Source organism: Dendronephthya gigantea, unplaced genomic scaffold (assembly GCF_004324835.1).
Source record: "Dendronephthya gigantea isolate DGI-Jeju-01 unplaced genomic scaffold, DenGig_1.0 000156F, whole genome shotgun sequence".
In the NCBI taxonomy this organism is placed as follows: Eukaryota; Metazoa; Cnidaria; class Anthozoa; order Malacalcyonacea; family Nephtheidae; genus Dendronephthya; species Dendronephthya gigantea.
The window spans coordinates 316,949-455,276 of NW_021163166.1; the positions used below are offsets into that span (position 1 = coordinate 316,949).

Consider the following 138,328-nt stretch of genomic DNA (forward strand, 5'->3'; position numbering starts at 1 on the left):
ACGTTGAATTACTCTTTGTTGAGGCAATTGAAAGCTGTTATTATTACGTTTTCATGAGAGCGGTGAAAATTTATTACGCTTTTGTAGAAGCGGTGAAAATTATTGCGCTTTTGTAGAAGCGGCAAGCGGTGAAAGTTTATTACGCTTTCATGAAAGCGGTGAAAATTATTACGCTTTTGTTGAAGCGGTGAAAATTTATTACGCTTTTGTAAAAGCGGTGAAATTATTGCGCTTTTATGAAAGCGGTGAAAATTATTACACTTTTTTAGAGCATCGCACATCTGAGTCAGGGTGGTTATAAGAGTTGAGTGTTTGGTCAGAAAACCATGTTGATGTTTTGAGAAGAGTTAATTGTCATCAAGAAATTTGCAAGTTCGATTAACGACACATCTCTCGAGTATTTTACTAATGATAGGTAGCATTGATATACGGTGATAGTTTTCGCATTTTAACTTATCAGAGGCTTATTTTAACCTAGATCATAGGTATTTATAAGGCTTTTTTCTATTCATCAACATATTGGCCTTTTTTGATCGAAAGATGAAATATCCAGGTTAATGACGGGCCAACAATGACCGTGGACATTTCTGAAGTTTTGGCAGGAATATCAAGTCCTGTGGATTTTGAGTACTACTATTTTCTCCTCATTAATTTCGGAAGATTTGAAAAGAAGATGGGGTTCAGCAGTAGTGCTAGGGTCTCCGCGAGCGAAAAAAATTGTGTTGAAAGAATTATCTTCAAGTTTTACCCCGATATTGACAAAAAAATCATTAAACGCCTCAGATTTCAATTTGTCGTCTGAAATGACAGAATTGTCCATTTTAAGTTGGGATATGGTGTTTGATTTAATATTTTTACCGATAAGGTGGTTGATTAAATTCCAGCTTTGCTTTATGTATTTGCAAACTGAGCGCACTCATCAATCTTGTTGCAGCTCAGTTGTTAGCTTTAGTTAGTGTGCCCTGGAAATATTCCCTCTAATGCTGATTGTTAAAATCAATGGCAAGTTGAAGAAAAGCAAATTCATTGAACGTTTTAAGATACGCGAGGCCATCCACATTTTCGTCAAAAACCTAATGACCCAAAACCACGCCATTACCGCAAAGTTCTGCTCAGATATAGGAGCTTTCCACGAGAATTCTGGCGTTTTTCGTTATAACGCAACTTTATTCCTTATAGCACGCACATTAGATATAGGGTAAAATTTTGCAGTTGTATGACTCTCGTTGGGACTGGGTTACTTAGAGTTTTGGGTAATTTAACTAAATTATGATAAGTACCTTCTCTTTTCTTTACGTTTTGATTTCTTTGAAAGTTTGTATGTCGGATCGGGATCTTCTTTAGGACAGGGGTACTTAAACACCTATCCAAACAAGTCGAAATTGGCTTCACCAAGTTGTTACTTTTTTGACATCATTCGCCTCACAAAACGTAGATGATTACTCATTTCCAAGTAAAGGGATTTCGCTTGGGATATGACGACATCTCCAGGTTGTAGACGGTCAGGAGGAAGGGTAATCAATCCCCCCCACCAAAAACGGGTCACGGGGTTGATTTGATTGCTATGAGATATATATTTCCCCTTCTGTTTGGACTGGTATTGACGTAGCTGTATTCCAAATGCGGTAGCCTTCACTAAATTTCAGTTGTAACTTTTATTAGGAGTGCTTGCATTATTGGGATGGGAGGTATCCTTGGATATTAATTCGTTATCGCAAATAAACTTATCTTCTGGTTGAGTTTTTTCTTGATTATTGGTTTTGACATCCATTGCATTATGGCTTATTGCTATATGGTATATAACCTGGAAGGCGCTAAATTCATATTTTCCCCCTTTTTTAGAAGCCAACAGATCGCGTTGAAACCAGCCCAAAGTCCCAGGCTACTCTGCGCCAGGCAACAGGTACGACGTGTATACCGGCTGCAACTTTGAGTCAACACAATATAAAAAATTTTTAACATGACACGCTGCTACAGAACATTTAGAACATAGTATAGATGGTGTATCGTACATGATGTCATGATTGTAAACATAGTTAAAAAACACGCTAATATAGTATCAGGCTTGGATTTGAAGAAGGTTTCTTCTTAAAACTGTACGGCATGAATAATGAAGAAATATTGGAGTCATATGTAGTGCAATTAAAAGTTATACATGTCATATATATGCAGATGAATATCTTCTTTACAGAACCATCAACACCGAAAACGACAACAATAATGGTCTCGTCCACATCACGTAAGTTTAAAATGAATACCAAAGTGTGAATAAAACCATTGGGCCGGTTGTATCAAGCCCGTTTAGCTTATATCACTTTTACAAGTCTCTGGAATGAGTCAACTTGAATAACATGCACAGAATATGTAGCTAGTTGTATTATCTATGTATGAAGGTTAAAAACATTTAATTTACTTGTTAAATAAAACAATAGAAGCTAATAGACTTGCTCAGTTCTATTTTGAACTTAACCTCCATTTAAGCTAAATTGGCTTGATACAACCGGCCCTCGCATTACATATCTTTTCAACACAGACATCGACCACTTTATTTGCGGTTCTCACAGCAAAAGTGCTCCGTAACGAATGTACGCAATAGACCTTTGAGGTGCTTACGTCTTGTCGGTCTCGAACAATTAATCGCAATGCAATCTGGGAAACAAGTGGGACAAAATTGTATAGATAGAAAACTGTGTGACGTAAGCACTTCAGAAGGCTATTGTTGAAGAAGTAATTCTGTTAGATTTTATGTTGTACGTACCTTGCTTTTTTGCATTTCCCACGACAAGGTTCCTGCAACACCAGTGAAGTTCCATTTAGAGTAAAGGATGGGAGGATAAAGGATTCTCAGATGTCATCATCAACTGAAAAAAATGGATTTTCCGCATCAAAAGGGAGATTAAACGGTGAAGACTTTTGGCGTCCGGACGATGACAATCAGAACCAATGGCTCCAAGTCGATATAGGCAAGAAGGAACTTTTTACAGCGATTGCCACTCAAGGTTCTGGTTCTAATCGTTATTGGGTGAAGACTTATTCGATCTCTTACGGTGTGGATAAAGAAAACCTCACTTCGTACAAAATTAATGCAACTCAGAAGGTGAGCAGCTAAAGAGATAATAATCCCATGCATAATTATTAAATTATTAAAGTTTTAAACACTCTCCGAGGTTGTTACCATTTTTGTCCGGAATGTCATGTGTCTTAATCACTGGTCTTAATAAAAAGTAGCCCATAAATATAATATAAAAAGTCAATTTTATGAATCATTTATAACTTATAAAGGTATTCGCTGCAAATTATGACAAGAATTCTGTCGTAACAAATCTATTCTATCCAGCAATAAATGCGCGTTATATTCGCATACACCCAGTGTCTTGGTTTAATCACATATCCTTGAGGATCGAAGTTATTGGTTGCTACACAGGTAAATAATACTCAACATTAAGCATGTCTGATTTGTTTCCAGTTACTCGTTTACCTTCAACACGGACATGTCAAATTAACTCCGGTGTCCGGTGGCGTGAAATTCTTATCTTTCATGATAATATCCAGCTGATCTGAGCATAAAAATCAACGAATCAAAAACCAGATCCTCGACAAAACTCATTTCCTTCATTTCATATGACGTCAGCACTTGAAAATTTGAAGCAATTCTATTATTTCTGTTGGGAAACACGTTTGTTTTTGACTTTACTTTAAATAAGAATTTAAATTTTTCTCCCTTCATACTATTAGTTGGACGTACGGAGAGAAATTACAAGTTACTCAGGACATTACAGATTTTATTTACGTATCTTAATTATCTTTTTGCATTTCCTACGGCGAAGGTTCTTCCAACACCACCGAAGTTTCATTTGGGGTAGAGGATGGAGGGATATAAAACTTTAAGTTGTGATCATTTATACTGAATAAAATGTATTATGTTACGTACTTATCTTTCTTTTTTTGCATTTCTTACAACAAGGTTTTTGCAACACCAGTGAGGTTCCACTTGGAGTAGAGGATGGAAGAATAAAGAATTATCAGATGTCATCATCAACTGATGAAAATGGATTTTCTGTATCAAAAGGGAGATTAAACGGTGTAGACTCTTGGTATTCCACAAAGAGTGATCAGAACCAATGGCTCCAAGTCGATCTTGGCAACCAGGAAATTGTTACAGCAATTGCCACTCAAGGTTCTGGTGGTAGTTTTTGGGTGAAGACGTATTCGATATCTTACGGTGTGGATAAAGAAAACCTCACTTCATACAAAATTAATGCAACGTTAACTCAGAAGGTGGGAAGCAAAATAGATAATAATCCTATTATTGCATTATTGCACAAAGAGTCGGGATTTTGTTTCAATGCACTTTTCTGAACTCTCGGAACATTCCCGCGTGTTTGGATCAGGCTATCCAAACACAGAAACCATTAAGAAATTTCTTAAGCTGTTGTTCAATCAGATTGCTATCCACTTTTAACTATCTTTTAGCAGACAGTTTCCAGGGGGAAATGAATATTTTTTCTGATCATAAAATGTGATCCAGTCTCAACCACGTCGTCATTCTATGACCTAATTGTAACACTCATTGTGCTTCCACAATCTGACGAAATTTAATTTCCTGAGATAATGAAACAGCAAGCGCTTTTTTCTACGCAGGGTGTATAAAAAAAGAAGACCGTTAGATATTAAACTATTGTTATAATCTAAATGCCTGGAAAATTTTTCCAAACCAACGGGGGGGCAAACATGCACAATCGAATAAAATCTAATGCATGGCAGGAATTATTCCTGCTCATTAATTTCACACCAGCATCAGTATTCAAGTTTGTGTTTTTCGCCGGTGAATTTCGATTAAAAACTTTTCTCAAAACGTGTTTTGTACCACAACTGTACTTTACATCTTGATATAAGTCTGGGCGATAAAAACTCTTTTTTGGTCATGCATTATTGTGCAGAATTTTGCTTTTAGAAATTATGTCAAATTTCCAGAAGCAGGAAGGCTTTTGGGCTTCTAACAAAGATATGTAATATATGCACAAAGCTGACAATATTTTACACATCCAAAGGCATAGCATAGTGATAAGCCTTTAAAGTAAACAATTAATTAATTTCTAAAGGTTTTCTTTTTTATACACTCTGTAGTCTTCGCTAAAAACGTTTTGTCTCTTTTTTTAACATTTCCTTATAAGGAAATTTAAAAACACTTCCTTTCATACTAACTCTCGATACGAAGGCCCTCAGGTCGAAACGTCGAGAAGTGTTTTGTCTATTAAGGCAGTTGTTATACCACATTTGATGCTAATTTCTAAATGTCTTCTTTTTCATACACTCTGTAGTCTTCGCTAAAAAATTTGCATCTTTTTTCATCATTCCCTATATAAGTATGACGATTTGTGACATTAATTAATTACTAAAGCTGTGATGATTTGCCGGAGTTATGGCTAATTGCTGCATAATACTTAAATGATTTTGGTCTGAAGTTATATACATAATGTCACGAAGCGTCAAGATGGGTGAGGTTTATGGTGGAATCTCTGGTTATACATTAGTTGTGTTACAAAGTGTGACATTAGTTGTTGGTTCCCGCGCGGTCGGTATGTTGATTTTAGAATTATTTGATTCCAATTAGTGAACAAAGAACGCGACAGTCAATCCCGTTCGAAAAAATTAATATTCTATATTGTCATTCAGTCAAAAATACAGACTTTTAGGCAGGTATGCCTGAGCCATGGGGCAGAGAGGGGGACTTCCACATTTGTTCGCTGCTTACTAAGGCATGCGGAGGCAACTGGGCTTTGCTATTTTACAATATTTTAAAATTTAATATGAAGAGACCCAAGTAAAATATGAAATAGTGAAATTACAGCGACCATTCAACATTTCCTTTCAGGTGTTCGATGGAAATACGGACAGAGATTCTGTTGTGACAAATGTCTTATCACCAGCTGTAACAGCTCGTTATATCCGCATACACCCAAAGACATGGAACAATGCCATTTCATTGAGAGTGGAACTTTATAGTTGTGAAAGAGGTAGGATTAAAAGCAGTGCAGGCCGAAGTTTGCAAATAGTAATTGTAACTTTGAAAATTTTCTTCTTAATTGCGTTTTCATAAAATGTACTGAAATAAAAATGTGAAAATTTTCGACTAATAACGAGGTGTCTGGACTAGCAATAGACGTTCGTGAGACGAATAGACGATAGGGAGATGAAGAGCGCATGGTAATCTGCTATTATGGGACATCTGCTGATGTAGCTTGTTGATTTGATAATGCACCAATTGAATCTTGACCTGGACACGGTCAAGATCTCGCGCGAATTAGCAGTCAACACTGTTACTTATGTATAGGATCGCAAGCGAACAGCAACCTCGTGACTGCCTTCCCCGGGTGGGTGGGAGGCGTTATCGTTGCAAGACTATTGGGCACGTCTTTTCACGCTATTCAAATCTACAACTGCTGCTCGCTGTATAATCATACGAGACTTATTAATTTAGCGGTATGCGCACATCAGTAGGGACAACGTTTCCTTTTACATTATATAGTTGCGTTTTGCAAAAAATCGGTTACAACTTTGAACGGTACAGCAGGGTAACAAAAGTCTATATGTCAGGACCCCATGATGTTTGTGCTGATGTGCATCTCGTTTTACGTAATACAAAGAAATTTAACTCGACAAAATTCTTATTTCTACGAAAATATATCATAGACTTTCTGACTCTCCTGTATAAGTCTCTTCTTAGAATTTAAAAAAAATATTGGCTCGATGGATGCTGAAAACTTAGATTACTGCCAACTGGGTGATATAAGAGAGGTTAAGATCTACTTCCACTACCAGTACCGATACGAAAATACATAACGTATTACAGTTTGGCAGGGCGGAAATTTTAAAGCGTTAAGATTGTGACTTCCGTAAGAAGTAAATAAACATGGTGGAGTATAGCAGCTGTATTCACATCAAAAACTCTAATCACAATCCCTAAGTCTCACGAAACAAAGCAGAAACAATACACAACTAAAAACTAAATAATATTATTAAAAAACTACTGCAGAAAATGACAATAATACAGTAAATACTAGAAATACATGAATGCAGCAAACCCTCGCCATTTCAAACGAAGCAAAATATTTCCTGAGCTAGCCAGACCTAACCTTCAATATTATGAAATGTCCTAATTGTAAAGCCGATAGCTGATGTTTCAAATTTTTCGGGAACAAACGCAGTCGTAAAGGTGAAGTGAAATCACCCATTTTCCTGTTGCTTTCCGTTCATTAAGTTATGGACTTTCACAGCTTAAGTGGGAGTTAATACTCCATTATAGCTAAACCTTCAAAACATCAAAACAGCACAAATAATATAAATAACCAAGCAGTGAACGTCGAATGTTGTTTTTCGATTATTAAATTCATGCAGTGATTGCAGTCGACTCTATAAATCTTTAGAGTGATATTTGCTATATTAAAACTCCAAAGTACACTTTTAAGAACTCTTTTTGAAGTTAAAACGATGATGTAAAGCCTTAAATAGTCGGTCACGTCTTCGCAAAACCGAGATAAACGACATACTGTACCAAGGTCATAAAATGTATTCGTACAGCAAACACGAAAGAAACCTCGAAATAAAATAGACTCCTACCATTTCAAGGATTATAAATCAGTTGTTCCTTTTCACCGCTAATTCTTCCAGTTCTGATAATACCTTAAACTCTTCCCAGTGTTTTATCTGTTATTTGATTGCACATTTAATATTGTGTTCTCGAAACATTTTTTTAAAAAAATGGTTTGCAAAATGACAGTTAAATTGCTGACGTTTTTCACTGAAACACGAACGTTTCGTCTTAGCCAATCAGCAAGTTGCTAATTACCAGTCGTCACTCGTTCAAATTTTGCGCGTGCGCACAAGTACCATGACCATTGAACGTCCATGGTCCAAATTTAGGCGACTTTGGATTCCACTATGTTTTCCCGGGTCCCGGGTGTAATTCCTAATCTCCGGACGGAATTAGTACCCTCGCACGGTGCTCCGCACCAGCTCGGGGATAATTCGGTACTTCGCCTACCTATCCACTTCCAATCTCAGCCCCAAAACGGTACTCCCTACTCCCAGTGTTGTCACATTTTGGACGATTGTTACGTTTGCGCAAGCGCGTGATTGATTATTGGTATCGGTACTCGTAGTGGAAGTCGATCTTAACCTCTCTATAAACGTTGATTTTACACCAAAACTTAATCACGAGATAGGGTTGAGATGACAATCGGATCTCGGCAAAAATGGCCACCATAAATGATGAACTAGCGATTAAAATAAATGACTATGAGATCAGAAGGGTTACCTCTGTTAATTATAAGGCCATAGGAACACATATTGACCAACCTCTCAGCTGGGCCATGCATATTGATAAAATGTCTAAAAAGGTTGCGTCAGCCATTGGTGATTTAAAACGCGTAAGACCATTTATAACAACTGACACAGCTATTCAAATTTATCGAGCATTAATTTAACCTCATTTTGACTACTGTTCCTCGGTCTGCATGGGACAGTCTTGGTGAAAAACTAAACTGTAAACCACAAAAACTCCAGAACTGGGCTGCAAGGGTCAGTTGAGGACTAATTATCATGCCAGTGCTGGGATACTTCTGGACACTTTATGTTTTGATAACCTTTCATTACGACGTAAAAGACAAAAAGCTAACTTAGTTTTCAAGGTACTAATTTGAAATATGCCCACTTATCTACAAGATCTCTTTTCTCTTCGCAGCTTGGACTATAATGTACGAAACTCTGAAATGAAATTAAACTTGCCCAAGCCGTGAACAAATTATCTGAAACGAAGCTTTTGCTACAGCGGAGTAATATTGTGCAATAGTCTCCCTGAAAACGTACGAAAGCTTCAATCTTTCTATCACTTTAAAAAAGCAATAAATAGGTATTTCAAGCCTGAAACCGGACTCCCACACGGCAACCTTGTAAAGCAGTAACTTCTAGATTTATATTTATATACTATAACTCCCTGTAACTGAAGATTTTACCATGTCTAAATATAGTTTATTGTATTGTATTTTATATCATATTCTAAAAAAAGGTAGAGCAATGGATTGCACTTGTTTGGCCCGTACTGGATTCTAATTGTTTTCGCAAGAAATAGTGTTTTGTTTTAAATGTTTAGTGCTAAACCAAGTGGTTGTACAAGGCTCATTTGGCCCAAACAGTGGTTATATTAGTTCTTTAACGATAGTTATTAATCTCTTTGAAACTAGTCATGTATATCTAGCGCTTGTGTGATATGCAACTAGTCTTATGTCTTTTATTCTGTATATTTATAGGAGGTGAATAAGCATGTAATTACATTTAGACTCATCTAGTTTCGTCCAAACGGCACAGGTTTAAATTTTTAAAATTCTCTCTAGTTAATGCTATTCCTTGCAAAGCTGGTGAAAAGACACTTGGCGTGGAAGATAAGAAGAAAGTTAAAGATTTTCAATTGACTTCTTCTTCGAGTTATCTGGAAAAATGGGCCTCAGCAGCGCATGGGCGATTGTACAACATTGGAGAATGGGGAGAATGGAGAGCAGGAAGGAGAGCAGTTAAGAGAGCAGGATGGAGAGCTGGATGGAGAGCAGGAGTAAACGACAAGAACCCGTGGATACAGGTTGATCTTGGAAAGAAGGAAGTTGTCTCAGGGATTGCCACTCAGGGAGGATATTTTTATTATCAAAATTCTTATATCGATCGTTGGGTGAAGACTTATTTCGTGAAGTATAGTTTGAATGGAACAACATTCGAGACTTACAAAGATGAGGGTGATGATAAGGTTAGAATTATTGCACTACAGGCCGTATAAAGAAATACAGTTAATAAAGTCTGGGGTAGGTTATTCCAAGGGTGGCGGTGGCTCGATACAGTTTCTCGACATTTTTGGTGCACTTTTTAAACCGGGATATCGATGATCTAAATACTTCGCTAGAACGCTAAAAGTTAATATACTTTGCAGGAAACATATCTTGAGCGGAAATCTATTCAAAACTTGTGCGTGTCACTCGTTACCATGGCAAGAGAGACGTTTCAAAATGGCCGCCAAACAGGGTTTAATCGTGTTTATATCGCAAACCAGTTCGGTGACCCTCAATTCCTTTGTATTAAACGTTTACGCTATTGTTGCTTTATCTATTAAAAAGTATTCAAAAAATTCTGTCATGAGGAATTTTTTTTTCTGTTAACAAAAACGTTATTTTAACATATTAAAAAAAATTTAAGACTTTTTTATAGATAAAGCATCTATAGCGTAAACTTTTAATACTAATAATTGAGGGTCACCGAACTCGTTTCCGATGTAAATACAATTAAACCCTGTTTGGGGGCATTTTGAAACGTCTCTGTTGCCATGGTAACGGGCGCCATGCAGGCACAATTTCTGAATAGATTTCTGCTCTAGATATGTTTCCTTCAAAAGTAATTAACTTTTTGACCTGAGTGTGGCGAAATATTTGATAAATAAATGCTTGATATCCCTGTTTAAAATGTGCATCTAAAAAACTCGAGAAACTGTATCGAGCCACCTTAAGCGGTGGACATGCCACATGCCAAAAACTGTCATAAAGTTTCTCATACAAATAAATCAATTATTTACTCTCTTCAGTATCAGCTAGGTAATCGCTCATAAAATTGGCTCATAACACCGGGACATTTACCCGGGTCATCGCTTTGGTAACGCGGGAAAATTTAAGTATGGAAGAAATATTTACAGAACGCTTTGTAATGGTGGATCTTTTGTCTTTAGCTGCAGCTGTTCTTAATCTTCTAAACACTATTAGCAGCCAGTTAGCACTCCCGAAGCAATAAACTAACGAGAATATTCCGGACGAGCCCGGCATGCATGAAGCATTCTGATACAACAAGGAGGAATTTTGTTTTAGACCAATCACAATGCATAAATATTGACAATTTTCGGTGAAAAAGCACATTATTTACCATTTTACATGAAGTATTTAAAAAAAGTATACAAATTTGCCGATTCATTAATTAAGCCGGTTTTCCAGTAGGCGGAATTTTCCGATCAAAAAAAGTTTTCCGCTCGATTTTCTTTTCAATTGTGAGAAATCGACCGCGGTGGATGCCTTTGATCGGTCACAATTGAAAAGAAAATCGAGCAAAAAATTCCTTCGATCGAAAAGTATCGCCTAGTGGAAGACCGGCTTCAGTTCAAAACGAAATTCCTCGTTGTTTTCGTATACTGCACACGTTTATGTAAAAGTATGTCTGTTGTTTGTTTGTCACTGAATGTACAGTACTATCATAGGAAGCGGATTTCTAAACGGATTTGGATAGGATTTTATGATTTTCAAGAAAATACATCAGTGTTAATTTGCAACTTTGTCTAGATATTTGATGGGAATAGTGACTGGGATACCATTGTGAAGAATGTCCTGCATCTACCAATCACTGCTCGTTATATTCGTATACATCCAGTGTCTTGGCGTAGTTATATAGGTATGCGAATTGAGCTTTATGGTTGTTACTGAGGTATGTACTAACCTTATTTACTTTATATACTTCATATAATTGTCAGTTTATTATAAAATATTGGGATGAAACCTGAGGGGACAAACGAAGCCAAGGTTATATGGCAGATAGTATATTTGACTGCGTGGAACTGCGATATTCCTAAACAAAATATTTTCACCTTTGCATGGCATTTATTGCGTTTTTTACCACTGGTGCATCATCGCGTCTGTAACATTAAATCCTACCGTTTGTTTACGATTTATTTCCAACATTTGAATGTGTATTCTACAAACGTCAGATCTCAGACATCTTTATTGGCCGTTTGTCTTTATTGGCCGTGCGGCGTTACAACGACCCGAGGTTAACACCAAGTCTGTGTCTTGCTTTCGTTTAAAATTATGTAATTTATGCCTTATGTACGGGATATGCCAACTGTGTGGCCAGAACCACGGGAACAGCGAGGGTCAAGGGCTTACAGAGACAAGCGAGGACGACTTCATTCATTGAAGAACTTTTTTTTGCAATAGAGCATTATACTTTTACAATTTCATCCCATAATCAAGTGTGAAGTAATGTTAAAAAAGTCGCAATGATAATATTAAAAACACGTCCTCTTGTGTATCTGCAAATCGTTTGTACCTACCAATACGATCAGGCTTCCTCCTCGTGTAATTGCTTTGGTAAAAAGACTGCGCACTTTTCTGTAATTCTGTCCCTGCAGCCCCAGACTTCTTCAGAGGCCAAAACTTGAAACTTTTGACAGTTAGTAAACGTATAAATACATTCATTGCTTTACATTTGGCTTTCAGAATAGTTTAATAACAAATTAGTCAATTAAACTTGCAAAACCTTATTGGCTACATACGTTTCTCATAGTTTTATATAGAAATAGAATATCGAAATCAACATGCATTCTTAATATTTTATTGTAGCCCTGGACTTGGTGAATCTTACGAAGCAGTTGAATAATTATATGCTTAGTAGATGATCACTGAATGAACAGTTTGTGAAGTTAATAAGAGATAAGTATATATGTATATATATAGTTAGTCATTAGCAATGTAGTGGCATCAAATACAATAACTATATTACAGTCAGATATACGAGCATGCGTAGAAGTAGTGTAGTATTATTGTATCTGAATAATCACTTAATAATCTGTAATCCAACATGCACTGGTAATAAATTATAATTAAATCAACAATTATACAAAAAAGATGGCGGTATGTGCATTTCAAGCTGAAAATATAGCTGGGAAAAAGACAAATTGAGTACCTTGTGTTAGTAATGACGTATTTAATAAATTTAACACGATAAAGAAAACAATCCCATGTTTTATGTCTGTCTTTCGAAGATGACGTTTCAAAGTTCAGTATACACGAATAAGCATCTGCCATTTTGAGAATTGTTGATAGCACGAGTCATGCACATGTTTATAAATTTTGTTAAGTTTTTGAATGGGTATCTATTGCTGCAACAACATTATAAATTTCACAGCATCTTGATTTTTGTTTTTCCTTCTGATCTTTCGGATCGAAACATGATGAAGAAATCGGTAGAAACGGATTTACAAGAGCAATGAATAAATATCAAACGCATTCAATTTTACTACATCACTTTCGGGAGGGAAGCAAAGTTTTGCATGCATTCGTCAAACACCAAAGAAAAAGAAAGTTAGTAAATTGTACACAACTTCATAGCAAGAGAATGAAAGTCTTTAGAAGAGCAGAAATTGCGGAATCGAAACTTTGCCATTTGTTGAAGTTACGCCAAAAAGTAATTTGGATGGCAAAAATCTCCTTTAATGAGGCGGCGTGGGATTTGGTGCCCTTTAAATGTCGTTTTCCCACATATCTTCTGGAGGTCATGGAAGGCAGATGTCAAAGAATTTGTTCAAAGATCTTTATTACTAACAAATTTGTGGAAAATCTCCCGAGTTGTCGTTTGGTTTATGCATTACTGAAGATGTCAATCTAGTCATGCATTCATCTACTGATGAGCACAGTGCTTCTTGTTTCGAATCAGTATTTGATTTGAAAACAAATATAAAAATTAATAAGAAGAATTCCCAAAAATGAATAATTACAGCACATTATTTATAAGTTTTCATTTATCACTTTTCTTACGGCAGTTCAAGATAGAGAAGTTTTGTCTTTTGTTTTTTAAGGCCATGCTCGTTATTGCAAATTTATACCGCCCAAATTACGCGAATGCGTTTCGCAACTTTAACTTTTCGTCCATTGGCATCCCATCCCTTAACTTTTCATCTCAGCCGTTAAATCCCATGTTTTGAGGACTATTCTCAAAGACAGTGTTGTTTGATCCACTGACCTATATATACTAGAATAAAAATTGGATACTCCCTGGAACCATAGGCTGGAATTAATTAACCTACCTCATACTAATAACCGCATTTTCTAACAGCAGGTTTAAGAACGTCCTAACTCAGGAGCGCATGCTTATCCCGTGATCTTTCCGTTATCGCCATTTTGTCGATACAACATGAAGTACTCAGGTAAATGTGTGACGTTTTGGTGACGTCGTCTCCTGCGAAATCGTACGATTTCAAGATGGCTTCCTCACGAGGTCAAATTTCAATTTTATTATAAATTTCAGTTTTATAATGTTCAATACGCAATGATGCCGCAAAAACTGGATTATACTGGATACGAATATCACAGCATTCTAGTTTAGTTTCATCATGCTTCAAGACAGAGAAACTGGTGGACCGAAGTTATTTGGAAGGCAAAAAAAGCCCACTCCTTGGAGCGATTGAGGTGAAGTTAATATAGCCTTTGTTATCGTTGTTCACAAGATTATGCTCTCTTGACACGTCATGTTGTTTAAATGTTTTACAATTATTAAAGAGAATCCCTAATTTAAAGAATGCTAAGGTTACGATGATGTTACACCAAGCAACGGATAATTTTCAGTGATGGCGTAGCCTGCCTGACGATTTTGTCCCGCTATGCAAAGTTCCAGTTATTATGATTTTTCATGTATTTAGAAATTTAGGACGTACTGTGAGAGGTCCATCAGAGACGAGAAAAATCCAGGAGGAACTCGTAAGAAATGGCAACTGTAATTAGAAGCGATAGATATTTGATGCATTATTTTACCAATATTGCAATAAAAATGAATTTTAGAAATAGTTTTTGTCCCGCGATGCTGACTGCTTTAAATGTAGTCGGCTCAGTATTAAGGCCATGTTACACATTACAATTTTTCTTGCAACTTGCAATGCAGTTATATTTTTTAACTGTGTTCTCCTGCTTACATCATAACAATACGCCTGCTCAGGCGTTCAATCGGGCTACCGGCTACGGCTACACGGTTATCTCGTTTCAGCATAGGCAGCCCAAAAATCTGTTTATACTCAGTCATGGACTACATTGTTACGCGCGCGATCAGCTTCTGCTGTCTGTACTAATTACTGTATTATATATCAATATAAAAAACAGATTTCAACAGATTATAAGTAAGCAGATTTCTGGGCTGCCTAGGGTTTGAGCTTGTAACTTCTAATTTTTGGTGTGAAAATTACAGTTGTATGACGTAATCTGATGTTGTCGTGTGTGGTCGTAACAACCGCGAGAGAAACGATTTTGGGACAATTTCGATTCGTTGCGAAGACCCGAGTAATTAGTGAACTCATATACAGCCGTAATGTATCGTCTCAGCGTCATAATCACTGATCTGAAGATCTGATGATGGGAAAGTTAGACGGGTCAATTCGGACGAGAGAGTTTCCCTCCCTAATATGAATTCGGCTATATTATAAAAGCTGCGCTGAAAGATAGGAATCCCAATAAATAATAAAACTTAGTCGAGTTGCGCTGTGAATGGGGGTGAAGTTTAAAGCATTAAGCACGAACAAGTCAAAGTTTCCAGCTATAATTTTTTTTTGAAAAAATAGAAATGCTGAAATTTTAAATCGACTGAAAATACAAATGAATAATTTCAAATTTAAATACAAATAATTAATTTCAATAAAACACATTTCAGGGAAACGTCAATTCGATTCTCGACAAGCACACCCATTTGTTTTCTTTTCGACCAATCAGATTCGTTCCCAAAACCGCATTTTTTCCCCGCGACATCCCACGATATTTTTTGGCAGAAAAGCAAACCGGTTTTGTTAATTTTTCGTACATTTTTATTTGTTTTTTAAAACATTTTTTATGGAACAAGACGCCTGTTCTGGCGTTAACTCCGGCGCACGTGCCAGTCTTCAATATAGAGCTTCTGAACATAAACAATACAGTTCATATTCGCATTTAGATGCCTTGCGAACCTAAATGTTCGATCGCGAAATTCAAAAGGACATTGTACTTTAAAAAGTATAGAAGTTCAATTGTTCAAAAATGTAAATAAAGTGCATGATATATTCGCTTTGTTTTACACTTTGCCTTTGGAATTCGCGCTTATATAGTTATATTAAAATTAATGTTCAATCCTGTGCAAACTACGACGTTCAACGCACCCATACACGACCACATCATCTTGTCAAACGGCGAAATAGCAGCGATATTATTAAAATAGGACCAAAATCTACATGTATTAAATATATTCTTACCCCAATTCAATCTAAACTTAGTCGAAAAGCGTGAAAAGAACGGTTTATTTGTTGCTCTTGGAGGAATTGCTGTATCATGCGAGCGAAATCGAATCGCGCATCGGAAAATTAGCCAAAGCTGTGCACCACAACTCTTAGCAGATAAGACTGGGACGTAGATAAATACGGTTAGATACACATTTTAAATACTGCAATGTTTCGCGCCATTCAGACTTGCGACGACGAAAAATAAAAAAAAATAAAAAAAAAAACAACAAAACAAAACCAGGGCGAATTTTCAACTCCGTCGCTGACGCCGGAGTAATAATGTTGTTCGATTATTTAAAATTTATTTGTTGTAATTTTTTTGAAGGATCCTCGCTGTTTTCATATAAAATTTTGCAAGTGAAATTCGTATGTATGTGTATATTAATACAAGAGTTTCCATCTTATGCTTCGCGATTACCGACGTCACTGAACTCACAGAGAAACTGGACTAAGTTTTATTATTTTAAATAGTGATTAATTATTGGACGAGGTTGAGCGAAATGTCGGTGCCGAGCAGATCCAATTATTTGCAGATGCCTGTTTTATCAATCACTTATCTTGTTATTTTTGTGTGTTTTCTGCGTTTTTTTTCATCGAGTAAGCAAACAAGTCATTTTCCGAAATGATTTTTCGCAAGAGCATTGCACCGGTATCGCAAAAGCGCAGGTTTGATTCCTGCCGTAGGACCTATAGTTGACTAATTTTGCCATCAACTGTTCCTGGCTTGAATTTGAAATGTGTATATTAATTTCCGAAAGTTCAGCAAAGCGGGTCGCCATCATTGTTTACAAAATTGAAAGCAATGCGCATGCTCATGTTATTATTTGCAGCTGAGCAACGTTTTCAACAAATGCGCATGTTCAGAGTATTATTTGCACGCAGTAAACTGCAGGTAAATTAACTAATCAAAATTGAGAATACGATAAAGTGAATGATAATATTATTCATTGGCATTCTAATGGCTAGAATTAACAAAAACGTCTGCAGATACAACTGTTTATAAATATAGTATGAAAAAATAGGGTGAACTACAACAAGGATATTTCTGGCCTTTCTGGCCATTTCATGGCCAATGTCATGACCTTACTTTCGGATATGCTTTCTGATTAGTCAACCGGCTTTCCATACTTTTTGCATGCAGGTGTTTCATGACTTTTGGACTTTGACCAACTAACTTGGCCTCACTTTCACATTTGTTGACTTTGTGTATGTAAAGCATCGCATCCAGACGTTTGAAGTTAAGTGTATATCTACTCAATATACCCTAATTTACATTCTGCAATACAACTTTCCTTAATTAAATATCACTGAAAATGCTCTAGTTAGAGACAAACCGACTGCCGCATCACGTTGATCACGTTGCTCTTATGTCAATACGAATTAGATCTCTCTTTTCGTGACCGATAAATAATATCAGTTGTGAAAGAGATCCGCAGGAACATTTCTTAATTATAAGGTTGCTGCATGCCTACGTCTGGGATAGGTTCATCTAGACTATCAGATGCCACTTGTTCAAAAAAATAATTTAAGGAGGCAAAGTAAACAAATACTTAAAGAAACGAAAACGATGCCTTTTAAATTTAGAAGTTTTTATTAATTTTACGACACTCGAGAGTGCGACTTTTGTGGAAGCAGCAGTTTGACGCAATCGAGAGAAATTTCTCAGTGTTAAGAATTTTATTGAATATATTCGATTCAGAATATAAATATTCCTGCTGGGGAAATACCGTTAATCTGTATACATCGCTAAAAGCATTTAAAAGGACTTTTCACTGTTTTTGCCAAAAAACATCAGCGTCCCGTCGCATTGCAGCTGTTCAAAAGAAAATGGCCGGAGCAGTTTTTCTTTCATCTTGCAAGGTCTGGACACAAAGTTTAATTCATATCCTTTTAGGTTTATGGATTGTGGCAAATTTGAATGTTGAAACCTTTGGAGAAGAGATTAGCATTTGTTTTGATCGTTCCAAAATAGGTGCGTTTTACATAGCCGCTAAATTATATTGAAAGCTATGAATGAAAAACTGTATGTTGATCAAAATAATTGCAAGTTTATTATGCTTGCATGTGTTAGGCCCCGGTACGCATTGAAAAACTTAATCCTTAAAAATTAGGGCTGTTGGACCTAAGCCCCGCGGGTTTCTCAAAAAAGTATTCTGGTTTGATTCATAATAACTTTTTAACCCGTGAAGTCATTACACTGAAATCAATTCATAACAGCAAATTTTAATGAAGCATTAGACTAACTTATGTTTCAATAAAATATAGTGACAATTTGCATGCAGTTTGTTAAGGCGGTGTTACATGTTCACTATGCAATGTTTCTTGCGATTACCTGCAGTGCATTTCTACTCCTGAGGCATCTAAAGTTGTCATTTCTTACGATATACTAACGCTTTCTTAGCATTTCGAACACTCTTTGCAAATTTACATCCCTCGAAATTATAATGCATTGCAATATTGCATAGTGTAACAGCGCCGTAATTGTGTTTACTGGTAATAGTGCGTGCTGCAGGGGCCGGATGTAACCAGCCCGTTTAGATAACAACGGTGGATAAGTTCAAAATAGAATGCAAGTCTATCGTTTTACTCAACAAGCGAACTAAATGCTTAATAAAAAGGTACTGTTTACAACTTGATATTCAGTGCATAATATTCAAGTTGACTCATTACGCGCAGATCGAGTATGTTCCAAAGCTTTATATTGAAGACTGGCACGTGCACGGCACGCCGGAGTTAACGCCAGAACAGGCGTCTTGTTTAAAAGATTTCTAAGAGTGTTATTTCATTTTGGCTTATCCACAGTTTTCGCTAAACGGGCTTGATGCAACCAGGCCCGGAAGAGCAATGCTTATAATTACTTAATGTTTTTAAATATAACGTCAAAACTGTTATTTTCACAACAAAAATTTTTAGGCTTTACAATCGGCGTCATCTCGTTATCTATTGTTTGAATTGCATTCGACGCGGCCAAAATGCGACGTGTGAACTAGGCCTTAAAGACTAGTGTGTTAGGTCAAGCTTACCTAATGAGTTTAGTTCGGTTTGTGCCTGGCTGTTTGCATTAATTTGAAAGCCCACCTTTAAAGGCTTGCGTCCACTCTATTTCAAGCTTTAGTTTCATATTTTTTATTCGGCGTGGCTTCCGCCCTTAATTTGTATTGATCACCAAAGCCCATGCAATTTTAGCCATGCCGTCTCAACAAATTGACTGTAGTGTAAATGAGGCCCTCTGCAGTGTAAACGGTCGAACTGTTTATGAGATATCGAACCTTTCATGTGCCGAATCGAATGCATATAAATTTAAACAGATTAGAACTCATTAACATTCGGTTCGGCACTTGAAAAGTTTGAAGTCTGAAACATGCCTTATAAAGCCGGTTTTTTACAAGGCGCAATTTTTCAATCGAAAGACATTTTTCATTCGATATTCTTTTCAATTAAAAACTAGTAGAAAACCGCCCTTAGTTATAGTTACAAACTTTTTCTACGTATTTTTTTACTTTTAAAGATCACCGCCTGGAAAATAATGCATCGAGAATCAAGTATACCCACCAAGATTCAGAAAATGATTGCATCGTTAAATGTTACGAATATAGAAATTCCTGCAGATCTGTAAACTACAAGAAAAACACAAAGTCTACAGCAGAACAAAATTGTGAATTACTCAATACTTCCTATTCAGAAGAACCTGGAAACTTGATGAAGAATTCAAACTTTGACCATTACAAACTTGTAATATCGGATGAAGTGAGTATATATTTATGTTTCTAAATGGATATGCATGCACATTTAAAAAAAAATCCTAATTTCAGTAAATCCCCATTGCTCAGAGAAGGGAGGGTGAAATTTTGTAAAAATCATAGTATGCACACACGTGTGATAACTGCATGTCTATATTGCGTATTGAATTACATCAATATCCGCGTTTGTAGCATTCCGAAATATTATACATATATAAAACGACTCTAACCTATGAAGATGGCCACCACAGAGGATTTTATGATTTTGGACCACCCTTAGTTATATATACGTTCAAATATTTCCAATTTTTTAGAACCCAAAAGATCGTTCTCAAACCAGCCCAAATCCCCAGGCGACACAGCGCCCAGAAACAGGTACGACATTGGGGACTGTAACTATGGACCGTTGACACGGCTTCAAAATATATAGAACGATATATCGTCATGTCATGATGGTGAACATTATAAAACGTTTATAGCAATTATTTGCCTCCGGCTCAGTGAATATCACAGAAGAAAAATCGTGGCAAAATATTCTCTATAATACCGGAACATGAATTTATATAACCATGCACTGATAAAAAGTGTGTATATATATACAGGGTGTATCAAAAATTTCGTTTTTCAGGATATTTTGCAGAATTTGGCAAATTTTTGTGTTCCTAGAGATAGTTAAGACTTATCTGGTATACCTAGGCCAAGTTTCGTTTTTCATTAACAAAATTACGTTACCGGGGGGGTGGTTCCTTTCCACTGATATTGAGAAGGCTCGCGCGCGAAAGTGTGAAGCTGGAATTGAGATATTATTTAGCTGTCTAAAAGTAGGAAAGCTTTTTAATAAACTGTGAAAGTTTCAGGAAAAATAATGCATACTGGGAGCAACGCGCGACCCCTAAAGGTGACAAATATTTCATTGCGCGCAATGGATTAAATGCACCGTTGATTTTAGCGTGACCGATCTCATACAAGGTGGGCAAATGAATAAATTAAAGCGAGAAACTGAACACAAAAACAAAGCGATTTTTTCGTGATGTTAATCTTCAGCATATCCATCATTTCATTATAAGCAAACTGCGGCTTGTCTGATCATACTAAACACTGAACAGCGAACCATTTGTCTGTCCATTCGCCTAGATTTGCCGGTGGTAGCGTAGGCGATTTGCAAGAAAGAATTTCGAACGAAATGGATAATTTGAGGTCGGCAAGACAAATGTGGTTCGCTGTTCAGTGTTTACTATGCTCAGACGAGCCGCTGTTTGCTTAGAAAGAAATGGTAGAAATGTTCAGGATTGACATCAAGAATAAAAATCTTGTTATTAAATCACTTCGTCTTCTTGTTCAGTTTCTCGCTTTAATTTATTCATTTGCCCAGCCTTGCATGAGATCGGTCACGCTAAAATCAACGATGCATTTCATCCATTGCGCGCAATGAAATATTTGTCACTTTTAGGGGTCGCGCGTTGCTTCCAGTTTGCATTATTTTTCCTGAAACTTTGACAGTTTATTAAAAAGCTTTCCTACTTTTAGACAGCTAAAATTATTAATATCTCAATTTTAGCTTCACATTTTCGCGCGCAAGTCCTCTCAATATCAGTTGTAAGGACCCCCCCCCCCCCAGTAACATAATTTTGGTAATGAAAAACCAAACTTGGCCTAGGTATACCACATAAGTCTTAACTATCTCTAGGAACACAAAAAATTGCCAAATTCTGCCAAATATCCTGAAAAACGGAAATTTTACATTTGGGAAATTTTTTTTTATACACTCTCTGTATATATATATATATATATATTATATATATATATATATATATATATATATATATTATTTATATATATTATATATATATATATATACACCCATTTGCAAAAACGTTGGCCGCAGATAGATAGATAGATAGATACTCGAAGTCTAATTAGAATTGCATATGATTACATTTGTATGGGATTTCAATCATATTACACAACATATGCGCTCTAATTAGATTTCGAGTATCTATCTATATATCTATCTGCGGCCAACGTTTTTGCAAATGGGTGTATATATATATATATATATATATATATATATATATTATATATATATATAATATGATATATTATATATATATATATATATATATATATATATATATATATATATATATATATATACATATATACGTATATATATTCCCAACCATTTGGTGAAAGTAATATTCCTATATATCCGCATAAGCGAACGAAATATAATTTTCTTTAAAGCACCATCCACATCAAGAGTGACAACAGACAAAGATTCTGCGACATCAAGTAAGATAAAAATGAATAAAATAAGCATTGGTCTTGTGTCGAGAAAAGTGCAGATTTCAGATTAAACCGGAGTCAGGCCAAAAGCCATGCAAGGGTACTAACTCAGCCCGGAGATTTTGAATTAGAACCGGGTATTGTAATTGCAAAATTTCAAGCCAAAATGTGCAAATTTTACTTAACATATATTTTATTAAAAACCAATCGATAAGCACAATTATACCGTAATTACAAATGATATATTATAATCTATTTAAATAAATTCAATTTTACGGTATCTTTCAAAATATATATAAAAGTTTGGCATTAATTTTTTAACAAATATTTAACCATTATATCCTTGACCATGCAGTGATGATAGAAGTGTATCTTTCTGACCACTATTTACATTAAAAATTACCTAAAAAAAGGATTTGACAACAGTGATATTTTCGGAGTCGGAAAATATTTTCGATATTTTCGGAGAGGATCGTTTCGTGTAAGATCAGCTTAAATCTTTCTTTTTTGGTTTTTCCCTTTTATATATGCATGGCTAGATATTTTCAACACAGACGTCGACCACTTTATTTGTGGTTCTCACAGCAAAAGTGCTCCATATTTTATATTCCATTTTTCTTATAGTTAGAGTTATAGTGCAATTTACAATAACCGTAACCAATGTATGCAATTATTCAAGAAGTGATTCTGTTCGATTTTATGTTGTACGTACCTTGTTTTTTTGCATTTCCCACGAGAAGGTTCCTGCAACACCAGTGAAGTTCCATTTGGAGTGGAAGATGGAAAATTAAATGATTCTCAGATGTCATCATCAATTGAAAAAAATGGATTTTCCGCATCAAAAGGAAGATTAAACGGTGCAGCTTCTTGGCGTCCGGGCGATGACAATCAGAACGAATGGCTCCAAGTCGATCTTGGCAAAAAGGAATTTGTTACAGCGATTGCCACTCAAGGTTCTGGTGATAATTATTGGGTGAAAACTTACTCGATCTCTTACGGCGTGGATAAAGAAAACCTCACTTCCTACAAAATTATAATGCAGCTCAGAAGGTAAGCAGCCAAAGAGATAATAATCCGATTATTATTACATTATTAAAACTTTAAACACTCTCCAGAGGTTGTTACCATTTTCGCCCCGAATGTCTCTTAATCACTGGTCTTAATCAAAAGTATCCTATAAATATAATGTAAAAAGTTAATTTTATCAATCATATATAATTGGGTATTAATAAAATTAATTAATTAATAATTAATTATAAAGGTATTCGCTGGAAATTATGACTGGGATTCTGTCGTGACAAATCGCTTATATCCAGCAATAAATGCGCGTTATATTCGCATACACCCATTGTCTTGGTTTAAACACATATCCTTGAGAATCGAAGTTATTGGCTGCTACACAGGTAATCAACGCTCAACATTGAGCATGTCTGACTTGTTTCCAGTCCCTCGTTTACCTTCAACATGCACGTCCTAAATTAATTCCAACAAAGCGTTGGATTGTGGAAGAATCGGGTTACGTGAATTATTATCTTTCATGATAATATCCAGCTGATCTGAGCATAAAAATCAACCAATCAAAAGCCTGATCCTCAACAAAACTCATTTCCTTCATTTCATATGACGCGTGAGCACTTTAAAATTTCAAGCAATTCTATTATTTCTGTTAAGAATCGAGTTTGTTTTTCCCTTTACTGTGAATTAGAATTGAAATTTTTTTCCCTTCATGCTATTAGTTGGAAGAACGGAGGGAAATTACAGCTTATTCTTTTAGATTTTATTTACGTATGTTAATTAATTTTCTGCATTTCCAAAGACAAAGGTTTTTGCAACACCAGCAAAGTTCCATTTAGTGTATAGGATTTGAAGGATAAAGAATTCTCAGATATCATTATTTACTAAGCAAAATGTCTTACATACGTATCCTTCTTTTCTTGCATTTCTTACAACAAGGTTTTTGCAACGCCAGTGAGGTTCAACTTGGAGTAGAGAATGGAAGAATAAAGAATTCTCAGATGTCTTCATCAACTGCAGAACACGAATTTTCTACATCAAAAGGAAGATTAAACGGCGAACACTTTTGGCGTCCCACAAGTAATGATCAGAACCAATGGCTCCAAGTCGATTTTGGCAACCAGGAACTTGTTACAGCAATTGCCACTCAAAGTTCGGGTAATAAATGGGTGAAGACCTTTTCGATCTCTTACGGTGTGGATAAAAAAACCCTTACTTCATACAAAATTAATGCTATTCAGAAGGTGAGCATCTAAAGAGATAATAATCCGATCATTAGATTATAACAAAGAGTACAAAGAGTTAGGATTTTTTTTCAGTGCGCTTTTCTTCACTCTTGCAACATTTCCGCGTGTTTGGATCAAGCCATCCAAACACGTATAAAACCATCAAGTAATTGCATAATCCAGCACAGCTGTTATTTAATCAGATTGCTTATCCACTTTTGACTATTGAAATATTTCAACTGTCAATTTCTTGCTTGTGGACATGCAGCTATTAAACCAAATGCTTTGGAGTTTAAAAGGAAGCTTTTGTTTGAACATAACTAACAAAACATATTTTTTAAAAAACAAAACTTTTAACACAAGTGCATTTCAACTGAACAAAAATCTTTTTAAATATTGTTCAGATGCATAGATGAGTCCTTTAAAATTGTTATGCTGAAATGTTTGAAACAATTTTGGACTCTAAGTTAATGTTTTACAGGCTACCCACATCTACGCATTGTGTTCCTATTTTTATAAAATATACTGAAAAGACAAATAACAAGGTTTTCTGGACTAGCAATAGACGTTCTTGAAGAGCGCATGCTAATCTGTTATTGTGGGACATCTGCTGATGTACCTTGTTGATCTGATAATGCACCATTTGAATCTTTATCATGACCTGGACACGGTCAGCATCTCGCGAGAATTAGCAGTCAACACCGTTACTTACGTATAAGATCGCAAGCGAACAGCAAGTTCATGACTTCCCAGGGTGGGGGTCGTTATCGTTGCAAGACTATTGGGCACTTCTTTTGACGTCATTCAAATCTACAAACTGCTGCTCGCTGTAATCATAAGAAACTTATTAATTTAGCCGTATGCGCACATCAGTAGGAACAACGTTTCCTTTTAAATGATTATAGTTGCGCTTTGCAAAAAAAATGGTTACAACTTTGAACGGTACGGAAGGTAAACAAAAGTCTATATGTCAGGACCCCATGATGTTTCTGCTTATGTGCATCTCGCTTTACGTAATACAAAGAAATTTAACTCAACAAAATTCTTATTTCTACGAAAATATATCATATCAAATTCTATAAAGTTAGGACAATGGATTGCACTTGTTTGGCTCGTACTGGAAGGTATATAGGCCGGACTATAATTATTTCCACAGGTCGCAGGAAATAGATTTTTGTTGTAAATGTTTAGCACTAAACTAAGCAGTTGTACAAAGCTCATTTGGCCCAAACAGTGATTATATTAGCTATTAATTTCTTTGAAAGTTGAAACTTGTCATGTTACTCATGTATATCTAGCGCTTGTGCAATTATGACTTTTATATTTAGGAGGTGAATCTTGTATATTTAGGAGGTGAATAAGCATGTTTTTAAATTTAGATTTATCTTGTTTCGTCCAATAGGCACAGGTTTAAATTTTTAAAATACTCTCTAGTGAATGCAATTCTTTGCAAAGCTGGTGAAAAGACACTTGGCGTAGAAGATAAGAATAAAGTTGAAGATTCTCAATTGAATTCTTCGAGTTTTTGGAAAAGTCACTTATCAGCGCGTGGACGATTGTACAACAAAGGGGGATGGAGAGCAGATGTAGACGACAAAAACCAGTGGATACAGGTTGATCTTGCCAAGAAGGAAGTTGTCTCAGGGATTGCCACTCAGGGAGGAGATTTTATTGCTTGTTGGGTGAAGACTTACTCTGTGAAGCATAGTTTGAATGGAACAACATTCGAATCATACAAAAATGAGGGTGATGATAAGGTGAGAATTATTGCACTATACGTGTTTATAAATTATCACAAACGAGTTCGGTGACCCCCAATTTTTTTTATGAAAAGGTGGGAATTATTGCACGACAGGCTGTATAAAAAATATTGTTAATAAAGTCTGGGGCCTGTTAATCTAAGGGTACCGGTGGCTCGATAGAGTTTCTCGAAATTTTTTAATCCACTGACATTTAAACAGGAATCAAGCGTCTAAATATTTCGCTAGAAGATTAAAAGTTAATGCACTTTGCAGGAAACATATCGAAACCGGAAATCTATTCAAAACTTGTGCCTGGCGTTCTCGTTTTCTTTTCTTCCTTGGTGAAACACGGTTACTATCGTCAGTTTCCGATCGACTAAGCCTGTTTTCGATGCTATCGTACGTTAATTTCCTCTTAATTTTCATTGCTTCTACCGCCCTTACGTTTTTTTAAAATTTATTTTCACTGATGAATTTTCCTGTCCTATTTTTAAATATACTTTTCTCGCAGAGCGGCGTTGTAATGCTTTCGGGGGTTTCCGGGCTTTTTAAATCTGCCATGTTTGTTTTGCTTGGCATTTAAATTTCCCGCGAGCGGGTTACAGACGCGCGTCCAATTTCTCGCGAGGCTATTAATGTTTCCACGCGCAAGAGCGCAGCTAAATATACTGTATCGAGCCACCTTAACATTTTACAAAAAACAAAAAATGGCGAAATTTTTCTGTCGAAAGAAATTTTTCGCTCAATTTTCTTTTCAATTGTGAGAAATCGACCGTGACGGATTCTCTTGACCGGTCACAATTGAAAAGAAAATCGAGCGAAAAATTTGTTCATTCAAAAAGTATCGCCTAGTGAAAGACCGGCTTTAGGTTCAAAACAAAATTCCTCGTTGTTTTCGTATACTGCACAGCTTTATGTAAAAGTATGTCTGTTGTTTGTTTGTCACAGAATGTACAGTACTATCATAGGAAGCCTGCATGATCAAGCGCTTTTATTATTTTCTAAACGGATTTGGGTAGGGTTTTATGATTTTCAACTTTGTCTAGATATTTGATGGGAATAGTTACAAAGAAACCAATGTCCTGTCTCCACCAATCACTGCTCGTTATATTCGTATACATCCAGTGTCTTGGTCTAAGCACATATGCATGCGAATTGAGCTTTATGGTTGTTACTGAGGTATGTACTAACCTTATATACTTCATATGAAATATTATGATTAAACCTGAGGGGACAAACGAAGCAAAGGTTGTTACATGCCAGAGAATATATTTGACCGCGTGAAATATGTATTTTCAGCAGAAAATGTCTACACGATTTCATGGCTTTAATTGCGTTTTTTACCACTGGTGCGTCATCGCGTCTGTAACATTACATCCTACCGTTTGTTTACGATTTATTTTGAAAAAATTGAATGTGTATTCTACAAACGTCAGATGTCAGACATGAAATGATTTATATACCACCCCATTTGTTGTCTTTATTAATTGGCCCTGCAGCGCTACAACAACCTGAGGTTAACACCAAGTCTGTGTCTTGTTTCTGTTTAAAATTATGTAATTTACGGGCTTATGTGGGATATGCCAATTGCGGCGCCGGAACCACAGGAATAGCGAGGGTCAAGCGCTTTCAGAGACAAGCGAGGACGCCCCGCGGCCCTCATACTTTTACATCATACTTTTACCATTTCATCCCGCAATCAAATATGAAGTAATGTTAAAATTGTCGTAATGATGATGTCATTTAAAACACGTCGTCTTGTGGATCTGTAAGTCATGTGTACCTACCAATACGATCAGGCTTCGTCTGCGCGTAATTGCTTTGGTAAAAAGACTACGCTCTTTTCTAAAATTCTGTCTCTGCAACCCCAGACTTCTCCAGGTGCCAAAACTCGCAACTGTTGACAGTTGGTAAACGTAAATACATTCAATGCTTTACATTAATTTTAGCTTTTAGAAACATGGCCAGAAATTGCGGACATGGAATATGCAGATTGCCGTAGCAAATTTGCATATCTGTTCAAATATTATTCGTTTGCAGAACTAAAAATTATATTGCGCATTCTTAAATTTCGCAAAATTAAGGAAAACCATTGCATCTTTGCAATTTGCCCTGGTTGTTTCTTGTAATTCGTGTCATATTAAAGATCCTGAGGTAATATTTTGCTGGTAAAGGTTTATGTCGGCTCTGCCTTTTTTATTTTATTTGTACGCTATTACGGTTTTCGTTTTATATGGTATTCAACGTGATAATTGACCAAAACTTTGTTTTGAAAATGCAGGACGAATACTGATAAAACATTTTGAAATACTGTCTCAAAATATTAAGATTAACTTTCTCTGCAACGAGCAATTAAGGCAAATTATAATCGACCACCTAAAGCTGTATTTATAGCGTTTAGTACTGTGCACATTACAGTTTACTATAAGCTCACGAAGCTTTATTTTGACACCATATGCAAATTTAGGCGGAAGTAGAATGTTAATTATGTCCGAATTTTCTGGCCATGACTTTCAAAAACTTATATATACGTTTTCTCATAGTTATAGAAACAGAATATCGAAGTTAAAATGCATTCCTCATATTTTATTGCAGCTCTGGGCTTGGTGAATCTTACGAAGCAGTTGAATAATTATATGATTAGTAGATGATCAGTGAATGACCAGTTTGTAACGTTAATAAAAGATAAGTATAAGTTAGTCATTAGCAATGCAGTGGCATCAAATACAATAACTATAATTATTACAGTCAGATATATATACGAGCATGCCTAGAAGTAGTGTAGTATGATTGTATCTCAATTATCACTTAATAGTCTGTATAATCTAACATGCACTGGTAATAAATTGTAATTAAATCAACAATTATACGAAAAAGATGGCGGTGTGTGCATTTCAAGCAGAAAATATAGTTGGGAAAAAAAAAATTCAGTATATACGAATGAGCATCCGCCATTTTGAGAATTGTTGACTGCACGAGTCATGCACTTGTAATTTTTGTTAGGTTTTTGAATATATCTATTGCTGGAACAACATTATAAATTTCACAGCATCTTGTATTTTGTTTTTTCTTCTGATCTTTCGGATTGAAACAGGAAAAAGAAATCTGTAGAAACGGCTCCACAAGAGCAATGAATAAATATCAAATGCATTGAATTTTACTACATCAGTCTCGGAAGGGAAGGAAAATTGTGCATGCATTCTTCAAACACCAAAGACAGAGAAAGTTAGTAAATTTTATGTACCACTGCACAAATTAAAATCTAATAAGCACTTTTAACTTCATAACAGGAATGAAAGTCGAACATCCATTCATAAAGTCTTAATTAGTCTTTAGAAGAGCAGAAATTGCTGTATCAAAACTTTCCTTTTTCCTCTTGCTATTTGTTGAAGTTACGCCACACCGTACCTTGAGTGGCAAAGTTCTCCTTTGTTGAAGTGGTGGGGATTTGGAGTCCATTAGATGCTGATTTGCAATATCTCTGGGATGTCATGGAAGGTGGATGTCTCCCTTGCATGAGAGTTGTGCATGTACATACTGCTATTTGAAATAATTTGTTCAAAGATCTTTATTACTAACAAATTTGTAGAAAATCTCCCGAGTTCTCATTACGTTTACTGAAGATGTCAAGTATTTTCTATTTCTCAGTGCTATGAATATCCAGGATATTTGGAAAGATTTGTGCAGGATTTTACAGCAAGCGCTGTTAGATAACAATTAGTTTAGACTGTAGTTCGAAAACTAGATTATACCGGATACCAATATCACAGCATTCTCCGTTAGTTTCATCATGCATGTTTCAAAGACAGATGAACTGGTGGGCCGAAGTTATTTGGAAGCCAAAAAAAACCCTCTCCTTGGAGCAATTAATGGGAAGTGAATATAGCCTGTGTTATCCTTGTGTTGTATATAATATAGTCGTTTTGTCAATGGTCACAAGATTATGCTCTCGTGACACGTTATGTTGTTTAAAAGTTTTACAATGAGTATAGTTGGCAGGTTACTCTAGCATTTTATAATGCTGTAACTCATTACCTGGGCTTGTGGCCAGTTGTACGAAAGCTAATTATATAATAGAACTATCCAGCTGATAGTGATTTTTCAACCGTTGTAAAAATACTTGAAAACCAATAAAATTTTTGTTTTGAACTAACAATTATTAAAGAGAATCCCTAATTTAAAGGATATTAAAGTTTCAACAAAGAACCGAACAGCGGTGAAATCTGCTGTGCGATAACATTTGACCACAAACGATTATCCCGTGTTCAAAATAGGAAAACTAGAAGCAAAGTGTTTCCGCCCAGGATTGAACTGGGGACTTGCGCGTGTTAGCACGCTGGTCCAACTTAGCTAAGTTTCTCCCACTCGTGCAGGCTCATATTGTCAGCGGACAACTTACATAAAATTGAGAGCAAGGCGTAAAACGAAAAGCTTTTAATTTTTTATGCGAAGACCGCTGAAAAACTGAGCCCTCTTTACCGGGAGAAAATTTGCCGAATATGACCAACGTGTAGGCGCACGTGATAACCGCTACACTACGGAAACGGCCTCGTCCCCATTCGCTTCAATGATGTAAAACTGGTATACACATAAAATAAGCCAAAACTTAAGAAGACCCTGTGGACCAGGCAGCTACGGAAACACGCAAAGAACAGTCAGCAGAACAAGAATGGAAAAATTGTGTCTTTAAAGAGAGGAAAAAAGCGAAATTTTTCAGCCCAGGTTTGAACTGGGGACCTTGCACGTGTGAAGCGCATGTGATAACCACTACACTGCAAAAACTTTCCCGTGGTTGAAAAAGAATATTTCCCTTCTGAATTTTAATTGGCAAAATATCGAATTCTGGAAATTTTAGTAAAAGTAACTATAGGACACTCTACGTTGCGGAAATTAAGATCAAAAATTGTTTTCTACGAGCCATAATGGTTACAGGTTTGAAAAAAATATATGGAAGAAACATAGCGCACATAGCTGTTTCTGTACATGGTCAAACCGTTTACCTTGCGCCTCTAAAGAGCTCTCGCATTCCAAGGTCTAATTAAGAAATATCGCACTTCCAAGCAACACGCTGGTCCAACTTAGCTAAGTTTCTCCCACTCGTGCAGGCTCATATTGTCAGCGGACAACTTACATAAAATTGAGAGCAAGGCGTAAAAACAGCTGGGAAATTTGTTGTCGCTGTGCAAAAAATCGCTGGCACATAGCCGCATGTTTATTCGAATTCGAATTTTGAACGAAATTTACAAAGCGAAAGTTTTATGGAGATCTGAACTTTTTTCGGCAATGATCAAAAAGTTTAAAGTATGGAAGCTCCTTATTTAGCTCACGGACATTGCTTCTGCTGTTAGAAATGGACTTTTTAACGGTGGATTTTGAATAAATGTTGCCGACCAAGATTCCTTGGCTTCGACGAGCGGTTGTATTTTTCAAACTGCTGTGTTTATTTGTGAATGGCATGGAAACTCTCTTGTTTAAGCTGTCTAAATTTACATATTATGTAAATTGTAATGATATAAATTCTATTATATAATTTTCAAATGGCTTGGACTGAATATGGGCGAGTGATAAGTACATTCAAATGCGGCAAAGTAGACCGATGGCTTGAACACAATATTGGCGCGCGTGAGTTTGAGCAAAGTCTCTCGCCCCAACGTTGACTTCTAAAACGAGAAAAAGTACGTAATATGTTTCTTACAACATTTAGTCTTACTTCTCGTTGATATTTCCCCGGATAATTCCGCATTTTTACGGGAACATATGCCTAAGCAGCTGTGAAGTTTGTAAACCTGAGTCACGGGTATTTATTGAGCAAGCCGGATAGCTCGAAATCTCAAGGAAATCTCCAAACTTTTTGCACTAAATTTGGCATCCACATTGTTTGTTGTTTGAGATGAACAGGATTTTGTTGATGTGAAAATTGCCCTTACCAATGAAATCGTGGATTGTACTTGATATATTGAGTATTTGTGTGCTTTTACCGGTTGACGTGTTCAGCTAAAAAATCATGAAACTATTTGAATAACTGCGAACATCTTTTGCTATATTCCTTGGCACCAATTTAATAATTGTTGTACAGAAAAGTCAGCCCCGTTACGTTCTCTCGAGGAAGAAATATTCTAAAAGTATGTCCTTGAATTTTTCCGTCCCATTCTGTATTTACGCGTGGTCCCTACTCGACCAGATTAAAAGAAAATTAGCCGAAATCTCCATAATTCTAATTGCACTATTGAATTCCCTGGAGGTTTAGAAAGAAAAATTTCATAATCGTTTTTAACTATAAATTGCCCCCATAAGTGTAATTTCGCTTATAATCTTTGTGTCTGTACATCGTCGTCAAGCGAAGACCAAAACAACTCTCCAAAAATGTGCTTTGCGGAAGACTACTTCTTGCAGCATTTAATTTTTTTGCCAGCATTTGCAACACACGGCACAAAATTTATCCCTTTTTATTCCTTTTTATTTTTGATGGCACTAAAAACAAGCAAAATACCAAAAGAAAGTTTGGCTACATTGTTTTTGTTTATATATTTAAAGGTCCCGCCGTGTAGTGCGCGAAATATATTCGTGGGGTACACGCAAGCCGAACTAGCGCATGCGCAACAAATTTCCCAGCTGTTAGGCGTAAAACGAAAAGCTTTTAATTTTTTATGCGAAGACCGCTGAAAAACTGAGCCCTCTTTACCGGGAGAAAATTTGCCGAATATGACCAACGTGCAAACAAATTTGTATATGTTTTTGGAACACCCGATGTTTCGCTATTTTTTGAATTCTTTATCTTATTTATATGGCAAGAAAAAAGAAGCACAGCGCACATGTGGTTTGTTTCCGCTAAGTTCCGAATTGGGTTCTCTGGCGTGTAAGATGCACGTGATCACCGCTACACTACATGAATTGCGTAGCATGTTTGAAGTGTTCAAAGGAAGGAGCTGGTGTAATCCGGTATATTTATGAATTGTTTATTTAAGGAAAACTATTTTCATAAGCCATCTTTAAGTTTGAAATCTGCTGTGCGATAACATTTGACCACAAACGATTATCCAGTGTTAAAAATAGGAAAAGTAAAAGCAAAGTGTTTCCGCCCAGGATTGAACTCGGGACCTTGCACATATTAGGCGCACGTGATAACCGCTACATTACCGAAACTGCCTCGTCCCCAGTCGCTTCAATGACGTAAAACTGATATATACATCAAAAAGGTAAAACTTAAAAAGAGCCTGTGGACGAGGCAGCTACGGAAACACGCAAAGAACAGTCAGCGAAAAAGAAAGGCAAAATTGTGTCTTTAAAAGAGGTGAAGAAAGCGAAATGTTTCCGCCCAGGTTTGAACTGGGACCTTGCACGTGTAAAGCGCATGTGAGAACCACTACACTAAAAAAAACTTTCCCGTGGTTATAAAAGAATATTTCCCCTGTGATTTTTAATTGGCAAAATATCGAATTCTAGAAATTTTAGTAAAATAACTATAGAACTCTCTACGTTGCGGAAATTAAGATCAAAAATTGTTTTTTACGAGCCATAACGGTTACAGGTTTAAATTAAATATATGAAAGAAACACAGGGCACATAGCTGTTTCTGTACATTGTCAAACCGTTTACCTTGCGCCTCCAAAAAGCTCTCGCATTCCAAGGTCTAATTAAGAAATATCGCACTTCCAAGCAAACAAATTTGTATATGTTATTGGAACACCCGATGTTTCGCTAATTTTTAAATTCTTTATCTTTTTTATATGGCAGGAATAAAAAAGCACAGTACACATGTGGTTTGTTTCCGCTAAGTTCCGAATTGGGTTCTTTGGCGTGTAAGATGCACGTGATCACCGCTACACTACATGTATTGCGTAGCATGTTTGAAGTGTTCAAAGGAAGGAACTGGTGTAATCCGGTATATTATGAATGTTTTATTAAGGAAAACTATTTTCATAAGCCATCTTCAAGTTTGAAATCTGCTGTGCCAATAAACATTTGACCACAAACGATTATCCAGTTTTAAAAATAGGAAAGTAGAAGCAAAGTTTTTCCGCCCAGGATTGAACTGGGGACCTTGCGCGTGTTAGGCGCACGTGATAACCGCTACACTACGGAAACTGCCCCGTCCCCATTTGCTTCAATGATGTAAAACTGGTATATACATAAAATAAGCCAATACTTAAGAAGAGCCTGTGGACGAGGCAGCTACGGAAACACGCAAAGAACAGTCAGCAGAACAAGAATGGCAAAATTGTGTCTTTAAAAGAGGGAAAGAAGGCGAAATGTTTCCGCCCAGGTTTGAACTGGGGACCTTGCACGTGTGAAGCGCATGTGATAACCACTACACTACGAAAACTTTCCCGTGGTTGAAAGAGATTATTTCTCTTCTGAATTTTAATTGGCAAAATATCGAATTCTGGAAATTTTAGTAAAATAACTATAGAACTCTCTACGTTGCAGAAATTAAGATCAAAAATTGTTTTCTACAAGCCATAACGGTTAAAGGTTTAAATAAAATGTATGAAAGAAACACAGCGCACATAGCTGTTTCTGTACATGGTCAAACCGTTTACCTTGCGCCTCTAAAGAGCTCTCGCATTCCAAGGTCTAATTAAGAAATATCGCACTTCTAAGCAAAAAAAATTGTATATGTCATTGGAACACCCGATGTTTCGCCAATTTTCGAATTCTTTATCTTATTTATATGGCAGGAAGAAAGAAGCACAGCGCACATGTGGTTATTTTCCGCTAAGTTCTAAATTGGTTTCTCTGGCGTGTAAGGTGCATGTGATTACCGCTACACTACATGATTTGCGTAGCATCTTTGAAGTGTTCAAAGGACGGAGCTGGTGTGATCCGGTATATTTATGAATTGTTTATTTAAGGAAAACAATTTTCATAAGCCATCTTCAAGTTTGAAATCTGCTGTGCGATAACATTTGACCACAAACGATTATCCAGTGTTCAAAATAGGAAAAGTAGAAGCAAAGTGTTTCCGACCAGGATTGAACTGGGGACCTTGCGCGTGTTAGGCGCACGTGATAACCGCTACGCTACGGAAACTGCCTCGTCCCCATTCGCTTCAATGATGTAAAACTGGTATATACATAAAAAAGCCAAAACTTAAGAACAGCCTGTGGACGAGGCAGCTATGGAAACACGCAAAGAACAGTCAGCAGAACAAGAATGGCAAAATTGCGTCTTTAAAAGAGGGAAAGAAGGCGAAATGTTTCCGCCCAGGTTTGATCTGGGGACCTTGCACGTGTGAAGCGCATGTGATAACCACTACACTACGAAAACTTTCCCGCGGTTGAAAAAGAATATTTCCCCTCTGATTTTTAATTGGCAAAATATCGAATTCTAGAAATTTTAGTAAAATAACTATAGAATTCTGTACGTTACGGAAATTAAGATCAAAAATTGTTTTCTACGAACCATAACGGTTACAGGCTTAAATAAAATGTATGAAAGAAACACAGCCCACATAGCTGTTTCTGTACATTGTCAAACCGTTTACCTTGCGCCTCTAAAGAGCTCTCGCATTCCAAGGTCTAATTAAGAAATATCGCACTTCTAAGCAAAAAAATTTGTATATGTCATTGGAACACCCGATCTTTCGCCCATTTTCGAATTCTTTATCTCATTTATATGGCAGGAAGAAAGAAGCACAGCGCACATGTGGTTTGTTTCCGCTAAGTTCTGAATTGGGTTCTCTGGCGTGTAAGGTGCATGTGATTACCGCTACACTACATGAATTGCGAGCATCTTTGAAGTGTTCAAAGGACGGAGCTGGTGTGATCCGGTATATTTATGAATTGTTTATTTAAGGAAAAATATTTTCATAAGCCATCTTAACGTTTGAAAGCTACTGTGCGATAAAATTTGACTACAAACGATTATCCAGTATTCAAAATAGGAAAAGTAGAAGCAAATTGTGTTTCCGCCCAGGATTGAACTGGGGACCTTGCGCGTGTTAGGCGCACGTGATAACCGCTACACTACGGAAACTGCCTCGTCCCCATTTGCTTCAATGATGTAAAATTGGTATATAAAAAATTAGAACAAAACTTAAGAAGAGCCTGTGGACGAGGCAGCTACGGAAACACGCAAAGAACAGGCCTCAGAAAAAGAATGGAAAAATTGTGTCTTTAAAAGAGAGGAAGGAAGCGAAATGTTTCCGCCAAGGTTTGAACTGGGGACCTTGCACGTGTGAAGCGCATGTGATAACCACTACACTACGAAAACTTTCCCTTTGTTAAAAAAGAACATTTCCCTTGGAATTTTAAGTGGCAAAATATCGAATGCTGGAAATTTTAGTAAAATAGCTATAGAATTCTCTACGTTGCGGAAATTAAGATCAAAAATTGTTTTTCACAAGCTATAACGGTTACAGGTTTAAAAAAAATATATGGAAGAAACATAGCGTACATAGCTTTTTCTGTACATGGTCAAACCGTTTACCTTGCGCCTCTAAAGAGCTCTCGCATTCCAAGGTCTAATTAAGAAATATCGCACTTCCAAGCAAACAAATTTGTATATGTTATTGGAACACCCGATTTTTAAAAGAGGGGAAGAAAGCGAAATGTTTCCGCCCGGGTTTGAATTGGGAACCTTCCACGTGTGAAGCGCATGTGATAACCACTACACTACGAAAACTTTCCCGTGGTTGAAAAAGAATATTTCCCCTCTGATTTTTAAATTGCAAAATATCGAATTCTAGAAATTTTAGTAAAACAACTATAGAACTCTTTACGTTGCGGAAATTAAGATCAAAAATTGTTTTGTACGAGCCAGAACGGTTACAGGCTTAGATAAAATGTATGAAAGAAACACAGCGCACATAGCTGTTTCTGTACATGGTCAAACCGTTTACCTTGCGCCTCTAAAGAGCTCTCGCATTCCAAGGTCTTATTAAGAAATATCTTACTTCTAAGCAAAAAAATTTGTATATGTCATTGGAACTCCCGATGTTTCACCAATTTTCGAATTCTTTATCTTATTTATATGGCAGGAAGAAAGAAGCACAGCGCACATGTGGTTATTTTCCGTTAAGTTCTAAATTGGTTTCTCTGGCGTGTAAAGACAATGTGATTACCGCTACACTACATGAATTGCGTAGCATCTTTGAAGTGTTCAAAGGACGGAGCTGGTGTGATCTGGTATATCTATGAATTGTTTATTTAAGGAAAACTATTTTCATAAGCCATCTTCACGTTTGAAATCTGCTGAGTGTTAAAATTTGACCACAAACGATTATCCAGTATTAAAAATAGGAAAAGTAGAAGCAAATTGTGTTTCCGCCCAGGATTGAACTGGGGACCTTGCGCGTGTTAGGCGAACGTGATAACCGCTAAACTACGGAAACTGCCTCGTCCCCATTCGCTTCAATGATTTAAAACTGGTATATACATAAAATAGGCCAAAACTTAAGACGAGCCTGTGGACGAGGCAGCTACGGAAACATGCAAAGAACAGTCAGCAGAACAACAATGGCAAAATTGTGTTTTTAAAAGAGGGAAAGAAAGCGAAAGGTTTCCGCCCTGGTTTGAATTGGGAACCTTGCACGTGTGAAGTGCATGTGATAACCACTACACTACGAAAACTTTCCCGTGGATGAAAAAGAATATTTCCCCTCAGATTTTTAATTGGCAAAATATCGAATTCTGGAAATTTTAGTAAAATAACTTTAGAACTCTCTACGTTGCGGAAATTAAGATCAAAAATTGTTTTTTACTAGCCATAACGGTTACAGGTTAAAATTGGAAGATATGGAAGAAACATAGCGTACATAGCTTTTTCTGTACATAGTCAAACCGTTTACCTTGCGCCTCCAAAAAGCTCTCGCATTCCAAGGTCTAATTAAGAAATATCGCACTTCCAAGCAAACAAATTTGTATATGTTATTGGAACACCCGATGTTTCGCTAATTTTTAAATTCTTTATCTTTTTTATATGGCAGGAATAAAAAAGCACAGTACACATGTGGTTTGTTTCCGCTAAGTTCCGAATTGGGTTCTTTGGCGTGTAAGATGCACGTGATCACCGCTACACTACATGTATTGCGTAGCATGTTTGAAGTGTTCAAAGGAAGGAACTGGTGTAATCCGGTATATTTATGAATGTTTTATTTAAGGAAAACTATTTTCATAAGCCATCTTCAAGTTTGAAATCTGCTGTGCAATAACATTTGACCACAAACGATTATCCAGTTTTAAAAATAGGAAAAGTAGAAGCAAAGTTTTTCCGCCCAAGATTGAACTGGGGACCTTGCGCGTGTTAGGCGCACGTGATAACCGCTACACTACGGAAACTGCCCCGTCCCCATTTGCTTCAATGATGTAAAACTGGTATATACATAAAATAAGCCAATACTTAAGAAGAGCCTGTGGACGAGGCAGCTACGGAAACACGCAAAGAACAGTCAGCAGAACAAGAATGGCAAAATTGTGTCTTTAAAAGAGGGAAAGAAGGCGAAATGTTTCCGCCCAGGTTTGAACTGGGGACCTTGCACGTGTGAAGCGCATGTGATAACCACTACACTACGAAAACTTTCCCGTGGTTGAAAGAGATTATTTCTCTTCTGAATTTTAATTGGCAAAATATCGAATTCTGGAAATTTTAGTAAAATAACTATAGAACTCTCTACGTTGCAGAAATTAAGATCAAAAATTGTTTTCTACAAGCCATAACGGTTAAAGGTTTAAATAAAATGTATGAAAGAAACACAGCGCACATAGCTGTTTCTGTACATGGTCAAACCGTTTACCTTGCGCCTCTAAAGAGCTCTCGCATTCCAAGGTCTAATTAAGAAATATCGCACTTCTAAGCAAAAAAAATTGTATATGTCATTGGAACACCCGATGTTTCGCCAATTTTCGAATTCTTTATCTTATTTATATTGCAGGAAGAAAGAAGCACAGCGCACATGTGGTTTGTTTCCGCTAAGTTCTAAATTGGTTTCTCTGGCGTGTAAGGTGCATGTGATTACCGCTACACTACATGATTTGCGTAGCATCTTTGAAGTGTTCAAAGGACGGAGCTGGTGTGATCCGGTATATTTATGAATTGTTTATTTAAGGAAAACATTTTCATAAGCCATCTTCAAGTTTGAAATCTGCTGTGCGATAACATTTGACCACAAACGATTATCCAGTGTTCAAAATAGGAAAAGTAGAAGCAAAGTGTTTCCGACCAGGATTGAACTGGGGACCTTGCGCGTGTTAGGCGCACGTGATAACCACTACACTACGGAAACTGCCTCGTCCCCATTCGCTTCAATGATGTAAAACTGGTATATACATAAAAAAGCCAAAACTTAAGAACAGCCTTTGGACGAGGCAGCTATGGAAACACGCAAAGAACAGTCAGCAGAACAAGAATGGCAAAATTGCGTCTTTAAAAGAGGGAAAGAAGGCGAAATGTTTCCGCCCAGGTTTGATCTGGGGACCTTGCACGTGTGAAGCGCATGTGATAACCACTACACTACGAAAACTTTCCCGCGGTTGAAAAAGAATATTTCCCCTCTGATTTTTAATTGGCAAAATATCGAATTCTAGAAATTTTAGTAAAATAACTATAGAATTCTGTACGTTGCGGAAATTAAGATCAAAAATTGGAAGATATGGAAGAAACATAGCGTACATAGCTTTTTCTGTACATGGTCAAACCGTTTACCTTGCGCCTCTAAAGAGCTCTCGCATTCCAAAGTCTAATTAAGAATTATCGCACTTCCAAGCAAACAAATTTGTATATGTTATTGGAACACCCGATTTTTAAAAGAGGGGAAAAAGCGAAATGTTTCCGCCCTGGTTTGAACTGGGGACCTTGCACGTGTGAAGTGCATGTGATAACCACTACACTACGAAAACTTTCCCGTGGTTGGAAGAGATTATTTCTCTTCTGAATTTTAATTGGCAAAATATCGAATTCTGGAAATTTTAGTAAAATAACTATAGAACTCTCTACGTTGCAGAAATTAAGATCAAAAATTGTTTTCTACAAACCATAACGGTTAAAGGTTTAAATAAAATGTATGAAAGAAACACAGCGCACATAGCTGTTTCTGTACATGGTCAAACAGTTTACCTTGCGCCTCTAAAGAGCTCTCGCATTCCAAGGTCTAATTAAGAAATATCGCACTTCTAAGAAAAAAAATTGTATATGTCATTGGAACACCCGATGTTTCGCCAATTTTCGAATTCTTTATCTTATTTATATGGCAGGAAGAAAGAAGCACAGCGCACATGTGGTTTGTTTCCGTTAAGTTCTGAATTGGGTTCTCTGGCGTGTAAGGTGCATGTGATTACCGCTACACTACATGAATTAGGTAGCATCTTTGAAGTGTTCAAAGGACGGAGCTGGTGTGATCTGGTATATCTATGAATTGTTTATTTAAGGAAAACTATTTTCATAAGCCATCTTCACGTTTGAAATCTGCTGAGTGTTAAAATTTGACCACAAACGATTATCCAGTGTTTAAAATAGGAAAAGTAGAAGCAAATTGTGTTTCCGCCCAGGATTGAACTGGGGACCTTGCGCGTGTTAGGCGAACGTGATAACCGCTAAACTACGGAAACTGCCTCGTCCCCATTCGCTTCAATGATTTAAAACTGGTATATACTTAAAATAGGCCAAAACTTAAGACGAGCCTGTGGACGAGGCAGCTACGGAAACATGCAAAGAACAGTCAGCAGAACAACAATGGCAAAATTGTGTTTTTAAAAGAGGGGAAAGCGAAATGTTTCCGCCCTGGTTTAAACTGGGAACCTTGCACGTGTGAAGGGCATGTGATAACCACTACACTACGAAAACTTTCCCGTGGATGAAAAAGAATATTTCCCCTGATTTTTAATTGGCAAAATATCGAACTCTAGAAATTTTAGTAAAGTAACTATAGAACTCTTTACGTTACGGAAATTAAGATCAAAAATTGTTTTCTACGAACCATAACGGTTACAGGCTTAAATAAAATGTATGAAAGAAACACAGCCCACATAGCTGTTTCTGTACATTGTCAAACCGTTTACCTTGCGCCTCTAAAGAGCTCTCGCATTCCAAGGTCTAATTAAGAAATATCGCACTTCTAAGCAAAAAAAATTTGTATATGTCATTGGAACACCCGATCTTTCGCCCATTTTCGAATTCTTTATCTCATTTATATGGCAGGAAGAAAGAAGCACAGCGCACATGTGGTTTGTTTCCGCTAAGTTCTGAATTGGGTTCTCTGGCGTGTAAGGTGCATGTGATTACCGCTACACTACATGAATTGCGAGCATCTTTGAAGTGTTCAAAGGACGGAGCTGGTGTGATCCGGTATATTTATGAATTGTTTATTTAAGGAAAAATATTTTCATAAGCCATCTTAACGTTTGAAAGCTACTGTGCGATAAAATTTGACTACAAACGATTATCCAGTATTCAAAATAGGAAAAGTAGAAGCAAATTGTGTTTCCGCCCAGGATTGAACTGGGGACCTTGCGCGTGTTAGGCGACGTGATAACCGCTACACTACGGAAACTGCCTCGTCCCCATTTGCTTCAATGATGTAAAATTGGTATATAAAAATTAGAACAAAACTTAAGAAGAGCCTGTGGACGAGGCAGCTACGGAAACACGCAAAGAACAGGCCCAGAAAAGAATGGAAAAATTGTGTCTTTAAAAGAGAGGAAGGAAGCGAAATGTTTCCGCCAAGGTTTGAACTGGGGACCTTGCACGTGTGAAGCGCATGTGATAACCACTACACTACGAAAACTTTCCCTTTGTTAAAAAAGAACATTTCCCTTGGAATTTTAAGTGGCAAAATATCGAATGCTGGAAATTTTAGTAAAATAGCTATAGAATCTCTACGTTGCGGAATTAAGATCAAAAATTGTTTTTCACAAGCTATAACGGTTACAGGTTTAAAAAAAATATGGAAGAAACATAGCGTACATAGCTTTTCTGTACATGGTCAAACCGTTTACCTTGCGCCTCTAAAGAGCTCTCGCATTCCAAGGTCTAATTAGAAATATCGCACTTCCAAGCAAACAAATTTGTATATGTTATGGAACACCCGATTTTTAAAAGAGGGGAAGAAAGCGAAATGTTTCCGCCCGGGTTGAATTGGGAACCTTCCACGTGTGAAGCGCATGTGATAACCACTACACTACGAAAACTTTCCCGTGGTTGAAAAAGAATATTTCCCCTCTGATTTTTAAATTGCAAAATCGAATTCTAGAAATTTTAGTAAAACAACTATAGAACTCTTTACGTTGCGGAATTAAGATCAAAAATTGTTTTGTACGAGCCAGAACGGTTACAGGCTTAGATAAAATGTATGAAAGAAACACAGCGCACATAGCTGTTTCTGTACATGGTCAAACCGTTTACCTTGCGCCTCTAAAGAGCTCTCGCATTCCAAGGTCTTATTAAGAAATATCTTACTTCTAAGCAAAAAAATTTGTATATGTCATTGGAACTCCCGATGTTTCACCAATTTTCGAATTCTTTATCTTATTTATATGGCAGGAAGAAAGAAGCACAGCGCACATGTGGTTATTTTCCGTTAAGTTCTAAATTGGTTTCTCTGGCGTGTAAAGACAATGTGATTACCGCTACACTACATGAATTGCGTAGCATCTTTGAAGTGTTCAAAGGACGGAGCTGGTGTGATCTGGTATATCTATGAATTGTTTATTTAAGGAAAACTATTTTCATAAGCCATCTTCACGTTTGAAATCTGCTGAGTGTTAAAATTTGACCACAAACGATTATCCAGTATTAAAAATAGGAAAAGTAGAAGCAAATTGTGTTTCCGCCCAGGATTGAACTGGGGACCTTGCGCGTGTTAGGCGAACGTGATAACCGCTAAACTACGGAAACTGCCTCGTCCCCATTCGCTTCAATGATTTAAAACTGGTATACATAAAATAGGCCAAAACTTAAGACGAGCCTGTGGACGAGGCAGCTACGGAAACATGCAAAGAACAGTCAGCAGAACAACAATGGCAAAATTGTGTTTTTAAAAGAGGGAAAGAAAGCGAAAGGTTTCCGCCCTGGTTTGAATTGGGAACCTTGCACGTGTGAAGTGCATGTGATAACCACTACACTACGAAAACTTTCCCGTGGATGAAAAAGAATATTTCCCCTCAGATTTTTAATTGGCAAAATATCGAATTCTGGAAATTTTAGTAAAATAACTTAGAACTCTACGTTGCGGAAATTAAGATCAAAAAGTTTTTACTAGCCATAACGGTTACAGGTTAAAATTGGAAGATATGGAAGAAACATAGCGTACATAGCTTTTTCTGTACATGGTCAAACCGTTTACCTTGCGCCTCCAAAAAGCTCTCGCATTCCAAGGTCTAATTAAGAAATATCGCACTTCCAAGCAAACAAATTTGTATATGTTATTGGAACACCCGATGTTTCGCTAATTTTTAAATTCTTTATCTTTTTTATATGGCAGGAATAAAAAAGCACAGTACACATGTGGTTTGTTTCCGCTAAGTTCCGAATTGGGTTCTTTGGCGTGTAAGATGCACGTGATCACCGCTACACTACATGTATTGCGTAGCATGTTTGAAGTGTTCAAAGGAAGGAACTGGTGTAATCCGGTATATTTATGAATGTTTTATTTAAGGAAAACTATTTTCATAAGCCATCTTCAAGTTTGAAATCTGCTGTGCAATAACATTTGACCACAAACGATTATCCAGTTTTAAAAATAGGAAAAGTAGAAGCAAAGTTTTTCCGCCCAGGATTGAACTGGGGACCTTGCGCGTGTTAGGCGCACGTGATAACCGCTACACTGCGGAAACTGCCCCGTCCCCATTTGCTTCAATGATGTAAAACTGGTATATACATAAAATAAGCCAATACTTAAGAAGAGCCTGTGGACGAGGCAGCTCCGGAAACACGCAAAGAACAGTCAGCAGAACAAGAATGGCAAATTGTGTCTTTAAAAGAGGGAAAGAAGGCGAAATGTTTCCGCCCAGGTTTGAACTGGGGACCTTGCACGTGTGAAGCGCATGTGATAACCACTACACTACGAAAACTTTCCCGTGGTTGAAAGAGATTATTTCTATTCTGAATTTTAATTGGCAAAATATCGAATTCTGGAAATTTTAGTAAAATAACTATAGAACTCTCTACGTTGCAGAAATTAAGATCAAAAATTGTTTTCTACAAGCCATAACGGTTAAAGGTTTAAATAAAATGTATGAAAGAAACACAGCGCACATAGCTGTTTCTGTACATGGTCAAACCGTTTACCTTGCGCCTCTAAAGAGCTCTCGCATTCCAAGGTCTAATTAAGAAATATCGCACTTCTAAGCAAAAAAAAGTATATGTCATTGGAACACCCGATGTTTCGCCAATTTTCGAATTCTTTATCTTATTTATATGGCAGGAAGAAAGAAGCACAGCGCACATGTGGTTTGTTTCCGCTAAGTTCTAAATTGGTTTCTCTGGCGTGTAAGGTGCATGTGATTACCGCTACACTACATGAATTGCGTAGCATCTTTGAAGTGTTCAAAGCACGGAGCTGGTGTGATCCGGTATATATGAATGTTTTATTTAAGGAAAACATTTTCATAAGCCATCTTCAAGTTTGAAATCTGCTGGCGTAATTTGACCACAAACGATTATCCAGTGTTAAAATAGGAAAAGTAGAAGCAAAGTGTTTCCGCCCAGGATTGAACTGGGGACCTTGCGCGTGTTAGGCGCACGTGATAACCGCTACACTACGGAAACTGCCTCGTCCCCATTCGCTTCAATGATTTAAAACTGGTATATACATAAAAAAGCCAAAACTTAAGAAGCCTGTGGACGAGGCAGCTATGGAAACATGCAAAGAACAGTCAGCAGAACAAAATGGCAAAATTGCGTCTTTAAAAGAGGGAAAGAAGCGAAAGTTTCCGCCCAGGTTTGATGGGACCTTGCACGTGTGAAGCGCATGTGATAACCACTACACTACGAAAACTTTCCCGTGGATGAAAAGATATTTCTCAGATTTTAATTGGCAAAATATCGAATTCTGGAAATTTTAGTAAAATAACTATAGAACTCTCTACGTTGCGAAATTAAGATCAAAAATTGTTTTTACAAGCCATAACGGTTAAGGTTTAAAAATGTATGAAAGAAACACAGCGCACATAGCTGTTTCTGTACATGTCAAACCGTTTACCTTGCGCCTCCAAAGAGCTCTCGCATTCCAAGGTCTAATTAAGAAATATCGCACTTCTAAGCAAAAAATTGTATATGTTGGAACACCCGATGTTTCGCTAATTTTCGAATTCTTTATCTTTTTATATGGCAGGAAGAAAGAAGCACAGCGCACATGTGGTTTGTTTCCGCTAAGTTCTAATTGGGTTCTGGCGTGTAAGGTGCACGTGATTACCGCTACACTACATGATTGCGTAGCATGTTTGAAGTGTTCAAAGGAAGGAACTGGTGTATCCGGTATATTTATGAATGTTTATTTAAGGAAAACATTTTCATAAGCCATCTTCAAGTTTGAAATCTGCTGTGCAATAACATTTGACCACAAACGATTATCCAGTTTTAAAATAGGAAAAGTAGAAGCAAAGTGTTTCCGCCCAGGATTGAACTGGGGACCTTGCGCGTGTTAGGCGCACGTGATAACCGCTACACTACGGAAACTGCCGTCCCCATTTGCTTCAATGATGTAAAACTGGTATATACATAAAAAAGCCAAACTTAAGAAGAGCCTGTGGACGAGGCAGCTACGGAAACACGCAAAGAACAGTCAGCAGAACAAGAATGGCAAAATTGTGTCTTTAAAAGAGGGAAAGAAGGCGAAATGTTTCCGCCCAGGTTTGAACTGGGGACCTTGCACGTGTGAAGCGCATGTGATAACCACTACACTACGAAAACTTTCCCGTGGTTGAAAGAGATTATTCTCTTCTGAATTTTAATTGGCAAAATATCGAATTCTGGAAATTTTAGTAAAATAACTATAGAACTCTCTACGTTGCAGAAATTAAGATCAAAAATTGTTTTCTACAAGCCATAACGGTTAAAGGTTTAAATAAAATGTATGAAAGAAACACAGCGCACATAGCTGTTTCTGTACATGGTCAAACCGTTTACCTTGCGCCTCTAAAGAGCTCTCGCATTCCAAGGTCTAATTAAGAAATATCGCACTTCTAAGCAAAAAAAATTGTATATGTCATTGGAACACCCGATGTTTCGCCAATTTTCGAATTCTTTATCTTATTTATATGGCAGGAAGAAAGAAGCACAGCGCACATGTGGTTTGTTTCCGTAAGTTCTAAATTGGTTTCTCTGGCGTGTAAGGTGCATGTGACCGCTACACTACATGATTGCGTAGCATCTTTGAAGTGTTCAAAGGACGGAGCTGGTGTGATCCGGTATATTTGAAGTTTATTTAAGGAAAACAATTTTCATAAGCCATCTTCAAGTTTGAAATCTGCTGTGCGATAACATTTGACCACAAACGATTATCCAGTGTTCAAAATAGGAAAAGTAGAAGCAAAGTGTTTCCGCCCAGGATTGAACTGGGGACCTTGCGCGTGTTAGGCGCACGTGATAACCGCTACACTACGGAAACTGCCTCGTCCCCATTCGCTTCAATGATGTAAAACTGGTATATACAAAAAAAGCCAAAACTTAAGAACAGCCTGTGGACGAGGCAGCTATGGAAACACGCAAAGAACAGTCAGCAGAACAAGAATGGCAAAATTGCGTCTTTAAAAGAGGGAAAGAAGGCGAAATGTTTCCGCCAGGTTTGATCTGGGGACCTTGCACGTGTGAAGCGCATGTGATAACCACTACACTACGAAAACTTTCCCGCGGTTGAAAAAGAATATTTCCCCTCTGATTTTTAATTGGCAAAATATCGAATTCTAGAAATTTTAGTAAAATAACTATAGAATTCTGTACGTTGCGGAAATTAAGATCAAAAATTGGAAGATATGGAAGAAACATAGCGTACATAGCTTTTTCTGTACATGGTCAAACCGTTTACCTTGCGCCTCTAAAGAGCTCTCGCATTCCAAAGTCTAATTAAGAATTATCGCACTTCCAAGCAAACAAATTTGTATATGTTATTGGAACACCCGATTTTTAAAAGAGGGGAAGAAAGCGAAATGTTTCCGCCCTGGTTTGAACTGGGGACCTTGCACGTGTGAAGTGCATGTGATAACCACTACACTACGAAAACTTTCCCGTGGTTGGAAGAGATTATTTCTCTTCTGAATTTTAATTGGCAAAATATCGAATTCTGGAAATTTTAGTAAAATAACTATAGAACTCTCTACGTTGCAGAAATTAAGATCAAAAATTGTTTTCTACAAGCCATAACGGTTAAAGGTTTAAATAAAATGTATGAAAGAAACACAGCGCACATAGCTGTTTCTGTACATGGTCAAACAGTTTACCTTGCGCCTCTAAAGAGCTCTCGCATTCCAAGGTCTAATTAAGAAATATCGCACTTCTAAGAAAAAAAATTGTATATGTCATTGGAACACCCGATGTTTCGCCAATTTTCGAATTCTTTATCTTATTTATATGGCAGGAAGAAAGAAGCACAGCGCACATGTGGTTTGTTTCCGTTAAGTTCTGAATTGGGTTCTCTGGCGTGTAAGGTGCATGTGATTACCGCTACACTACATGAATTAGGTAGCATCTTTGAAGTGTTCAAAGGACGGAGCTGGTGTGATCTGGTATATCTATGAATTGTTTATTTAAGGAAAACTATTTTCATAAGCCATCTTCACGTTTGAAATCTGCTGAGTGTTAAAATTTGACCACAAACGATTATCCAGTGTTTAAAATAGGAAAAGTAGAAGCAAATTGTGTTTCCGCCCGGGATTGAACTGGGGACCTTGCGCGTGTTAGGCGAACGTGATAACCGCTAAACTACGGAAACTGCCTCGTCCCCATTCGCTTCAATGATTTAAAACTGGTATATTAAAATAGGCCAAAACTTAAGACGAGCCTGTGGACGAGGCAGCTACGGAAACATGCAAAGAACAGTCAGCAGAACAACAATGGCAAAATTGTGTTTTTAAAAGAGGGGAAGAAAGCGAAATGTTTCCGCCCTGGTTTGAACTGGGAACCTTGCACGTGTGAAGGGCATGTGATAACCACTACACTACGAAAACTTTCCCGTGGATGAAAAAGAATATTTCCCCTCTGATTTTTAATTGGCAAAATATCGAACTCTAGAAATTTTAGTAAAATAACTATAGAACTCTTTACGTTACGGAAATTAAGATCAAAAATTGTTTTCTACGAACCATAACGGTTACAGGCTTAAATAAAATGTATGAAAGAAACACAGCCCACATAGCTGTTTCTGTACATTGTCAAACCGTTTACCTTGCGCCTCTAAAGAGCTCTCGCATTCCAAGGTCTAATTAAGAAATATCTTACTTCTAAGCAAAAAAATTTGTATATGTCATTGGAACACCCGATCTTTCGCCCATTTTCGAATTCTTTATCTTATTTATATGGCAGGAAGAAAGAAGCACAGCGCACATGTGGTTTGTTTCCGCTAAGTTCTGAATTGGGTTCTCTGGCGTGTAAGGTGCATGTGATTACCGCTACACTACATGAATTGCGTGCATCTTTGAAGTGTTCAAAGGACGGAGCTGGTGTGATCCGGTATATTTATGAATTGTTTATTTAAGGAAAAATATTTTCATAAGCCATCTTAACGTTTGAAATCTGCTGTGCGATAAAATTTGACTACAAACGATTATCCAGTATTCAAAATAGGAAAAGTAGAAGCAAATTGTGTTTCCGCAGGATTGAACTGGGGACCTTGCGCGTGTTAGGCGCACGTGATAACCGCTACACTACGGAAACTGCCTCGTCCCCATTTGCTTCAATGATGTAAAATTGGTATTAAAAAATTAGAACAAAACTTAAGAAGAGCCTGTGGACGAGGCAGCTACGGAAACACGCAAAGAACAGGCCTCAGAAAAAGAAAAGAATGGCAAAATTGTGTCTTTAAAAGAGAGGAAGGAAGCGAAATGTTTCCGCCAAGGTTTGAACTGGGGACCTTGCACGTGTGAAGCGCATGTGATAACCACTACACTACGAAAACTTTCCCTTTGTTAAAAAAGAACATTTCCCTTGGAATTTTAAGTGGCAAAATATCGAATGCTGGAAATTTTAGTAAAATAGCTATAGAATTCTCTACGTTGCGGAAATTAAGATCAAAAATTGTTTTTCACAAGCATAACGGTTACAGGTTTAAAAAAAATATATGGAACAAACATAGCGTACATAGCTTTTTCTGTACATGGTCAAACCGTTTACCTTGCGCCTCTAAAGAGCTCTCGCATTCCAAGGTCTAATTAAGAAATATCGCACTTCCAAGCAAACAAATTTGTATATGTTATTGGAACACCCGATTTTTAAAGAGGGGAAGAAAGCTAAATTTTTCCGCCCGGGTTTGAATTGGGAACCTTCCACGTGTGAAGCGCATGTGATAACCACACACTACGAAAACTTTCCCGTGGTTGAAAAAGAATATTTCCCCTCTGATTTTTAAATTGCAAAATATCGAATTCTAGAAATTTTAGTAAAACAACTATAGAACTCTTTACGTTGCGGAAATTAAGATCAAAAATTGTTTTGTACGAGCCAGAACGGTTACAGGCTTAGATAAAATGTATGAAAGAAACACAGCGCACATAGCTGTTTCTGTACATGGTCAAACCGTTTACCTTGCGCCTCTAAAGAGCTCTCGCATTCCAAGGTCTTATTAAGAAATATCGCACTTCTAAGCAAAAAAATTTGTATATGTCATTGGAACTCCCGATGTTTCACCAATTTTCGAATTCTTTATCTTATTTATATGGCAGGAAGAAAGAAGCACAGCGCACATGTGGTTATTTTCCGTTAAGTTCTAAATTGGTTTCTCTGTCGTGTAAAGACAATGTGATTACCGCTACACTACATGATTTGCATAGCATCTTTGAAGTGTTCAAAGGACGGAGCTGGTGTGATCCGGTATATTTATGAATTGTTTATTTAAGGAAAACAATTTTCATAAGCCATCTTCAAGTTTGAAATCTGCTGTGCGATAACATTTGACCACAAACGATTATCCAGTGTTCAAAATAGGAAAAGTAGAAGCAAAGTGTTTCCGCCCAGGATTGAACTGGGGACCTTGCGCGTGTTAGGCGCACGTTATAACCGCTACACTACGGAAACTGCCTCGTCCCCATTCGCTTCAATGATGTAAAACTGGTATATACATAAAAAAGCCAAAACTTAAGAACAGCCTGTGGACGAGGCAGCTATGGAAACACGCAAAGAACAGTCAGCAGAACAAGAATGGCAAAATTGCGTCTTTAAAAGAGGGAAAGAAGGCGAAATGTTTCCGCTTAGGTTTGATCTGGGGACCTTGCACGTGTGAAGCGCATGTGATAACCACTACACTACGAAAACTTTCCCGCGGTTGAAAAAGAATATTTCCCCTCTGATTTTTAATTGGCAAAATATCGAATTCTAGAAATTTTAGTAAAATAACTATAGAATTCTGTACGTTGCGGAAATTAAGATCAAAAATTGGAAGATATGGAAGAAACATAGCGTACATAGCTTTTTCTGTACATGGTCAAACCGTTTACCTTGCGCCTCTAAAGAGCTCTCGCATTCCAAAGTCTAATTAAGAATTATCGCACTTCCAAGCAAACAAATTTGTATATGTTATTGGAACACCCGATTTTTAAAAGAGGGGATGAAAGCGAAATGTTTCCGCCCTGGTTTGAACTGGGGACCTTGCACGTGTGAAGCGCATGTGATAACCACTACACTACGAAAACTTTCCCGTGGTTGGAAGAGCTTATTTCTCTTCTGAATTTTAATTGGCAAAATATCGAATTCTGGAAATTTTAGTAAAATAACTATAGAACTCTCTACGTTGCAGAAATTAAGATCAAAAATTGTTTTCTACAAGCCATAACGGTTAAAGGTTTAAATAAAATGTATGAAAGAAACACAGCGCACATAGCTGTTTCTGTACATGGTCAAACAGTTTACCTTGCGCCTCTAAAGAGCTCTCGCATTCCAAGGTCTAATTAAGAAATATCGCACTTCTAAGAAAAAAAAATTGTATATGTCATTGGAACACCCGATGTTTCGCCAATTTTCGAATTCTTTATCTTATTTATATGGCAGGAAGAAAGAAGCACAGCGCACATGTGGTTTGTTTCCGTTAAGTTCTGAATTGGGTTCTCTGGCGTGTAAGGTGCATGTGATTACCGCTACACTACATGAATTAGGTAGCATCTTTGAAGTGTTCAAAGGACGGAGCTGGTGTGATCTGGTATATCTATGAATTGTTTATTTAAGGAAAACTATTTTCATAAGCCATCTTCACGTTTGAAATCTGCTGAGTGTTAAAATTTGACCACAAACGATTATCCAGTGTTTAAAATAGGAAAAGTAGAAGCAAATTGTGTTTCCGCCCAGGATTGAACTGGGGACCTTGCGCGTGTTAGGCGAACGTGATAACCGCTAAACTACGGAAACTGCCTCGTCCCCATCCACTTCAATGATTTAAAACTGGTATATACTTAAAATAGGCCAAAACTTAAGACGAGCCTGTGGACGAGGCAGCTACGGAAACATGCAAAGAACAGTCAGCAGAACAACAATGGCAAAATTGTGTTTTTAAAAGAGGGGAAGAAAGCGAAATGTTTCCGCCCTGGTTTGAACTGGGAACCTTGCACGTGTGAAGGGCATGTGATAACCACTACACTACGAAAACTTTCCCGTGGATGAAAAAGAATATTTCCCCTCTGATTTTTAATTGGCAAAATATCGAACTCTAGAAATTTTAGTAAAATAACTATAGAACTCTTTACGTTACGGAAATTAAGATCAAAAATTGTTTTCTACGAACCATAACGGTTACAGGCTTAAATAAAATGTATGAAAGAAACACAGCCCACATAGCTGTTTCTGTACATTGTCAAACCGTTTACCTTGCGCCTCTAAAGAGCTCTCGCATTCCAAGGTCTAATTAAGAAATATCGCACTTCTTAGCAAAAAAATTTGTATATGTCATTGGAACACCCGATCTTTCGCCCATTTTCGAATTCTTTATCTTATTTATATGGCAGGAAGAAAGAAGCACAGCGCACATGTGGTTTGTTTCCGCTAAGTTCTGAATTGGGTTCTCTGGCGTGTAAGGTGCATGTGATTACCGCTACACTACATGAATTGCGTGCATCTTTGAAGTGTTCAAAGGACGGAGCTGGTGTGATCCGGTATATTTATGAATTGTTTATTTAAGGAAAAATTTTCATAAGCCATCTTAACGTTTGAAATCTGCTGTGCGATAAAATTTGACTACAAACGATTATCCAGTATTCAAAATAGGAAAAGTAGAAGCAAATTGTGTTTCCGCCTAGGATTGAACTGGGGACCTTGCGCGTGTTAGGCGCACGTGATAACCGCTACACTACGGAAACTGCCTCGTCCCCATTTGCTTCAATGATGTAAAATTGGTATTTAAAAAATTAGAACAAAACTTAAGAAGAGCCTGTGGACGAGGCAGCTACGGAAACACGCAAAGAACAGGCCTCAGAAAAAGAATGGCAAAATTGTGTCTTTAAAAGAGAGGAAGGAAGCGAAATGTTTCCGCCAAGGTTTGAACTGGGGACCTTGCACGTGTGAAGCGCATGTGATAACCACTACACTACGAAAACTTTCCCTTTGTTAAAAAAGAACATTTCCCTTGGAATTTTAAGTGGCAAAATATCGAATGCTGGAAATTTTAGTAAAATAGCTATAGAATTCTCTACGTTGCGGAAATTAAGATCAAAAATTGTTTTTCACAAGCTATAACGGTTACAGGTTTAAAAAAAAATATGGAAGAAACATAGCGTACATAGCTTTTTCTGTACATGGTCAAACCGTTTACCTTGCGCCTCTAAAGAGCTCTCGCATTCCAAGGTCTAATTAAGAAATATCGCACTTCCAAGCAAACAAATTTGTATATGTTATTGGAACACCCGATTTTTAAAAGAGGGGAAGAAAGCGAAATGTTTCCGCCCGGGTTTGAATTGGGAACCTTCCACGTGTGAAGCGCATGTGATAACCACTACACTACGAAAACTTTCCCGTGGTTGAAAAAGAATATTTCTCCCTGATTTTTAAATTGCAAAATATCGAATTCTAGAAATTTTAGTAAAACAACTATAGAACTCTTTACGTTGCGGAAATTAAGATCAAAAATTGTTTTGTACGAGCCAGAACGGTTACAGGCTTAGATAAAATGTATGAAAGAAACACAGCGCACATAGCTGTTTCTGTACATGGTCAAACCGTTTACCTTGCGCCTCTAAAGAGCTCTCGCATTCCAAGGTCTTATTAAGAAATATCGCACTTCTAAGCAAAAAAATTTGTATATGTCATTGGAACTCCCGATGTTTCACCAATTTTCGAATTCTTTATCTTATTTATATGGCAGGAAGAAGAAGCACAGCGCACATGTGGTTATTTTCCGTTAAGTTCTAAATTGGTTTCTCTGTCGTGTAAAGACAATGTGATTACCGCTACACTACATGAATTGCGTAGCATCTTTGAAGTGTTCAAAGGACGGAGCTGGTGTGATCTGGTATATCTATGAATTGTTTATTTAAGGAAAACTATTTTCATAAGCCATCTTCACGTTTGAAATCTGCTGAGTGTTAAAATTTGACCACAAACGATTATCCAGTATTAAAAATAGGAAAAGTAGAAGCAAATTGTGTTTCCGCCCAGGATTGAACTGGGGACCTTGCGCGTGTTAGGCGAACGTGATAACCGCTAAACTACGGAAAGTGCCTCGTCCCCATTCGCTTCAATGATTTAAAACTGGTATAACATAAAATAGGCCAAAACTTAAGACGAGCCTGTGGACGAGGCAGCTACGGAAACATGCAAAGAACAGTCAGCAGAACAACAATGGCAAAATTGTGTTTTTAAAAGAGGGAAAGAAAGCGAAATGTTTCCGCCCTGGTTTGAACTGGGAACCTTGCACGTGTGAAGTGCATGTGATAACCACTACACTACGAAAACTTTCCCGTGGATGAAAAAGAATATTTCCCCTCAGATTTTTAATTGGCAAAATATCGTATTATGGAAATTTTAGTAAAATAACTATAGAACTCTCTACGTTGCGGAAATTAAGATCAAAAATTGTTTTTTACGAGCCATAACGGTTACAGGTTTAAATTAAATATATGAAAGAAACACAGGGCACATAGCTGTTTCTGTACATTGTCAAACCGTTTACCTTGCGCCTCCAAAAAGCTCTCGCATTCCAAGGTCTAATTAAGAAATATCGCACTTCCAAGCAAACAAATTTGTATATGTTATTGGAACACCCGATGTTTCGCTAATTTTTAAATTCTTTATCTTTTTTATGGCAGGAATAAAAAAGCACAGTACACATGTGGTTTGTTTCCGCTAAGTTCCGAATTGGGTTCTTTGGCGTGTAAGATGCACGTGATCACCGCTACACTACATGTATTGCGTAGCATGTTTGAAGTGTTCAAAGGAAGGAACTGGTGTAATCCGGTATATTTATGAATGTTTTATTTAAGGAAAACTATTTTCATAAGCCATCTTCAAGTTTGAAATCTGCTGTGCAATAACATTTGACCACAAACGATTATCCAGTTTTAAAATAGGAAAAGTAGAAGCAAAGTTTTTCCGCCCAAGATTGAACTGGGGACCTTGCGCGTGTTAGGCGCACGTGATAACCGCTACACTACGGAAACTGCCCCGTCCCCATTTGCTTCAATGATGTAAAACTGGTATATACATAAAATAAGCCAATACTTAAGAAGAGCCTGTGGACGAGGCAGCTACGGAAACACGCAAAGAACAGTCAGCAGAACAAGAATGGCAAAATTGTGTCTTTAAAAGAGGGAAAGAAGGCGAAATGTTTCTGCCCAGGTTTGAACTGGGGACCTTGCACGTGTGAAGCGCATGTGATAACCACTACACTACGAAAACTTTCCCGTGGTTGAAAGAGATTATTTCTCTTCTGAATTTTAATTGGCAAAATATCGAATTCTGGAAATTTTAGTAAAATAACTATAGAACTCTCTACGTTGCAGAAATTAAGATCAAAAATTGTTTTCTACAAGCCATAACGGTTAAAGGTTTAAATAAAATGTATTAAAGAAACACAGCGCACATAGCTGTTTCTGTACATGGTCAAACCGTTTACCTTGCGCCTCTAAAGAGCTCTCGCATTCCAAGGTCTAATTAAGAAATATCGCACTTCTAAGCAAAAAAATTGTATATGTCATTGGAACACCCGATGTTTCGCCAATTTTCGAATTCTTTATCTTATTTATATGGCAGGAAGAAAGAAGCACAGCGCACATGTGGTTATTTTCCGTTAAGTTCTAAATTGGTTTCTCTGGCGTGTAAAGACAATGTGATTACCGCTACACTACATGAATTGCGTAGCATCTTTGAAGTGTTCAAAGGACGGAGCTGGTGTGATCTGGTATATCTATGAATTATTTATTTAAGGAAAACTATTTTCATAAGCCATCTTCACGTTTGAAATCTGCTGAGTGTTAAAATTTGACCACAAACGATTATCCAGTATTAAAAATAGGAAAAGTAGAAGCAAATTGTGTTTCCGCCCAGGATTGAACTGGGGACCTTGCGCGTGTTAGGCGAACGTGATAACCGCTAAACTACGGAAAGTGCCTCGTCCCCATTCGCTTCAATGATTTAAAACTGGTATATACATAAAATAAGCCAAAACTTAAGACGAGCCTGTGGACGAGGCAGCTACGGAAACATGCAAAGAACAGTCAGCAGAACAACAATGGCAAAATTGTGTTTTTAAAAGAGGGAAAGAAAGCGAAATGTTTCCGCCCTGGTTTGAACTGGGAACCTTGCACGTGTGAAGTGCATGTGATAACCACTACACTACGAAAACTTTCCCGTGGATGAAAAAGAATATTTCCCCTCAGATTTTTAATTGGCAAAATATCGTATTATGGAAATTTTAGTAAAATAACTATAGAACTCTCTACGTTGCGGAAATTAAGATCAAAAATTGTTTTTTACGAGCCATAACGGTTACAGGTTTAAATTAAATATATGAAAGAAACACAGGGCACATAGCTGTTTCTGTACATTGTCAAACCGTTTACCTTGCGCCTCCAAAAAGCTCTCGCATTCCAAGGTCTAATTAAGAAATATCGCACTTCCAAGCAAACAAATTTGTATATGTTATTGGAACACCCGATGTTTCGCTAATTTTTAAATTCTTTATCTTTTTTATATGGCAGGAATAAAAAAGCACAGTACACATGTGGTTTGTTTCCGCTAAGTTCCGAATTGGGTTCTTGTGGCGTGTAAGATGCACGTGATCACCGCTACACTACATGTATTGCGTAGCATGTTTGAAGTGTTCAAAGGAAGGAACTGGTGTAATCCGGTATATTTATGAATGTTTTATTTAAGGAAAACTATTTTCATAAGCCATCTTCAAGTTTGAAATCTGCTGTGCAATAACATTTGACCACAAACGATTATCCAGTTTTAAAAATAGGAAAAGTAGAAGCAAAGTTTTTCCGCCCAGGATTGAACTGGGGACCTTGCGCGTGTTAGGCGCACGTGAATAACCGCTACACTACGGAAACTGCCCCGTCCCCATTTGCTTCAATGATGTAAAACTGGTATATACATAAAATAAGCCAATACTTAAGAAGAGCCTGTGGACGAGGCAGCTACGGAAACACGCAAAGAACAGTCAGCAGATCAAGAATGGCAAAATTGTGTCTTTAAAAGAGGGAAAGAAGGCGAAATGTTTCCGCCCAGGTTTGAACTGGGGACCTTGCACGTGTGAAGCGCATGTGATAACCACTACACTACGAAAACTTTCCCGTGGTTGAAAGAGATTATTTCTCTTCTGAATTTTAATTGGCAAAATATCGAATTCTGGAAATTTTAGTAAAATAACTATAGAACTCTCTACGTTGCAGAAATTAAGATCAAAAATTGTTTTCTACAAGCCATAACGGTTAAAGGTTTAAATAAAATGTATTAAAGAAACACAGCGCACATAGCTGTTTCTGTACATGGTCAAACCGTTTACCTTGCGCCTCTAAAGAGCTCTCGCATTCCAAGGTCTAATTAAGAAATATCGCACTTCTAAGCAAAAAAAATTGTATATGTCATTGGAACACCCGATGTTTCGCCAATTTTCGAATTCTTTATCTTATTTATATGGCAGGAAGAAAGAAGCACAGCGCACATGTGGTTATTTTCCGTTAAGTTCTAAATTGGTTTCTCTGGCGTGTAAAGACAATGTGATTACCGCTACACTACATGAATTGCGTAGCATCTTTGAAGTGTTCAAAGGACGGAGCTGGTGTGATCTGGTATATCTATGAATTATTTATTTAAGGAAAACTATTTTCATAAGCCATCTTCACGTTTGAAATCTGCTGAGTGTTAAAATTTGACCACAAACGATTATCCAGTATTAAAAATAGGAAAAAGTAGAAGCAAATTGTGTTTCCGCCCAGGATTGAACTGGGGACCTTGCGCGTGTTAGGCGCACGTGATAACCGCTCTACTACGGAAACTGCCTCGTCCCCATTCGCTTCAATGATGTAAAACTGGTATATACATAAAAAAGCCAAAACTTAAGAACAGCCTGTGGACGAGGCAGCTATGGAAACACGCAAAGAACAGTCAGCAGAACAAGAATGGCAAAATTGCGTCTTTAAAAGAGGGAAAGAAGGCGAAATGTTTCCGCCCAGGTTTGATCTGGGGACCTTGCACGTGTGAAGCGCATGTGATAACCACTACACTACGAAAACTTTCCCGCGGTTGAAAAAGAATATTTCCCCTCTGATTTTTAATTGGCAAAATATCGAATTCTAGAAATTTTAGTAAAATAACTATAGAATTCTGTACGTTGCGGAAATTAAGATCAAAAATTGGAAGATATGGAAGAAACATAGCGTACATAGCTTTTTCTGTACATGGTCAAACCGTTTACCTTGCGCCTCTAAAGAGCTCTCGCATTCCAAAGTCTAATTAATTAAGAATTATCGCACTTCCAAGCAAACAAATTTGTATATGTTATTGGAACACCCGATTTTTAAAAGAGGGAAAGAAGGCGAAATGTTTCTGCCCAGGTTTGAACTGGGGACCTTGCACGTGTGAAGCGCATGTGATAACCACTACACTACGAAAACTTTCCCGTGGTTGGAAGAGATTATTTCTCTTCTGAATTTTAATTGGCAAAATATCGAATTCTGGAAATTTTAGTAAAATAACTATAGAACTCTCTACGTTGCAGAAATTAAGATCAAAAATTGTTTTCTACAAGCCATAACGGTTAAAGGTTTAAATAAAATGTATGAAAGAAACACAGCGCACATAGCTGTTTCTGTACATGGTCAAACAGTTTACCTTGCGCCTCTAAAGAGCTCTCGCATTCCAAGGTCTAATTAAGAAATATCGCACTTCTAAGAAAAAAAAATTGTATATGTCATTGGAACACCCGATGTTTCGCCAATTTTCGAATTCTTTATCTTATTTATATGGCAGGAAGAAAGAAGCACAGCGCACATGTGGTTTGTTTCCGTTAAGTTCTGAATTGGGTTCTCTGGCGTGTAAGGTGCATGTGATTACCGCTACACTACATGAATTAGGTAGCATCTTTGAAGTGTTCAAAGGACGGAGCTGGTGTGATCTGGTATATCTATGAATTATTTATTTAAGGAAAACTATTTTCATAAGCCATCTTCACGTTTGAAATCTGCTGAGTGTTAAAATTTGACCACAAACGATTATCCAGTATTAAAAATAGGAAAAGTAGAAGCAAATTGTGTTTCCGCCCAGGATTGAACTGGGGACCTTGCGCGTGTTAGGCGAACGTGATAACCGCTAAACTACGGAAAGTGCCTCGTCCCCATTCGCTTCAATGATTTAAAACTGGTATATACATAAAATAAGCCAAAACTTAAGACGAGCCTGTGGACGAGGCAGCTACGGAAACATGCAAAGAACAGTCAGCAGAACAACAATGGCAAAATTGTGTTTTTAAAAGAGGGAAAGAAAGCGAAATGTTTCCGCCCTGGTTTGAACTGGGAACCTTGCACGTGTGAAGTGCATGTGATAACCACTACACTACGAAAACTTTCCCGTGGATGAAAAAGAATATTTCCCCTCAGATTTTTAATTGGCAAAATATCGTATATGGAAATTTTAGTAAAATAACTATAGAACTCTCTACGTTGCGGAAATTAAGATCAAAAAAATTTTTTTACGAGCCATAACGGTTACAGGTTTAAATTAAATATATGAAAGAAACACAGGGCACATAGCTGTTTCTGTACATTGTCAAACCGTTTACCTTGCGCCTCCAAAAAGCTCTCGCATTCCAAGGTCTAATTAAGAAATATCGCACTTCCAAGCAAACAAATTTGTATATGTTATTGGAACACCCGATGTTTCGCTAATTTTTAAATTCTTTATCTTTTTTATATGGCAGGAATAAAAAAGCACAGTACACATGTGGTTTGTTTCCGCTAAGTTCCGAATTGGGTTCTTTGGCGTGTAAGATGCACGTGATCACCGCTACACTACATGTATTGCGTAGCATGTTTGAAGTGTTCAAAGGAAGGAACTGGTGTAATCCGGTATATTATGAATGTTTTATTTAAGGAAAACTATTTTCATAAGCCATCTTCAAGTTTGAAATCTGCTGTGCAATAACATTTGACCACAAACGATTATCCAGTTTAAAAATAGGAAAAGTAGAAGCAAAGTTTTTCCGCCCAGATTGAACTGGGGACCTTGCGCGTGTTAGGCGCACGTGATAACCGCTACACTACGGAAACTGCCCCGTCCCCATTTGCTTCAATGATGTAAAACTGGTATACATAAAATAAGCCAATACTTAAGAAGAGCCTGTGGACGAGGCAGCTACGGAAACACGCAAAGAACAGTCAGCAGAACAAGAATGGCAAAATTGTGTCTTTAAAAGAGGGAAAGAAGGCGAAATGTTTCTGCCCAGGTTGAACTGGGGACCTTGCACGTGTGAAGCGCATGTGATAACCACTACACTACGAAAACTTTTCCCGTGGTTGAAAGAGATTATTTCTCTTCTGAATTTTAATTGGCAAAATATCGAATTCTGGAAATTTTTAGTAAAATAACTATAGAACTCTCTACGTTGCAGAAATTAAGATCAAAAATTGTTTTCTACAAGCCATAACGGTTAAAGGTTTAAATAAAATGTATTAAAGAAACACAGCGCACATAGCTGTTTCTGTACATGGTCAAACGTTTACCTTGCGCCTCTAAAGAGCTCTCGCATTCCAAGGTCTAATTAAGAAATATCGCACTTCTAAGCAAAAAAAATTGTATATGTCATTGGAACACCCGATGTTTCGCCAATTTTCGAATTCTTTATCTTATTTATATGGCAGGAAGAAAGAAGCACAGCGCACATGTGGTTATTTTCCGTTAAGTTCTAAATTGGTTTCTCTGGCGTGTAAAGACAATGTGATTACCGCTACACTACATGAATTGCGTAGCATCTTTGAAGTGTTCAAAGGACGGAGCTGGTGTGATCTGGTATATCTATGAATTATTTATTTAAGGAAAACTATTTTCATAAGCCATCTTCACGTTTGAAATCTGCTGAGTGTTAAAATTTGACCACAAACGATTATCCAGTATTAAAAATAGGAAAAGTAGAAGCAAATTGTGTTTCCGCCCAGGATTTGAACTGGGGACCTTGCGCGTGTTAGCGCGAACGTGATAACCGCTAAACTACGGAAAGTGCCTCGTCCCCATTCCTTCAATGATTTAAAACTGGTATATACATAAAATAAGCCAAAACTTAAGACGAGCCTGTGGACGAGGCAGCTACGGAAACATGCAAAGAACAGTCAGCAGAACAACAATGGCAAAATTGTGTTTTTAAAAGAGGGAAAGAAAGCGAAATGTTTCCGCCCTGGTTTGAACTGGGAACCTTGCACGTGTGAAGTGCATGTGATAACCACTACACTACGAAAACTTTCCCGTGGATGAAAAAGAATATTTCCCCTCAGATTTTTAATTGGCAAAATATCGTATTGGAAATTTTAGTAAAATAACTATAGAACTCTCTACGTTGCGGAAATTAAGATCAAAAATTGTTTTTTACGAGCCATAACGGTTACAGGTTTAAATTAAATATATGAAAGAAACACAGGGCACATAGCTGTTTCTGTACATTGTCAAACCGTTTACCTTGCGCCTCCAAAAAGCTCTCGCATTCCAAGGTCTAATTAAGAAATATCGCACTTCCAAGCAAACAAATTTGTATATGTTTTGGAACACCCGATGTTTCGCTAATTTTTAAATTCTTTATCTTTTTTATGGCAGGAATAAAAAAGCACAGTACACATGTGGTTTGTTTCCGCTAAGTTCCGAATTGGGTTCTTTGGCGTGTAAGATGCACGTGATCACCGCTACACTACATGTATTGCGTAGCATGTTTGAAGTGTTCAAAGGAAGGAACTGGTGTAATCCGGTATATTTATGAATGTTTATTTAAGGAAAACTATTTTCATAAGCCATCTTCAAGTTTGAAATCTGCTGTGCAATAACATTTGACCACAAACGATTATCCAGTTTTAAAAAGGAAAAGTAGAAGCAAAGTTTTTCCGCCCAGGATTGAACTGGGGACCTTGCGCGTGTTAGGCGCACGTGATAACCGCTACACTACGGAAACTGCCCCGTCCCCATTTGCTTCAATGATGTAAAACTGGTATATACATAAAATAAGCCAATACTTAAGAAGAGCCTGTGGACGAGGCAGCTACGGAAACACGCAAAGAACAGTCAGCAGATCAAGAATGGCAAAATTGTGTCTTTAAAAGAGGGAAAGAAGGCGAAATGTTTCCGCCCAGGTTTGAACTGGGGACCTTGCACGTGTGAAGCGCATGTGATAACCACTACACTACGAAAACTTTCCCGTGGTTGAAAGAGATTATTTCTCTTCTGAATTTTAATTGGCAAAATATCGAATTCTGGAAATTTTAGTAAAATAACTATAGAACTCTCTACGTTGCAGAAATTAAGATCAAAAATTGTTTTCTACAAGCCATAACGGTTAAAGGTTTAAATAAAATGTATTAAAGAAACACAGCGCACATAGCTGTTTCTGTACATGGTCAAACCGTTTACCTTGCGCCTCTAAAGAGCTCTCGCATTCCAAGGTCTAATTAAGAAATATCGCACTTCTAAGCAAAAAAAATTGTATATGTCATTGGAACACCCGATGTTTCGCCAATTTTCGAATTCTTTATCTTATTTATATGGCAGGAAGAAAGAAGCACAGCGCACATGTGGTTATTTTCCGTTAAGTTCTAAATTGGTTTCTCTGGCGTGTAAAGACAATGTGATTACCGCTACACTACATGAATTGCGTAGCATCTTTGAAGTGTTCAAAGGACGGAGCTGGTGTGATCTGGTATATCTATGAATTATTTATTTAAGGAAAACTATTTTCATAAGCCATCTTCACGTTTGAAATCTGCTGAGTGTTAAAATTTGACCACAAACGATTATCCAGTATTAAAAAGGAAAAGTAGAAGCAAATTGTGTTTCCGCCCAGGATTGAACTGGGGACCTTGCGCGTGTTAGGCGCACGTGATAACCGCTCTACTACGGAAACTGCCTCGTCCCCATTCGCTTCAATGATGTAAAACTGGTATATACATAAAAAAGCCAAAACTTAAGAACAGCCTGTGGACGAGGCAGCTATGGAAACACGCAAAGAACAGTCAGCAGAACAAGAATGGCAAAATTGCGTCTTTAAAAGAGGGAAAGAAGGCGAAATGTTTCCGCCCAGGTTTGATCTGGGGACCTTGCACGTGTGAAGCGCATGTGATAACCACTACACTACGAAAACTTTCCCGCGGTTGAAAAAGAATATTTCCCCTCTGATTTTTAATTGGCAAAATATCGAATTCTAGAAATTTTAGTAAAATAACTATAGAATTCTGTACGTTGCGGAAATTAAGATCAAAAATTGGAAGATATGGAAGAAACATAGCGTACATAGCTTTTTCTGTACATGGTCAAACCGTTTACCTTGCGCCTCTAAAGAGCTCTCGCATTCCAAAGTCTAATTAATTAAGAATTATCGCACTTCCAAGCAAACAAATTTGTATATGTTATTGGAACACCCGATTTTTAAAAGAGGGAAAGAAGCGAAATGTTTCCGCCCAGGTTTGAACTGGGGACCTTGCACGTGTGAAGCGCATGTGATAACCACTACACTACGAAAACTTTCCCGTGGTTGGAAGAGATTATTTCTCTTCTGAATTTTAATTGGCAAAATATCGAATTCTGGAAATTTTAGTAAAATAACTATAGAACTCTCTACGTTGCAGAAATTAAGATCAAAAATTGTTTTCTACAAGCCATAACGGTTAAAGGTTTAAATAAAATGTATGAAAGAAACACAGCGCACATAGCTGTTTCTGTACATGGTCAAACAGTTTACCTTGCGCCTCTAAAGAGCTCTCGCATTCCAAGGTCTAATTAAGAAATATCGCACTTCTAAGAAAAAAAATTGTATATGTCATTGGAACACCCGATGTTTCGCCAATTTTCGAATTCTTTATCTTATTATATGGCAGGAAGAAAGAAGCACAGCGCACATGTGGTTTGTTTCCGCTAAGTTCTGAATTGGGTTCTCTGGCGTGTAAGGTGCATGTGATTACCGCTACACTACATGAATTAGGTAGCATCTTTGAAGTGTTCAAAGGACGGAGCTGGTGTGATCTGGTATATCTATGATTTATTTAAGGAAAACTATTTTCATAAGCCATCTTTACGTTTGAAATCTGCTGAGTGTTAAAATTTGACCACAAACGATTATCCAGTATTAAAAAGGAAAAGTAGAAGCAAATTGTGTTTCCGCCCAGGATTGAACTGGGGACCTTGCGCGTATTAGGCGCACGTGATAACCGCTACACTACGTAAACTGCCTCGTCCCCATTCGCTTCAATGATTTAAAACTGGTATATACATAGAAAAAGCCAAAACTTAAGACGAGCCTGTGGACGAGGCAGCTACAGAAACATGCAAAGAACAGTCAGCAGAACAACAATGGCAAAATTGTGTTTTTAAAAGAGGGGAAGAAAGCGAAATGTTTCCGCCCTGGTTTGAACTGGGAACCTTGCACGTGTGAAGTGAATGTGATAACCACTACACTACGAAAACTTTCCCGTGGATGAAAAAGAATATTTCCCCTCAGATTTTTAATTGGCAAAATATCGTATTATGGAAATTTTAGTAAAATAACTATAGAACTCTCTACGTTGCGGAAATTAAGATCAAAAATTGTTTTTTACGAGCCATAACGGTTACAGGTTTAAATTAAATATGAAAGAAACACAGGGCACATAGCTGTTTCTGTACATTGTCAAACCGTTTACCTTGCGCCTCCAAAAAGCTCTCGCATTCCAAGGTCTAATTAAGAAATATCGCACTTCCAAGCAAACAAATTTGTATATGTTATTGGAACACCCGATGTTTCGCTAATTTTTAAATTCTTTATCTTTTTATATGGCAGGAATAAAAAAGCACAGTACACATGTGGTTTGTTTCCGCTAAGTTCCGAATTGGGTTCTTTGGCGTGTAAGATGCACGTGATCACCGCTACACTACATGTATTGCGTAGCATGTTTGAAGTGTTCAAAGGAAGGAACTGGTGTAATCCGGTATATTTATGAATGTTTTATTTAAGGAAAACTATTTTCATAAGCCATCTTCAAGTTTGAAATCTGCTGTGCAATAACATTTGACCACAAACGATTATCCAGTTTTAAAAATAGGAAAAGTAGAAGCAAAGTTTTTCCGCCCAGGATTGAACTGGGGACCTTGCGCGTGTTAGGCGCACGTGATAACCGCTACACTACGGAAACTGCCCCGTCCCCATTTGCTTCAATGATGTAAAACTGGTATATACATAAAATAAGCCAATACTTAAGAAGAGCCTGTGGACGAGGCAGCTACGGAAACACGCAAAGAACAGTCAGCAGATCAAGAATGGCAAAATTGTGTCTTTAAAAGAGGGAAAGAAGGCGAAATGTTTCCGCCCAGGTTTGAACTGGGGACCTTGCACGTGTGAAGCGCATGTGATAACCACTACACTACGAAAACTTTCCCGTGGTTGAAAGAGATTATTTCTCTTCTGAATTTTAATTGGCAAAATATCGAATTCTGGAAATTTTAGTAAAATAACTATAGAACTCTCTACGTTGCAGAAATTAAGATCAAAAATTGTTTTCTACAAGCCATAACGGTTAAAGGTTTAAATAAAATGTATTAAAGAAACACAGCGCACATAGCTGTTTCTGTACATGGTCAAACCGTTTACCTTGCGCCTCTAAAGAGCTCTCGCATTCCAAGGTCTAATTAAGAAATATCGCACTTCTAAGCAAAAAAAATTGTATATGTCATTGGAACACCCGATGTTTCGCCAATTTTCGAATTCTTTATCTTATTTATATGGCAGGAAGAAAGAAGCACAGCGCACATGTGGTTATTTTCCGTTAAGTTCTAAATTGGTTTCTCTGGCGTGTAAAGACAATGTGATTACCGCTACACTACATGAATTGCGTAGCATCTTTGAAGTGTTCAAAGGACGGAGCTGGTGTGATCTGGTATATCTATGAATTATTTATTTAAGGAAAACTATTTTCATAAGCCATCTTCACGTTTGAAATCTGCTGAGTGTTAAAATTTGACCACAAACGATTATCCAGTATTAAAATAGGAAAAGTAGAAGCAAATTGTGTTTCCGCCCAGGATTGAACTGGGGACCTTGCGCGTGTTAGGCGCACGTGATAACCGCTCTACTACGGAAACTGCCTCGTCCCCATTCGCTTCAATGATGTAAAACTGGTATACATAAAAAAGCCAAAACTTAAGAACAGCCTGTGGACGAGGCAGCTATGGAAACACGCAAAGAACAGTCAGCAGAACAAGAATGGCAAAATGCGTCTTTAAAAGAGGGAAAGAAGGCGAAATGTTTCCGCCCAGGTTTGATCTGGGGACCTTGCACGTGTGAAGCGCATGTGATAACCACTACACTACGAAAACTTTCCCGCGGTTGAAAAAGAATATTTCCCCTCTGATTTTTAATTGGCAAAATATCGAATTCTAGAAATTTTAGTAAAATAACTATAGAATTCTGTACGTTGCGGAAATTAAGATCAAAAATTGGAAGATATGGAAGAAACATAGCGTACATAGCTTTTTCTGTACATGGTCAAACCGTTTACCTTGCGCCTCTAAAGAGCTCTCGCATTCCAAAGTCTAATTAATTAAGAATTATCGCACTTCCAAGCAAACAAATTTGTATATGTTATTGGAACACCCGATTTTTAAAAGAGGGGAAGAAAGCGAAATGTTTCCGCCCTGGTTTGAACTGGGGACCTTGCACGTGTGAAGCGCATGTGATAACCACTACACTACGAAAACTTTCCCGTGGTTGGAAGAGATTATTTCTCTTCTGAATTTTAATTGGCAAAATATCGAATTCTGGAAATTTTAGTAAAATAACTATAGAACTCTCTACGTTGCAGAAATTAAGATCAAAAATTGTTTCTACAAGCCATAACGGTTAAAGGTTTAAATAAAATGTATGAAAGAAACACAGCGCACATAGCTGTTTCTGTACATGGTCAAACAGTTTACCTTGCGCCTCTAAAGAGCTCTCGCATTCCAAGGTCTAATTAAGAAATATCGCACTTCTAAGAAAAAAAATTGTATATGTCATTGGAACACCCGATGTTTCGCCAATTTCGAATTCTTTATCTTATTATATGGCAGGAAGAAAGAAGCACAGCGCACATGGTTTGTTTCCGTTAAGTTCTGAATTGGGCTCTGGCGTGTAAGGTGCATGTGATTACCGCTACACTACATGAATTAGGTAGCATCTTTGAAGTGTTCAAAGGACGGAGCTGGTGTGATCTGGTAAATCTATGAATTGTTTATTTAAGGAAAACTATTTTCATAAGCCATCTTCACGTTTGAAATCTGCTGAGTGTTAAAATTTGACCACAAACGATTATCCAGTGTTTAAAATAGGAAAAGTAGAAGCAAATTGTGTTTCCGCCCAGGATTGAACTGGGGACCTTGCGCGTGTTAGGCGAACGTGATAACCGTTAAACTACGGAAACTGCCTCGTCCCCATTCGCTTCAATGATTTAAAACTGCATGGTATATACTTAAAATAGGCCAAAACTTAAGACGAGCCTGTGGACGAGGCAGCTACGGAAACATGCAAAGAACAGTCAGCAGAACAACAATGGCAAAATTGTGTTTTTAAAAGAGGGGAAGAAAGCGAAATGTTTCCGCCCTGGTTTGAACTGGGAACCTTGCACGTGTGAAGAGCATGTGATAACCACTACACTACGAAAACTTTCCCGTGGATGAAAAAGAATATTTCCCTTCTGATTTTTAATTGGCAAAATATCGAACTCTAGAAATTTTAGTAAAATAACTATAGAACTCTTTACGTTACGGAAATTAAGATCAAAAATTGTTTTCTACGAACCATAACGGTTACAGGCTTAAATAAAATGTATGAAAGAAACACAGCCCACATAGCTGTTTCTGTACATTGTCAAACCGTTTACCTTGCGCCTCTAAAGAGCTCTCGCATTCCAAGGTCTAATTAAGAAATATCGCACTTCTAAGCAAAAAAAATTGTATATGTCATTGGAACACCCGATCTTTCGCCCATTTTCGAATTCTTTATCTTTTTTATATGGCAGGAAGAAAGAAGCACAGCGCACATGTGGTTTGTTTCCGCTAAGTTCTGAATTGGGTTCTCTGGCGTGTAAGGTGCATGTGATTACCGCTACACTACATGAATTGCGAGCATCTTTGAAGTGTTCAAAGGACGGAGCTGGTGTGATCCGATATATTTATGAATTGTTTATTTAAGGAAAAATATTTTCATAAGCCATCTTAACGTTTGAAATCTGCTGTGCGATAAAATTTGACTACAAACGATTATCCAGTATTCAAAATAGGAAAAGTAGAAGCAAATTGTGTTTCCGCCAAGGATTGAACTGGGGACCTTGCGCGTGTTAGGCGCACGTGATAACCGCTACACTACGGAAACTGCCTCGTCCCCATTTGCTTCAATGATGTAAAATTGGTATATAAAAAATTAGAACAAAACTTAAGAAGAGCCTGTGGACGAGGCAGCTACGGAAACACGCAAAGACCAGGCCTCAGAAAAAGAATGGCAAAATTGTGTCTTTAAAAGAGAGGAAGGAAGCGAAATGTTTCCGACAAGGTTTGAACTGGGGACCTTGCACGTGTGAAGCGCATGTGATAACCACTACACTACGAAAACTTTCCCTTTGTTAAAAAAGAACATTTCCCTTGGAATTTTAAGTGGCAAAATATCGAATGCTGGAAATTTTAGTAAAATAGCTATAGAATTCTCTACGTTGCGGAAATTAAGATCAAAAATTGTTTTTCACAAGCTATAACGGTTACAGGTTTAAAAAAAATATATGGAAGAAACATAGCGTACATAGCTTTTTCTGTACATGGCAAACCGTTTACCTTGCGCCTCTAAAGAGCTCTCGCATTCCAAGGTCTAATTAAGAAATATCGCACTTCCAAGCAAACAAATTTGTATATGTTATTGGAACACCCGATTTTTAAAAGAGGGGAAGAAAGCGAAATGTTTCCGCCCGGGTTTGAATTGGGAACCTTCCACGTGTGAAGCGCATGTGATAACCACTACACTACGAAAACTTTCCCGTGGTTGAAAAAGAATATTTCCCCTCTGATTTTAATTGCAAAATATCGAATTCTAGAAATTTTAGTAATACAACTATAGAACTCTTTACGTTGCGGAAATTAAGATCAAAAATTGTTTTGTACGAGCCAGAACGGTTACAGGCTTAGATAAAATGTATGAAAGAAACACAGCGCACATAGCTGTTTCTGTACATGGTCAAACCGTTTACCTTGCGCCTCTAAAGAGCTCTCGCATTCCAAGGTCTAATTAAGAAATATCTTACTTCTAAGCAAAAAAATTTGTATATGTCATTGGAACTCCCGATGTTTCACCAATTTTCGAATCTTTATCTTATTTATATGGCAGGAAGAAAGAAGCACAGCGCACATGTGGTTATTTTCCGTTAAGTTCTAAATTTGTTCTCTGGCGTGTAAAGACAATGTGATTACCGCTACACTACATGAATTGCGTAGCATCTTTGAAGTGTTCAAAGGACGGAGCTGGTGTGATCTGGTATATCTATGAATTGTTTATTTAAGGAAAACTATTTTCATAAGCCATCTTCACGTTTGAAATCTGCTGAGTGTTAAAATTTGACCACAAACGATTATCCAGTATTAAAAATAGGAAAAGTAGAAGCAAATTGTGTTTCCGCCCAGGATTGAACTGGGGACCTTGCGCGTGTTAGGCGAACGTGATAACCGCTAAACTACGGAAACTGCCTCGTCCCCATTCGCTTCAATGATTTAAAACTGGTATATACATAAAATAGGCCAAAACTTAAGACGAGCCTGTGGACGAGGCAGCTACGGAAACATGCAAAGAACAGTCAGCAGAACAACAATGGCAAAATTGTGTTTTTAAAAGAGGGAAAGAAAGCGAAATGTTTCCGCCCTGGTTTGAACTGGGAACCTTGCACGTGTGAAGTGCATGTGATAACCACTACACTACGAAAACTTTCCCGTGGATGAAAAAGAATATTTCCCCTCAGATTTTTAATTGGCAAAATATCGAACTCTAGAAATTTTAGTAAAATAACTATAGAACTCTTTACGTTGCGGAAATTAAGATCAAAAATTGTTTTCTACGAACCATAACGGTTACAGGCTTAAATAAAATGTATGAAAGAAACACAGCCCACATAGCTGTTTCTGTACATTGTCGAACCGTTTACCTTGCGCCTCTAAAGAGCTCTCGCATTCCAAGGTCTAATTAAGAAATATCGCACTTCTAAGCAAAAAAAATTGTATATGTCATTGGAACACCCGATGTTTCGCCAATTTTCGAATTCTTTATCTTATTTATATGGCAGGAAGAAAGAAGCACAGCGCACATGTGGTTATTTTCCGTTAAGTTCTAAATTGGTTTCTCTGGCGTGTAAAGGCAATGTGATTACCGCTACACTACATGAATTGCGTAGCATCTTTGAAGTGTTCAAAGGACGGAGCTGGTGTGATCTGGTATATCTATGAATTATTTATTTAAGGAAAACTATTTTCATTAGCCATCTTCACGTTTGAAATCTGCTGTGCGATAACATTTGACCACAAACGATTATCCAGTGTTCAAAATAGGAAAAGTAGAAGCAAAGTGTTTCCGCCCAGGATTGAACTGGGGACCTTGCGCGTGTTAGGCGCACGTGATAACCGCTACACTACGTAAACTGCCTCGTCCCCATTTGCTTCAATGATGTAAAACTGGTATATAAATAAAATAGGCCAAAACTTAAGAAGAGCCTGTGGACGAGGAAGCTACGGAAACACGCAAAGAACAGTTAGCAGAACAAGAATGGCAAAATTGTGTCTTTAAAAGAGAGGAAGAAAGCGAAATGTTTCCGCCCAGGTTTTAACTGGGGACCTTGCACGTGTGAAGCGCATGTGATAACCACTACACTACGAAAACTTTCCCTTTGTTAAAAAAGAACATTTCCCTTGGAATTTTAATTGGCAAAATATCGAATGCTGGAAATTTTAGTAAAATAACTATAGAATTCTCTACGTTGCGGAAATTAAAATCAAAAATTGGAATATATGGAAGAAACATAGCGTACATAGCTTTTTCTGTACATGGTCAAACCGTTTACCTTGCGCCTCTAAAGAGCTCTCGCATTCCAAGGTCTAATTAAGAAATATCGCACTTCCAAGCAAACAAATTTGTATATGTTATTGGAACACCCGATGTTTCGCCAATTTTCGAATTCTTTATCTTATTTATATGGCAGGAAGAAAGAAGCACAGCGCACATGTGGTTTCCGCTAAGTTCTGAATTGGGCTCTCTGGCGTGTAAGGTGCATGTGATTACCGCTACACTACATGAATTGCGTAGCATCTTTGAAGTGTTCAAAGGACGGAGCTGGTGTGATCCGGTATATTTATGAATTGTTTATTTAAGGAAAACTATTTTCATAAGCCATCTTAACGTTTGAAATCTGCTGTAAGTTAAAATTTGACCACAAACGATTATCGAGTGTTCAAAATAGGAAAAGTAGAAGGAAATAGAGTTTCCGCCCAGGATTGAACTGGGGACCTTACGCGTGTTAGGCGCACGTGATAACCACTAAACTACGGAAACTGCCTCGTCCCCATTCGCTTCAATGATTTAAAACTGGTATATACATAAAATAGGCCAAAACTTAGGACGAGCCTGTGGACGAGGCAGCTACGGAAACATGCAAAGAACGGTCAGCAGAACAACAATGGCGAAATTGTGTTTTTAAAAAAGGGGAAGAAAGCGACATGTTTCCGCCCTGGTTTGAACTGGGAACCTTTTACGTGTGAAGCGCATGTGATAACCACTACACTACGTAAACTTTCCCGTGGATGAAAAAGAATATTTCCCCTCGGATTTTTAATTATCAAAATATCGAATTCTAGAAATTTTAGTAAAATAACTATAGAACTCTTTACGTTGCGGAAATTAAAATCAAAAATTGTTTTCTACGAGCCATAACGGTTACAGGCTTAAATATAATGTATAAAAGAAACACAGCGCACATAGCTTTTTCTGTACATGGTCAAACCGTTTACCTTGCGCCTCTAAAGAGCTCTCGCATTCCAAGGTCTAATTAAGAAATATCGCACTTCTAAGCAAAAAAAATTGTATATGTCATTGGAACACCCGATGTTTCGCCAATTTCGAATTCTTTCTTATTTATATGGCAGGAAGAAAGAAGCACAGCGCACATGTGGTTTGTTTCCGCTAAGTTCTGAATTGGGTTCTCTGGCGTGTAAGGTGCATGTGATTACCGCTACACTACATGAATTGCGTAGCATTTTTGAAGTGTTCAAAGCACGGAGCTGGTGTGATCCGGTATATTTATGAATTGTTTATTTAAGAAAAACTATTTTCATAAGCCATCTTTACGTTTGAAATCTGCTGAGTGTTAAAATTTGACCACAAACGATTATCCAGTATTAAAAATAGGAAAAGTAGAAGCAAATTGTGTTTTCCGCCCAGGATGAACTGGGACCTTGCGCGTATTAGGCGCACGTGATAACCGCACACTACGTAAACTGCCTCGTCCCCATTCGCTTCAATGATTAAAATGGTATATACATAGAAAAGCCAAAACTTAAGACGAGCCTGTGGACGAGGCACACAGAACATGCAAAGAACAGTCAGCAGAACAACAATGGCAAAATTGTGTTTTTAAAAGAGGGGAAGAAAGCGAAATGTTTCCGCCCTGGTTTGAACTGGGAACCTTGCACGTGTGAAGTGAATGTGATAACCACTACACTACGAAAACTTTCCCGTGGATGAAAAAGAATATTTCCCCTCAGATTTTTAATTGGCAAAATATCGAACTCTAGAAATTTTAGTAAAATAACTATAGAACTCTTTACGTTGCGGAAATTAAGATCAAAATTTGTTTTCTACGAACCATAACGGTTACAGGCTTAAATAAAATGTATGAAAGAAACACAGCCCACATAGCTGTTTCTGTACTTGGTCAAACCGTTTACCTTGCGCCTCTAAAGAGCTCTCGCATTCCAAAGTCTAATTAAGAAATATTGCTTTTCTAAGCAAAAAAATTTGTATATGTCATTGGAACACCCGATCTTTCGCCAATTTTCCAATTCTTTATCTTATTTATATGGCAGGAAGAAAGAAGCACAGCGCACATGTGGTTTGTTTCCGCTAAGTTCTGAATTGGGTTCTCTGGCGTGTAAGGTGCATGTGATTACCGCTACACTACATGCATTGCGAGCATCTTTGAAGTGTTCAAAGCACGGAGCTGGTGTGATCCGGTATATTTATGAATTTTTTATTTAAGGAAAACTATTTTCATAAGCCATCTTAACGTTTGAAATCTGCTGTGCGTTAAAATTTGACCACAAACGATTATCCAGTGTTCAAAATAGGAAAAGTAGAAGCAAATTGTGTTTCCGACCAGGATTGAACTGGGGACCTTGCGCGTGTTAGGCGCACGTGATAACCGCTACACTACGGAAACTGCCTCGTCCCCATTTGCTTTCAATGATGTAAAACTGGTATATAAATAAAATAGGCCAAAACTTAAGAAGAGCCTGTGGACGAGGAAGCTACGGAAACACGCAAAGAACAGTTAGCAGAACAAGAATGGCAAAATTGTGTCTTTAAAAGAGAGAAAGAAAGCGAAATGTTTCCGCCCAGGTTTTAACTGGGGACCTTGCACGTGTGAAGCGCATGTGATAACCACTACACTACGAAAACTTTCCCTTTGTTAAAAAAGAACATTTCCCTTGGAATTTTAATTGGCAAAATATCGAATGCTGGAAATTTTAGTAAAATAACTATAGAATTCTCTACGTTGCGGAAATTAAAATAAAAAATTGGAATATATGGAAGAAACATAGCGTACATAGCTTTTTCTGTACATGGTCAAACCGTTTACCTTGCGCCTCTAAAGAGCTCTCGCATTCCAAGGTCTAATTAAGAAATATCGCACTTCCAAGCAAACAAATTTGTATATGTTATTGGAACACCCGATGTTTCGCCAATTTTCGAATTCTTTATCTTATTTATATGGCAGGAAGAAAGAAGCACAGCGCACATGTGGTTTGTTTCCGCTAAGTTCTGAATTGGGCTCTCTGGCGTGTAAGGTGCATGTGATTACCGCTACACTACATGAATTGCGTAGCATCTTTGAAGTGTTCAAAGGACGGAGCTGGTGTGATCCGGTATATTTATGAATTGTTTATTTAAGGAAAACTATGTTCATAAGCCATCTTAACGTTTGAAATCTGCTGTAAGTTAAAATTTGACCACAAACGATTATCGAGTGTTCAAAATAGGAAAAGTAGAAGCAAATAGAGTTTCCGCCCAGGATTGAACTGGGGACCTTACGCGTGTTAGGCGCACGTGATAACCGCTAAACTACGGAAACTGCCTCGTCCCCATTCGCTTCAATGATTTAAAACTGGTATATACATAAAATAGGCCAAAACTTAGGACGAGCCTGTGGACGAGGCAGCTACGGAAACATGCAAAGAACGGTCAGCAGAACAACAATGGCGAAATTGTGTTTTTAAAAAAGGGGAAGAAAGCGACATGTTTCCGCCCTGGTTTGAACTGGGAACCTTTTACGTGTGAAGCGCATGTGATAACCACTACACTACGTAAACTTTCCCGTGGATGAAAAAGAATATTTCCCTTCGGATTTTTAATTGTCAAAATATCGAATTCTAGAAATTTTAGTAAAATAACTATAGAACTCTTTACGTTGCGGAAATTAAAATCAAAAATTGTTTTCTACGAGCCATAACGGTTACAGGCTTAAATATAATGTATAAAAGAAACACAGCGCACATAGCTTTTTCTGTACATGATCAAACCGTTTACCTTGCGCCTCTAAAGAGCTCTCGCATTCCAAGGTCTAATTAAAAAATATCGCACTTCCAAGCAAACAAATTTGAATATGTTATTGGAACACCCGGTGCTTCGCCAATTTTCGCATTCTTTATCTTATTTATATGGCAGGAAAAAAGAAGCACAGCGCACATGTGGTTTGTTTCCGCTAAGTTCTGAATTGGGTTCTCTGGCGTGTAAGGTGCACGTGATTACCGTTACACTACATGAATTGCGTAACATCTTTGAAGTGTTCAAAGGAAGAAGCTGGTGTAATCCGTCATTTTTTATTAATTGTTTGTTTAAGGAAAACTTTTTTCATAAGCTATCTTCAAGTTTGAAATCTGCTGTGCGATAACATTTGACCTCAAACGATTATCCAGTGTTCAAAATAGGAAAAGTAGAAGCAAAGTCTTTCCGCTAAAGATTGAACTGGGGACCTTGCGTGCATTAGGCGCACGTGATAACCGCTACACTACGGAAACTACGTGGTCCCTACTCGCTTCAATGATGTAAAATTGATATATACATTAAATAAGCAAAAAATTAAGAAGAGCCTGTGGACGAGGCAGCCACGGAAACACGCAAAAAACAGTAAACAGAACAAGAATGGCAAAATTGTGTCTTTAAAAGAGGGAAAGAAAGCGAAATGTTTCTGGTTTGAACTGGGGACCTTGCACGTGTGACGCGCATGTGATAACCACTACACTACGAAAACTTTCCCGTGGATAAAAAAGAATATTTCCCCTTTGAATTTCAATTGGCAAAATATCGAATGCTGGAAATTTTAGTAAAATAAATCTAAAATTCTTTACGTTTTAGATATTTTTACGAGTCATAACGGTTACAGGTTTAAATAAAATATATCGAAAAAAACACAGCGCACATAGTTGTTTCTGTACATGGTCAAACTGTTTTACTTGCACCTCTAAAGAGCACTTGATAACCGCTAGTTTACAGAAATCGTATCGCACTTTAAAAGTGTTTAATAGAGGGAAAGAAAGCGAAATGTTCCCGCCCAGGTATTTTGCACTGCTACTTTAAACGCAAGTCGAACGGGAATTTTGTAAATATTTATTGATAAATATATATTCTATAAAAAAGATTAAATTTAACTATATAAGTAAAAGGTAAAAAGATACATGCATTCCAATCATTTTCTTAGTTCATGGTATGAATCAAACTAAACATAAACATAAACATAAACACTAATCAAACTACAAACATACATGCAAACAGATAAATTTCAGTACCTGAAGGGTGGATCCCCGTAGGACTTTGTCTATTACAACTAATTCCAAATCAACCGTTCGTTCTACCTCGTTCTTCCCCTGACGCTTAACTGATTAGCAGTCACTCGTACAGTATCTTTTATTAACTTAATAACTAACATGATTAGATATATTTATTACATTAAAATTCATTTGATTATGATGGAATGTTGTTGGCTATTCAAACCAACCCTCCGGGCCCACAGTTCGTGGATGCTCGTTCATGGGCTACTAGCTTCTATTAAAACACATAAACGTTGCACTGACCTTTTGTAATTACCATGCTGTGTTTTGACCAAAAGATTCCTTACCACACCATCCTTTCTAGGGTAAACTTTTTCAACTCGGGCTAACTTCCATTTCCCGCGCGGTGTCTTGTAATCGACCATCAAGACCAAGTCGCCAATCTTCATCTGTCGTTCTTTTAATCGCTATTTTCCTTTTTTCTGCAACGTCGGGAGATACTCTGGAATAAATCTCTTTTGAAATTGCTGAACCAGGCTTTAGACAAACTGAAACCTTCGAATTAAGATTTCACTTCTCTCGAATGACCCGTGCGGAACGCTGTTCGATGCTCGACCGATGAGAAAATTTTTAGGGGTAAGGGTGATGAACTGATATACTTTATTATTAGTATTTATATTATGTTGAACAGTTTTAATTAGGATTAATAAGGACACTTAGGATTAGGCACGGACAGTAGAGGCATTGAGGGATACTGTGGGATAAAGTAGGATAGTGGGACAACAAGATGGCGGCGTAAAGAATGTAAGCTATTTTTCGAGAGGATAAAAATATAACGTGTAAAAACAAGAATATATTTGGCGACGAGGATGGGATACCCGTTGCTGGGTGAGGTGTGTGTCTATAGTTGTTTAGTGTCGTCTCCAATGTTTCTTTTTCAGGAGCCCTGGTTTGATATGCAATTTTCATGGCCTTTCCCAAAGGACGCATAAACGTTTCGACTGGATTGGAGGATGGGTGAAGTGGTGGAGCCTTCTGCAATTTGATGGACTTACTCGTTGCGAAGTCGTGCATCTGAGCGCTATTGAAGGGAGGCCCGTTATCGGAAATTTGGACCTCGGGGTTGCCATACGTTGTATAAATTTTGCTGAGAGCTTGTAACACTTTATCTGCCTTTGTCGATGTAACCAGTTTTGCGGCTGGGAATCGTGATGCTAAGTCTTGTACGACGACCACGTGCTTAGATGTTGGCATCGGGCCAAATAGGTCGACTGATACAGTATCCCAGCATTTCTCGGGAACCCGGTGTGGTTTGATGGGTTCTTTTGTCTTTTTGTCAATGAACATACTGCAGTGGTTGCATGATTTGACGAATTCTTCTATTTTCTTACTCATATTATGGAAGAAAAAATGATATCTGAGTCGTCGTTCAAGTCCACTTTGGCCAGGGTGAGCTCCTCTGTGTGCCAGTCGGATGGCCGTATCTTGGAGGTTACTTGGAAGTACGATCTTTTCGCCTTTCAGAATAATACCATTTGCGGTCATCGTAAGCTCTGGAAGTATTTTCTGGAAACGTTGGATTTCTTTCGACTCTGTTTTTTCGATCCAGGTTAACCCCTGGTTGACGAGTGTTGCAATCTTTTTGAGGGTTGGATCGTTCTGGGTGGCTTGTGCAATAGTTCCAATACCCATGCAGTCGATGATCGGGGTAGTGTGAAGCATATACAGTAGGTTGTTGAGGTCGTCGGCCTCTTGCCGTTCCTGGCACGTCAGCTTCTCGATTGGTTTGGCATGTCGTGAGAGGTAGTCGGATTGGTTGATTTTCCCACGCTGGTATGTCACGGTAAAACGTATGTCTTGGTGGCGGAGCTTAATTCTGTCAGTTCGAATGGACCCTTGGCGCTTTCCATTGAAAATCGTGCAGAGAGGTTGGTGATCCGTTATCACCTGGATCTTGGTAGGGGAACCCACGAGATACTGTCGAAATCTTCTCAAAGCAAAATCGATTGCGAGTGCCTCCAAGTCAATTTGCGGATATCTTCGCTCTGCTGCGTTAGTCGTTCGCGATGCTATCGCCACTGGTCGTGCGTTCTCAATGCTGTCGCCTTGCGCTAACATCGCCCCGAGCCCTGTCTGGTGTGCATCCGTAAATAGAAACGTTTGTGCACTCATCTCGAAGTATTGGAGCAGCGTATTTTGCTTGAATCTCGCAATCAGGACTTCGTAGGCTGTTTGGTGTTCTGTGTTCCACTCGAATCTGACGTTTTTCTTCGTTAATTCTCTCAGTTTAGCCGCTAATTGAGCGAAGTTGGGAATGAAATCTGAGTTGGACTGCATCATGCACAGGAAACTTGTCAACTCTTCCTTGGATTGTGGCGGTGTCATATGGTCAAGAGCTTCAACTTTGGCCGGATCGGGTCGTACGCCATCTGATCCAATACGTAGGCCCCCAGAATTCGATTTCTGGTACTCCGAACGTGCACTTATCCGGGTTTAGTGTAATACCGGCGTTTGATATGGCGGTCATGACGGCTTCGATTGCTTCGTTGTGTTCTGCGTTTGTTGTGGTTGCCACGATTAGGTCATCATGGATAAGGTGGGCTTGGGGGATGTTTGCAAACAAGGGTTGAAGAGCCATGTTAAGTTCTCCTTGTGCAGGCTTTACTCCCATGGTGACTGGTGAGACGTTTATATCGATATAGTTTGTCATTTGCGTGGAAGACTGTCAAATATCTCGAGTCCGGGTGCAGTTCTAGTTGCCAGAAAGCCGATTTAAAGTCCATCTTTGAGAACACATTTGCTCCACTGAGTTTGGCTTTGATGTCTTCTTGCCGGGGGATGGGTAAGTTGGACGATTGTATGGCTTTATTAACGTTACGAGCGTCAAGTGTCATACGTATTGCTCCGTTGGCTTTCGGCGCTATCACGGCATTGGAAATCCATGGGGCTGGTTCTGTGGCTGGGTGTTCCTCGATCACGTCTTGTTTAATCATCTTTTCGATTTCTTTCGTGACACGTTCCTTCAAGTGGTATGGCACTGGTCTGGCAGGTGTGGTGACTGGCTTAATGCTGGTGTCTACATGGAGCTTGACCTGGTGGTTCTTCAACTTCCCCAAGCCTTTGAAATTCTGTGGGAACTGTTGCAAAATGTTTTGCAGTGTTTCTTTATTGTCAGTCGAGTGTATCATTTGTACAGGTTGAAAAACTGTTGGTTTGGCGTCAAACTTTATGATACCAAGCTCTTCTGCGATTCGTCCTGCAAGTACTGGTTCGCAGGGGTTGTCGATAATGTGCCATTCTACTGGGATGGATGAATTTCCGAACGTTACGGCGCATTTAGTGGTGCCAGAAATTGGTATGGGAGGGCTGTTGTATGGTTTGATTTTAGCTTGGGTCTTGACCATTCTCGAAAGAAGATTCCATCGTTTAGCTTCTGCCTTTCCGCAAACACTAATACTTGCCCCAGTGTCCGCTAAGACAGTAGCAAGGCTATTGTTGACAATGACTTGCACTTTGAAATCTTCCTTCCTTCTTTGACTGGTATTGTGTTGTTGGTATGGGTTAGTATCGGTGACTCTGAAGATGTTGATGTTGTATATACCAGATTCTTCGGCGTCTTCCTCATCTCGAGGCTGCGATTCTGGGTTGTTGGTTGTCAGTTCTCTGACAGCTTTCTTTTTTCTGCAAACAGACTCGTAATGCCCAATTGTATCGCAGAAATTGCATTTGCTGGTTTTCGCTCTACAGGTTTTGACATGTTCTATTATAGATACTTTAATGTCTTGTCCGCAGTAGTAGCATGTTCGTGGTTTTCCTGTTTGCTGTTTCTTTTTCAAGTTTTTATAAGAATATTTCCCCATTTTGTTAATTGGGTTCTCAGTATTTAACTCATTAACCCCTTTAGTTGCACTTTCGATTTGCATTCCTTCTTTTCGTAGTTTTTGTAGGTCCCAAGAGTTCTTGAGAGGAAGAGCTTGGAAGAGCTCGGGAAGCAGACAAACAGAAGAAAACTGACAACGAAGAAAAAATAAACTCTTCTAAATACAGGAAGAAATCAAATTTCAACATTGGTGACAAAGTTCGTGTTAGAAATTACCGAAAATCGAGGAAGTTTGATCCCGTTTTCCTCGGTGAACCATTCACGATCATCGACATCAATGACGAAGGGAACAAACTCATTGTCGAACATCAAGAAAACGGGTTTTCGTTGTGCCGTCACCCAGATGACGTCAAACCATTTATAGAACCAAACTATATCGAAGTCGAAGATGTTCAATGGCCAGTAGGAGATGAAGGAGACGCGGCGGAAGATCTCGGGATTGAAAAACGCGGAGAAACTGCACCAACACTGAGACGTAGCGAGCGGAAAAGCCGGAACCCCAATCCACGATACATTTAGATACGTATCATGAAGCTATTCATGAAACTGATATAAACGTGGGGATGATGAACTGATATACTTTATTATTAGTATTTATATTATGTTGAACAGTTTTAATTAGGATTAATAAGGACACTTAGGATTAGGCACGGACAGTAGAGGCATTGAGGGATACTGTGGGATAAAGTAGGATAGAGGGACAACAAGATGGCGGCGTAAAGAATGTAAGCTATTTTTCGAGAGGATAAAAATATAACGTGTAAAAACAAGAATATATTTAAGGGGTTGCAAATCATTGGGATCGTTCGATGGGTATCCTAAGGGTTTTCCGTTGATCAATGACTTTACTTCGGCAAACACTGTGTTCATTTCGTTCCAAGATAACCGTTGGCTTTCGATCACAACTTGAATGACACGTTTCACTTCTTTTATCAAGCTTTCATAAATTCCGCCTTGACGAGGGCTCCGGGGCGTAATAAAAATCCAGCGAAGTTGATGTAGGGTTGCAAAATCTTCGAGCTTCTGTGGCAAGTTTGTTAATAGCTCTCTTAATAATCTCTCTTTTCCAACAAACGACGTACCGTAATCGGAAATTATCGTGCTTGGCCAACCATGATGGGAAGCGAGTCGTCTCATCGCGTGGAGAAAGGCTTCGGATGACATACTCTCGACGACTTCTAAATGGATAGCCCGTACTGTAGCACAGGTGAAAATTGCACACCAGGCTTTATTCGAGTCCAACTTTGACAGGCTGCCCGCTGCTGTGTATAAAATACTAAAGTAAACGATATAATTTTTGTATGGCAACAAAGATTAGTTTATTTAGTTTTCGATTATACCATTCTTATATCGACACCACCGAAACTGGCCGAGTTATCGTCTTTTAAAAATTGTTGCTCGAAATCAAATTTTCCGCTGATGGGAATTCGAAGTGAGACCTCCACACAAAAGAAAATGCAAATTTAATTAAATCGACAAACTGTTATGTAGAAAAATTTACATAAATCCTGTTTATTTAATTACGAATTTAGGTTCCTAATCCTTCAACATGTCCTCCGTTTCTATCTATGCAAGTTTGACAGCGTCGAAGGATGCCTTGAACTGCTCGTCGAACATTTGAGGCATTCTGTTTTTCAAAGCTATCGTTGAAAATTGAATAAGCAGAATTTTCCAATAAATTTGCATTTTAGTTTTCAGTAATAATTAGATTTTAAAGCCCTTTGGGACTAATTTTCAATAAAACAAACGTCAAATTCCCATCGGCAGAAAATTTTTATGAACTTTTTGTCGAACCAGTACTCCTTCATTTTTCAACTAACTGACACGCGCAATCTGTCATTTGAAAGAGAAAAAAATGAACTTAACGATAGTTTAAAAATGAACGAAATTTAGCAAATATATTTTGCATTATTACACGCAAAATTTAGATTCGATTTTTTTTATACACCCTGTATAACATCTGGTCAATTTCTCTCCGCTGTACATATTCGTGCAAGCTTTCGGGTTTAGAGCATCCCATACAATACTTTACCAAATGTTATGAATGAATACGTGGTTTTTGTGGTAGTCGTTCTCGTAGCTGTTCGTTTACTGCTTCTAACGTCGACATTGGATTTTCGTTGACAATTTCTTTAATACATACAAAGTGTCATGTCGGGATCAACCTTCGTGTTATTGCGCCCACCATCAGGAGCTCTTCTATACGGTCGTGCTCCAAAAACGTCTGATGATTCCTCTTGCTGTTGTTGGATGAATTCCCAGTGTGTCTGCTATATTTAGATAATCTTGCTCAGGGTCATTGAATGCCCTAATTAACTAACCGCTCCCGGTTCTCTTGAATTATTCGTTGTCTTCGCGGAACAGCAGCCATTCCAAATCAGTAGAGTTGTACTAAAATATCGGTCGTTTTGGTGCCTTTTATAAGATTTGAGATCAATTGTCATGAGATTTCATTTGTCTCAGGCATGACGCGTGAATGGAGATGTCATATCGGGTTATTTATTGTATGTCGTTAACGTGTAATTGACAACCGGTTGAGTTGAGTTCTCTTTTTGCCTAACTAATGTTGTGTATTTACTCAATTGATTGTACTATAACTCCGTTGACACTACAGTTTACGCTTTTAAAAGTGTGTTTTGTCATTCATAGGAAATTAACATTCTTGATTTTCCAATCATGTTGGTGTTAATGAGAACAGTTTTCCTTATATAAACAATTAATATTTATACAGGATTACACCAACTCCTTCCTTTAAACACTTTAAAGATGCCACGCAATTCATGTAGCGAAGCGGTTATGACGTGCACAAGTTATTGAATCAAAATTACGAGGTTTTCATATTTTGCCAATTCAAATTTAGAAAGGAAACATTCTTTTTCGTAGTGTAGTGGTTATCACGTGCGCTTTACACGCGCAAGGTCCCCAGTTCAATTCTGGGCGTAAACATATCGCTTTCTTTCCCTGTTTTAAACACACAATTTGCTATTTTCTTTGTGAGTGTTCTTTGCGTTTTTCTGTAGTGTAGTAGTTATCACGTGCGCCTAACACGCGCAAGGTCCCCAGTTCTATCTTGGGCGGAAACATATTGCTTCTACTTTTCCTTTCAGTTCAATCCTGGGCGGAAACACACTGGATAATCGTTTTGGTTAAATGTTATCGGACAGCAGATTTCAAACTTGAAGATTGCAATTAAAATTAAGAGGAGATTTTTTCAAACTCGCGTATTGAACGCTCAAAACCAATCAGATTGCTGGGGAGTGGAGTCTGGAAGTTGATCGAAGCAATTCCATGTAAACATGGCGGCCGGATTTCAAATAGTATGAGTGTTTCTGTGCCGTTTTCACAACCATAACTCCCGGAAAGTTATGCAAATTGACAGAAAATAAAAAGCATGTGATCATCTAAAAATATGAAACTCCTAGACAAAATGGATTCACTGTTTGCCAAATAATTAAGGACGGTGGAATGTTATACAAGAGTTCGCTATGATTGCAGTTTATAGAAGTTAGGATTGCATGTATGATGATCATTTTACTGTTTTTTAGCTAGGTAACTGCCTGTGATCACAGTGAATAAGATATAATGTAATCCTTTGACATATCAGTGTTAAAAAATTGCAGTTTCGTAGAACTTTTAGTGCCTATAATCTTATTAGTATACCATCTTATTTTACAAACAATTCAATATTGGAATTGCCATTGGAAAAATGTATTACAATCAGCACTTTTGACCGTATATCTTAAATATTAGGCGGAAATGCTGTGTTGTACGTGATTTTCTTTTGCTATAGATGTATTTTATGTAAAAGCCTGCATTAGTTTTAAAATCCAAAAATTAGATGTACCTAAAATAATTGCTGAGGTTTTGCTTGATTTGACATGAACTTAAAACATTAGTCTATTGCTAAAACCTATGTTCAACACTGTTAAATTACCCCAAAACTGTTTCCGATCAAACTAATTCATATTTTGCAATACACCCTGGGTATAGTAGTTTACAAAAAGTATAATTTGATTTAAATTTGGGTTGTAGGTCCATGGTCGTTTTTTTGACATTTTCAAAATCAAGCAATTTTCCAATTATCACAGCACATATTTACCTGACATCTCAGAATAGCTATCTACTTCTTGAGTAGAATTTGAATAGAGATACTTTGAACCATATAGACACCTTCCTTAGTTTATATTACAAAATTCGTAGCAATTAATTTACTGAATAAGCAATTTTTATCTAAAAAATCAATGGGTTTTTATTTAGGTCATTTTTGTCGAAAAGGGACTTTATGTGAACCTTAAGTTTAGCCATTAAAATTCAGTGCAGAATTGTTTCCGATCAAACTAATTTATATTTCATTATAAGCCCCAGTTATTTGTTGTGTGCAAAAATTACAATTTTGTTCAAATTTGGGTGGTAGGTCCGTGGTCGTTTTTTGACATTTTCAAAATCAACCATATGTTGTATATTTACTTTAGGCATTAGTATACCAAATGAAGTGGCACTTGTATTAACAATATTATTGATGTAATTGAAATACCTAGGCAATTATATTTATAAGGGGTTGCTGTGAAAATAATAAAATAGTGGCACAATAACTTTGGTAGTTTGCCATTGTAGTTAAGGCGGCTTTGTTACATTTTTTTTACTTGAAAGAAATGTGCTATGATTATGTATTAAATTACATTTCCTTGTGTTTAACCATAAAAAAAAAACAATGAAAATGTTTCCTAACAAATTTTCTCTGTATTCACCAAGATAAGTATTATAATTTGAAAGTATTCGTAAGTATTTAGACTCCCTCCTAATTATTACAGTATAAGTGAACTACACTATTTATTGCAATTATTGATATAATATTTTAACAACAAAGTCACATTATAATTTACAGCTATATGTACACATATATCCCACTATATGGACAGCTGCATAATTTTGGAATAAATTGTCCCATGATTGTTCCACCAATTGTCCTACATGTCCCATATTATGTACCCACCACACAAGGAATTCATTGTTAAAATAGAGAGGGCAGTTGTTCTTGAAATAGATGAAAATAGTTTGACTTTCTCTTTCTTTCTTGTGTTGTTTCTTGAAATAGATTATTTAGGGTCTTTTTTATTATTGTATCTTAACTTCAAGCTACTACACATAAGTGACATAACCATCCACTATGCGAGTTTAGTAGTTTACTGGTATCTGTCATCTGAAACTATTGTTCTGATTTGTTCATATTTTCCAATATGTGTTGGGGATAGAAATAAATACGTTGACATTTGAGAATTTTATTCTATCACAAGGTAATTCTAAATCACAAAAGTCAAACTTAATCAGTATATTTCAATATGTTTATACTTTAGTGTGTGACTGTGTGTCACTCCTTCGCACTAATAAAAATGTACGCATGGAAAATTATATCATTCAAATACTAAAAAAATTGAACGAATACTCACCTGATGTTTTTCTTTATTTCAAGGAGCTTTTCGCTTTTTGAAATTCTCCAAAAGTTAGTAAAACAGCTGTCTCTCGACACGAAAACTTTACCAAACTTGTAAATTCAAAATGGCTGCGAAGCATATTCTAGCGAAGGCCTAGTTGCTAAGTTTTGAACGATTTTGGGCAAAATACGCGACTATCTAAAAAGTCTCCTCTTAACAGGGGAAATATTCTTTTCCAGGCACGAGAAAGTTTTCGTAGTGTAGTGGTTTTCACGTGCGCTTTACACGTGCAAGGTCCCCAATTCAATCCTGGGCGGAAACATTTCGCTTTCTTTCCCTCTTTTAAAGACACAATTTTGCCATTCTTGTTCTGCTGAATGTTCTTTGCGTGTTTACGTAGCTGCCTCGTACGCAGGCTTTTCTTAAGTTTTTGCTTATTCATATATATATATATCAATTTTACATGATTGTAGCAACTGGGGACGCGGCAGTTTCCGTAGTGTAGCGGTTATCACGTGCGCCTAACACGCGCAAGGTCCCCAGATCAATCCTGGGCGGAAACAATTCGCTTTCTTTCACTCTATTAAACACTAAATTTGCTACTTTTGTTCTTTTGAATGTTTTTTGCACGATATTCGTTTGTGGAACACAAGTTGCCATAAATGCAACAGATTTCAGACTTGAAGATGGCTAATGAAATTACTTCCTAAAAATAAGCCGATAACAAATATACCGGATTCCACCAGTGCTTTGCTTTCAACACTTTTAAGGTGCGATACGATTTCTCTAGTCTAGCGGTTACAAAGTGCTCTTTAGAGGCGCAAGGTAAACAGTTTGACCATGTACAGAAACAACTATGTGCGCTGTGTTTCTTTCGATATATTTTATTTACACCTGTAACCGTTATGACTCGTGGAAATTTCTGAAACGTAAAGAATTTTAAAGCTATTTTACTAAAATTTCCAGCATTCGATATTTTGCCAATTGAAATTAAGAGGGGAATATTCTTTATTAATCACGGGAAAGTTTTCGTAGTATAGTTGTTTTCACGTGCGCTTTACACGTCCAAGGTCCCCAGTTCAATCCTGGGCGGAAACATTTCGCTTTCTTCCATTCTTTTAAAGACACAATTTTGCCATTCTTGTTCTGCTGAATGTTCTTTGCGTGTTTACGTAGCTGCCTCGTCCGCATGCTCTTCTTAAGTTTTTTCTTATTCATATATATATATATATATATATATATATATATATATATATATATATATATATATATATATATATATATATATATATATATATATATATATATCAATTTTACATGATTGTAGCAACTGGGGACGAGGCAGTTTCCGTTGTGTAGCGGTTATCACGTGCGCCTAACACGCGCAAGGTCCCCAGTTCAAACCTGAGTGGAAATTAACTACTTCTACTTTTCCTATTTTAAACAATGGATAATCGTTTGTGGTAAAATGTTATCGCACAGCAGATTTCAGACTTAAAGATAGCTAATGAAAATAGTTTTCCTTAAATAAACAATTAATAAATATACCGGATCACACCAGCTCCTTCCTTTAAACTCTTCAAAGATGCTATGCAATTCGTGTAGTGCAGCGGTAATCACATGCATGCACAAGTTATTAAATTAAAATTTCGAGGTTTTATATTATTTGCCAATGAAAATTTCGAAACAAAACATTATTTTTCAGCCACGCGAAAGTTTCCGTAGTGTAGTGGTTATCACATGCGTTTTACGCGCGCAAGGTCCCCAGTTCACTCCTGGGCGGGAACATTTCGCTTTCGTTCCCTCTATTAAACACTAATTTTTTCTGCTTTGGTTCTTTTCAATGTTTTTGCACGATAATCGTCGCCGTTGTATTCTCGTCAAATTACAGACCATATATTATTAACTATGTAAGCATCAAGAAAAAGAATATCATCTAGTCTATTATCTAATCCAGAGTCCTTGAACGATTTTGATCTTAGTAGCAATCAACACCGACATCGTTAGTATGGTCGCAGTACGCAGGAGGATTATTCCATCCATTATGACTGCAATCCCAGATAAATGATTCTTCACCAGAGCATTGAACATGAGAAAGCAACACCGGACCACTTCTTTCGACATAGTAAGCCAAAGATCTGATCTTCTTTGCTCCGGAGAAACCCAACTGACGACAGGTGACATCACCTTCAGTAATTCCAAAATTATCTGCGCTGATCCACAATGCATCATAACACATTGTGCCCCAGCCCATTTTTGGATGATAGATTTCCAATCTTCCAGATCCATTCATATTGTTACTTGAACCATTCAATCTGATTTTCAGTTCAGAGTTGGCTATAACATAGACAATTACACATGTAAGGAAAGACAACTTTCACTTGATTATCTGTCCTAGTTCGTACGTCTTTTCTCTCGCGTAAATATATACAACAGTAAATAAATAAGTACACTTCTGGGGCCGGTTGTATCAAGCCCGTTTAGCTTAAACGGTGGATAAGTCAAAATTAAATAACTGACACCCTTACAACTCTCTTGAATGAGTCACCTTGAATTCTATGCACTAAATGTGTAGTTGTAAACAGTATCTTTGTAAGAAAGTCAAAAATATTTAGTTCGCTTGTTATATAAAAACGATAAACTTGCTTTCTACAACTTGATACAACGGCTCCGGACTACTAGTTGTTCTTCATGGTTAGTATCCTCACAAGGGTCTTACGCTCCCATTGCTCACAAAACATTTTTGGTTAGGTAAGAACGATACATTTTGTTAGAATTGAACACACGTCACCCGTCTGATATTTTTTGCAAAAGCTTTCCATCGGAATTGGTTGGTAAGTAATAACGCTAGTATTATAGTAATCTTATTGTTACCATTACTTCATTTGGGTTATTCACTGTAAAAGCAATAAATTATCCGGCGTCAGCGACAGAGATGAAAATTCGCCTCGGTTTTGTTTTGTGTTTTTTTGTTGTTTTTTTTTCGTCCTCGCAAGTGGGTAATGGCAAGAAATATACCAGCATTTGAAAAATGTGTATGTGACCGGATTTATCGACGTCCCAGTCTTGTCTCCCAAGAGTTGTGGTGCACAGCTTTGGCTAATTTTCCGATGTGCGATTCCATTTCGCTCGCATGATACGGCAATTCCTCCAAGAGGAACAAATACATCGTTCAGCATGCTGTTCGATTAAGTTTAGATTGAATTGGGGTAAGAATATATTCAATACATGTAGATTCTGTTCCTATTTCAATAATATCGCTGCTATTTCGCCGTTTAACAAGATGATGTGGTCGTGTATGGGCGCGTTGACACGTCGCAGTTTGCACAGGATTGAAAATTTAATATAACTATATAAGCACGAATTCCGAAGGCAAAGTGTAAGACAAGGTGAACGTATCATGCGGTTTATTTACATTTTAGAACAATTGAACTTCTATACTTTCTAAAGCACGATGTGCTTCTGTATTTCGCGATGGAACAACATTTAGGTTCGCAAGGCATCTAAATGAATATGAACTGTATTGTTTATGTTCAGAAGCTTTATATTGAAGACAGGCACTTGCGCGGCACGCCGGAGTTAACGCCAGAATAGGCGTCTTGTTAACAATAAATCCAACCAAATTCGAACATTTTGTTACTTTCCATGCGTTCCCAGGGCCTTTTGGGAATTTTTGGAAAGGGGGGTTGGGGTTGTGGGAAGGAGAAAAGAGAAAAAGCCCTAGGATCGGCCGTTGAAAATACCCACATCTCGTGGGTATTTTGAATAAGTATAATTAAAAGAATCAAGGTGAAATGCCCTGGGAACGAGGTTGTTGGAGTCTTGTTTTCTGCCATTTACGGCACCCTTCGATCGCACAACTATTCATTTGCTTGGTTCGGAATAATTACAAAAAATTCCGTTATTAACACTTAAATGAGGAAAAATCATTTAACCAATACGAAGTCAGAAGGGCTGGTCGATCCCAAGGCCAAAATCAAGGTAAAAAGCCCTGTGAACAAGGTTGCCTGCTACAAGCATAACTAGAGATCAACGTCAGCATTTTTTTCAAGTTGGAAAAGCGTCGGTTTTGAATCAGTTTAGTAAAATAAGTAGCTCCACAATTATTTGCGACAAAATTTTCAGCCTCTGCCGAGCTTGGGAAGGAAAATATAAAATTATTTGCTCTGATAATCTGTTTGCTTATTATACGCTAAAACACGGACAGGGATTCATATTGATGAAATTCACACTGTGAAATTGAACAGATTATTAATTCGTAACGTTGATTTAACAGCAAATTATGCAAGTATAACGGCGAATTTTGATCAGCGCAAGTAAGGTTCAATTATATATTCAAATATCGTGCAAAAGCCCTACAGTTCCAAAAGACAACGTAAACACCACGTAACAACAACAACGCAACTCGGTGCAAAGAGACTGCAAGCTAATGACGCACAATGCCAACCTAAAATGTGTGGCGTGGTTTCTTTTCTCTTCTATTTTCTTAAATTAAAGTTCCTAACTACTAAACGAAACGATTATAGTCCTTAATGCTGATGTAGTAGGTAGACTCGGCGCAGTACATCGGGAACGTGGGATGGTCTTGGAAGTACGGATTCTGGTGGAACTAGAAGATCACCGTCGCTATTATCATCCTCCGGGGGACGGTTATTTGAAGGATGACCGGTCTCATCGATCACGCAGAAGCACTCGTCGACTTTAACATTATAGGAAACTGATCGCAGCTGTGTGTCGCCCAGTGAACTTCTGGATGAAGCACCATGCGTATTCTACTAATACGACTAGATACCGAATGCCAATTATGAGATACCGATACACCAGGTCGCCAACTAGGGTTCCTTGATTTCTTTGACCGTGCACTATAATGTAAACGACGCCGTTGTTTCACGACGTATTAGAATGTTTTGCTTACTTCCCCGAAGAACGTCGCGTAGGAGACGTTAACAACGTTCGGTGGATCGCCGGTGCTATGTTGTTGCAGTGGTGGTGGAAGTTGTCGAAGGGAGGTGCATTTATGGCATGACTCGGAGACGCCCTCAAAAGAGTTTTACACAACTGCCACTGAGCATGGAACTGTCGGTTCATGGAAAGGTGGAGTTGGAGGTGGAGTGGGATGATCAAGTCAAAGGTGGAGGGCTGTAACAAGACCATCGTGAGCATTTCGTGGAACGATCGGTGACGCTTCAGTAGCTATGGATAAGGGGTCCATGTGGGGTACGACTAGGAGGCCGTCTTTAGCGATGGAAGCGACGCCCAGGCACTTTTTTATACCTTTAATGTTGGTAGCTCTCTGTTCAAAATGGCCATGTGTGCGACGAAGATCAGAAAACTCGTTGGGGTTTGTTAGTGGTGTTCATGACCCGAACCTGGCTGGGCACAGCCTGAACAATACGTGGGGTGGGCCAATCACGAACCGTCTTGGCATAGGAGGGCAGGTTTCGATGGCGAGAGTGGCATCGGCTTGAATAACAGATGATAAGTCAAGTTCTATATAGTTTCCTGGAAATACGACTTTGGGCATGCCGGACTTGAGCCTGTGTACGTCTTATACGCTTTTTTATCGTCTGCATGTTATGGCTTTGGCAGCTTGTGAGTAGATTCCTTTAGAAGGTGAACGAGTTTGTTGCGAACGAGATCCTTTGCGTGACCGAGAGGATTCTCTGTCATTCAATTATTACTTGAAAGTTTTACTGAGCATCATCCAACAAACTTTCGTAATCTGAGTTTACTGGGCATGTAAATACATCGATTTTTATTAAAGAACGAACATAATTTACTATTAAAAAAAAGTAACGGGGAATGAAGCTAAACAGTGTTTTGCAGCTTGGTGTTTCTTCAGCACGAAATTATAATTTCAGCATTTTTTGTGTTATAATTTACAAGAGCGTCTAAAAGGAAGTTAATTTAGGTGAACTAATAACTAGTCATGTATAGCTTGACCAAGCTCTGACCAAGCTTTGACCAGGCTTGACTTTCGTGATAACCTCATGAATTTGATCGAGTTTCCAAGACCTTCGCAGATGTCAAAGGACCCGAACATAGTTGATAACTCCAGTTTTTGTGTACCTCGCCAGGATTTCCCGCGTTTAAAACAAGAGGTACATTACAAAATAATTTTGATTTATGCTGTTTTGAAAAAATTAAAGGATATAATCTAAAAGGTCTGTTAAATCGATCCTGGATATTTTTTTCTCTTTGAAGTATTAAAAAACACGAGAATTTTAAAAACATTTCGTCTATAGCTATTACGGTTTTACCCTCAACAAACAAAAGTATTTATTTCAAAGAAAACTTGAGAACATTTTCATGATTCTAAGTAATTTTACATATTATACGATGCGATGAACTAAAATAATTGTATCTCGTTTAAATACTATATTAGTACAACAAACGTTGGTCGGTTTAGAAATTATATCTCGTCTTCCGCAGGAAATACAGTAGTCCCCCGTTACTTGCTTAACTTGAACTACTCGCTAATTTGAACTAAATTCAATTCCCCTTGAATTTGACAGTGTTTTTTATAGTAATTTACTCGCTTAACTGATACTCCTCGCTAATTCGAACACATTTTGTTTTCCCTTGGCCAAATATATCTGGTTAACTGAAACTTTGTTTTCGAATCAAAGATCAGCAAACTTTAAAATGTGAGAAGATAGCATTTTAACAACTGGAAACTATCGAAATAACAGCAAGTTAATCGGTGTATAAATGTATAATTTATTTTTAATTTCAAAATATTTTCTGTAGTGCCACGGTACTATTGAATATAAAAAATATTGTGCTTGTACAGTTTCATAACGTTCCAAATAGAAGAGACATACTTCAGGATTACGGGTATCGGTCGTGTCAATTTTTACGATCTTTAATGCTCCGAAAATAGGCAGTCCGGCAGACATATAGCAATTTATGATCGAATTTTCCCGGCAACGTTTGATAATTTGAGTGTGTTGCGGTTTTGAGCAACCTAGAGTACTGTTGCTTTTTTGAGCAACAGGAAGCAACTTTTAGGATTTTACACGCTCCATACTGCAGATTCCTCGCAAATTATTAAATAAAATTCTGGTTAAAGTAATTCAGATTATTTTTTCTGTGACATTTCGCACCTGGATTGAAAAATATAGGAAGACAAATGAAAGAAGAAATTGCAAGGACAACTACAAATGCTCATCGGGAAGAAGCTTGAATAGTTATTACCAACGAAAAATACGTACCAACACACGCCGTTCCAGTGTAAAAGAAACCTTTCTTACAAACACATTCGTAAGAACCTAGGGTGTTGTTGCACGAGATTGAAAACGCTGGATTACACGGGGATGACAAACATTCATCGTTATCTAAATGGAATGGTTAAAGGAAAATATATTAATAAACACCTGCAGTAAACATAAACATAACCCTAAACAACTTGAGTATTTAAGTAGGAATAATAAATAGTGCCATGCTAAACGTTAACTCACGCACTATACACACCTGTACAAGCCAAGCCCCTGACATTGAAACCACTTTCACAATGACAAGTTTGTGAACCATTGATGATCGAACAGTAGCCGTGAAGACATTGGCATTTTCCTGTAAGTTAAAATTGGTCCGCATGTTATGGTTTCTCTAGTACCTCTATGAAGATAGGAAAATTATCCTATATAAATGGCTAAACATATAAAGAGCCTGTATGGCCGCCTGATATAATTATAAAATATAACCTATTGCCATATAAATGTTGTTATCTGAAATGTCTAAATTCCATATATTTGCGCCTTGGAATTTCCTGGGATTTTCGCGTAATGCATGGTGCACGGCTGAATGTTCAGCATGGTAGAATATTCGTATCTGTCATGCAACAAATAACGATTTAAATACAGATTGATTTGGTTGGCGTGGTTTGGCGCTACAGCTAATGTTAGATCTTGAAGAATTGTCAAGCATCTAGACGTGGGAGTTCCTTTACATATGAAATCTGTGTTGATTTTTCTTTGATTGGTTTCATGATCTAGTCAAATTTGTTGTTGAACAAACAGTTGTTTGTTCGTCTGAAAAACTTTGTGAAATCAGACTACATGAAGCTACGTTCTAAGCACTATAACTACTTTTTCATGCTAGAAATTTAATATAGTTCAAAAACGTTTACACTTGTGTACATTTATTGGTCTCTTCTTAAATATGTTGACATGCGAGGGGTAGTCGAGTGTATCCTTACGTTTTGCGCAAGTTGAATATGCCTGCAACATCCCAAGTGCAATAGCGCGCTATCGTACACGGAAAACCATTTTGTATTTGCTTTACAAGATAACTATACAATCAAACAACGGTCAAATAAGCTATAGTATCTAAACTATAAACAAACGTGCTATACCCTTAAAAATATTTACAGCGTAAATTATTTTCGACTTTGTGCTTTGTGCCTGAGAATTTGCGACTAGCTCGTCAACTTAATCTTATGTAGTTAACTTGTCTATCGTTTACAACCTAAGTATGCTTTGGAATCAGCTCCCAAACGAAGCAAAATCAGCCGAGTCGCTTCGTTTGTTTAAATCAATTGTTGTTGGACACTGAAAGGCATTAGTCCTACTTATTCATATAATCTATCTATGTGTGAAACTGTCGGTAGTATTGTCCTGTTTTGTAGTCATATTAACTAGTTTTTGTTTATTTAAACACGCCCCTCATGGAAACCAGCCTAGAGTTGATGGGGCTAGCGTGTTTCTTGGTTTTAAATAAAGTTTACCTACCTACCTACCCAGTAGCGTAGCCAGCCTGTCGATTTGTCCAGCTATGCTAATATTTTCGTGTTCACTGACTGTGAAAACAATGGATTTCTAAAGACATGAATAATTATAATAACTCGAAATTTACATAGCGGGACAAAATCGTCAGGCTGGCTACGCCACTGTACCTACCTACCTACCTACCTACCTACCTACCTACCTACCTACCTACCTACCTACTTACCTACCTACCTACCTACCTACCTACCTACCTACCTACCTACCTACCTACCTTCCTACCTACCTACCTACCTACCTACCTACCTACCTACCTACCTACCTACCTACCTACCTACCTATCTACCTACCTACCTACCTACCTATTCCTACCTACCTACCTACCTACCTACCTACCTACCTACCTACCTACCTACCTACCTACCTATCTACCTACCTACCTACCTACCTATATACCTATACCTACCTACTACTGTATTGATAGGCATATTTTGGCATTGGATGTTCTATTTTTTTGTGAGATACCATATTGCGGAATTTATTGAGAAACTGTGTGTTTTAATATGTTATAATATTGATAGGGGTTAAACACGAGGAATATTACAGAAAATATTGATAGGGGTTCAAGCGTGATATCCCTGCTGCATTAATAACGCTTCATTTTTAGAGATATGTCATGCTTGTTTTGCTTGAATGAAATTTTATTATTGCATGCATGCATCGCCGCATTTTTTTTTCCTCTTGTATTTTGTATTCATATCTTGCTCACTCTGTTGGAGAAGAAAGAAGTAAATAAAAGTTTGGCTAAATACGTTTCAGAAACAGTGGTTTTTTGTGGCGCAGCTGTGATTGAATACCTACAAAATTGTGTACTATTTTCCCTAATCAACAGGGCAAACAACAACATCGCAAGCCATATCTCGACTGTATCATAACAACTGTATTGTCAAATGCTTTGCCTTAGACAAGGGCCTATGGCCTAGATTCATTAAAGTGATTCTAAATTGTCGGATATCTGTTTATATAAACAAGAGCTAAAATAAATTGAGAGGTTAAAAAAAATAAAAGCTATATATGAAAATGCAAAATGCTGCGCGTGTGAGCAGGGACGGATCTTGGATTGTCAAATGAGTCACACGACTAAGGCAAAAATTGCACAAAGTCCAGGTGGAAATATTTAAACTTCAGCCAGTGGAAAAATTGGCGTCATGTGATAAGTCAACAGTCCAGTCATAAGTGATCAAGCTTCATACGCTTAGTGCAGTCACTGATTTTTGAGCCTTCAGCAAACGAGTCATTATAGCGGTAGTCCGCTTGAATTTTGCTTCATCGACCTCTTATTCCAGGGGTGGATCCAGCACTAGTGCGCTAATTTGCATTACAAAACAAAATGGCTATTTTGAGCAGTTTTCTTGTGTCATGAAAATTAGCTAGTGCACTAGTGCTCTCCACCCTTGTCTGATACTAGGAATTTTTAGAAGGAGTTTCGTTCATCTTTGCGGTGGTCTGACTCATTCGCCAAATTTAAGCTTTCCGATTGGCTGGTGAACGACAAATACTGATTTCTTATTGGTTTGCTTTATTTGACTTGAAGGAAAAATATATCCATTTCAGTATACCTCGTGTGCTCTACTGAGAGAAGGTAAAGTTTCATGTTGATGTTCATGTAAACAATACTCCTATAACTTCATAAAAACTTATATTTCCTATAATTTGCTATGTTAACTGTATATTTGAGTTTGGTTGCGTATTAGCATATACACGCATTCGCCCGTCTTCGTTAAACTGTATGTTTTTGTACAGACAACGTTGTGGGGACCTGTGCAGGTTCCACCTAAACGTTGTGGGGACTTGCTGCATTGTGGGGACCTGAGCCAAGTCCCCACAATGTTTTACCACTATTTTCTCAAAGAATAGACCAAAGAAGCTTCTGCAATGATGTTACTAATACATTAATGCATATATTTTCTTCCAATTTTTAATTTGGAAATAAAAAATAAGAAAATTAGCCAACGTACCAAACGTTGATGTAGAATTTACCGAAGTCCCCACAAAGCAATTACGCAAGTTTAGTACACACGCTGTGTAAAAAATGCACGGAGCATTGTGAGGACTTGTGCAAGAACTTTCACATTGTGGGGACTTACCCCCAGGTCCCCAGAAAGTCATTCCTACGAGTTTTTATCACACTGTAAAATATAAAATGTCACGCCATAGTACCACAGTCTCGATTTTCATTTTTCAGGAATTTTTCGTTAAAATATGTAACAGCTGAATGAAGAAATAGCTAAAATACTTCCGATGAAAAGAATAAAAATGATCCCGCAAAATAATTGTGTAAATTGCAAATCTTTTATTAATAATTTGCCTAAAAAAACGTACATCTTTTAAATTTATTTATAATGTTGGTCTTAAGTTCATGTTTATATCCTATATAAAAAAAAATTTAATATAAAGCCTAGGTCTATTAGACTTGTGTTATTGTATTTTAAGTAGGAAAATGTTGCTACCACTTTTGCTAAGTTCAAAAAAATATTCAGAAAAATATTGTCTGACTCGTTACCGTAAATTTTTAACCATTGCTTTTCCGTGGTTTGGGTTTTGTTTTGGCAATTTACCCCCCGGGACACCCCGTTTTTCTTATACGTACGTATAATATGCACCAAGCTAACCTAGTTCTCTAAAACGTTTGAACTGGGACAAACCTCTGGTTGCTTAGGTCACAAAATACTGATCAGAAGAATAACTCTTTTTTTACTTCTTTTCCGTAAGTATGATTCGTCACTAAGCAAGTACTGTAAAGAGAGGCAATCTGCCAATCGCGTATTACGAAAAAAAGCATGACTTATCTTTCTAACAGGTATTCTGTGCTTAGGTATCATCCCCCTATTATAATAAAAACTATCTACAACGATTGAACTTAAATTTTATACAAGACACGCAACTAGATTAGTTAAATCGTAATATCAGTTGGCTCATCCCGATACAATTGTAATATTATCAATTGTTAAAAATTATGACTATTCAAATGTTTTCATTTTTATGTTTTTTCACTTTCAGTTTGGTTCAAATATTGAACATGCAGATCCATCCCATGAAAGTCGTAACAATAAAAATTTGTAGCCAGCATTTAATATTAACAACATACCACTTGTATTTTTGAAGAAGAACTCCGAATCATGTTGAAATTGGCCAGATCAAATGGTTTTCTTTCTTCTTAAAAACTAAAAAAAATGCACATGCATTATACAAATGTAAAGAGGAAAATTGCATTATTTTGTGATTTAAATTTGATTTGACTTTATAGCTTCCGACACTGTTAAGCTATAACGCTGGCAAAACTAAGAAATATCCCGCTGTTGATATGAAACTGTAAATATGTTATCAAGGGGGGGCCTGGGTATATGTTTAGTCAATATACCAGGAAGAAAGAAATTCAAGGCTCCAATACTTAAGATATAAAAAACATTAAAATGTGATGGCAACTCCTCGGAGTGACTATATGGGGACCTGAGTCCAAGTTCCCACAATGTTAAAATTCTTGCACAATATAGCTACTAAACGTAAATATTTAATTTACCGAAGTCCCCACAAAGCAATTACGCAAGTTTAGAAAACACGCTGTGTAAAAAATGCACGGAGCATTGTGAGGACTTGTGCAAGAACTTTCACATTGTGGGGACTTACTGCACACTCAGGTCCCCATAAAGTCATCCCTACGAGTTTTTATCACAGTGTTAACATAAATGTCTGAGCATATTACCACAGGCTCGATTTTATATTTTTTGGAATATCTCGTTAAAATACGCGAAGTGTGTGACAGGTGAATGAAGGAATAAAATATTTCGGATGAAATGAATGAAAATGATCCCGCAAAATAATTGTGTAACGCAAATCTTTTATTGATAATTTGCCTCCAAAAACTCACGTTTCTTTAAACTTATTTATAATGTTGGTCTTAAGTTCATGCTTATATCCTTGAAGTTTCACCTCGAGGATTACGTTCCTCCCACATGAACAAAAATTTAGTAGAATTTTAGACATCATGTTAGTGCCACTTTGAAAACTAAACATAACATTTCAGTCTTCATAAGCAAAATTTCAGCACACGAAAAATTTTTAACCTCATAATAATAATACAATCTTTACTTTATTTTTTCAAATGGTAGTGTTTTCGGTCATTCAATACAACAGGATAGCGAATGCTGGAACATAGAACCTACGTCTATTTGACTTCCCATCTGATATTGTGTTCTAAGTAGCAAAACTTTGCATGTATTAGAAATGAATCGCGAAACGGGTTTATCACGTTTAACTAGTCATTTTCTCTCTTAATTGTCATGCAACTAGATTAGCCAAATCGTAATATTAGTTGGCTCATCTCGATATATTTGTAATATTATCCATTGTAAAAAATTATGACTAAATAAATATTTTCATTTTCATGTTTTTTCACTTTCGGTTTGGTTCAAACATTGAACATGCAGATCCATTCCATGAAAGTCGTAACAATAAAAATTTGTTGCCAGCATTTAATATTAACAACATACCACTTGTATTTTTGAAGAAGAACTCCGAATCATGTTGAAATTGGCCAGATCAAATGGTTTTCTTTCTTCTTAAAAACTAAAAAAAATGCACATGCATTATACAAATGTAAAGAGGAAAATTGCATTATTTTGTGATTTAAATTTGATGTGACTTTATAGCTTCCGACACTGTTAAGCTATAACGCTGGAAAAACTAAGAAATATCCCGCTGTTGATATGAAACTGTAAATATGTTATCAAGGGGGGACCTGGTTATATGTTTAGTCAATGTACCAAGAAGAAAGAAATTCAAGGCTCCAATACTTAAGATAAAAAAAAACATTAAAATGTGATGGCAACTCGTCGGAGTGACTATATGGGGACCTGAGTCCAAGTTCCCACAATGTTAAAATTCTTGCACAATATAGCTACTAAACGTAAATATTTAATTTACCGAAGTCCCCACAAAGCAATTACGCAAGTTTAGAAAACACGCTGTGTAAAAAATGCACGGAGCATTGTGAGGACTTGTGCAAGAACTTTCACATTGTGGGGACTTACTGCACACTCAGGTCCCCATAAAGTCATCCCTACGAGTTTTTATCACAGTGTTAAGATAAATGTCTAAGCATATTACCACAGGCTCGATTTTATATTTTTTGGAATATCTCGTTAAAATACGCGAAGTGTGTGACAGGTAAATAAAGGAATAAAATATTTCGGATGAAATGAATGAAAATGATCCCGCAAAATAATTGTGTAACGCAAATCTCTTATTGATAATTTGCCTCCAAAAACTCACGTTTCTTTAAACTTATTTATAATGTTGGTCTTAAGTTCATGCTTATATCCTTGAAGTTTCACCTCGAGGATTACGTTCCTCCCACATGAACAAAAATTTAGTAGAATTTTAGACATCATGTTAGTGCCACTTTGAAAACTTAACATAACATTTCAGTCTTCATAAGCAAAATTTCAGCACACGAAAAAATTTAACTTCATAATAATAATACAATCTTTACTTTATTTTTTCAAATGGTAGTGTTTTCGGTCATTCAATACAACAGGATAGCGAATGCTGGAACATAGAACCTACGTCTATTTGACTTCCCATCTGATATTGTGCTCTAAGTAGCAAAACTTTGCATGTATTAGAAATGAATCGCGAAACGGGTTTATCACGTTTAACTAGTCATTTTCTCTCTTAATTGTCATGCAACTAGATTAGCCAAATCGTAATATTAGTTGGCTCATCTCGATATATTTGTAATATTATCCATTGTAAAAAATTATGACTAATTAAATATTTTCATTTTCATGTTTTTTCACTTTCGGTTTGGTTCAAACGTTGAACATGCAGATCCATTCCATGAAAGTCGTAACAATAAAAATTCGTTGCCAGCATTTAATATTAACAACATACCACTTGTATTTTTGAAGAAGAACTCCGAATCATGTTGAAATTGGCCAGATCAAATGGTTTTCTTTCTTCTTAAAAACTAAAAAAATGCACATGCATTATACAAATGTAAAGAGGAAAATTGCATTATTTTGTGATTTAAATTTGATGTGACTTTATAGCTTTCGACACTGTTAAGCTATAACGCTGGCAAAACTAAGAAATATCCCGCTGTTGATATGAAACTGTAAATATGTTATCAAGGGGGGGCCTGGGTATATGTTTAGTCAATATACCAGGAAGAAAGAAATTCAAGGCTCCAATACTTAAGATAAAAAAAAAATTTAAATGTGATGGCAACTCGTCGGAGTGACTATATGGGGACCTGAGTCCAAGTTCCCACAATGTTAAAATTCTTGCACAATATAGCTACTAAACGTAAATATTTAATTTACCGAAGTCCCCACAAAGCAATTACGCAAGTTTAGAAAACACGCTGTGTAAAAAATGCACGGAGCATTGTGAGGACTTGTGCAAGAACTTTCACATTGTGGGGACTTACTGCACACTCAGGTCCCCATAAAGTCATCCCTACGAGTTTTTATCACAGTGTTAAGATAAATGTCTGAGCATATTACCACAGGCTCGATTTTATATTTTTTGGAATATCTCGTTAAAATACGCGAAGTGTGTGACAGGTGAATGAAGGAATAAAATATTTCGGATGAAATGAATGAAAATGATCCCGCAAAATAATTGTGTAACGCAAATCTCTTATTGATAATTTGCCTCCAAAAACTCACGTTTCTTTAAACTTATTTATAATGTTGGTCTTAAGTTCATGCTTATATCCTTGAAGTTTCACCTCGAGGATTACGTTCCTCCCACATGAACAAAAATTTAGTAGAATTTTAGACATCATGTTAGTGCCACTTTGAAAACTAAACATAACATTTCAGTCTTCATAAGCAAAATTTCAGCACACGAAAAAATTTAACTTCATAATAATAATACAATCTTTACTTTATTTTTTCAAATGGTAGTGTTTTCGGTCATTCAATACAACAGGATAGCGAATGCTGGAACATAGAACCTACGTCTATTCGACTTACCATCTGATATTGTGTTCTAAGTAGCAAAACTTTGCATGTATTAGAAATGAATCGCGAAACGGGTTTATCACGTTTAACTAGTCATTTTCTCTCTTAATTGTCATGCAACTAGATTAGCCAAATCGTAATATTAGTTGGCTCATCTCGATATATTTGTAATATTATCCATTGTAAAAAATTATGATTAATTAAATATTTTCATTTTCATGTTTTTTCACTTTCGGTTTGGTTCAAACATTGAACATGCAGATCCATTTTATGAAAGTCGTAACAATAAAAATTTATTGCCAGCATTTAATATTAACAACATACCACTTGTATTTTTGAAGAAGAATTCCGAATCATGTTGAAATTGGCCAGATCAAATGGTTTTCTTTCTTCTTAAAAACTAAAAAAATGCACATGCATTATACAAATGTAAAGAGGAAAATTGCATTATTTTGTGATTTAAATTTGATGTGACTTTATACCTTCCGACACTGTTAAGCTATAACGCTAGCAAAACTAAGAAATATCCCGCTGTTGATATGAAACTGTAAATATGTTATCAAGGGGGGACCTGGTTATATGTTTAGTCAATATACCAGGAAGAAAGAAATTCAAGGCTCCAATACTTAAGATAAAAAAAAAACATTAAAATGTGATGGCAACTCGTCGGAGTGACTATATGGGGACTTGAGTCTAAGTGCCTACAATGTGAAAATTCTTGCACAATATAGCTACTAAACGTAAATATTTAATTTACCGAAGTCCCCACAAAGCAATTACGCAAGTTTAGAAAACACGCTGTGTAAAAAATGCACGGAGCATTGTGAGGACTTGTGCAAGAACTTTCACATTGTGGGGACTTACTGCACACTCAGGTCCCCATAAAGTCATCCCTACGAGTTTTTATCACAGTGTTAAGATAAATGTCTGAGCATATTACCACAGGCTCGATTTTATATTTTTTGGAATATCTCGTTAAAATACGCGAAGTGTGTGACAGGTGAATGAAGGAATAAAATATTTCGGATGAAATGAATGAAAATGATCCCGCAAAATAATTGTGTAACGCAAATCTCTTATTGATAATTTGCCTCCAAAAACTCACGTTTCTTTAAACTTATTTATAATGTTGGTCTTAAGTTCATGCTTATATCCTTGAAGTTTCACCTCGAGGATTACGTTCCTCCCACATGAACAAAAATTTAGTAGAATTTTAGACATCATGTTAGTGCCACTTTGAAAACTTAACATAACATTTCAGTCTTCATAAGCAAAATTTCAGCACACGAAAAAATTTAACTTCATAATAATAATACAATCTTTACTTTATTTTTTCAAATGGTAGTGTTTTCGGTCATTCAATACAACAGGATAGCGAATGCTGGAACATAGAACCTACGTCTATTCGACTTCCCATCTGATATTGTGTTCTAAGTAGCAAAACTTTGCATGTATTAGAAATGAATCGCGAAACGGGTTTATCACGTTTAACTAGTCGTTTTCTCTCTTAATTGTCATGCAACTAGATTAGCCAAATCGTGATATTAGTTGGCTCATCTCGATATATTTGTAATATTATCCATTGTAAAAAATTATGACTAATCAAATATTTTCATTTTCATGTTTTTTCACTTTCGGTTTGGTTCAAACATTGAACATGCAGATCCATTCCATGAAAGTCGTAACAATAAAAATTTGTTGCCAGCATTTAATATTAACAACATACCACTTGTATTTTTGAAGAAGAACTCCGAATCATGTTGAAATTGGCCAGATCAAATGGTTTTCTTTCTTCTTAAAAACTAAAAAAAATGCACATGCATTATACAAATGTAAAGAGGAAAATTGCATGTGTTGTTTAGTTAAGCTTAAAAATGATATAAAGTCTTTACGAGTTTACTCAAAATGAATATTAAAAGCATTAAAGCACTCTTTGTTTGTGTATTATCGGGTTTCACATACACTCGTTCCCAAACAAGGAACTCGAAGTTCAATACTACACTCGGCTTCGCCTCGTGCAGTATTGAACCTCTCGTTCCTTGTTTGTGAACTCGTGCATGTAAAACGCGATAATGCACTCACAGAGTGCATTAATCCTCAAATATCATACCGTATCATATTGTATCATACCGTATCATACCATATCATACCATATCATATTGCATCATATAGTATCCTACTATATCATACCGTATCATACCGCATATCATATCGTATATTATATATATATCATATCGAATAATATAGCATCATATAGTATCATACTATATCATAATGCTTTATACTTTATCATACTGTATCATATCGTATCATATTATATGTCGTATAATATAGCATCATATAGTATCATACATATCATACCCTATCATACTGTATGATACTGTATCACATAATGGAAACTTTATTAAATGTTTTCTCATTTACATATATATACTCATGCAATTATAAATCTCGTTTAATAAGGTACTACTTGAATCACAACTAAATAATATGTTGTATATATAATAAACGACTTTAAATGACTATAACCTAAGTAAAGCATGCAAATTTTTGTACAAAGGTTTCAAAAAGGGGACGTCTAGCCTGAGCACCAGGCTTTATTTTTCGCATTTGACGTCAAGCTACAATGTTATGACCATTTTTTCAGTTTGAGTAACATTCGCAGAATACAATTATTGGGGGAAAGGGGGGAAATAAGTAATACTGGGCAGGGACAGTAAAGAACCTGGAGAAAATTATCCTTTTTGTTCATTGTAACGCCCTTGCATCGGTCCCTTGGCTTCTTTTGGTGTTTTCCCGTTCGGGAAAAAATAGACCATTTACATTATTTACGCAGTTGTAATCAACCGAGTTTACGTAACACACAACGTGGTCTAGGTTCAATTCTCTTACGTTTTACAGTCGGTATTCGGTATACTATCCTTCTATAGAGGGTGTATTCTTCCTTTAATTATCTGGACCGCTATATTTATGCTGGACCGCTATATTTATATATCAATCTCAAAAGCACTTGCAATGGTGAATATGCGGCAACTTACTTTTCCTTATTCTATTAATGTTAGTCTATATTCACATTTATCCATTATCCGATATCCGTTACACCATCCTCCTCCTTATGCTCTCGTCCCGAGGACATACTTTCAATCAAATCCGTACCTTAATAACGGATTAATGTTTTGTCTAAGTCTGGCAGCTCGAGCACGAGGAAATCCGTCAGTCTCTACTGTTTATCCGTCAATTCCGTTTTGTAGTGCAAAACGGTTTGCCCACTTTAACTGGTCGTGGTCATCACCTTCCCTCTGAAACAAAACGATAGTCCCAGCCCGTTTTAGGATTCTATAAGGCCCACCCATCTATCTCCGAACTTCCAGCCTTTCGGTCTTTTCAACATGATTGTTTCGCCCGATTCGAAAGGCCGCCAAGTAGTTGTCGTTTGATTGGGCTTTGCCAAACCATGCGTGTAATATCATAAAATGCTGACCTAACCGACTGTAAATATTCGCTCTGGTTGGATGGTGTTGTTAGCGGCCTAATTCAATTCAATTGGCAGCCTAGGTAATTGCCCAAAAACTACCTCGTATACGGAGACAAGCCTAGTGTGTCTACTAGTATAGTAAGTGAACGTGACTGAACGTGACTGAATCCAGTCACAAGTCCCAATCATCTCGCCAATTAGAAACAAAGGAGGAAAGCATAGCCTGAATTGTGCGATTTTGGCGCGTCCGTTACACTGAGGACGGTAGCTAGTAGTGCGCGTTTTCGTAGTACCCATAAAACCATATACTTCATGCATTATGATACAGTATGATATAGTATGATGCTATATTATATGATATGATATAATATTGTTATACGATACGATATGATACAGTATGATATAGTATGATGCTATATATGATATGACTATGATATAATATTATGTTACACGATACAATATGATACAGTATGATACAGTATGATATAGTATGATGCTATATGATAGAGTATGATACGGTATGATATAGTACGATACTATATGATGCAATATGATACGGTGTGATACGGTATGATACAATATGACAGGGTATGATATTGTATGATACTATATGATGCTATATTATACGATATGATATATATGATGCTATATGATACAGTATGAATAGTATGATGCTATATGATACAGTATGATACGGTATGATATTATATGATAATATATGATGCTATATGATACGATATGATATAGTATGTTGCTATATGATACAGTATGATACGGTATGATATTGTATGATACTATATGATGCTATATTATATGATATGATATAATATTATGCTGTATGATACAATATGATATAGCATGATGCTATATTATATGATATGATATAATATTATGTTATATGATACGATATGATACAGTATGATACGGTATGATACAATATGATACGGTATGATATTGTATGATACTATACGATGCTCTGCTATATTATACGATATGACATAATATGATGCTGTATGATACGATATGATACAGTATGATATAGTATGATGCTATATGATACAGTATGATACGGTATGATACAATATGATACAGTATGATATGGTATGATGCTATATGATACAGTATGATACGGTATGATATAGTATGATGCTATATGATACGATATGAAATATCCAATACTTAAAGTACAAAACATTAAAATGTGATGCCAACTCGCAGGAGTATATGGGGACTTCAGTCTAAGTCCCAACAATCTGAAAATTTGTGCACAATATACTACACATTAATGTAGAATTTAAATTCCCCACAAAGCAATTACGCAAGTTTAGTAAAAATGCACTTGCATTGTGAGGTGTTGTGCGAGAATTTTCAAATTGTGGGGACTTGTAGTCAGGTCCCGCTACTGATATAAAGATAATATATATATATATATATATATATATATATATATATATATATATATATATTATATATATATATATATATATATATATATATATATATATATATATATTTATATATATAGATAATACCATATTTCCTACTGATAAAAAAAGTCACCAAAAATGAAAAAGCATCCCATTTGGTAAAAATCCTACCCTGATCACCAGGGACATGTCGCAGCTCTCGGAAGCTTTCGTTCAATTGGATAATGCTTTTCTATGCTTTCTAAAGAATGAAAGTGTTACAAATTTAGAGCAAACTCAGTTTTATAACGATTATATATAATGATTTTATAACGAGATAACGATTTTAACTAAGTATGAAAACTCTCCTACCCTAATAAACATCCCGTTTTACTACAGATGCAAGCACGTTTTTACTATTGATGCAAGCATAATCTTAAGCCTGCAATACTATGATGACCTATGCAAAATATTAAAAATGTGTTGCCCACTTGTAGGAATGACTTTATGGGGATCTGAGCGTGTGAGAACACACAATGTGAGAATTCATGCACAAGTCCTCACAATGCTTTATACATTTTTTACACATTGCATGTACTAAACTTGTGTAATTTCATTGTGGGCACAATTTTGATCAAAGATATTGTTGTGTTAGCATAATATTTGCATGCATAATTTATCATCATGTATATAAGTACTGAACTCTTATTAAAGTCAAATTAGTAACTCAACATAGCGGCAGCGGTGGGATCACGTTCGAGGGCTTGTAAGTGAAGTAAAGAGTGGAAGAGCGATCGGTTGACGACTTAGATGCGCCACTAACAAAACTCAGGTCCCTTGGTGGCATTATAAATAGCCAGAATGGCATCTTTTCAAGTGCAATCGCGAGAAAAGTTCTCTTTCAACCCTGAAGATTGGTTGAAATGGAGATTTGAAGAAGGATTCAGAATGGCTCCTGGTCTCGAGAGAGAAAGCGAAGAAAGCCGGGTTAATACCCTGATTTATTCAATAGCGAGGCAGACGATATTGTACAATCGCTCGGTATTGCCGAAGGCGACCAAAAGAAATACGATGTAGTAAAAAAGAATTTAGAAAATTTCTTCATTATTAAGAGGAATGTAATCTTTGAGCGAGCTAAATTTAATTTGCGAAGCTAACATGAAGGAGAGACCGTTGACGTGTTTATTACAGACTTGTTCAATCTTGTAGAACATTGTAATTTCGATGTTTTACGCGAAGAACTGATCCGCGAACGTATTGTTGTAGGAATTCGTGATAAAGCGTTGGCTGGAAAAGCTACAGCTCAAAGCAGATTTAACTTTAGAAAATGCTGTGAACTTTGTTCGACAGAAAGAGACCGAAAGCAGCAAGGTTTCCTTCGAGGCGACGGTAAACAGCAAATCGACCATGTGGGCGTAAGCAAAATCAAGAAAGAATAAGGAGTTAAATGTCGGTGAGCAAGACAAAAGACACAAAAGAAAGGGAAAATGCAGTAGGTGCTTAGGGTCTATGCATCCGAAGAAAAGCTGTCCAGCAAACGAATCAAAATGTCATATGTGTTACAAGATTGGTCACTGGAAAAAAGCGTGCAAAAATACCGTAGTCAGTGAAGTCAAATATACGGGTGAGATCTAAAACGAAAAGTTGAGCTTCAATCAACTGATAAAGTACTATTAGGCCCTTGCAATTACCATCTCAATTGTTTGGGGGAATTTAATGCTAGGACAACCTCAAAGAATAATTTACCCTTGAGGAAATTTATGTCGTGAAAGATTTCAGTACACCGTTGTTAGGCAAATCAGCATGTCAATAATTGAATTTAATTGGGAAAATTAATGAGGTGGAAAATTCTAAACGACCAAAAGTAAGCGAATATAAGCAACAAATATTAGATCAATATCCCAAATTGTTTGAGGGCTTGGGAGAGCTTGAGGGGGGATATGATATAAAATTAAAAGAGTTGCCAGAACCCTTTGCTTTGAATGTGCCAAGAAAAGTACCGTTCCCCTTATTAGATAAAACAAAGAAAGAAATTGAGCGAATGTTGAAATTAGGCGTAATTTCAAAAGTAGACCAACCAACAGAATGGTGCGCCCCTATGGTAGTCATAACAAAACAAAATGGGCATGTTCGAATATGTGTTGATTTGACCAAATTAAATAGTGTGTTGAGAGAAGCGTATTCTCTCCCATCAATTGATTTCACATTACGAAATTATCAAAATGTAAGGTATTTTCAAAAATAAATGCAAATAGTGCTGTTTGGTAAAGAAAGCCTTCAGAATCCTCTTGTTTGCTAACTTCATTCACTACACCTTGGGGACGATTTTGTTTTAATAGATTGACGACTTATTGGTTAACCCCAAGAGCAGCATGACTCTAGGTTGCACTTAGTTTTACAGAGACTGCAGGAGTCAAAACTTACTTTAAACAAAGATAAATGTGCATTTAGTGTCCCCACTATTAAGGCATTAGGTCAAGTTATTTTATTTAATGGGATATCCCCAGATCCAGACAAAGTTAAAGCTATTTTGGATATTCCTGTACCTACAAATGAAGTCAGATCTTTTATGGGAATGGTGAATCAGTTTAATAAGTTTACAAATCATCTCGCGTCAAAATCAAAGCCACTCAGAGACTTGTTATGTAAAGATTTTGTTTTGTACTGGGGGATAAGCAAGATGAATTATTTAATGATCTAAGGAAATACATAATTTCTGCCCCAATTTTAGCTCTTTATGATCCAAGTAAGGAAACTAAAGCCGCGTTTACACAATGTGCTTTGATTTGGCCTAGGCCTAGATGTGAACGTTGTTTATCCGGCCTCGACCTGGTTTAGGCCACAAAATCCAGGCCAACACCTGGTCCAGAAGTGTTAACGCGGCTTACGATAAAAATTAATGCAAATGCATCGTCTTACGGTATAGGGGTGGTATAGTATTACAAAAACAAGAAAACAGTGAAGTGGAACGTGCACTACAGATGTAGAAACTAGATACAGTCAAATTGAAAAAGAATACTTTATCAAGTATATCGAGTGATTATATTTTAGTAAAATCATTCTTAGGCGAAACTGATCACAAATCATGACCCCCTTTCGACAGTGGTGAATACCTCCAGTTCGTAAATGATCGAGGATTTAAAGTTAATCATAGCAGTCCAAAGTATCCTCAGTCAAATGATTAAAAGACAAAAATATATAGTCAACTAAGAATAAAACATACCACAATAATGAACATCCAATATTACTACTAATACAAAAAATATCCCATCCTGCTTTTGATACAAAGATAATGTGAACAAGAAATAAAGGAAAAAAACCTTCGCAGTCAAAGCTTGAGAGTTGGAGATGTTGTGATCCTAAATGATGACAAGTCGACCCGTTTGTTTTGAAAGTTGGCGAAAGTGGAGGAGTTGATTACAAGTAATGACACCGCGTGGTCAGAGCAATAACCTAATAGTATTAGAGTTACCAATCGCACCCAAAGACCAAAGAAAGAGATCAAAGAGACTGAAAGTGCAGAAAAAAACGCATGCTGAAGTTCAAACAGGGGACAGAAGGAGGAGTGAAAGAGAATCCGCTATTATTGGGGACAATGAAGCCGAAACATTAACGTTGTATATCATGTTGTGTTAAAATTTTATCATTTATGCTCCTTAGATAATAACTCTTGGAAGTGTAAAAAACAGTCGTTTAAGTGGATTAGTGGGAACATTTTATTAGTGATAGCTACATGGTTGTCTCTCTGAACAACGTTTTAAGCACGTATGACTTTTGAAAAGCCATGTATTGCAGGGAACTTATCAAGGCCTTTTAATTTGCATATACAATATTCAGTGTAAATTTAGTCCAGCTATGCAAATTTTATTCATTATCATTATTATTTATTCATCAGTTAACAAACATCAAAATACTATCATATCAATCGTCAGACTGGCTACGCTACTGCATATTTTTGCTTGTATTCTTCTGGGTTTTTTACTTTCGTTCGCGTATATGGGGGGAATAAAAAAACGCAACACTAAATATTCATGAAAATCCGATTAACTGCTTTCTTTTTTATCACAAAGAAATTGAGTGTTCGTGGATATTTAGTGTTGCGTTTTTTTAGACTCTATTGCAATTCGTTGACAAGATATAATAAACTTACCACATGCATCGCAAAGTGGTGGTCTTTCACGTGTCAATGTACCGCAAAATGATTTCTCACACTTTCCACATGCACTAAAGGACAAAACATGGCAGGAAAAGAGGTTAGAAGAAAAAACTTATTATTCCATCATAAATATAGCAAATATTTGGCCTATGCCGTATTGAACCTAGAAAAGTGTCAATGAGACTATATATAAACTACATTAAACTTAGAAAAGTATCGAAACTCATGATAAACAGAGATATAGTGAACAAATCCCACTTCATAAACATCCCCTCTCGCTACTCAGACAAAAATAATCATTCATTATAATTCATGAGAATTATTAATGAAAGGCATCTCGCCCTGATGAGCATCCCTTCCCGGTAGTAATATAAAATTAGAGCCAACTTTCGGAGTATTATGGAGAGATAAAATCAACAAATCCCATCCTGATAAACATTATTAGTATACATTTCGTTTGTATTGTCGTTCCTGATTGGTCAGAATTAAAGCATCTGTTAATTCTCAATATTCTGTATTTAATTATTTTTTTGGATCGAATAATTTTTTTTTGGATTGAACTTCCATCCAAAGTCCAAACAAACATTTTTTAGACTCTCTCGTGCCCAGACCTTGGCTCGCCAGCAACTTGAACCCAAAGGGTGCGAAAATAAAATAAACATTAATAAAATAAAATAAAATAAAACAAGCAATAATAAACTTCGTTTGATCGTTTTATACGTACGCTTCTGAATTCTGATGTCTTTAAATGCATAATAAAACAATTATTAGATTCGGCGTTTGCATGATATCAAGAATTATTCAGATCAAGGTCAATGGTATCATTCAATAATTGTTTATTAGTATAGTAACTATAATTAGTCCATAAAGGTATTATAGCTATACTCACACAAAGATAAAGTCAACTATTAATGAAAAACGTTTCACCCGGATAAAAATCCTTTCCCGCTATTAATACAGATTTGAAGCCAACTAAAGGCTAATTTCCACTCCGGAAAACGAGCAGCGGATCGGATCAGATCGGAACGAAAGATAATCCGCGCGTGCGCCGTCTGTTGAAATTTTTGGCTTATATTGATCCGAAAGCGTCCGAGACCAGATAAAAAAAGTTCAAATAGTTTTAACTTTTTTTTATCCGATCCGAAAAATATCCGATCCGATCCGCTGCTCGTTTTCCGGAGTGGAAATTAGCCTTAACAATGATAAACATATCTCCTTTAGCTACTGATACAAAGATAAAGGCAACTATTAATGAAAAACATCCCTTGCCACTAGTGATACAAGATGCAGAGATAAAGTCAACAAATCCCAGCCTGATAAACATCTAACTGACTAGCTCTTCTTTTGATACAAGGATGCTTTCAAATAAGCATGAAAAACTTGACCTTATAAGGACCTGCATGAGTGAAGTCCTCAATGTGAAAATTCTTGCACAAGTCCTCACAATGCTTTATACATGTTTCACACATTGTGTGTCATTTCATTGTGGGAACTGATCAAAGAGAGTGCCTTCTTCGATTTCTATCACCCCGCTCTGTCATTCATAGTAACCTAAATATCTCCCAGGTGAACAAATTCAATAATTTACAATCAAGAAGGTGCATCGCGAGCGATAAAGGGATTAACGTATTAACAAATGCGAACTATGACAATGCAATCAACATTTCACAAGAGCGATTTGCGAAAACGCAACCAACAATAGCTGCTACGAAATATGGATATACCATGCACGTGTGCAGTAGCGGCCGCACTAGTCAACTGCAATACGTCTATTACGTCAGTGCATTTCTCCGCTTCCTCCGAACAGGTGGTGGTTTGTTAAGCTAGGAAGTTAATTTTGCGAGAATTGAAACGCTGCTTTAACTGTCTTCGTGAAGCACATGAATCATAATGCAAATGTTTGTTGTAGTGAAAGACTAATAAGGAAGGCACAATGCAGGACGGTGAATCAAAAAGTGAATTTTGTGGAGCCAGCAACATTAATCATTTTAATCGAGCTGGGAAGTGGGAAGAGCAGCGTTTTGTCAAAACCGCCAGAGATTATGCAGTAAATTGATCAATATCATCGACTCCTGTGAGAATCCTATTCGATATGGGTAGTCAATGGTCGTACGTGACTAACAATGTTGCAAGGAAATTAAATCTGACAGCTAGCTCTTAAACGAGAGACATTAAATTTGAACACATTTGAGCAATCACTTTTTTGGCTGCGCACATGTTAACTCCGCGGTAAGCGTCGAAAATTACCCTCATCTTAAGCATTTAGAGCTCGCAGATTTTGACCATAATTCGAGCGGCGAAAAAAAACATTGACAATCTGATCGGGGCAGATTATTATTGGCAAATTGTGACGGGAAAAGTAGATCGAGAAGATGATTATCATACGGCGATAAGCAGTAAATTAGGATGGCTTCTATCTACCATGTAAAATATCTTCTACTGATGATCGAACTGTGAACAACCTCATTCTTGACCGTGACGAAGACTTAGTGAAGGTTTTAACACGTTTTGGGGAAACTGAAAACATTGGTATTAATCATGGAGTAGTTCCTCAGGACAAGGTATACTACAGAGCTGCGCGTATTACGATGGTTATAACATCCTTTAGCTTTTAGTTATATTATTTGATATTTTCAGCTCAGAATGAAAAACATCCCACCCTGATAAACACCCATCCTGTCCCACTAATTAAAGTAAAAGAAAGATACATGAAGTCAACCAAGAATAAAAATCATTTCAATAAATATCATTTCAATAAATAATAATATTTATATGAAGTCAACTATAAATGAAGAACATCCCACCGTATGATAAACATTTTAAAGTGACTAAAGTCAACTAAGAATATAAAAAAGATCCCAACCTGTTGAAGAGTATACGATTTAGATTTATATCCTCTACCGATACTGAACTAATGAAAAAAATCTGATAAACATGTCATCCTGCTGCTGATACAATGAAATATTGAATTAAGAATGAAAAATTTCCTAGAGAAACATTTTGCAAGAAGACGTTCTCAAAAACTTTTTGCACTAAGCAACTCTACCTTAACATAAATGCAAGCCCATTATTTTCTGAAAGAGCCTAGCTAAGAGGAAACATGGAATTTTGTTAAACTGACAGAAGGAATAGGTAAGGCATGAGAAACACATTGGCACTTCATGAATGGGACCATGTCAATACTATCTATCATAAAATATCATTCCCATGTCAGGAACTCAGCTACTTGCCTGCATTTGCAAACTAAGCATTGCATGCTTGTATTTTGTATTCAAGCTAATGTGTTAAAATAGCGAATTATTTCTCAAGAACACCCTCTAGCTCCTTTTCTTCATGTAGCTAATGAGAGCTCATATATATACATATAGAAACTAGGGTGACTTATTAGGTAAAATTAGGGAGGTATTTTTCTGGGTTGATCATTCACATAACCTAGTTTGAAGCAAAGTTACAATCTAAAAACATGTTTTGCTTTACAGAAATGTTCCACTGCTTTAACACCTAATCAACTTAATGTATTAAAAGTTGACTGCTTATTTTAATTTTTAGTCATAATTTGATTTTTGGTGAAGAAAAAAAAACACATTTCATGAGATCATTGGCATCATAATCATATACATATCTGGGCAATCCATCCTGGGTCTGACTACATCACAGGCTCAGAGAAGAGGTAAGGCAAGTGCTAAAATATATTTTCTTTAGAAAGCCCAGGGATAATATGCTTGGTGAAGTAAAATTTGATCAAATAAGTTAGAAAAAGGGTTGAAAAGTACAATTATGAATGTTTTCAGTGAATATTTGTATCATCAAATGGTACTAATTACCAAAAACTGATATCCTCTACGAGTTGAAGCTATATAACGCCAAAAACTCGAAATGTTTTGCAATGTATTTCGTCGAGATTTTAATAATAAAACGCGAATTTAGAAGTATTCTTTGAAATTCGTCCTATATTGTTATTCTACAAATATGCAAACGCTCTGCCTGCTAGTTGACAAGCAATAAAAAGCAGCTCTGACAACGTTTCACTTGGCAAACACAATTTGACAATTCGGGTACAAATAGTGGCAGTCGACAAGGCTAATCAGATCGCACTGACAAAACGATGATTGTAATATTACTTTTAAAAACAACACGAACACTTAATCCCAACAAAACAAACAACTCACCGTTAATCTCCCAAATTTTAGTCCAAAAATGAAGACAACCGATCCAGTTTCAGAAGAAATCAATTTTTCACTTTTTGAACAGCGTTTTCTCTATACTTTTCTATTGAAATTTGGCCTACCAGAAGTGAATCGGGTGGTTGCGTGGCGCGTGGAAATGACGTCAATGACGTGCTGTCCAGTCCATTGGTCCAGTCTCGTGCGTCGTTCGCTTTGTCCCATCATATATTCGGTGGAATATATTTGGACTCACGTTGGCAGCCTTTTCAAGGGCCTTTTCCACCCCCCTACGAGAAGGCCTTTGTCTCCCTTTTACTGGGTTACAGCCTATTCAGATTCGCACTCAAATAAACCGTCTTTATAGCGCTCCTTTTCCGCATCTGGTTGTTACATTTGTCTTGTTAAAACGCGCTCTCCTCAATCTTTCGTTTCAAAGATAAGTACCTGAGATCTGGTGTAGTTATGCGACGCTGTCCCGCGTTGTACGTGGGTCAAACCACACGTCATCTACATCCGAGAATATCGGAGCACTTTGGAATATCTTCCATCGCTGGTAAAAGACCTCAAGTCCTCAAGCCCTGTTATGCCCAGTATCCACTCCGACTTAAAGGCTTCCGGGCACTCAGCTAGCTTTGACGAATTTAAGAACCTTTCCTCTTCAGTCTGACTCTTATGAGGGTCTCCTCATCACAAAACTCAAGTCTCTTAATGTTCAAGGGAACTCTACCCCTCTCAGCCCTTTATATCGTTATTTGTCATTGTTTCTTTGTCCCTTGTCCTCTCATGCACAGTTTGTCCTTACTTGTCCTTGTTATCACCCTTTGTAAATTGATACAGTAAATTTCTAGTCTACATATTGAAATTTTCATGTAATTTATCACTTAGTCTGAACATAGACCTGAAGATGTCTTAAGTTAAGACAAAACGTTACTTTCAAATATATTTTTATAACGCTCGAATTGTGGATATTGTCCTTTATATATATTTATATTCCCAATTTATATCATTGGTCTTACTCTATAGTTTTAATTAAGTCTTCTTTTTGACTAGCATGGTTTTGTCGTCTACTTGGTTTCACTTTGGTCGGACGTATTTAAAACGTTGATCATCCCCATCATTTTTTCAGCACTCATCTACAACGCCAACGGTGTTCTATGATTTTCAGGTTTCGTTTCAGCTTTCTAATAGGCCTTTCTTAGTAAGGACTAAGGAAGAGTAATATCTGGAAGTTTTAAGTTTTGACACAACCGAAGTTTTCTTTTGCATGATCATCATGCCTAAACGCCTGAGTCTAGTGAGTAATGAAGAGTAAACGTGTTTTTTGGACTCCGCACGTCCGAGCCAAAACTTGGCTTGCTCGTTACTAAATTATTATATATTCCCACGGATATACCCTTACAAAAATTTCACATAAAATTTCATATATGAAACATCAATTTCACATATGAAATGAAGAATTTCACATTTGAAATGAAGAATTTCATATATGAAATTAAAATTTCGCATATGAAACGTGAATTTGATGTATGAAATGCTACTTAGATATTATATCAATTTCTAATTATTTAAATATTACGTTTTTCCACCTGAAAAACAACTTATATTTTAATTTTTGGCTTCACAAATGAAGTAACTTAAAATTTTACTTGCATATATGAAAAGTTAATTTCATATATGAATTGCTACTTTCACATGTGAAATAATTTAAAATTTTACCGTCACACGAATTTCATATATGAAATGCTAAATTCACATGTGAAATTTTGGTTTCACAGCGATCAAAACGCGCAGATCTAAGAACTATGATAAGGATTGACGTAGAAGATCGTGATAAAGTTTTAGGGAACATGATCAATGAGGCATTCATCAGCGTGCTGAGAGATTTTCGTCCTTTGCCGGAAGATTTCAATTTACCAGTCCATAATTATGTCACATTAAGAGTCTCAAAAATAACGGTAGAGCAAAAACTAACCAACCTCCAAATTGGGTGCTCAAAAGCTTCTCTCATACCCTGGCACCTGTAATTACTGATATACTAAACACATCCTTCCGAGAATCTAAAGACCCAAAAGCATGGAAGATAACAGATGTTCCACCTATTCCAAAGGCTAGAAATATTACCGACCTTAACAAGGATTTGCGGCCCATTTCTCATGACATCAAACTTGTCAAAAATTGCTGAAAGCATTATCAATGAATATGAGCTGAAATCTACTGGCGAAATTGGACCCTAAGCAATTTGGCTTTATTCCAGGTTCTAAACTGGGTTCTACACTGGTAGTCAAAAAGAACTGCTCAAAACAAGTTAAAATGCTCTCAAATGATCGTGACCGTAACTGCATGTTCCTCTAACAATATATACGAGTAAATCTGGACTAGATTACATGCTAAACTATATGTAATATGAATATTTTGTTGTCCTCCTTTGATAGCCTTACATGCACCGGCGTAGCATACTTTGTGTTAAGGTGGTAATCTTAGTTAAAGCAAATTCATCCTATGGACAGTCTTTACAGCAAACCACAAATCATGGACGCTTTATGAATTAATTCATCTCTTGCACTATCCCTAGGCCTTGACATTGTTCCACAGATTTCCAATACGGTTAAGCTCTTTTTACCGTGTCGGCCAGTCCATTTCTGTCATTCCTCTTCCTGAAACCATTGCTTGATTATCTTGAAGGTGTGGCAGGTTGCATTGCATTATTGAAATATTGCTTGGAATGAGAGAATTATCCATAATTCCAATGAAGCCCTCTCCTATATTTGCTGCTTTTTAATGAATTTGTGTCTAAGCAGTTCTTTTGACCTCTAGTGTATATTAAAATATCGATTGTCGCGATTCCTGTTACATACGGTAATAACAACATTTGAGCATGCAAGTTCTTTTTGACCGCCAGTGTATAATACGACTCTTGCACTAATTTCAATAAGACAGTAAGGGTCGCGATGCACGATTACCGTAAAGCTGTTGACTTAGTTGATCACAATCTCCTTGTTTCAAAGTTATCTAATTTTATAAATTATAAATTGGATAGCAGATTTTCTCCGTTGCCGAACCCAAAGGGTAAAAATGAACTCTATATTTTTAAACTTCCTACAAGTTCCATGCAGCTGGCATCCCGCAAGGAACAATAATTGGCTCTTGGCTATTCTTGGCGATGATAAATGATTTACTGACGTATTGTAAAATTATTTGACTAGGATTTTTTGACTAGGATTTGTGGAAGTTTGCGGACGACACCTCTGAAGTTATCCCCAAAGCCGGTGTTAGTTTCCTGTCTGAAAAGGTGATGAAGTTGATAAATAGTCAAACGAGAACAAATCTCAGCTTAATCCTAGTAAGTGTAAAGAGTTATAAAAAACCTTTTCCAGCAGACAGTTTTGCGAAATAAAAGAGAAAACATAGTCCGAAAATAAACATCTTGTAAACTCAAGATATGAATTGTTAAAAAACAAGACACAATATTCAAGGTGATATTTCGACTCTATTTCAAAGTCATTGTCAAACTATATTTACAAGCATGCTACGATCTTAAGAAATACGAGAACATGGCATCACGAGATATTTGCATGCATATGGTGATAGAGTCTAAGGAAAAACTATACCTTTGATGCCTTTAAGACGCTATTGAGTTTTGGCTTTTTAAACTTTATATGCAGTGTCTCGAGGAACAACAACAGATTAGAATTTGTGTGGTTGAGAGACTGGATTATTTTTTGCTATGCTATATAGGTACGAGTTCCGCGTAAGAGTAAAAGGAGCCAGAATCATTAAGCTTGTCAAAAAGATTGTTCATGTTAAGTAGGTAGTTTGCGTCGTCACAGTCCATTAAGTGTTTCGATCCAAATGTTCTGAAAGCCTCGTTGCCAAATTTCGCTCAGTTTTCCCCATATACGACATATTGCAGCCCGGACAAGTGAATTCGTAAACTAGATTGTTCCGCGACTTATCTGGAATTTTATCCTTTTTAGGAAGAATATAAAAAATCTTTTTGGTTTGGCATATAACAATAAATTTAACCGGTTCTGTTAAGTTGCGCTGGAGCTTTTTAATAAGCTTTTTGACTAAAAATTCACTTTGTTTACCTAGGAAAGGAATCTTTAATCAGATTTTTTGCCTAATGTCCTCGGGATTTTCAATATTTCCGGATGCCGTATTAACAATAATTTGAGTATATTCATTATCGACCGCATACCTTTGTTTTTGTGTCCGTATCATGGAAAAGCGGACATTTGCTTTAAAACCATTCCAGGCCATAAACTTAGAAATTTGCGAGATTTGTTTGTTAAGAAACGCTGAGTTGGTACAAATCTTGGCCGCACGGAAAAACAGTGATTTAATCCACGCTGTTTTGCGTGGCCAAGGCTCAAAAGACAAAACTATCAAAATGTGTATATACTGGCCGGTGTGTGTTGGTTGACGAAAAACATTAATGCCCGAACTTGAGATTTCTAAATCTAAAAATACACTTCACTATCACAATTTAGAGTATGTTTTCTCTTATATTTCGTAAAGAGTTATAAGAGTAAACTTTATTAGCCAACCAATTAATGATGAACCTCTCACTGTAAATGGAAAACTGAATTTCTTATCAAGTTTATTTTCGATAAAGCGCATGTAGTTAAATTCCTATCAATAGTTACAAACTGGATTAAAATTTTTTTATCCTGTTGGTCTTAGTAATACGGAAATTGTTGTAAAATTTTTCAAAATGTTGTTGTAAAATTAATTGTAATTCAGTTATGCGACTGTAATTATTGATTCATTAAACATTCTATTTATTCGAATATTCGTCTTCACATGCATACCGTTAAACAATCGCTTTCGAAAGAACTTGCATGCATGGAGTCAGCATAAGGTGCATATATATGGCATATATATGCACCATGTAATGGCTTGTTCGGATACCAAAGATGCGTTGGTAAAAAAAAAATCACAAAGGTAAATACCCGGCCGTAGACTATAGACCAAGTGATATTTTTAAAGCTGTTTAGGGGATAGAATAATTTTTTTTTCTAAACAGCTAACAATTATCGAGCAAGATGGTAGTAGATTACATCCAGGTCTTGAGATTTCTAATTTGCAGTATTTTTGAGCTGATTTATGGGTTATCATAAGACTTCTGATTAGGATAGTATTGCTATTAGAGGTTATCTTCCTTTAGAGATTTAACCATGGGTACTATGGCAGGATATAAACGATAAAAAAGCAAACCAAGATATAGGTTCAATTTCGTTTTTTTATTTCGTTTTTTTATTTAAACAGTGTTCAATATAAAAATTTCTTGATAAATGTAACTCATGCAGTAACTCACAAAACATAGTTTATCTATAAACAATATACTTTATCAGTTAGTTTTTATTAAAGCAAAACTATATTCTAATCTAAGTTTCAAGTAATTTTCAAATGGGCGAATAATTAGCTATACTGTAACTGATTGCATGATTCGCATAGGAAATTGTCATGCCGGCTATGACAACATTTAGGCTACACAGTTTATCGAAAAACCTCTCGAAATATGCCTAGTTTCTGGATTTACTGACCAATCAGAGTTGTGATGGTTAATTATCCTAAAATATTGACATTCATATAAATTGTGTTTTCTTGACGTCAGGGTTAAAACTACTTCAATTTATGTCAAATCATCGAAGTCATTGACATAGGAAATTTGTTTGATTGCTTCTTATTGGCTTTTTGAGTTGCGTATAATATATATTTGCTTTTTGAATACAGCCAGAGCAATATAGGTACAGCTAATTTCTCTGGTTTATCAGTAGCTATATATATATAGCTGCTGTAAAGGTATATGCATGCATATTGGTGAGCCACGGTTTAGCATTCACATAAAAATGCATGAAAATTGTTGTGCACAAACGGCATGCACAAATGTCCTCTGATTATATATATATATCAGAGTAAACAAAAGCATCCTCGGTCAGCTTAATATACCAAAGGCTATATGTAGTCACTCCAGCTGTATAGGTAATATAATAGGCTATAAGGATGCAGTATAAGTCATGCACCCAAAAGCTACCACTTTGAATACTCAAGCCCTTTTTATATAAATGTACTAACGGGTTTTCGTTTCGATGTTTCTAACGAAGTCTTTAACATTTTTCCAACTCCTTTTTGCCATCATATGGGGATGCTCAGCAATAAACTTCTCACATTCTTTCTTTTTAGGCAGTTCCCCCTGACTTATTTGTTCGTCAAATGCATTGATGACCAGTCTTCTTTCTGGCGTCGTCCATTTTATGGCCAATTGTGGAGCCCTTCTCTTCTTAGCGGCTAGAATAAGAGAAATTTTCAGCGATTAAAATAAGACTTCGTTACTGTTTTTAAGATGGTAAATTGAATAAAAGCATTTTACCATGTATTCTTTGTCAAATTCATATGAATTTTCGTTTATGTCATTTTAATTTTTAAAAATTAACATGCAGAATGCGACATGTTGCTTGGAATTTTATTTTTAGTATTGGAGAGATAGCTCAATTGTTTGCTATGATATGCTCTCTGCTGGCCGGAGCTATAGCTCAGCTGCAGTTAGAATAAATTCTATTTGAACAGAATATCTTTGTACTCCAAATTCAAATTAATTTTTGCTGATAGATGTAATTTTGGGTAGAGTGAAAGGCACCCTCGCACTTCCGCTGCAATATTTTAATAATTTTTTCCAAAAACTTCTGAACAACAAGAACAAGGATTTTCCTCACATCTGTATGCATGCAATGACGAAGAATTACTTACTTGGAGTCTTTTGGTGTGCATATTTACTTGAGGTTGGAGTCTGAGGCGAGGAAATGCTTTCTCTTTGTGGTTTGCCTTTTCTAATACCACTTTTTTCTAAGGCGATAATAGAGGTTTACTTTAAGCAATTAGCATTATCGTTTGAATTCCAAAAAAGTAACTGTATAGGTATGTTATAAGAGTTCCGCTGACTGTCCTCAACATCAACAATGCTTTTAATATTAGTTAACATTTACCAAAGGCGTTAAACAAACGTAATTTCAGTTATGTAGATGTCCAAGCCGGCTTGGTCCAAGGTTAAAAAAATAATTTTGCACATTCTGCATGCCCTGTCATCAAATTGCAATTATAATAACTACATTTTCGTCCTACATATTTGGCAGCCAAGTCTATGTTTAAGTTAAGAATTAAGAGTCAAAATTTCGTGGTTGCAAATTCCCATCTTTCAGAAGCAGAATTGCATTGCAAAATGCATAAAAAATCGCACCGTGTAACATGTAGGGCCTTTATCATGCACCTCATACAAGCAGACTCTATATTTATTATGTCAACTGCCAACTATCTGGGAATAAATTATACCGAACGTTACTATAAACGTTTGTTTAATATAAAGGCTTACTATATATCCTGCATATATTGAATGCTATCAGCAAATGGAGAACTGTAGTTACGACAATTGTTTCGTTTATAGTAACCAGGTTTTAGCTTCGTTTAATGCTCTCTGTGGATGCTAACAACTAGGACGCAAAGTCAAACGTTTCGTTTCAAAATGTACAAATGCCAAATAATGACAAGTAATATATGACAAGTAATGGTCAATGGCAAACTAATTTCAATTATTGCTGTTCAAATTTAACTATATTTATGGCTGATAAATTATATAGTTGCGGTACCTTGTGATCCCGAACAGCTCTCCTCATTCGAAGTTGACGCCCCTGCAATTCAAAGATATAAACTGAATAATATATATTCTATATTGTGAAGCATAGACCCAATAGACCTGAAGCATGCAGGAAATGCGGTCTTAGTAGTTACCGCGGAAAATTCAAACTTCAATTTTGAAAAGGGAATGCATGCAACCCCCTTGTTTATTTTTACTATTTATTATACAGGGTGTATCAAAAAAAAGGTAATCCAACTTCAACACGCTATTGTACGTGAACTACTCAGTGTATGAACGAATTTTTTTCACGTTCGGAAAGATCAGGCTTTTAACTATCGGATGACATGTTTTTAATACCAAATGGCGAAAAAGTGAGCACATACGGGGCTGATAAAAAATGTTAGTCGCAATCGCATATTTTCACCTTTGAGCCTAATTAAGGCAGTGCATAACAAAAGAAAAAAACAATTAATCCCAAACATGTCACAGCTTACACTGGTTTTATGCCGCATTGCTTAGAATGTTTTCCTGATGTGATTTATTCCTACTTAATATGCATATGCGGGTAGTTTACTCAAAAGCAAAATTCTTCAATTAAGTCCTAACTAACACTTTTTATCAGCCTCCTATTTGCTCATTTTTTCACCATTTGGTATCAAAAACATGTCATTCAATAGTTAAAAGCTTAACCTTTCGGAATGTGAAAAAAATTCGTTAATAGAATGAATAGTTCACGTACAATAGAGCACCAAAGTTGGTTAACTTTTTTTTTGATACACCCTGTATATAGAACACTGAAGATAAAGATACATTGCAGCCTTTGTCGTTCAAAATAGGACCGCGTTTATTACATGCACTCTCTTCATTTTGCTCGCTTAATTATTATACATAAATAAAGATTATCATAATTACCAATACTGTCTAGTATTTCTTTGTTTTTGGTCACTTCATCATCATCATTTCCAAAATCTGAAAAAATATTGCTCTAGATCATATCTAGGTAATTTCTTTAATTAAAAAATAGATTTGAATGAAGCTAGTCTTCCCAGCCTGTTATAATTTATTTTCACTTTTTTTTCAAGCTACCACCCCGGCGACTTTCAAATAAGTATATTTTTGAGTCAAATAAATATTTTTTTCGCTTTACTTAATTGACCAGGGCCATGGACCATATGAATTTTACATATAGACCAATTTTTTTCTGTATAAGTGCAAGCAAGCCGGGGCAAATAAATTTCCTGAATTGGAATGAGTCCATCTTTTATGTAGAGAATAAAAGTGAATGAAAAATTTTGAAATATAATACCTTCAATATTGATATCCCGCAGATTTTTCCCCTTGAATTTGTGAGCTCTTCCCTCGTCGATGGCCAAAAGGAGATTTCCGACCACAGCAATCTCCAGGGTGCTCTGTGGTAATCTGTAGTACTCCTTATGTACATGTAAATCATGACCCATATGGTCTGCGAGCCATCCCATCTCATTTTCGTTCATGTCGACCAACTGGGAGACCGTGGCTACGTACTTCCGCATGCTGGTCGACGTGACTTGGCTGTCTGCGTTCAGCTGGGCATTCTTGCAAACATGCCTCAGCACATCATTTCCTCTGAGGCTGTGGCGGGATGAAGCGTTGTTCATTGGGAAAACGTAATCATTTTCCTCCGGCACACAGCCTTTCTTTCGATACGTTGGGTCAGTTAATAAATCCATGGCGCTTATCACGTCTGGAGTCAATATAACTGGAACCTTTCGGTTCCTCTTGCCTACAATTTCCACCATATCAAACCTTGAAACCAAATCAAAGATATGCATTAAATATCATTATATATATATATATATATATATATATATATATATATATATATATATATATATATATATATATATATATGTAAACTGCACGCATCTAAGGGTTGATAAGTTAACGCGTCGGAAATTCTGTACAAGCGCGTCGAACCGCGGTGACTCCGATGTTGATACTCGGTTGAAACTGGTCTGACAGACATTTCTTAAGATGTTTTCGATTTGATTATTGTGTTGTCGTTCTCAGTAGTCGCAAGTTCATAACATTCCTTTCGAAAGCGAACGGCAACTGCGATGGTATTTTTTCCTTGTGGTTGTCTGCATAGTTTCTTTCGGTCGTCAATAACCGAACCACAATCGCAGTGTTAGGTTATTTTTCGACAGTACTGTACAATGGACACGTGAAAGCTCGGAAATTAGCTAATGCTCACATAGTCACAATAAATCCTGTCACATTCCCCGTCTATATAATTATATAAATACGAAGGTGCATGATGAATACATACTTATCACAGAGCTGCTTCTCGGAAGTGGACAGCGACTGTAGAACTTCCTGGTTATGGTTGTCCTTCCAGTTGAAGCGATTGGAATAGGCTGCCAACTTCATTCGTGCTGTCTCCCCGCCTATATCAATAGGAAACACGAAATTTTATGCGTTATTGTTCGTGCCAATTTATTTCAAAAATAAGAACCATACGTTTTAGAGCAAAGATAGAGCCTTATGTGTTATATACCTCTTCTCTTATTAAACATAATTAGCCTTGCAAGGCAAACTTCGGACAATGCCCTGAAATTCTCCTTGTTTGCATCTTGTTTCAGGCTTTCTGTTTTTTCACTTATTGCTCGAAGAAGGTAGTCACGCAGCTTTAATAGGTCGCTGGTAAGGGGCAACACATCGGGCTTGTTGTTCTTCTTCTCCCCGAGATTGTCGTGGGCTGGCGATGTAATTTTTTTGCCCCATTCTGTTTCATACAGCTCCAGGAAATTGTCGACCTCTTTCTTCCTGTCCATGTCACAATCCCGCAATGCCTTCCCTCTTAATATTTTGCAGGCTGTCATTGTGGCATACCCGCACTTCACCGCGGTCGACGGGCTCTTGAAATTCCTGGAACCATTCTGATTTACAACGTAACCCCCAAGATTTCTGGCGCATTGCAGGAACGAGTCGAAATGCAAGGGGGTTATAATGGTCGATAAGGAAGCATCAGGTTTTCCAGTCAGCTTTCTCATCTCGATGAGTACTCGGGCAAGTAACCGCATCTTTTGGGATATCTCTGTCGCTTTTTCCACTCCCTTTTGATCAACCATATCACTCCCGACAGCGAGTATGGTAGGGTCAGCCTGAGCGACAGCTGATATATCGTCATGGGCCATGATCAATAGGACGTTTTGGAGCTGTTTGCTACATGCTTCAAGGTTGGTTTCAGCTAACAGCAGCTTTCCATCAAATCGCATGCGCTTGGCAGATGGCTTTTCTTTTTTGTCCGATTCACAAGATCGCATACAGGTGGCACCATGTCGAGAGAGTTCATGCGCAAGAAAAAAGCCATTGCATATCGTGCATGGCAAGTATTGGCTCGCCTTAACTTCTCTTGCTTGTCCCGGTCTCCGGTCGACTTTCAGCTCTCCATCTTTCTTTTCCATCACTTTCACGTTGTGATTGAAGTTCCCCATTTTTCTTAACTTTGCAAATTGTTCCTTCCGACGTTTGTCAGAAGGGGGGAACTTCAAGGCAGCCAACACTTCCTCCTCGTCTTTATGCACTTGCTCTAAGTGCCTAGCCAATTTTGAAAATTCTTTATGACAAAAGAAACAGCTGTTCCTTTTGTCATAAGCCCGCTTTCCACTTGAGGACTGGGCTGACTGTACGTAAACTATTAAAAAAGAAATCAAAACATTTTGTTGGAAATAAAAAGATAATACTCTAAGAAATTTTTTATCATTAAACAGAAATTAATATTTCTATCAATATTTGGAAAGTGTCAATTTTTATCAAAAATGAAAAGTCCAGACTATAAACGTCAAAAGTTAGACGCTTGTAGAGCTTCTAAACCACCGAAACCTAAGGACCGGCCAAAATTGAGAAATTCTAACATGAAAAGTTGAAACACAATAGTTGAATATTATTGACAATTACTTTCAGGCGAAATTTAATCTCAATTGGCTTCCAATAGTAGGTAAATATGAGTCTTTGAAATTTTTTTCCCGACCGTCTAGAGGAATTATTACGGCAAACTAAGGGCAAGTATATACTATCGTCTCGTGGTATAAATCCAGGCTTATATTGTAGCTATATCTTAAACTTTCTCTGATAACAGGCAGAAGCAGTTTTGCATAACTAAACCGTAGTCCTATAAAGAATTGTCAATCAATGATGTGTTGCAGCATGGCGAAATTCGGACGAAGTTAACATTATATATACTTCTGCTAAGGTTTGCACATTTTGCACCAATGCCTATGCTAAGTCCCGGATTTTTTTGAAGCAGTTAGAACTTTTTGCGATTTTTTGAACTATGTAAATCTCAGGATTTTTTACGATCAGTATTCCTGTTTTTTCCAGACAAAGTTCTAACCATACAAACTATACAACAAAGTTTTTAGAAATAAACTAAAAATGCAGATTTCCCATAAACTCATACCAAAAATATTAGCCTAGGAACTTCGATTTGCCTTACAAGAAACAACTGGAGCAAATTGTAAATATTCATGATTTTCGCAAATTTTGCGGAATATGATTTATAATGCAGCAATTGAAATATATTTGAACAAATATGGAACTATTCATTGCAATCTGCATATTTCATGTCCACGATTTCTGGCCATGTCTGCCTAAAAAGTTTCTATAATGTGGCCGTGAGAGTTACCATACAAAGTCGCCACTGTGCGCATCTGTGTACGCAAGTCCTTTCACATGCGTTGTTAAGTAAGTCACTATTTTTTGACAATGCAGCAACGGAGAATCACACATGCAGCCTTTCTTTCTATAGTTGCAGCAAGCGGAGTTTTACGAACTTTTAATTTCCAAATTTTAAAATATGGACTAGGGCAATTTCTATATATCACGATAAAAGTGAGTAATTTTGATTGCTTTGTTGATCACCGTTGCAGCGTAAGCGTTCCTGAGTTTGACCGCACATAACCCAACACTGTTACCTCAGGCGGTCTGATTGAAAAATATATGGCTCTCTAAAACTGTCTTCGAGAATATTTTTTGACTTTCTAGCGAATCCAGCAGATAAATAAAATATATATGGCTTTGGCATATCTAACTATTGAAAATCTAGAAAGCCCTTGCTTATTTCTTTCGAATAACAATTTGTGAGCATATGTGGATTTTTAACGCTTCCAATTTAAGAAAATATTTTTTTTCAATCATTTTGTGGAAGCTATCTTCGTACCCAGCTCTTTTTCGCAGTTTTCGCGTAGTAGAGGGTGTATTCAATTTTGATTATTTTCCTGGCATAGCATAGAATGCATAGTCTGTGGCATAGTTATCGCAGCGTGGTATTTTTGTCTCGAGATTTTATTGCGATCGAAAGAATGAGGTAAGTAGATTTGTGTTATTTTTACTTATTTAGCGTTACTATACATCGGATCAAGCATAGGCCGTCGAATCGTGCTAAATTACACGGTGTTTGTGGGCTAGAGTTCAGGGGCCGGTTGTTCGAAAGGCGTTAACACTTAAGCTTAAACAGTAAGTTCAAAATAGAAAAAATATTATCGATTTATTGAACAACCGGGCAAAAAAAATTTGATATAAATAGTTTAATTTTAAAAGTGCTATTTTAACGCATAAGATGCAAGTTCAGTCATTCACAAGATGTATGAGAGTACATATTTTTAAACTTTGGCTTATCCACCCGGTTATTAAAATCTAAACGCCTTTCGAACAATCGACCCCTGAATTATGTGTATATAGGTCTTCAAAAGATGATAGTTATGATTCATATGCATGGATTTATTCAAACATATTTGAAGTTGTCCCTAAAAATTTTGCACAAATGACAAATTTAGTCAAATTTACCATAGAAAATTGACTATAATGAATCTTCACTCATATCATACCACAAGTGTTTTGTAAAAAAATACAAAAATTTTTGAAAAGGTTTTGCACTAGATACTAGAAGGGCGTCTATAAGATAGGGCGTCTATCTTATAGGCGCCCTGATACTAGATAGGATTAGCTAAAAACTAAATAAACAAACTTGTTCTATGTATAATAAAGCAACATACCTTTTGAACTACTAGCATCATCATTTGAATCTAAAACACTTTTCGATTTACAAAATTTAACCTAAAGTATTAGAGTAAATTAATATAACTAACTAAAAATGTAAAACTTAAAATGCAAATATGTATAAAGTTTATGATTCACTTGCGAAATTGCTTAAAAAACATTCACAAGGCTTTTTTGTTTTAAAGATGAAGGAAGAGAATTAACAGCTAAGCTGGTATTTTATTTTTTCTGGATCTGCCCCTCTTCCCTCTCTCTGCCTTTATAAGGATAAATGCAATTTTTAACACAAACTTACAAATAGTTTTTTTTCTTTTTTTTGCTTCTTCAAGCTGTAATCTGTTTAAAATACACAAGTCAATTTTATGAACAAGTTTTGTGAATATATCATATTTGGTAAGTTCTTATACTCTTAAATCCATTTTAAATGGAAACACTTCCAAATATTCAGGATCTTAAGCCTTTTTTGTTTTGTACCAACATTTAGCAATCTTTGGAAATTTTGTTTTTGCTTGAATATATATAGCTTATAGAAATATGTTTTCTTACCAGGACCTCCTTTAATGTTTTGTGTTGAGGCATTATCTTTGATATTCGCCACTATAGGTTTTTTGGCCATTGATATTGTTGGTTTTTTCTGTTTTATGGATAGATTTGGAGATAAATAATTCAGTGTACCATTTCAGCTAGAGCATGAGCTAGAGCACTCCCAAATATAATGATCAACCTACTTTGAGAAGGCTCCTTGGTTTATTTTGTGACAAGTGTGTTTCTAAGACATAAAAAATTATATGTTATCGTACAAACCATTTAAAACTCAACATGTAAATTTTTAATATCATTTAGTAAATATCTATTCATTGCAGGAAATAAGTAATTAACATGAACATATACAGCAACTGGCAAAAAAATGTTCTCCTTTAGGAAACACTAATCATCTATAATAGACTATAAGACAATGTATATTTATATACATATATATATATATATATATATATATATATATATATATATATATATATATATATATATATATATATATATATTTATATATATATAAGGCCAACCTTGCATTTTCCTAGTTATGATATTAGGTATCAGTCAATATTGCAAAACAAAGTTTTTGTATACCTTTAAATTCATACTCATTCTCTTCAGAGCCAGAGTCCATGTCTAGTAAAATGGATAAAAATACTATGTAATACTTTGTTTAAAGCGATCATGTGTTATGTATATGTGCTGTCTTTATGCCACTGTGTTTTAAGAAACAAGAATGGCTTTACCATCGTTTTCGCTTCCTGTACTCGGCTCATAGTCTTCGTCACTGTCATCCTGCTGTAAATGTTGTTATTGTAAATATAATAGTATATGCATATTGGCATTGCAAGCTATATACTTATCACTCACCCAAATACCAGCAAATATAAATAAACTATAAAACTGCGTGGAAAGTCACATACCTTATGTCTTGTACTCGGTTCGTGTATATTGTGAGACGAACATGGGTTTTCTAATTAAAATCAAAGGCGAATTCAGTTATTGTATGGATTTTGTGATATTGTAGATCAGTTTGATATATTTCACATCCATCCACCCATATCTGTCTGTAATTGCGCATTTTTATATACGGCGCTATACACATCATGCAATAAATCCCGAGGGATTTTACTAGATAACTTTGTTCGTGTTATGTTTTCATTATAACTTTGGGCGTTCTTGGCACAGTACGCAATTCGAGCCAGGGAAATTTTTATGCACGAATTGCAATCATCAGCCTGCTAATCTGTACTAGCTATAGTCGTAAAGCACATTTCATATTTACCAATATTAAACAAAAATTAAATGACTGCAATGCTGCGATGTTACAATATTACAATCGCTTCAGATTTCTGTCGGGCGGTATTTTTACGTCTTGGGCGGTTTTTCTATACACTCGCGCAGTTTTTAGTAGGACCGTATAATTGCGTTCCTTTAGTGCAATCCGGATTCGGATTTTCAATTTTTTTTTTTTTAAGAAAATCTTATAAATAAAAATGAAAATCGGAATTCAAAATCCCGATCAGGATTGCAATAAAGGTAATTACATCTTATATATATATATATATGTAGTCTATATATATATTATAAATCAGAAAAGTGCATACAAACCTGAAGTGTCTGTTGTTATTGCTTGTTTGAATCCTGTAATATAAGGTTGTAGAACACATTTTAAAATAGTCAAGATTCAAGACTTCTATTTTCTAATTTTAATTTATTCATATCCGGCTGTAAGTAATGATGTTTTAGTATCTCAATGATGAGAGTTTTGGTGGTCTTTGGGTACAACCGTGAATGTTTACTAGCGCTGCTGCTTGGGTAACAAGGAATGTTTTCGCTTAGCGCTAAAACTGTTTAAAATCATTCCATTTCGCTTTGTTTATAATACATATATATGTATATGCTTTATGTACATTAGGCTGGCCGCAAGTTTAAAACGCCTTTTTCTGAAATCCATAAATTATATACATTAATATATTTACCAGTATCTAGGCACTTGTAGCATGTGACAGCCTGTCCATACCCTTCTTCCCCAACTCCCTCACCACAGAATACGTGGACAGAACGATGACACACAACGCATACGTGGGAGCCGGACACTTCGCCAAAGCAGACATGGCAGTTTCCATCTGTTATGTCTAAGTAAATCAATTTTATAATAGTAAGGAATTGGGGAGGAATTGCATTATGTTCGCCTGCTAGAAATTTAAGGACCACAGAAAAAAATATAATATTAACCCAACGATCCTAACGTTATTTCTTAATTTATCATGAAAAATGAAGTAACATCTGAACTTTCATTTTCCTTTTAGCTGCATTTCTGGCACATTAAGCTTATTTTTTTACCTGTCACTGATTGGTCGGCATGACCAAGTGTCGGTGGCACACCAATGCAGTGTGTTCCGTCTACAGAATGAATTAAATACGAAATCAGGTTATCCGTTACCGTACGATGATTGTGTGTTCTGTATCCCTTTTATCAGGCGAAGATGAAGATATAATGGTATGTATGCCAAACACACTTCCGCTTAAAAAAACTACCTTAAAAACTTCACAGACCATAGACAGACACAGACCCACAGACACAGACTCACAGACACAGACTTCCAACATTAAGAAATAATCTTTGAGTTCGTATATTTCATACGTCAACCAAGGAAAATTTTATGGTAGCACAGAAAAATGGGAGAGGATTCATTGTTATTCTAAAACTGTGATGTATTATAATATAAAATTATTACTATGAGATAAGAAAGATAATGAAATGGTATGGGTAAATTCTGAGAGGAAATATTGACTTTGTCATTTGCCGTTGGCCGGAAACACGGCACCAACCCGGCACGTAATAAAGCGTTTAAGTATCGAAATGTTTCATCTTGCTTAGGTGAAATCCGGCTCGATAACAGGTCACAGCTCGTCTTATATGCATGACTTATTTTGTACCTATGGCGTGCTTGGTCCATTTTCCATCACTTGACACCCCCCAGTCACGCCACTGTTACGAACATTATAAAAAACAATTAAATTCACAAATTACCTGTCACCACCGGATCTTGACGGTCACGGAGCTTTCCTTCTAGTTGTCCATTATCTTCTTCTACAGAATTGATCAAGATACAATCAGGTTACTGCACAATATTTATAAGTTCTGAATCTGAACATGGTGCTCTAGAGGTATTGCTATTAACAGATTGAATCAGCCTGTAATATAGTAATCGCTCTTTTTACTAATAATTTATGTATGTATTGGCCACTATCGTGCTGCAATTCAAAACGTACCTCCCATAGCTATGTCGTCGCAATCATGGGGTGCCCGGTGAAAAGAAGCACCCAATTGTTCATAATGCACCCTTTGAGAAGCGGTGCCTAATTGTTCTTTATTTTTTTCTACAGAATTGAGCAAGAAACAATCAGGCCACTGCACATTTTTTTTATAAATTCAGTATGTGGATGAAACGGTGCTCTTAGAGGTATTAGAGACCTTAACGGCAAACGCCAAACTAGTAACAAACTTTTTTCTTAACTAGCGCTATCTTAATTAGAACGTGCATTTTAAGCATTAAATTTTATACAGCAAACATGAAACACATACGGCGGGCAAAGCTGAATTTGCTGCATGTTTGCTGAATACATCAAGCAATGGCCTATTGCATGCTTTCTCATATTACTGCTGAAAATCACGATTTTTATGTTTATAATTAAGTGAAATTGTTGCACACTTTAAAATTGTGGAGCTAAGACGCAAAGTTTTTTGGAGGTTTGGTGTTTGGCGTAAACAACATGCTAAAGGTCTCTATTGCTGTATTTTTTACTCACATAATTAAATGCAAACAGTAATCGCCTTTTTTACCAATTTTGTATGCTGTTGTACAATTTCAGGTGCAGATAATATAAAACACTGCAAAAATCATAGTGCTGGATTTACAACGTACCTATCACGACATCTTGATCATCATCAAGCTTTCCCTGATGAGCGGCGCACTTTTGGTGGTTATTTTCTTCTACAGAATTGATCAATATACAATTAGGCTACTGAAAAATGTTTTATAAATTCGGGATCTGAATATAACATGGTGTTATAGAGGTAATTGCTGTATATTTTTATTCCTAGAATCGAATTAGCCATTACTATTTAACCGTTCTTTTACTGATTCTTTTCATGTCGTCCGTTTTCATGCTAGAATATGGCAAAACACAACAGGAATAATAGTCTTGCATGGAATTCACAAGTTACCTGTCATTACTACTACATCCTGATGATCGAAGAGCGTTCCCTTAAGAGCAGCGTCTAGATTTTCATTATTTTCTTCTATAGATTTAATGAAGATACAATCAGGTTACAGCATAATGTTTTATAGATTCGCTATCTGCATAATATGGATTTATTGCCATGTAGTATACTTTGGCCTTATACTTCGGGAATTAGCACTATAGAATTAATAGTAGAGTACCATGGTGTTCTAATGGATTACTATTTTCGACTTAGGATGGAATTAGCTTATGCTATTACAGGAATGACGGTACTTAAATTCACAATTTACCCCTCACTATCACGTTTTGACAAGCGGTTCCTGATTGTTCTACATTTTCCGCTACAGAATTGAAGGAAATACATTCAGGTTACTACTGTACAATGTTCGTTTTGGACAAAGCATTCTATATCAGTACGCGGTATAGAAAGATATAAACATTTTTCTCTATATTTGTGAATAATTATTACTGGTTCTGAATATTCTTGTTCATTTTTAGGTTTGAATGTTGTAAGACATTGCAAAATTAAGAATGATGATGGTACTAAAATTTACAATTTACCTGTCATCACCACTTCTTGACGATCATAAAGCATGCTTTGAGAAGCGGTGCCTAATTGTTCTTTATTTTTTTCTATAGAATTGAGCAAGATACAATCAGGCCACTGCACATTTTTTTATAAATTCAGCATATGGATAACACGGTGCTCTTAGAGGTATTAGAGACCTTAATGGCAAACGCCAAACTAGTAACAAACTTTTTTCTTAACTAGCACTATCTTAATTAGAACTTGCAACAATGTTGTTTAATCGTAAACTTTAGTTTGTATTTCACGTATGCCGTATAAAATTTCATGCTTTAACAGCTGTGGGGTGTATTGCAGTCGTTTAAGCATTAAATTTTATACAGCAAACATGAAACACATACGGTGGGCAAAGCTGAATTTGCTGCATGTTTGCTAAATACATCAAGCAATGGCCTATTGCATGCTTTCTCATATTACTGCTGAAAATCACGATTTTTATGTTTATAATTAAGTGAAATTGTTGCACACTTTAAAATTGTGGAGCTAAGACGCAAAGTTTTTTGGAGGTTTGGTGTTTGGCGTAAACGTCATGCTAAAGGTCTCTATTGCTGTATTTTTTACTCACATAATTAAATGCAACCAGTAATCGCCTTTTTTACCAATTTTGTATGCTGTTGTACAATTTCAGGTGCAGATAATATAAAAGACTGCAAAAATCATAGTGCTGGATTTACAACGTACCTATCACGACATCTTGATCATCATCAAGCTTTCCCTGATGAGCGGCGCACTTTTGGTGGTTATTTTCTTCTACAGAATTGATCAATATACAATTAGGCTACTGAAAAATGTTTTATAAATTCGGGATCTGAATATAACATGGTGTTATAGAGGTAATTGCTGTATATTTTTATTCCTAGAATCGAATTAGCCATTACTATTTAACCGTTCTTTTACTGATTCTTTTCATGTCGTCCGTTTTCATGCTAGAATATGGCAAAACACAACAGGAATAATAGTCTTGCATGGAATTCACAAGTTACCTGTCATTACTACTACATCCTGATGATCGAAGAGCGTTCCCTTAAGAGCAGCGTCTAGATTTTCATTATTTTCTTCTATAGATTTAATGAAGATACAATCAGGTTACAGCATAATGTTTTATAGATTCGCTATCTGCATAATATGGATTTATTGCCATGTAGTATACTTTGGCCTTATACTTCGGGAATTAGCACTATAGAATTAATAGTAGAGTACCATGGTGTTCTAATGGATTACTATTTTCGACTTAGGATGGAATTAGCTTATGCTATTACAGGAATGACGGTACTTAAATTCACAATTTACCCCTCACTATCACGTTTTGACAAGCGGTTCCTGATTGTTCTACATTTTCCGCTACAGAATTGAAGGAAATACATTCAGGTTACTACTGTACAATGTTCGTTTTGGACAAAGCATTCTATATCAGTACGCGGTATAGAAAGATATAAACATTTTTCTCTATATTGTGAATAATTATTACTGGTTCTGAATATTCTTGTTCATTTTTAGGTTTGAATGTTGTAAGACATTGCAAAATTAAGAATGATGATGGTACTAAAATTTACAATTTACCTGTCATCACCACTTCTTGACGATCATAAAGCATGCTTTGAGAAGCGGTGCCTAATTGTTCTTTATTTTTTTCTATAGAATTGAGCAAGATACAATCAGGCCACTGCACATTTTTTATAAATTCAGCATATGGATAACACGGTGCTCTTAGAGGTATTAGAGACCTTAATGGCAAACGCCAAACTAGTAACAAACTTTTTTCTTAACTAGCACTATCTTAATTAGAACTTGCAACAATGTTGTTTAATCGTAAACTTTAGTTTGTATTTCACGTATGCCGTATAAAATTTCATGCTTTAACAGCTGTGGGGTGTATTGCAGTCGTTTAAGCATTAAATTTTATACAGCAAACATGAAACACATACGGTGGGCAAAGCTGAATTTGCTGCATGTTTGCTAAATACATCAAGCAATGGCCTATTGCATGCTTTCTCATATTACTGCTGAAATCACGATTTTTATGTTTATAATTAAGTGAAATTGTTGCACACTTTAAAATTGTGGAGCTAAGACGCAAAGTTTTTTGGAGGTTTGGTGTTTGGCGTAAACGTCATGCTAAAGGTCTCTATTGCTGTATTTTTTACTCACATAATTAAATGCAACCAGTAATCGCCTTTTTTACCAATTTTGTATGCTGTTGTACAATTTCAGGTGCAGATAATATAAAAGACTGCAAAAATCATAGTGCTGGATTTACAACGTACCTATCACGACATCTTGATCATCATCAAGCTTTCCCTGATGAGCGGCGCACTTTTGGTGGTTATTTTCTTCTACAGAATTGATCAATATACAATTAGGCTACTGAAAAATGTTTTATAAATTCGGGATCTGAATATAACATGGTGTTATAGAGGTAATTGCTGTATATTTTTATTCCTAGAATCGAATTAGCCATTACTATTTAACCGTTCTTTTACTGATTCTTTTCATGTCGTCCGTTTTCATGCTAGAATATGGCAAAACACAACAGGAATAATAGTCTTGCATGGAATTCACAAGTTACCTGTCATTACTACTACATCCTGATGATCGAAGAGCGTTCCCTTAAGAGCAGCGTCTAGATTTTCATTATTTTCTTCTATAGATTTAATGAAGATACAATCAGGTTACAGCATAATGTTTTATAGATTCGCTATCTGCATAATATGGATTTATTGCCATGTAGTATACTTTGGCCTTATACTTCGGGAATTAGCACTATAGAATTAATAGCAGAGTACCATGGTGTTTTAATGGATTAATATTTTCGACTTAGGATGGAATTAGCTTATGCTATTACAGGAATGACGGTACTCAAATTCACAATTTACCCCTCACTATCACGTTTTGACAAGCGGTTCCTGATTGTTTTACATTTTCCGCTACAGAATTGAAGGAAATACATTCAGGTTACTACTGTACAATGTTCGTTTTGGACAAAGCATTCTATATCAGTATGCGGTATAGAAAGATATAAACATTTTTCTCTATATTTGTGAATAATTATTACTGGTTCTGAATATTCTTGTTCATTTTTAGGTTTGAATGTTGTAAGACATTGCAAAATTAAGAATGATGATGGTACTAAAATTTACAATTTACCTGTCATCACCACTTCTTGACGATCATAAAGCATGCTTTGAGAAGCGGTGCTTAATTGTTCTTTATTTTTTTCTATAGAATTGAGCAAGATACAATCAGGCCACTGCACATTTTTTATAAATTCAGCATGTGGATAACACGGTGCTCTTAGAGGTATTAGAGACCTATAATTTTCTTCTATATATTTAATTAAGATACAATGAGGTTACAGCATAATGTTTTATAGATTCGTTATCTGCATAAGATGGATTTATTTTCCTTGATATGGTATGGTCTCTTTTCCACTTATTGAAACTATATGTGTTATAGTGTCATAACCCTAAAAGCTGAGTATGACGAAGCTATGTCCATATTTTGGCCATTACAACCATTCCACCTTTTTGTCTAGGTTGAATTGCTTACACTCACATAATGTATTTTATTTACTGTATTTTCAGGTACATGATTCTTTGGAATCCTTGTCTATTTACATGTTTACCTTCTTTCATGAGCGATGTGTTGCCGTTCCATGCCTTCAGTTTTTCAGAGTATATTTCTGAATGGAAAATATGGGAAGAATATTGACATAATGCATGTGAAAGAGTGAGAAACAAATAGGCTAGTATCATTTCCTTGCAATTCAGTTGAATATTAAGTTTATGATCCTTGAATATTTGATTTAAAAGAGTGAAAGGTTTGGTCTGCTTTTGTCAGATATATTTGCGAATTACAGCTTTAAGATTATGTGTACACTGAAATTGCGAAAGAAACAGTACCTAATTTTGAGAACTTCACAGTTTAAAGTTGTTGTTTTTTTCTTTCGACTCGTTCGCTCTGACAAAAATGTCGACTTATTTCGAGTCGTTCGCTCTGACAAAATGTTTATATAAAATTTTTCACCTGTTTGTATAAATAAAGTTGAAATTCTATTCATCTTATTCTCTGTTTTTTATACCATGTGTCCATGTATAAGTTTTTATTTATACATGTAAACGTAAAAACTGTTTGTATGCTCCTCGCATGACTCAACTCGCATACTAAGGCAGAACATAAACAAACTAGCTATATAGTAAACAATTAAAAGGCGTGTTGGTACAAGAGAAATAGAGCGTGAAACCTTCGAAAAAGGATAAGTATCTATGCATCACTGCCATGTACCAAAGTTGAGACAGAACTATTTCACTAAACGTGAAAGACGTTTTAGGTTATACAGGGTAGCGTTACGGGGTGTTAGGTTGCTAGTTTTCACTCTTTTCAATTATCTCTTAATAAAGCTGCGCATTGAACAAAGGCATAATCTTACATCGACAAAACATTGACAGGGGGTGGCGAGAAGGGTTCATTAGGTTTGGATAATTTCATTGCAAGATAATAAGATCAACAGAATGCCGGCAATTTTCGTGCCGGTATATGTGCATAATTATGGAAAGCCAAGGAACGCGTAACAGAAAAACAGCTTTTAAACCTTTAAATTTTAGCCTGCGCGCAGCCCAACGAAAAATCTCCTCACTTTGCTGGGGGGAAAGTTTAACTGTACGTAGGCTATTAAATTATGCAACCTTGGTGCCAGGGTTACTTTATAGTAAGTACCTTCATTTATTTTCTTCATTACTTCGCCGAAGTAATTTCTCGGTTTTCTCTTGCAGAGTTCTGAAATGAAAAAGTCTTACATCAGTCTTAATAGAGTGAGGGAATTTAATGGAGTTTTACGGTCTTCATTCTGATTGCTCATTGGGCTGCGAAGAATTATTGTCAGACCAAAAAATATGCCAAATGTATTTAATCAATTAATCAATAAGCATTTGCAATCACTAATGGCCAGCAATCGTGTATAGTGCAATCAAGTCTTCGTTAGGTGTAGAGATTTATTTTACATGACTAATTTCTAATATCTTATAAAAATAAAGATGGCCATATTTTGTACTTCCTTCACTATAAGCATTTCAAGTCGACACAAATAATCCTTCGTGATTTAGG

The 138,328-nt window shown here is 36.7% G+C and overlaps 5 protein-coding genes, 2 long non-coding RNA genes and 80 other non-coding genes across 87 annotated transcripts in view; 9 read left to right on the top strand and 78 right to left on the bottom strand.

Annotated features, from left to right (window-relative positions):
- Positions 1-2,848: 2,848 nt before the first annotated feature.
- On the top strand, positions 2,849-4,359 carry LOC114537312 (EGF-like repeat and discoidin I-like domain-containing protein 3). Its single transcript, XM_028558453.1, has 3 exons — positions 2,849-3,097; positions 3,283-3,424; positions 3,965-4,359. Exons 1-3 carry the CDS (start codon positions 2,849-2,851, stop codon positions 4,357-4,359), a joined length of 786 nt encoding a protein of 261 aa, XP_028414254.1.
- A 1,135-nt stretch (positions 4,360-5,494) lies between these two features.
- LOC114537313 (lactadherin-like) lies at positions 5,495-23,976 on the top strand. The gene is made up of 7 exons (XM_028558454.1): positions 5,495-5,579; positions 9,309-9,311; positions 9,393-9,796; positions 11,364-11,493; positions 22,854-23,089; positions 23,378-23,519; positions 23,933-23,976. The coding sequence occupies exons 1-7, from the start codon at positions 5,495-5,497 to the stop codon at positions 23,974-23,976; spliced, it is 1,044 nt and encodes a 347-aa protein (XP_028414255.1).
- Positions 23,977-25,279: 1,303 nt separating this feature from the next.
- On the top strand, positions 25,280-27,276 carry LOC114537314 (lactadherin-like). The gene is made up of 3 exons (XM_028558455.1): positions 25,280-25,307; positions 25,791-26,113; positions 27,145-27,276. The coding sequence occupies exons 1-3, from the start codon at positions 25,280-25,282 to the stop codon at positions 27,274-27,276; spliced, it is 483 nt and encodes a 160-aa protein (XP_028414256.1).
- A 5,892-nt stretch (positions 27,277-33,168) lies between these two features.
- On the bottom strand, positions 33,169-33,241 carry Trnai-aau. The gene has a single exon. It is a non-coding gene; the product is annotated as a tRNA-Ile (tRNA).
- Positions 33,242-34,110: 869 nt separating this feature from the next.
- Trnav-aac lies at positions 34,111-34,183 on the bottom strand. The gene has a single exon. It is a non-coding gene; the product is annotated as a tRNA-Val (tRNA).
- Positions 34,184-34,348: 165 nt separating this feature from the next.
- Trnav-cac lies at positions 34,349-34,421 on the bottom strand. The gene has a single exon. It is a non-coding gene; the product is annotated as a tRNA-Val (tRNA).
- A 634-nt stretch (positions 34,422-35,055) lies between these two features.
- Positions 35,056-35,128, bottom strand: Trnav-aac. The gene has a single exon. It is a non-coding gene; the product is annotated as a tRNA-Val (tRNA).
- Positions 35,129-35,292: 164 nt separating this feature from the next.
- Trnav-cac lies at positions 35,293-35,365 on the bottom strand. The gene has a single exon. It is a non-coding gene; the product is annotated as a tRNA-Val (tRNA).
- A 635-nt stretch (positions 35,366-36,000) lies between these two features.
- Trnav-aac lies at positions 36,001-36,073 on the bottom strand. The gene has a single exon. It is a non-coding gene; the product is annotated as a tRNA-Val (tRNA).
- Positions 36,074-36,237: 164 nt separating this feature from the next.
- On the bottom strand, positions 36,238-36,310 carry Trnav-cac. Its single transcript has one exon. It is a non-coding gene; the product is annotated as a tRNA-Val (tRNA).
- Positions 36,311-37,357: 1,047 nt separating this feature from the next.
- On the bottom strand, positions 37,358-37,430 carry Trnav-aac. The gene has a single exon. It is a non-coding gene; the product is annotated as a tRNA-Val (tRNA).
- Positions 37,431-38,303: 873 nt separating this feature from the next.
- Positions 38,304-38,376, bottom strand: Trnav-aac. Its single transcript has one exon. It is a non-coding gene; the product is annotated as a tRNA-Val (tRNA).
- A 165-nt stretch (positions 38,377-38,541) lies between these two features.
- Trnav-cac lies at positions 38,542-38,614 on the bottom strand. Its single transcript has one exon. It is a non-coding gene; the product is annotated as a tRNA-Val (tRNA).
- Positions 38,615-39,247: 633 nt separating this feature from the next.
- On the bottom strand, positions 39,248-39,320 carry Trnav-aac. The gene has a single exon. It is a non-coding gene; the product is annotated as a tRNA-Val (tRNA).
- A 164-nt stretch (positions 39,321-39,484) lies between these two features.
- On the bottom strand, positions 39,485-39,557 carry Trnav-cac. Its single transcript has one exon. It is a non-coding gene; the product is annotated as a tRNA-Val (tRNA).
- A 303-nt stretch (positions 39,558-39,860) lies between these two features.
- Trnav-cac lies at positions 39,861-39,933 on the bottom strand. Its single transcript has one exon. It is a non-coding gene; the product is annotated as a tRNA-Val (tRNA).
- A 635-nt stretch (positions 39,934-40,568) lies between these two features.
- On the bottom strand, positions 40,569-40,641 carry Trnav-aac. Its single transcript has one exon. It is a non-coding gene; the product is annotated as a tRNA-Val (tRNA).
- Positions 40,642-41,510: 869 nt separating this feature from the next.
- Trnav-aac lies at positions 41,511-41,582 on the bottom strand. Its single transcript has one exon. It is a non-coding gene; the product is annotated as a tRNA-Val (tRNA).
- A 161-nt stretch (positions 41,583-41,743) lies between these two features.
- Positions 41,744-41,816, bottom strand: Trnav-cac. Its single transcript has one exon. It is a non-coding gene; the product is annotated as a tRNA-Val (tRNA).
- A 1,036-nt stretch (positions 41,817-42,852) lies between these two features.
- Positions 42,853-42,925, bottom strand: Trnav-aac. The gene has a single exon. It is a non-coding gene; the product is annotated as a tRNA-Val (tRNA).
- Positions 42,926-43,790: 865 nt separating this feature from the next.
- Positions 43,791-43,863, bottom strand: Trnav-aac. The gene has a single exon. It is a non-coding gene; the product is annotated as a tRNA-Val (tRNA).
- Positions 43,864-44,027: 164 nt separating this feature from the next.
- On the bottom strand, positions 44,028-44,100 carry Trnav-cac. The gene has a single exon. It is a non-coding gene; the product is annotated as a tRNA-Val (tRNA).
- Positions 44,101-44,724: 624 nt separating this feature from the next.
- Trnav-aac lies at positions 44,725-44,797 on the bottom strand. Its single transcript has one exon. It is a non-coding gene; the product is annotated as a tRNA-Val (tRNA).
- Positions 44,798-45,633: 836 nt separating this feature from the next.
- On the bottom strand, positions 45,634-45,706 carry Trnav-aac. The gene has a single exon. It is a non-coding gene; the product is annotated as a tRNA-Val (tRNA).
- Positions 45,707-45,867: 161 nt separating this feature from the next.
- Trnav-cac lies at positions 45,868-45,940 on the bottom strand. The gene has a single exon. It is a non-coding gene; the product is annotated as a tRNA-Val (tRNA).
- A 624-nt stretch (positions 45,941-46,564) lies between these two features.
- On the bottom strand, positions 46,565-46,637 carry Trnav-aac. The gene has a single exon. It is a non-coding gene; the product is annotated as a tRNA-Val (tRNA).
- Positions 46,638-46,800: 163 nt separating this feature from the next.
- Positions 46,801-46,872, bottom strand: Trnav-cac. Its single transcript has one exon. It is a non-coding gene; the product is annotated as a tRNA-Val (tRNA).
- A 304-nt stretch (positions 46,873-47,176) lies between these two features.
- On the bottom strand, positions 47,177-47,249 carry Trnav-cac. Its single transcript has one exon. It is a non-coding gene; the product is annotated as a tRNA-Val (tRNA).
- A 635-nt stretch (positions 47,250-47,884) lies between these two features.
- On the bottom strand, positions 47,885-47,957 carry Trnav-aac. Its single transcript has one exon. It is a non-coding gene; the product is annotated as a tRNA-Val (tRNA).
- Positions 47,958-48,119: 162 nt separating this feature from the next.
- Trnav-cac lies at positions 48,120-48,192 on the bottom strand. Its single transcript has one exon. It is a non-coding gene; the product is annotated as a tRNA-Val (tRNA).
- Positions 48,193-48,827: 635 nt separating this feature from the next.
- Positions 48,828-48,898, bottom strand: Trnav-aac. Its single transcript has one exon. It is a non-coding gene; the product is annotated as a tRNA-Val (tRNA).
- Positions 48,899-49,066: 168 nt separating this feature from the next.
- Trnav-cac lies at positions 49,067-49,139 on the bottom strand. The gene has a single exon. It is a non-coding gene; the product is annotated as a tRNA-Val (tRNA).
- A 1,042-nt stretch (positions 49,140-50,181) lies between these two features.
- On the bottom strand, positions 50,182-50,254 carry Trnav-aac. Its single transcript has one exon. It is a non-coding gene; the product is annotated as a tRNA-Val (tRNA).
- Positions 50,255-50,418: 164 nt separating this feature from the next.
- Positions 50,419-50,491, bottom strand: Trnav-cac. Its single transcript has one exon. It is a non-coding gene; the product is annotated as a tRNA-Val (tRNA).
- A 304-nt stretch (positions 50,492-50,795) lies between these two features.
- On the bottom strand, positions 50,796-50,868 carry Trnav-cac. The gene has a single exon. It is a non-coding gene; the product is annotated as a tRNA-Val (tRNA).
- A 636-nt stretch (positions 50,869-51,504) lies between these two features.
- Positions 51,505-51,577, bottom strand: Trnav-aac. The gene has a single exon. It is a non-coding gene; the product is annotated as a tRNA-Val (tRNA).
- A 165-nt stretch (positions 51,578-51,742) lies between these two features.
- Trnav-cac lies at positions 51,743-51,815 on the bottom strand. Its single transcript has one exon. It is a non-coding gene; the product is annotated as a tRNA-Val (tRNA).
- A 633-nt stretch (positions 51,816-52,448) lies between these two features.
- On the bottom strand, positions 52,449-52,521 carry Trnav-aac. Its single transcript has one exon. It is a non-coding gene; the product is annotated as a tRNA-Val (tRNA).
- Positions 52,522-52,685: 164 nt separating this feature from the next.
- On the bottom strand, positions 52,686-52,758 carry Trnav-cac. The gene has a single exon. It is a non-coding gene; the product is annotated as a tRNA-Val (tRNA).
- A 1,044-nt stretch (positions 52,759-53,802) lies between these two features.
- Trnav-aac lies at positions 53,803-53,875 on the bottom strand. Its single transcript has one exon. It is a non-coding gene; the product is annotated as a tRNA-Val (tRNA).
- Positions 53,876-54,039: 164 nt separating this feature from the next.
- On the bottom strand, positions 54,040-54,112 carry Trnav-cac. The gene has a single exon. It is a non-coding gene; the product is annotated as a tRNA-Val (tRNA).
- A 631-nt stretch (positions 54,113-54,743) lies between these two features.
- Trnav-aac lies at positions 54,744-54,816 on the bottom strand. The gene has a single exon. It is a non-coding gene; the product is annotated as a tRNA-Val (tRNA).
- A 165-nt stretch (positions 54,817-54,981) lies between these two features.
- Positions 54,982-55,054, bottom strand: Trnav-cac. Its single transcript has one exon. It is a non-coding gene; the product is annotated as a tRNA-Val (tRNA).
- Positions 55,055-55,689: 635 nt separating this feature from the next.
- Trnav-aac lies at positions 55,690-55,762 on the bottom strand. The gene has a single exon. It is a non-coding gene; the product is annotated as a tRNA-Val (tRNA).
- Positions 55,763-55,927: 165 nt separating this feature from the next.
- Trnav-cac lies at positions 55,928-56,000 on the bottom strand. The gene has a single exon. It is a non-coding gene; the product is annotated as a tRNA-Val (tRNA).
- Positions 56,001-56,635: 635 nt separating this feature from the next.
- On the bottom strand, positions 56,636-56,709 carry Trnav-aac. The gene has a single exon. It is a non-coding gene; the product is annotated as a tRNA-Val (tRNA).
- Positions 56,710-56,874: 165 nt separating this feature from the next.
- On the bottom strand, positions 56,875-56,947 carry Trnav-cac. The gene has a single exon. It is a non-coding gene; the product is annotated as a tRNA-Val (tRNA).
- A 637-nt stretch (positions 56,948-57,584) lies between these two features.
- Trnav-aac lies at positions 57,585-57,657 on the bottom strand. Its single transcript has one exon. It is a non-coding gene; the product is annotated as a tRNA-Val (tRNA).
- Positions 57,658-57,821: 164 nt separating this feature from the next.
- Trnav-cac lies at positions 57,822-57,894 on the bottom strand. The gene has a single exon. It is a non-coding gene; the product is annotated as a tRNA-Val (tRNA).
- Positions 57,895-58,202: 308 nt separating this feature from the next.
- Positions 58,203-58,275, bottom strand: Trnav-cac. The gene has a single exon. It is a non-coding gene; the product is annotated as a tRNA-Val (tRNA).
- A 636-nt stretch (positions 58,276-58,911) lies between these two features.
- Trnav-aac lies at positions 58,912-58,984 on the bottom strand. The gene has a single exon. It is a non-coding gene; the product is annotated as a tRNA-Val (tRNA).
- Positions 58,985-59,149: 165 nt separating this feature from the next.
- On the bottom strand, positions 59,150-59,222 carry Trnav-cac. The gene has a single exon. It is a non-coding gene; the product is annotated as a tRNA-Val (tRNA).
- Positions 59,223-61,036: 1,814 nt separating this feature from the next.
- Positions 61,037-61,109, bottom strand: Trnav-cac. The gene has a single exon. It is a non-coding gene; the product is annotated as a tRNA-Val (tRNA).
- A 626-nt stretch (positions 61,110-61,735) lies between these two features.
- Trnav-aac lies at positions 61,736-61,808 on the bottom strand. The gene has a single exon. It is a non-coding gene; the product is annotated as a tRNA-Val (tRNA).
- A 165-nt stretch (positions 61,809-61,973) lies between these two features.
- On the bottom strand, positions 61,974-62,046 carry Trnav-cac. The gene has a single exon. It is a non-coding gene; the product is annotated as a tRNA-Val (tRNA).
- Positions 62,047-62,680: 634 nt separating this feature from the next.
- Positions 62,681-62,753, bottom strand: Trnav-aac. Its single transcript has one exon. It is a non-coding gene; the product is annotated as a tRNA-Val (tRNA).
- Positions 62,754-62,917: 164 nt separating this feature from the next.
- On the bottom strand, positions 62,918-62,990 carry Trnav-cac. The gene has a single exon. It is a non-coding gene; the product is annotated as a tRNA-Val (tRNA).
- A 307-nt stretch (positions 62,991-63,297) lies between these two features.
- On the bottom strand, positions 63,298-63,370 carry Trnav-cac. Its single transcript has one exon. It is a non-coding gene; the product is annotated as a tRNA-Val (tRNA).
- Positions 63,371-63,998: 628 nt separating this feature from the next.
- On the bottom strand, positions 63,999-64,071 carry Trnai-aau. The gene has a single exon. It is a non-coding gene; the product is annotated as a tRNA-Ile (tRNA).
- A 165-nt stretch (positions 64,072-64,236) lies between these two features.
- Positions 64,237-64,309, bottom strand: Trnav-cac. The gene has a single exon. It is a non-coding gene; the product is annotated as a tRNA-Val (tRNA).
- Positions 64,310-64,940: 631 nt separating this feature from the next.
- On the bottom strand, positions 64,941-65,013 carry Trnav-aac. Its single transcript has one exon. It is a non-coding gene; the product is annotated as a tRNA-Val (tRNA).
- Positions 65,014-65,178: 165 nt separating this feature from the next.
- Positions 65,179-65,251, bottom strand: Trnav-cac. Its single transcript has one exon. It is a non-coding gene; the product is annotated as a tRNA-Val (tRNA).
- A 635-nt stretch (positions 65,252-65,886) lies between these two features.
- On the bottom strand, positions 65,887-65,959 carry Trnav-aac. Its single transcript has one exon. It is a non-coding gene; the product is annotated as a tRNA-Val (tRNA).
- A 161-nt stretch (positions 65,960-66,120) lies between these two features.
- On the bottom strand, positions 66,121-66,193 carry Trnav-cac. The gene has a single exon. It is a non-coding gene; the product is annotated as a tRNA-Val (tRNA).
- Positions 66,194-66,501: 308 nt separating this feature from the next.
- Trnav-cac lies at positions 66,502-66,574 on the bottom strand. The gene has a single exon. It is a non-coding gene; the product is annotated as a tRNA-Val (tRNA).
- Positions 66,575-67,202: 628 nt separating this feature from the next.
- On the bottom strand, positions 67,203-67,275 carry Trnav-aac. The gene has a single exon. It is a non-coding gene; the product is annotated as a tRNA-Val (tRNA).
- A 169-nt stretch (positions 67,276-67,444) lies between these two features.
- Positions 67,445-67,517, bottom strand: Trnav-cac. Its single transcript has one exon. It is a non-coding gene; the product is annotated as a tRNA-Val (tRNA).
- Positions 67,518-68,152: 635 nt separating this feature from the next.
- On the bottom strand, positions 68,153-68,225 carry Trnav-aac. The gene has a single exon. It is a non-coding gene; the product is annotated as a tRNA-Val (tRNA).
- Positions 68,226-68,389: 164 nt separating this feature from the next.
- Trnav-cac lies at positions 68,390-68,462 on the bottom strand. The gene has a single exon. It is a non-coding gene; the product is annotated as a tRNA-Val (tRNA).
- Positions 68,463-69,504: 1,042 nt separating this feature from the next.
- Positions 69,505-69,577, bottom strand: Trnav-aac. Its single transcript has one exon. It is a non-coding gene; the product is annotated as a tRNA-Val (tRNA).
- Positions 69,578-69,742: 165 nt separating this feature from the next.
- On the bottom strand, positions 69,743-69,815 carry Trnav-cac. The gene has a single exon. It is a non-coding gene; the product is annotated as a tRNA-Val (tRNA).
- A 634-nt stretch (positions 69,816-70,449) lies between these two features.
- Trnav-aac lies at positions 70,450-70,522 on the bottom strand. Its single transcript has one exon. It is a non-coding gene; the product is annotated as a tRNA-Val (tRNA).
- Positions 70,523-70,687: 165 nt separating this feature from the next.
- Positions 70,688-70,760, bottom strand: Trnav-cac. The gene has a single exon. It is a non-coding gene; the product is annotated as a tRNA-Val (tRNA).
- A 596-nt stretch (positions 70,761-71,356) lies between these two features.
- On the bottom strand, positions 71,357-71,429 carry Trnav-aac. The gene has a single exon. It is a non-coding gene; the product is annotated as a tRNA-Val (tRNA).
- Positions 71,430-72,530: 1,101 nt separating this feature from the next.
- Trnav-cac lies at positions 72,531-72,603 on the bottom strand. The gene has a single exon. It is a non-coding gene; the product is annotated as a tRNA-Val (tRNA).
- Positions 72,604-73,238: 635 nt separating this feature from the next.
- Trnav-aac lies at positions 73,239-73,311 on the bottom strand. Its single transcript has one exon. It is a non-coding gene; the product is annotated as a tRNA-Val (tRNA).
- Positions 73,312-73,477: 166 nt separating this feature from the next.
- Positions 73,478-73,550, bottom strand: Trnav-cac. The gene has a single exon. It is a non-coding gene; the product is annotated as a tRNA-Val (tRNA).
- A 600-nt stretch (positions 73,551-74,150) lies between these two features.
- On the bottom strand, positions 74,151-74,223 carry Trnav-aac. Its single transcript has one exon. It is a non-coding gene; the product is annotated as a tRNA-Val (tRNA).
- Positions 74,224-82,672: 8,449 nt separating this feature from the next.
- Positions 82,673-82,745, top strand: Trnav-uac. Its single transcript has one exon. It is a non-coding gene; the product is annotated as a tRNA-Val (tRNA).
- A 2,735-nt stretch (positions 82,746-85,480) lies between these two features.
- Positions 85,481-85,553, top strand: Trnav-uac. Its single transcript has one exon. It is a non-coding gene; the product is annotated as a tRNA-Val (tRNA).
- Positions 85,554-85,721: 168 nt separating this feature from the next.
- Trnav-aac lies at positions 85,722-85,794 on the top strand. The gene has a single exon. It is a non-coding gene; the product is annotated as a tRNA-Val (tRNA).
- Positions 85,795-86,575: 781 nt separating this feature from the next.
- On the top strand, positions 86,576-86,648 carry Trnav-aac. The gene has a single exon. It is a non-coding gene; the product is annotated as a tRNA-Val (tRNA).
- Positions 86,649-86,946: 298 nt separating this feature from the next.
- On the top strand, positions 86,947-87,019 carry Trnav-uac. The gene has a single exon. It is a non-coding gene; the product is annotated as a tRNA-Val (tRNA).
- An 8,749-nt stretch (positions 87,020-95,768) lies between these two features.
- Positions 95,769-106,096, bottom strand: LOC114537303. The gene is made up of 6 exons (XR_003688580.1): positions 106,056-106,096; positions 102,709-102,784; positions 101,307-101,382; positions 99,907-99,982; positions 98,505-98,580; positions 95,769-97,178 (listed from the first exon to the last, which is right to left on the bottom strand). It is a non-coding gene; the product is annotated as an uncharacterized LOC114537303 (long non-coding RNA).
- A 14,162-nt stretch (positions 106,097-120,258) lies between these two features.
- Positions 120,259-127,908, bottom strand: LOC114537315. The gene is made up of 6 exons (XM_028558456.1): positions 127,854-127,908; positions 124,355-125,494; positions 124,127-124,244; positions 123,125-123,603; positions 122,731-122,787; positions 120,259-120,476 (listed from the first exon to the last, which is right to left on the bottom strand). Exons 2-6 carry the CDS (start codon positions 125,292-125,294, stop codon positions 120,259-120,261), a joined length of 1,812 nt encoding a protein of 603 aa, XP_028414257.1. The 5' UTR covers positions 125,295-125,494; positions 127,854-127,908.
- A 5,113-nt stretch (positions 127,909-133,021) lies between these two features.
- On the top strand, positions 133,022-134,911 carry LOC114537295. Its single transcript, XR_003688571.1, has 6 exons — positions 133,022-133,062; positions 133,141-133,182; positions 133,282-133,357; positions 133,857-134,596; positions 134,726-134,767; positions 134,867-134,911. It is a non-coding gene; the product is annotated as an uncharacterized LOC114537295 (long non-coding RNA).
- Positions 134,912-136,050: 1,139 nt separating this feature from the next.
- The window catches only part of LOC114537316 (N-lysine methyltransferase KMT5A-like), a 5,094-nt gene continuing 2,816 nt past the window's right edge, over positions 136,051-138,328 (bottom strand). Inside the window, exons 4-7 of the mRNA XM_028558457.1 lie at positions 137,942-138,001; positions 136,851-136,907; positions 136,373-136,444; positions 136,051-136,152 (exon numbers count right to left, since the gene is read on the bottom strand). Of these exons, the coding sequence (XP_028414258.1) occupies positions 136,091-136,152; positions 136,373-136,444; positions 136,851-136,907; positions 137,942-138,001 (251 nt within the window). The 3' untranslated portion in view covers positions 136,051-136,090. The remainder of the gene's footprint in view (positions 136,153-136,372; positions 136,445-136,850; positions 136,908-137,941; positions 138,002-138,328) is intronic.

Excerpts from the sequence above, each read along its gene's own strand:
- LOC114537315 (XM_028558456.1), bottom strand. The coding sequence starts at position 125,294 with ATGGGGAACTTCAATCACAACGTGAAAGTGATGGAAAAGAAAGATGGA. Across the intron at positions 124,245-124,354 it reads TATGTTTAATAAGAGAAGAG|GCGGGGAGACAGCACGAATG; the intron begins GTATATAACACA and ends CTATTGATATAG. Across the intron at positions 122,788-123,124 it reads GCGGGATATCAATATTGAAG|ATTTTGGAAATGATGATGAT; the intron begins GTATTATATTTC and ends ATATTTTTTCAG.
- LOC114537312 (XM_028558453.1), top strand. The coding sequence starts at position 2,849 with ATGTCATCATCAACTGAAAAAAATGGATTTTCCGCATCAAAAGGGAGA. Across the intron at positions 3,098-3,282 it reads AAATTAATGCAACTCAGAAG|GTATTCGCTGCAAATTATGA; the intron begins GTGAGCAGCTAA and ends TAACTTATAAAG. Across the intron at positions 3,425-3,964 it reads AGTTATTGGTTGCTACACAG|GTTTTTGCAACACCAGTGAG; the intron begins GTAAATAATACT and ends TCTTACAACAAG.
- LOC114537314 (XM_028558455.1), top strand. The coding sequence starts at position 25,280 with ATGGTTACAACTTTGAACGGTACGGAAG. Across the intron at positions 25,308-25,790 it reads AACTTTGAACGGTACGGAAG|TGAATGCAATTCTTTGCAAA; the intron begins GTAAACAAAAGT and ends AATACTCTCTAG. Across the intron at positions 26,114-27,144 it reads AAAATGAGGGTGATGATAAG|ATATTTGATGGGAATAGTTA; the intron begins GTGAGAATTATT and ends AACTTTGTCTAG.
- LOC114537313 (XM_028558454.1), top strand. The coding sequence starts at position 5,495 with ATGGGTGAGGTTTATGGTGGAATCTCTGGTTATACATTAGTTGTGTTA. Across the intron at positions 11,494-22,853 it reads TATGCGAATTGAGCTTTATG|AAGGTTCCTGCAACACCAGT; the intron begins GTTGTTACTGAG and ends ATTTCCCACGAG. Across the intron at positions 23,520-23,932 it reads AGTTATTGGCTGCTACACAG|ACAAAGGTTTTTGCAACACC; the intron begins GTAATCAACGCT and ends GCATTTCCAAAG.